Raw genomic sequence first — 125,063 nt, 5'->3', positions numbered from 1 at the left:
AGCAACACCATAAGATGACACAACGTTAGAATAATTGGGATTCCAGAAGAAGAAGAAAGAGAGAGGGGAGCAGAAGGTATATTGGAGACAATTATTGGAGAGAATTTCCCTAATATGGCAAAGGGAACAAACATCAAAATCCAGGAGATGCTAAGAACACCCCTCAAAATCAATAAAAATAGGTCCACACCTCGTCACCTGATAGTAAAATTTACAAGTCTTAGTGACAAAGAGAAAATCCTGAAAGCAGCCCGGGAAAAGAAGTCTGTAACATACAAGGGTAAAAACATTAGATTGGCAGCGGACCTATCCACAGAGACCTGGCAGGCCAGAAAGAACTGGCATGATATATTCAGAGCACTAAACAAGAAAAACATGCAGCCAAGAATATATCCGGCTAGGCTATCATTGAAAATAGAAGGAGAGATAAAGAGCTTCCAGGACAAACAAAAGCTGAAAGAATTTGCAAGCACCAAACCAACTCTACAGGAAATATTGAAAGGGATCCTCTAAGCAAAGAGAGACCCTAAAAGTAGTAGATCAGAAAGAAACAGAGACAATATATAGTAACAGTCACCTTACAGGCAATACAATGGCACTAAATTCATATCTCTCAATAGTTACCCTGAATGTTAACGGGCTAAATGCCCCAATCAAAAGACACAGGGTATCAGAATGGATAAAAAAACAAAACCCATCAATATGCTGCCTACAAGAAACTCATTTTAGACCCAAAGACACCTCCAGATTTAAAGTGAGGGGGTGGAAAACAATGTACCATGCTAATGGACATCAGAAGAAAGCTGAGGTGGCAATCCTTCTATCAGATCAATTAGATTTTAACCCAAAGACTATAATAACAGATGAGGAAGGACACTATATCATACTCAAAGGGTCTGTCCTACAAGAAGACCTAACAATCTTAAATATCTATGTCCCTAACATGGGAGCAGCCAACTATATAAACCAACTAATAACAAAATCAAAGAAATACATCGACAGTAATACAAAATAGCAGGGGACTTTAACAGTCCCCTCACTGAAATGGACAGATCATCCAAGCAAAAGATCAACAAGGAAATAAAGGCCTTAAATGACACACTGGACCAGATGGACATCACAGATATATTCAGAACATTCCATCCCAAAGCAACAGAGTATACATTCTTCTCTAGTGCACATGGAACATTCTCCAGAATAGACCACATCCTGGGTCATAAATCAGGTCTCAACAGGTATCAAAAGATTGAAATCATTCCCTGCATATTTTCAGACCACAATGCTCTGAAGCTAGAACTCAATCACAAGAGGAAATTTGGAAAGAATGCAAATACATGGAGACTAAACAGCATCCTTCTAAAAAATGAATGGGTCAACCAAGAAATTAAAGAGAATTGAAAGAATTAATGGAAACAAATGATAATGAAAACACAACGGTTCTAAATCTGTGGGATACAACAAAGGTAGTCCTGAGAGGAAAATATATAGCGGTACAAGCCTTTCTCAAGAAACAAGAAAGGTCTCAAATACACAACCTAACCCTACACCTAAAGGAGCTGGAGAGAGAACAACAAAGAAAGCCTAAACCCAGCAGGAGAAGAGAAATAATAAAGATCAGAGCAGAAATCAATGAAATAGAAACTAAAAAAACAATAAAACAAATCAAAGAAACTAGGAGCTGGTTCTTTGAAAGAATTAATAAGATTGACAAACCCCTGGCCAGACTTATCAAAAAGAAAAGAGAAAGGACCCAAATAAATAAAATCATGAATGAAAGAGGAGAGATCACAACCAACACCAAAGAAATACAAACATTATAAGAACATACTACGAGCAACTCTACGCCAACAAATTCGACAATCTGGAAGAAATGGATACATTTCTAGAGACATATAAGCTACCACAACTGAAACAGGAAGAAATAGAAACCCTGAACAGACCCATAACCAGTAAGGAGATTGAAACAGTCATCAAAAATCTCCAAACAAACAAAAGTCCAGGACCAGACGGCTTCCCAGGGGAATTCTACCAAACATTTAAAGAAGAATTAATTCCTATTCTCCTGAAACTGTTCAAAAAAATAGAAATGGAAGGAAAACTTCCAAACTCATTCTATGAGGCCAGCATCACCTTGATCCCAAAACCAGACAAGGATCCCATCAAAAAAAGAGAATTACAGACCAATATCCTTGATGAACACAGATGCAAAAATTCTCACCAAAATACTGGCCAATAGGATCCAACAGTACTTTAAAAGGATTATTCACCACGACCAAGTGGGATTTATTCCAGGGCTGCAAGCTTGGTTCAACATCTGCAAATCCATCAATGTGATACAATACATTAATAAAAGAAAGAATAAGAACCATATGATACTCTCAATAGATGCTGAAAAAGCATTTGACAAAGTGCAGCATCCCTTCCTGATTAAAACTCTTCAAAGTGTAGGGATAGAAGGCACATACCTCAATATTATCAAAGCCATCTATGAAAAACCCACTGCAAATATCATTCTCAATGGAGAAAAACTGAAAGCTTTTCCCCTAAGGTCAGGAACACAGCAAGGATGTCCCTTATCACCACTGCTGTTCAACATTGTGCTAGAAGTCCTAGCCTCAGCAATCAGACAACAAAAATAAATTAAAGGCATCCAAATTGGCAAAGAAGATGTCAAACTCTCACTCTTTGCAGATGATATGATACTATATGTGGAAAACCCAAAAGGCTCCACTCCAAAACTGCTAGAACTTGTACAGGAATTCAGTAAAGTGTCAGGATATAAAGTCAATGCACAGAAATCAGTTGCATTTCTTTACACTAAGAACAAGACAGAAGAAAGAGAAATTGAGGAGTCAGTCCCATTTACAATCGCACCCAAAACCATAAGATACCTAGGAATAAATCTAACCAAAGAGGCAAAGAATCTATACTCAGAAAACTATAAAGTACTCATGAAAGAAATTGAGGAAGACACAAAGAAATGGAAAAATATTCCATGCTCATGGATTGGAAGAACAACTATTGTGAAAATGTCTATTCTACCTAAAGCAATCTACACATTTAATGCAATCCCTATCAAAATCCCATCCATTTTTTTTAAAGAAATAGAACAAATAATCCTAAAATTTATATGGAACCAGAAAAGACCTCGAATAGCCAAAGGAATATTGAAAAAGAAAGCCAAAGTCGGTGGCATCACAATTCCAGACTTCAAGCTCTATTACAAAGCTGTTATCATCAAGACAGTATGGTACTGGCACCAAAACAGACATATAGATCAATGGAACAGAATAGAGAGCCCAGAAATAGACCCTCAACTCTATGGTCAACTAATCTTTGACAAAGCAGGAAAGAATGTCCAATGGAAAAAAGACAGCCTCTTCAACAAATGGTGCTGGGAAAATTGGACAGCCACATGCAGAAAAATGAAATTGGACTATTTCCTTACACCACACACGAAAATAGACTCAAAGTGGATGAAGGACCTCAATGTGAGAAAGGAATCCATCAAAATCCTTGAGGAGAATGCAGGCAGCAACCTCTTTGACCTCAACCGCAGCAACTTCTTCCTAGGAACATCGCCAAAGGCAACAGAAGCAAGGGGAAAAATGAAGTATTGGGATTTCATCAAGATCAAAAGCTTTTGCACAGCAAAGGAAACTGTTAACAAAATCAAAAGACAACTGACAGAATGGGAGAAGATATTTGCAAACGACATATCAGATAAAGGGCTAGTATCCAAAATCTATAAAGAGCTTATCAAACTCAACACCCAAAGAACAAATAATCCAATCAAGAAATGGGCAGAGGACATGAACAGACATTTCTGCAAAGAAGACATCCAGATGGCCAACAGACACATGGAAAAATGCTCCACATCACTCAGCATCAGGGAAATACAAATCAAAACCACAATGAGATACCACCTCACACCAGTCAGAATGGCTAAAATTAACAAGTCAAGAAATGACAGATGCTGGCGAGGATGCAGAGAGAGGGGAACCCTCCTACACTGCTGATGGGAATGCAAGCTGGTGCAACCACTCTGGAAAACAGTGTGGAGGTTCCTCAAAAAACTGAAAATAGAGCTACCCTATGACCCAGAATTGCACTACTGGATATATATCCTAAAGATACAAATGTGGTGCTCCCAAGAGTCACGTGCACCCGAATGTTTATAGCAGCAATGTCCACAATAGCCAAACTGTGGAAAGAACCTAGATGTCCATCAACAGATGAATGGATAAAGAAGAAGTGGTATATATACACAATGGAATACTATGCAGCCATCAAAAGAAATGAAATCTTGTCTTTTGATGGCTGCATAGTATTCCATTGTGTATATATACCACATCTTCTTTATCCATTCATCTGTTGGTGGACATCTAGGCCATCAAAAGACATAAAATCTTGCCATTTGTGACGATGTGGATGGAACTAGAGGGTATCATGCTTAGCGAAATAAGTCAATCAGAGAAAGACAACTATCATATGATCTCTTTGATATGAGGAAGTGGAGATTCAAGGTGGGGGGGCATTGGGGGGAGGTAGGAAAAGAAAAAATGAAAAGATGGGATTGGGAGGGAGACAAACCATAAAAGACTCAATCTCAAGAAACAGACTGAGGGTTGCGGGGGTGGGGGGAGGGGGGATGGGAGAGGGTGGTGGGGGGAAATGGACATTGGGGAGGGTATGGGCTATGATGAGTGCTGTGAAATGTGTAAACCTAGCGATTCACAGACCTGTACCCCTAGGGATAAAAATACATTATATGTTTATTAAAATAAAAAAATTAAAAAAAAAAGAAATGAAATCTTGCCATTTGCAACGACGTGGATGGAACTAGAGGGTATTATGCTTAGCGAAATAAGTCAATTGGAGAAAGACAACTATCATATGATCTCTTTGATATGAGGAAGTGGAGATGCAATGTGGGGGGGTTGGGGGGAGGTAGGAAAAGAAAAAAATGAAAAGATGCGATTGGGAGGGAGACAAACCATAAAAGACTCAATCTCAAAAAACAGACTGAGGGTTGCCGGGGGGAGGGGGGACAGGAGAGGGTGGTGGGGATATGGACATTGGGGAGGGTATGTGCTATGATGAGTGCTGTGAAATGTCTAAACCTGGAGATTCACAGACCTGTACCCCTGGGGATAAAAATACATTATATGTTTATTAAAATAAATTAAAAAAAAAAGAATCCAGGAAAAGTTCTAGATGCAGGAGGATTCCTTTTTTTTTTTTTTTTTTTTAAGATTTAATTTATTTATTTGAGGGAGAGAGAGCATGAGATAGGGAAGCAGGGGAAGAGTTGGCCTCAGTTTCCTCTTTGAAAATTGGGATGACCAAAGAGCTCCAGAATAAGGTTGTTTTGATTGTTTTAAGAATAATGTGTACACTAACAACTGTTAAATTTTTAAAGCTTAATATATGAAATATAATTAACAAAATAAATAAATGATTTGCTTTATAGAAGTGTTCTGAACACAGTTTCTTTAGGTAGAAAGTTACCATATCTGAAAAGCCTGCCCAACTGCCTCTAAGCTTATCCCAGAAGGGTCTACTTCAACACCTGTTATGAGACTTTCACTCTACATTGTATTTTTATCTATGTTTGCGTCCTCACTAGACTGAGCTGTCACAGAGCAGGGCTTGGGGTTGTCTGTCTTTGTATTTCTAGGAACTATGATTTCTAGGTGGACGTTTAGTAAGTGCTCGCTTAATGCATGAATCCCTTCTTATGCATTGAAAATATTTTATTTATCAGAGAGAGAGAGAGAAAACAAGCAGGGGGAGCTGCAGAGGGTGAGGTAGAAGCAGACTCCATGCTGAGCAGGGAGCCCAACATGGGGCTCGATCCCAGGACCCTGGGATCATGACCTGAACTGAAGTCAGATGGTTGACTGAGCCACCCAGGAGCCCCACAACTATTTGTTTAAACCAAATTAAATTTCAACAACACATCGTGAAAATCAAAGAAACACCTGTAATGAAGAAATTCACAGACCCTTTAATGGCAGACCTTGACAAAAGGCAATGCACTGACATTCCTTCCTGAACTTTCTGCTATTGTATTGTTGTCAAAATATCAAAGCCAAATTATACCACAGACATCCAGTTAATTCTCCTTTTATGAAGTTGACCATTTATCTGTTATTCACAAGCAATGTTGTCTTCAAAACCTGGGCAAGTCACTGTTATGTAAGCTGGACATTTAGGGACCCAAAACTTCCTTTTGTTTTTAGGTTCAGTAATGGAAAAAGATCCTCTGGGAGACTAGCCAAGCTGGACCAGTAGGGATAATCCAGCTATTGAAGGATAATAAAGGTGGCTTCCTAAAAGTGGCCTATTTGATGGAGCTACTTCTATGTGGCTGAGGATGCATTTAGATGCCTGCCAGAGCATGCTATTAGTTCTGGATGAACAGTAAGGGCTGTAATTTTTATTGGCTTAATTTTGAGGATTTTCCCAAAGCTGGAGGTACTCCACTGAAATCTCCAAATCTTTTAATTAACAAACATTCCTAAGCAGGCTAGAATTTCTCCTGATTAGACGCTCTGAATATACCACATGGAATTGCAGTATACCCTACCAGATAATTATTTAAATGAGATGCCAATACTTGTGTTGAACAGACACCTTAATTAGAAAAACTGCGATATCCATATTTTGCTCTGAGATGCTTAATAATACCACCGTTCAAGATTTAGAAAGACTTTGTTCTCTGAGAAGGTCAACAAGACCCCTCCATTGCTCATGTGCATGCATCTCAAAGAACATTTCTTATCCCTTCTATTCATGTCATGCTTGCGGGTTTGCTTGGGAGAGCTGTTGCTCTTCGGTGAGAGAATGAATTTCATTGTCATATAAAATGACGTCTTTCTGAGACTTACAAATTGGTAAGACTGAGAATAAGAATATAATCTAAAATATTCTGTAGAAGCATTTGGCTTGTTTGTGATGGCTTTGTTAGCTGTCCAGAGGCGAAAAGTCTTACCTTTTCTAAGATGGATTATGAGTGGTCCTCATCTGAAGTTATTAGAATTATTATGGGAAAGATGTTGATCTCTCTGAGATAGTCAGCCTTACTGAATGGTTGATTCATTCATTGTCTGGAACAATGGTTTACATTCACAAAAGACTGTTTGAATTTAGGTAAATGTAGAGTAAAATTCAGAATAATCTACTGATGTAAAGGTAGCGAGTTAATCACTTACAAAGCTACTCTAAAGGTTAAAATACAAAAGTAGTAAAAATAAAGGAAAATATAGTGATTTGTTAAGGGATAGATAAGATTTTTTTAAAAAAAAAGCCTCTTTGGATTCATATAATGACTATGACAGATCAAAATAAAGTTGTATATTCCTAAATTTAAAAAATATTAATATATGGGCACCTGGGTGGCTCAGTGGGTTAAGCCTCTGCCTTCAACTCAGGTCGTGATCTCAGGGTCCTGGGATCGAGCCCCGCATCAGGCTCTCTGCTCAGCAGGGAGTCTGCTTCCCCCCACCACTGCCTGCCTCTCTGCCTACTTGTGATCTCTCTCTCCATCAAATAAATAAATAAATAAATCTTAAAAAAATATTAATATGGTCTGTTGGGCTTTTCCCAGCTTTTCTCTTTTCTCAGACCAATTAATAAATATATTCCAATTAATAAATATATCTTCTGCAGTACATTGTGTTAAGACATTTTGGACATATAAAGACATGTTAATATAAAGAAATATATATAAAGAAATGTTAAGTCTTAGTTCCTGCTTCAAGGAGCTAACATCCTCCTTGGGAAGGTAAGACATATGTACATGGCAAGTAAACTAACAATCCAAAATGGTACATAAGCCAGTATCAAAAGCAAAATAAAACAGTACAGACCCTTAATTTGCTAACTACAGATGTTTGCTCCAAGGCAGGATAAAGTTAGTAACTACCAAACCTGGTCTAATTTCACTCCCTCAGTAAGTCTCTAAGCTTGAAAGATTGGAGGCATATAATTTGGGAATGAGAATTATGTGTCTACAGACAGTACAAATCTAGATTCTGAGTCAGATCTTTCAGGCAGGTAGCAAGTAGAAAAACTAACTTCCCAAAGTGTACATATAATGACTAGATTTATCAAAATTAACTATTGAAAAGAGAACAAATCATTTTAGCAATTCCCAGTCATGCTGGAATGATTGGCTACAAAGTATGAGTCAAGATAAATAATATAAATGAGACCCCTTTCCACATGTTTCAAGAAGCATTATTACTGGGGCGCCTGGGTGGCTCAGTGGGTTAAGCAGCTACCTTCGGCTTGGGTCATGATTCCAGGGTCCGGGGGTTGAGCCCCACATTGGGCTCCCTGCTCAGCAGAGAGCCTGCTTCTCTCTCTCCCTTTGCCTGCCTCTCTGCTTGCTTGTGCTTTCTATCTCTCTGTCAAATAAATAAATAAAATCTTTAAAAAAAAAAAAAGAAGCATTATTATTGGCTCATATCGTTGTGGAATAACCACAATGGCCGATGTGCTATAGACATCCTGGGACCAAAATCTTGCACAGTTTAGTCAAACTTTCTTCTTACTGTTCACTCGGAGATTCTCTAGATTCTACCTAATCCTAGTCATGTAGAGTGTTCTCCCTCCCCCCTTCCCCTTAAGGAGGTAGACTCACAGTCCTCAAAAGGGGCCAGTTGCTTTCCTGCTCATTCTTGCCCCAAGAAGAGATCACCTGAGCTGTTTCGAACCATGCCCTTCCAGATTAGAAAAGACCTAGAACAAGATCAGACTCTGAAAGGGGGTTTTTGCCTGGAGAAAGTTAGAATCTGAATATGGCTTTGTATAAAACATCATTAAGGATGTCTGCAAACCGAGAATTGAGACTGAGAGCCAATGGCAGCCAGCCGTTTGACCAACATGTGACACAAGGAGGTGTGCGGGACCACTATGACTTTCAAACACAAGATTTCCCATTGCTACAGAAAAAAGGAATGCAGAAAAAGTTATGGGAAGGGAATGAGGCTGACTCAGAGAACTTAAACAGGAATATTCCAGGTTACAAGCCACCAACAGTTTTAAAATTCACAAGTCTCCATTAAATTGAATTTCAAGCACATCTCTTTCGTGATCGGTTAATGAGGACAGTTTGACATTCTCTCAGGTGAAATAATTTAAGTCAAAACCATGTGACATTATAATCAATTTAAGCAGCTCTTTAACTACTTCAAGTTTGTCAAAGTGTTTTACAGTTAAAGCTATAATTAGCTAGCCTTTCTATATTCACTGTGAAGTAGAGAGTTGAATTTCTAAGTAAGCTTTATAACTGTGGAAACAAAGAACAAATAATTTCCAAAAGGAGTCAACCATTGGGTGCTTGTTTTATGGATGGGTTCATCTTATGAATTTCATCAAGCTAAATATTTAGGGTGTGTGCCCTATTGTGAATGTATGTTGCATATCAAAAAAGTTAAAATGACAAAAACATATATATGAAGAAACCTAGTATAAAAGGAATGAAGAAAAATCTCCTTACCGGTCTAGCTCTTCAGCAACCATCCGGGAAGGGCGTTTGTGTAATGGGCCTTCGGCGTGCTGAGCCAGGCACTAAAGGTTCTAAAACTAACTCAGCTCCTCCTATGTCTAAGTTAGAGCTTGAAAATAATAGAATTGTGTGCTCAGGTGTGTCGATGAGAGTTAAAGTGGCAAAAAGAGAAACAGATGGATTTTCACATGGCTTATTTACCAAGGGGGTTGCTTCTTCCGAGGAACCACTGGGTCCTGACTGCATGGCGCTCCCAAGAAAACAAGCAAGCAGTGACTCTGACCTCCCAGGCCAAAGCCTTCATTTCGCTGAGGAGGAAACAGTCTTCAGAAGTGAAATCCCTGGAGAATTGCTGACTCACTCACTCTCTCTCTCTCTCTCTCTCTCTCTCGCTCGCTCCCAGAGTCTCGGTGCTTCAGATCCGATAGACCTGGAACCCAGTTCCGGCTCTACCATTTACGTACTATGGGCCGTGGGCAAACAAGTGAACTTTTCGACTCAGTTTCCTCAGTTGTTCTAAGAGAGAAAAAATATGAGTGTGTGTGTTGTGGAACTTCTGGGGTAATAAAAGAAAAAACACAAAATTTCTGACATGTGGTAAGCGTTCCATAAATTCCTATACCACACACAGCGTTCTTTTAATTTAAAACCTGAGAAGTGGATTAGGTTACTCCCAGAGTTCTCCTTAGGCAGGAGTTAGAAGGCACACTGTTGAAGCAAAATTCAAGACTCTCTCTCTCTCTCACACACACACACACTCCTTTGAACTCTCCTATTTTCTGTCCCTCCTTCCTACGTGGTTTCGATGTCAAGCCTCTTGAGACTCAAGTCTGCACTGCAGTTTCTGTTTTCCCTTCCCCCACTGAGTGCTCCACTGAGATCTGGGCTCTACCCAGACCATACCACTGAGGATGATCTACCAGGATCCTCCGAGACGACAGACTTACAAAAGGCAAGTCCCTCCTTTCATTCCTATTGGTCACTCTCTCTCTAAACACACTCTTCCCCTTGGCTGTTATAAGGCTCTCCTGGTTTCCCTTCAGCCCATCTGTCCATTTCTTCTCAGTCTCCTCCTCACGGCTCCTCACTTGCAGGTGTTCTCTGGGGCTCCCTATCTCTCCCCAACCATTTCACCAATGCTTGACTTCTGTTACCTGCTGCATGCTAGCCGAATGTGTCTTTCTACCTTGCTCTGACTCTAGATCGGTTGCCCATGGGATATTTCCAGTGACGAAGCTCACCTCATTTCACCTGTGCCCACCATTGTGGCTCCCACCACTCCCTCCTTCTTCTCCTCCAGGCAGCACCCCCATTCCTGAGCCCTGAGTTGCACCAGCCTCTCTACTCCTGCCTTCGATCTCACTCACTTCCGGCATCCAATCCACCAGAATGTTTGGTATCCTCCTTTCTTAAAAATACTTTTGAGCCTTACATGTTTCTCTTGTTCTCACACTCGCTGCTCCAGCTGTATCTTTTATCCTAGTTGGTTTTCCTGATTTGAGTCGTTTAGAGAAGAGTTGGCAGCCTTTGTACAACACTGATGCCATGAGTGCAAATCTGATTATTCCCTTCTTCACAATCCCAGTACTCGTTTCCCATCTCTTTCAGAATGAAATTCAAACTCTCAGTATAGCCTCCAAGACAGTTTGTGGTTGGCCTTGCTTTCATTTCTGAACTTACCTTTTCTGTTCCGTATCTTCTGTCCTGAGGTGGGACAGTTGGGATTGCCAGAAGTGTCCTTCCCCTTTTCTGCACAACTTCCATCCATCTTTCCGAACACAGTCCACTGTTCCCTCCTCTGGGGAGGTCTCCCTCCCCCTCCACACCCCATCCCCAGATGGGATGGGTGCCTGGCTCATAGCCTCTGTAGACGTTCTGCTCTGTGTTGTGATTGTCTGCCCACGTGTCTGAATTTTTCGTCAGAGACAGGAAATGTGTTCTTTCCTCTGTTTCCCCGGGGCATATGGCACGATGCCCACATGGACCCACCCCTCCTCGGGTGCAATCTGAGAGAGTGATGAGCGGCTCTGGCAGGTCTGTGGAAAACTTTGCTGTAGCCGTGGAGAAGTAGGGAGGTGTAAGTGTATGTGAACTGGGTGGCTTGTCAACTCCTCTGCAGTCTAGAACAAGCGCAAAAGTAATTTAAATAAAAAAAGAGTTCATTTTTCCCCCCTTATCCACCCACGTTATCATTTCCCTGCCACCCGAAGACTAAAAACCATATAACTTTCTGTTGCTTGCGTGACCGCGTCAAATGATCTGAAACATGTCACGCGTGAGCAGTCTCTCTCTGGTGGGTCTGACACCTACAGGATCAGATTCCTCCTACCCTTTGCTTTTTCCTCTTAAATTTTTCTGAAACATGTTATATATTCCTGCGAGCTTTTTCATCCTGGAACAATTCTCTGGTGAAAACATCCCCTTCATCTTGTTCCAATCACCCTCCCCTCAATAAGACTCCACAGATAGAACAAAGGTGATGACTTTTTAAAGATTTTAATGAGGCACCTCAAGGAGTGACATAGAGTGAGGCTTTAGTATTACTCTTAAAAGAAAAACAGACAACTCATCTGAATCTTCCTTTGGAAATGCATCAAAGTAGAATATTTGGCATTTAAATGTAAATTGTAAAACAGAAGATAGTGTCCATTAGAAAGAAATGATGCTGAACAAGGACGCAAAAACTCCACAGAAACAGATTTTTGTTCCTTTGAAGTGAACTGAATACTAGTTATGATATATTTTTGACCTCCAAATACTAGATAGAAGATAAAAATCCAAAGGCAAATGACTATCTTAATCTTATTTATATTCATAAGTCTATTTATTTTTGTTTTACAGCGAAGTCTAGATCAATTTAAGTTACAAGGAAAATGTTCTTTATTTCATGAGACAGTGCCGAAGGAACTCACTGAGTGAAAGCACAGTTACCGGTGGATGAATGCGCAGTGCTGAGGAGATTCCATATGTTTTTTGGAAATCAGCATCTGTACGCAGCTCCCTTACCATTATAAAGTTCATTTTGTGCCAATGAGAGAAAGCCTCTGGGCATTACTACTGAGTTCCAGAATTCCTCCATTTTTAGCGGATGTTTTACTAATAAAATGGGAATGAGGGGGTGATTATTTGAGCAAGATGTGTTTTACTGCTGATTGCCAAAAGACCGTTTTTTCTACAGAGTTAAGATCTCTTCAAATTTTTTCTCTCTTTCATTTTCAGTCAACATGGAGATTAATGCCTCAGCTGCCGTGACCAGGCCCTCCATCACCTGCCTCTGTGGCCGCTGCTGTTGAGATAATTTTGCAGGGGGGAGATAATGTAGAGGAGAATTGAGGGTGGGCCAAGTGCCAGTAGAGGGTCTCTCAGTAATACAGATCTTCCCTGTTGGTTTTTCACATTTGCCTGAGGTTTAATCCTTCAAAGAGACCTTCTTCACCTCTCCCTCCAATTCCTCTGACCATTTTTTGGTTCTACGTTCTCAGCAACTGCATTTAAGTTTCCACTTATTTATGGCCTTTTCTCATGTAGTTCTCAGATTATTGCCATTCAGAGATTTCATTTCCTCGTGTAATTTGTATATTCTCTAGGAGATCGGGTTTCTTAAGTTGGGAATTGAGAAATGGATAAAATCATCCTTGGGTTGACCATCATTTTCTGTCTGTTAAAGAGGCCTTGGCATTGGGATATCATATTTATCCTGAGTTTTTATACTATTGGTTTTGTAGTCCGGACAACACTGTTTTCTGAGGGATTGGGACCATTGACTGGGTCAGTCGTTAGAGGAGAACCTGCAGCATGGAATGCTATGGAAAGTGGAGAGAAAATAGTCCCAGGAAAATTGTGCAATGAGAGTTTTTTGGGGTTTTAACCCGCAGGTCTCAAGATGTCCAGGAAGTAGCTCCCACATGTTGGATCACAAGATGGAGGTGTCCACACAGAACCAGGCTGGGAGGAGAGGAAATCATGAGTTTGTAGCTCTGGGTTTGCCTTTGGGGCTCGGTTAGATTACAGAGACTAAGAAAATGAAGAGCATGTTATGCTAAGTCAACTATGACGGGGTCAGATACCGAAGTCCAGGGTCACAGTGTTTGTATGCTTATTTTAGTCTCTGTATTCACTTCCATTTTGTTTTCTGAAAATATTTAGTAAAATCTTTTTGAAAATTTGAGCCTTTTTCAGGTAAGCTAGCGGGAGCTAAGGAAAGGTGCTGGCATGGTTTACTCCTCTGTACTAGGAGTTGGTTCTTTTCTCCTAAAGGATCAGATAGTAAATATTTTAGGGTTTGTGTGCCTGTCAAAGTGTTCTCTGTCACAACCACTCAACTCTGCTATTTTAGTGCAAAAGCGGCCACAGACAACACATGAATGAATGAGTGTGGCTGGGTTCCAATAAAACTTTATTTGCAAAAACAGGCAGCAGGCTGGCTTTGGTTCACTGGCCTTAGGATGCTATAGATAGATAAAGCAGGTATGACATATCCCTGACGTCAGGGTAATGCTGCTTGAAGTAACAGAAGAGAAGCGTATGACCAAATAGCTTATGAGACGGGCTGGGATCTCCCTGGCTGCCTGAGCTTTGCGGGTTTGAGTTTTAATTTTATTAAGAAAGACACCTCCCCATCCCAACCTTCTCAAAAAAAAAAAAAATCATGACAGTAGGGATTTTTTTTCCCCCTATTTGGCTTCTGTTTTATTCTCTACATCTACAGTTAGCTGCCTGGCATACAGTAGGTACCCTGAAACACTTGTTAATGATGAATATTCGAGTGAGTAAAATTCTCTTCCTTTGTGGGCTTGACTAAACATTTAGCATCTCTGTGACTCTGGGCATGACTCAGGACAGCATTGCGAAAAATACCCGTTTTGGTATTGTGAGACTAGAGAAAATAAGCAGCAAAGAGAAGAAAACAATTATATCGTCTTTATTTGAAGCTAATCGAAGGTAAGCATCGCGTTTACTCGGGTCTGCATCTTGTACAGAATTGTGCTCTGTGTAACCCACTCAGTGTCAGTAATGGGTGCTTGCAGGGTGGAGGCAAATCTTGCAGGTGGCCTGACCAGGGGGCAGGGCTCTGGTCTGAATGTTTGTGTCCCCTAGGATTTGTATGTTGAAACTTAATGCTCAGTGTGGTGGTACTAGGAGGTGGGGGGTTGGGGAGATGTTTAGGCCATAAGGGTAGAGCCCCTATGAGCAGGATTAATGAACTCATAAAAGAGACCACAGAGAACTGTCGGCTTTCTTGTCTCCTTTCACCATGTAAGGTGACAGCAAGGAGACAGCCATCGATAAACCAGGAAGCATGTCCTCAGCAGACATCAAATCTACAGTGGCCTTGATCTGGGACTTCCCAGCCTCCCAAACTGTGAGAAATACATTTCTATTGTTCACAAGCCACCCAGTCTGTGGTATTTTTGCTGTAGTAGCCCCAGTGGACTAAGACAGGCAGAGGAGGAAAAGGAGATTACCAAACTCACTGGATTTCTCATAGAATTATCTATTGCGCTCATGGGGAAGCCAACCTTCCAGTACCTTTTAGTATTTTCATGAATGATGCCTTTATAGAGAACATGCTGCTAGGTGGTATTGTACTTGGTTTGAAGTATTATGTGGGCTAAGTGCTTATATCTATGCTTTTGCAACGGGAACGGAAGTTCCCTGCCCTTTACAGATTGGTTTTGGAAAATCAGGACATTCCTGAGCACAGAAAGGGCACAGCTCAGTGTAAGCAGAGGCAAGAGGGTGGCAGGAGAGGACAGATAGGAGGGAAGGGATAAAACCTCCACCCCAGCTGTGTGCACCTGCGTGTTCATGTGTGTGCATGCATGCTAGAAGGCATGGACGTGTGTGAAAATACTGCCTCTCCAAGGGCCTTCTAACATCAAACTTCTCGGACTGATAATCCTTAAATTCTTTTGGTGACCACTGTCTTATCATGGATTGGTTTATCAGACACCTGCCTCAGCTTCAGAAAACAGCAGCGGTGATCTGATTGGTGACCCCTTTGCCAAGTGTTCTGCATATTCTCTACTTTAACCTACCTGAGCACCTCTGTAAAGCAGCATTATTTTCACTGTTTGTTACTGGGAAGACTGAGGCTCAGAGAAACAAAATAATTTATTGTGAGGGGCGCCTGGGTGGCTCAGTCAGTTAAGTGTCTGCCTTCGACTCAGGTCATGATCCCAGTATCCAGGATCAAGCCCCACATCGGGCTCCCTGCTCACCGGAGAGCCTGCTTCTCCCTCTCCCTCTGCCTGCTGCTATGCCCACTTGTGCTCTCTATCTCTCTGTCAAATAAATAAAAACTTAAAAAAAATAATTTATTGTGATTACTCAGTAATAAGTGGAAAGGACTAGGGTGAAGCCATGAGGCACACAGGAAGCAGACTTTAAGCAGGCAAACTCTCGGGTTTGCGCAAGTGCAGGTCGATGCACTTGAACCTGGGAGTGAGCATCTTAACGTTTTGCACCCTGGACGGCCCAGGAATTACGCTTAGGTCTTCCTGACTGCAGAACCTGCGCTCTTGACCACTGTGCCATAGCTGAAAACAGAACATTCTGGGTGGTAACCCTGGGGATGGAAGAGGTGTAGATTGGAATAGGGCAGTCCAGTGGTCTTCAGATCCCCAAAGAGAATTTGCAAAGTCTATGTGTTCTTTGCACCTGTTTAAGTGGATATCTAAACACTTTCGACTTAAGCTTACATTGTTGCAAAGAATGTAATTTCCACTTTAATTTTATTGGAAATAAACTCGATATGTAATTTTCAATGTACTTGACTGAGCCCAAATTCCATGGTGATAAGAAAGACATGGACATATGTGGGGGGATATTTTATAACACCCCTTTTTTCCTTATTCCTTATGAAATCACATTTCTATTCTATTCCCTCATAGAAATTTTATCCTAGTTTTTTCTATGCTTTAAAATTTTAAATATATTTTGAAACCAAAATATGTATATAAATTAAAATTAAATTTTTGACCACAGGACCCTAAGTGTAAAGATTTTCTTCTGCAATTGAGTTATTACAGGTATTATTAGTACTCAATGAGGACTCGACATCATTATATTACAAATTATATTAATAGTTACTAAATATAAAAATAAGATGCTATTAGAGATGTATCTCAATGAGATAGGTGGGGTGCTTATAAAGTTATTACATATATTTATAGATGAATATTACTTATGGTAGAAAAAGATAGGGTTCAGCTCCTATTCTCATTATACTTACTATTTTTATAAATGTGTTGAGAAATTTTGGTCATTGAATAAATAGATGGTAATGGAAAGAGTTTTGTTGCAGGAAAGTCACTCGAATCTCCAAAATGTATTCTAACAAAATCATAGAGTAATGTGTCAAAAAAATGATTTTTAATGATTTATCAGTTTTTTTTTTCCCCCAAAAGAATCAGAGGTCACCTGATTTGCAAAAAGGGTTTGGTAGCTGGCCATTAGAGTTTCAGCACCAGCGCTACCAATTTCAAATTGATTTTGTCTTCTTTGCCTGAGAGAGTGTTAAGCCCAAACTATAGAGTCCTGATAGAGGAGAGGTGGGCTTTTATCCTTTTAAGGGAGAGAGGTTGCCTATAAAAGGGGAGATGGGAACAGAGAACCAGAAGGACACTTGGACCACAGGTTCTTTTTCTGGTAGAAAGTTTTTAATAAAAAGCCCATATGATATGAGGAAATGGGAACTAACTCCCACAATACTACCTGTGCTCATTTTGAGAACCACTGGCATGGGTATGATGAACATAAGAAAGCTTTGGAAGGATGAAATGAACAAGGGTGGGTGTAGGATGTTCAAGTGGGAGGTAGGGAGGACAGGCGGAGTGGACGGAGGAAGGCAGCACCAGTCAAGTAGGGAAATATCGGAGAACTGGCAAGGCACCTAAGAATTAATTCACATTTTGAGAGTGGCTGTCCCCACTGTATCATACGTTGGGCATTGACTCACCCTCACCCACTCAACATTTAGAACCTAGTGTTTTTGTCTTGCTTGTGTGTGTTGGACAGGCTGATTTATTCAGGGTTTCAGTCAAGAAAGGAATGAAGATTAAGATTAGAATGAGATGTTTACAAAATAGGTCAAAATAGAAGATAGAAAGGGTACCATTTGGAAGAAGGAGAAAGGACTGAGGATAAAGACTGGGCAGGTTGCTTCTGTGTCCCTGGTTTCTGTTTGCACTGTTTTCACAGCAGATGTTGCTTTCTCGTTTCAAATTAAATTAAAATGTCCTTAGAGCTGGAATAATGCAGTTCAGTTATCTTTCAACCAGAGCATACAATCTCTTGACACTTTCAAAACTGCTAAGTGTCTTTATTTTGTGTGTAACACGCAAACATATCAAGTGTCATTCAGCAACAGGCCACTTCTCAATCAGTCTATTCATCGGCAAATTGACAGATCTGTATGAATCATTTTGCTATGGAGCTTATGTTATTATCAACACAATTCAAAATCACCTATGCTAAGATTAGGCTCTTTTGTTAAGCTAATTTTCTCCCTCCCTCCCTCCCTCCCTCCCTCCTTTCTTTCTCTCTCTCTTTCATTCATTCATTCATTTTTTTAAAAGATTTTATTTTTTTATTTGACAGATAGAGATCACAAGTAGGCAGACGGGCAGGCAGAGAGAGAGAGAGGAGGAAACAGGCTTCCCGCTGAGCAGAGGGCCCGATGCGGAGCTCGATCCCAGGACCCTGGAATCATGACCTGAGCCGAAGGCAGAGGCTTTAACCCACTGAGCCACCCAGGTGCCCCTCATTTAATTTTAGTAGGCTCCATGCCAGGCTTGAACTCTGGACACAGATCAAGACGCTAGCTGAGATTAGGAGTCAGATGCTGAGCCATCTAGGAGCCCCCAATGAAGCTAATTTTTTAAAAAAACCATCTTTGAATGAACAGATAAAAAGGAAGACATAACAAAATGAAAGTCAAAAATCTTTGCTTGAGTTCAAAGTTCATGAAACTCTTTTGCTAACATATTCTGATACGTAATTTTAAAACTGAAGAAAATAAAATTAGTATCATATTTAAAATTAGTTTATTTTTTAGCACTGCTTTAAACCGTGGTCATTGGAATTGTGCAACTCGTCTGCCTGTCTGCAGAAATTGTTTTCTCTTATGTATTTATCTAGTTAACATGTCCTTAGGAAAGACAAAGCAAATGTTACAGTCACGCAATTATAAAAGCAGCCTGTGTATATGATTTCCACTTAAAAAATAAGTCAAAAAAGTCGGGAGACAGAGCCTTCCTTTAGGGAATGCTGTAACCTGCTCCTTACTGACCCACCTACATCATATTCCAAACTGATAATCGAGCTGTTAATCCATGAAATAAAGTAGATGTGGAGAAGGTTTCTATTTTGGTTTTGATTGTCATTACTTTAACAACTTTTTTCTTTTTCTCCCAAATACAACTCATTAGCAAATGCCACCTAAATGGTACTTCCTTTGTGACTTCGCAGCTGTTATTGTTATGCATTCATGGGGCCCAAGTGTTCTGTATTTCTGGAAAGCTATTCATCTGTTTAAACTTAACAAATGGAGCCGGTTAAGCTGCTAATATACAGTACCGTAGTTATTTGTTTTTTTTTGCTTCTTTAAGTTGCATCTAAATGAAAGGTTCCGGCTAATCGGTTCTAGGAATAGTATGAAAAGCAGTTGTAGAGAATTTCTCCTGGTAATTAAGTGGAATGCACTTGGGGCGCTCTCGCCGACCTCACACAGAAGGCCCATCTTTCCTGGTGGCTGCCTGTGCTTATCTCAAGCAGCTTGGTGGTAATGGGCTGGCGCGGCGAGGGGAGGAGGAAAAAAGATAAATGCGGCACAGTACACGCAGACCCGAGCTCAGGCAGGAAGGAGGTGCTCCCACAGAACGACGAGCCAGGGCAGGGCTGGCTTCGTGGCCATCGTGCAATTCGGATTTGATCTTTGAAAGTGCGTTTTTTAAGGGAACTCCAGTGGGACCATGATCATAGCCTGGGAGCCCGGGGAGCATCTCGCCTCCTCCCCGACCGGGAGCTGCCGGCTGCCAGCTGCCTGGGCACCGGGCGCCCACACCTCGGGGGCCCTTCTGCCCCCACTTCCCCTCGCCGGGCGCGGGGCCTGGGCGCCGCTAAGGAGGGCGCGCGCGCATGCTCCGTGCGTGCGTGGCGTCCACCGCGGGGTCCCCTGCACCATGGCGGGTCTGCGGTCGCCTCGCGAGTTGCCCTGTGCTCTGGGAGGGCGGCAGTAAATAGAAAAAAACAAAAAACACCACGAAAGGGCAACGAAGAACCTGTGAGGAAAAGAGAAAAGCTTTTTTTTTTCCCCCTGTAGTTTTCACCACTCCCCCGTTTTCAGTAAGGGGCCCGCATCTTCGTTTTGCCCTGGGCCCCAAAACTTAGGCAGCTGGCCCTGAGCCCGGGCACGGAGACACCACCAGAGCCGACTGTGCCTCCCAAAGCCAAAGTAAAATAACCTAACCAACAACCAAAACACTCTGGTCAGGAGGCCGGCACCCGCAGGTGAGGGCAGTTCCCCTGGCACGAGTAAGAGAGAGGGGAAAGTCATCTAGATGTTAAGCCAAAGCGGCAGACTGGACAGGCGCCCTGAAGGGGCGGGGTAGGAAGACGTGGCCTTGGTTTTTCAGAGAACTTGTGCCATGTGGAGCTCAGACTCCAAAGCCAGGTGGTCCCGGTTCCGTTTCGTTCCATCAATTAATTATACTGTTACTCAAGCCAAGTCCCTCAGTGATTCTGATCATCCCAGTTCCTCGTCTGGGAAATTGCTCCTCTATCAAGCTGATATTTTGCTTTCTCCATATCTTTACAATTATTATAAAACATGGGTCTTTGAGGCACCTGGTGGCTCAGTCAGCTGACTTTCTGCCTCTTGATTTGTGCTTAGGTCATGATCTCAGGGTCCTGGGATGGAGCCCCAGCTCCTGCTCCTCCCTGAGCAGGGAGTAGGTTTGAGGATTTCTCTCCCTCTTCCTCTGTCCCTACCCCTGTGGGTGCACACACACACTCTGTCTCTCTCTTTCTCTAATAAATACATAAATCCTAAAAAAAAAAAAAAAAAAAAAAAAAAAAAATCCCGGGCCTTCAACTTAGTAGTATTTTTATCTGGTTTGGTTAAAGAATGCCTCCTTTCCTTAATTGGTATCAGCTCTTCTTAGCCACACCTAAGTGGTTGTGTGAAAATCTTCATTTTTAAAAAGCCTCTTCCTGTAAAGACCAAAAAAAAAAACAAAAAAAGTGAAAATATAAGTTTTTTAAAACTGAAGAAAATATTTCAATGTCTAATAGCAGACAAAATATTAATATTGATACACAAATACAAATTATAATCAGTAAGAAAAAGTCACAAACTATGTTAGAAAAAAGCAGGATAAGGCAATTTTCAAAGAATTATACATGGTAATTAACTAATAAAGAAGCAGTCAATTATTAATCAAAGACATAGAAATTTGAAAAGCAATGTTCTTTTCAGTTAGCCTGAGGAAAATTTTATCAGTGTTGGCAGAAATGTGAAGGAAACACACTCTGCTGGCTAGAGGTCTCCTGGAGAGCAACTTGGCACCAACCTTTGAGAGTATTAAAAAGTCAGCATTCTTTGATCTGATCTGATACCTTTTACTTGCAGGTATTTATCCTGAGGAAATAATTGGATGTGGATGTATCCGTGTGTATAAGGATGATTGTCACTGTTTGTCACTGTTTATAATGATAAGTGGCCTAAACATTCAGCAATGGGAGGCTGTTAAGTATATAAATATATATTTATAAAGGTATAAATACTACTCTTCTATGATAAATAAGAAATATGAGCACATATATATGATGGAATATTGCTAGGATTATTAAATTAGAGATATATATTAAGAACCTAGGGTGCCTGGGTGGCTCAGTCTGTTGGGCGTCTGCCTTCAGCTCAGGTCATGGTCCCAACATCCTGGGATCGGGCTCCACGTCCGGCTCCCTGCTCGGTGGGGAGCCTGCTTCTCCCTCTTCCAGCTGCTTGTGCTCTCTGTTGCCGTGTCTGTCAATCTCTTTCTCTCAAATAAATAAAATCTTAAAAAAAAAAAAAACCTGGAAAGAATTTTTCATTATATTTTTAGTTGAAAATAACATGTGTAGTTTAGAAAAGGAGTAAAACATAGTGGTTTAGTGTGTGAATTCTGAAGCCAGACTGTCTTTTGTTTTTTTTTTTTTTAAAGATTTTATTTATTTATTTGTCAGAGAGAGAGAGAGTGAGTGTGCAGGCGAGCACACAAGCAGGCAGAGTGGCAGGCAGAGGCAGAGAGAGAAGCAGGCTCCCTGCCAAGCAAGGAGCCTGATGCAGACCTCGATCCCAGGACTGTGAGATCATGATCTGAGCTGAAGGCAGCGCTTAACCGACTGAGCCACCTAGGCGTCCCCAGACTGACTGTCTTTGAATCGTAGCTCTACCCTTTCCTGGCATGGCCCCTAAAGAGCTGTGTGACCATGACTAAATTACTTAATATCTCTGTGGCTTGGTTTCCTCAGCTGTAAAATGAGCTACTCTTGGCAGCCTATCTCACAGGGATATTGTGAAAATTAAATTAGTACATGTATAGTGCTTAGAGTAGTGTCTGGCATGTGATAAATTCTCAACCATTGTTAACTTGTATTTTACCATTTTATTAATTGTATATGCATAAAAACACATAGAGAGAGATATGTGAAAATGCTCCCAGTTGTTATTTCAGTTGGGAGTTGAGGAACTTTTTTTCTTTGCTATATATACTTTCTTGGCTGTATTTTCCAAAAATTTGTGATGAACATGACTTGCTCTTATAATCAGAGGGAACAATGAAGGTAATCCCATTTTTTTAAGAAAGCACAAGCTTCCTCTTTTTCTAAAAAAGACCAAATGAGGTTGCCTAGATATCCACAAAAGTAGGTTAAGAAACACCCACATTGGAGGACTCAGAAAATCTTCCCTATTACAAGGGATAATAAATGTGTAAAGAAGCATTCAAGTTCTCTATTGATTGAAGTAATAATCTGAATCCTAATTAACGTGTTTCAGCCACCTTCTGATATTGTATGACAGCTCTAATGTTGCCTTTTTGATCTCAGTTATACATTTTTAATGAAGATGAAGTTAGAGATAATGCCATTGTTGACGGCACAAAAGAATATGGTGTATTAGTAAGAATAGCTAACATGTCCCATTCATTTAACATCTTCTATGCACCTCTAAAAGTCAGAGCTATCATTTCCCCCCACTTTGCACTTAAGGAAACTGAGGCCCAGAAATATTAAATAACTTGTCCAAGTCATATACAAATAAAAAGTAGAGCTGGGATTCAAATCCAGTCTGAGCTCAGAGCCTGTACTCTGTAGGCTGCAGTGATCAAGAATTCCAAAATAAACAAATGGGAAAAAAAGAAAGACAAACATGGGGTCACGGGGAGGGAGTATCGAATCAGCTGTTGCAAGCATTTTCAGGGCAAAATTTTATCTTATTTGTCTTAAATTCCTAGAACTTTATTCCATACCTGGTGCATAACAGACACTATGAATGAATGCCTGAATAGCTCATAGGCCTGACACAGAGCAGATATTCTTAGGTTCTTAATAATAGGGACATGGTTGAACACTCAGATTTGTAATTAAAACAAAAAAGCTAGAGACTCTTCTAAAACGAAAGGAGGACACTAACGGAGAATGTGGAATATGGCACATGAAGGGGTCTCTTCTTCCAGACCTGTACCCTCTTATCTTTGAGACTACTTGAACTATTTATTAGTGGTTCCTGGGTCTCTAATTAGAGTCCCAAGCATTTCCTTCTGTTTCCCAAAGGGTTGGAGTAGTGCCCTGAGGGCTTGTCACCATCGTTCTTTACCCCTTCTAATCAGCCAGATGGCAGCTGCAGGAAGTGGCCACGAAAGCAGCAATCACAGGGTAGGGTTGACCGGGGACTCGAGGAAGCATATGTCCTAGAGTTTCTGAGCCTGGGCTGCTAGAATTCACTTTTGTCAGTTAGGCTTTATGTAGTAGCTGGGAATCTTTAAGCAGTAAGACAATAGCTATTTGATTATGTTAATTTATTAGGCTAAAATGGAAAGCTGCTTTCAAAATAATCCTTCTAGATGGCAATTTCATGTTAGAAATATTGACAATTTGTCACTACTCTTAATCTAAAATTTTTGCTGACTTTGTAAGTGGCTCAAGGTATGTGTGGTATTTGTGCTTGTGTATTATTTTTATTATCGTCATATGGGAAAATGCATAAAAAGAAAACACACTCAGACTCATTGGTAGCAACTTCTACACCTCATAATCCTTTTTTTTTTTTTTTTTAAAGTATGCTCCTCACCCAGCATGGAGTCCAACACGAGGCTTGAACTTATTGCCCCGAAATCAAGACCTGAGCTGAGATCAGGAGTTGGAGGCTTAAGCTGAGCCATCCAGAGCCGCCAAATCTCCTAACCCTTTAGGGGAAAGTGACCAGAGAAATGTGACTACCACCAGAGATTTTCCTGGCCATTATAGACCTCAGTGTGGACACTGGCTTCCCTCAGCAAGGGCAACACACTGTTGAGATGTGTTAATAGAGAGAAAGCAGAGAGTCTAATGAAAATGCTAGTGGGCCCTTTGAGAAGCTGTCAAAAAAGTGTGCTATGAATGTGGACATGGGCTGCAGAGCCCTCCATTGGTCTATTATTAGAATAGGGTCAATATTCAGTGGCTATAATTGCTGGAAGATATATACCTGCCACTTAATTTTCTCAGTGTCACCAGTGAATTATACCTAATATTAAATAGCAAGAATATTTGTTCATTCAGTTATCTATCCATCCATCCAAACAATTGAGTGCAATCATTTAGAACTGTATCCAGCAGTTCTGTTGCTACAAATATTCCCTTATGGAAGCCATGATGTGACATGGTTTATGGTTAAATGGATTATATTTTCCTGTTAAAACACCATTACAATGGAGAGCTTGCTTCTGTTCACAATGTCAAAAAATTATAAACAGGACTCAAAATATTTAGCAAAAGCACCGATATAAGTAAAACCGCACAAACCTTGATAATCTGTAATATAGTAGAATTATATTCCAAGATACTGAATCTTAGAAATGGAGAGACTTTGATAATCTTTATTTCCAGGAAAACCAACATTTGGTGAGAAGAAGTGACTTGCCCAGTGTCACCCACTTAACTCAGAAGAGCTAAGACTCTAACACTGATCCCTTGGTTCTCAGATCAGTGTTCCTTTTCTGATACCACACACCCTCCCGCAGAAAAACGTCAACATTTATTTAAGATAGCTTAAATATGGGGCACCTGGGTGGCTCAGTCAGTTAAGCAACTGCCTTCAGCTCAGGTCATGATCCCGGCCGGGGAAGGTGTCCTGGAATTGAACCCAGCATCATCATCCGGCTCTCTGCTCATCAGGGAGTCTGCTTCTCCCTCTCCCTCTGCCCCTCCCCAACGCATGCTTGCTCACTCTGTCTCTCAAATAAATAAATAAAATCTTAAAAAAAAAGGTTGCTTAAATAAAAGACCACAATATAATGTAAAATGTGCATACACCATGAAAAGGAACAACCATATTTCATGTGTCTAAGTTAAATAGTCAGCCAGAATAAATATGATCAAAATAATTAATTTAAAAAATGGTTTGCTTTGTTAAGATTGATTAAAATATGGAAGGAACACTGTGGAAGGCCATTTCTCTTAATAAAACTGCTCAGAAACATTTGAGCCAGTGATTAAGCAGACCTCCGTTGTTTGTCTAACCAGTGTCCATTCCTTCTTCCTTCCTCCCAGAATCCTGATTTTATTTGGGGTCTTTCCACTCCTCTGTACCTTTGGATTAATAATATACTGGAGGGAGCAAGAAAGGGAGGGGGAGAGTGAGGGACCAGCTTCAGGGCTAAGGAGGAGTCTATGCCCTTGCCTGAGGTGGTTCTGGAAAAAGTCATGGGACTCAGTCAGGTAACTTGGCCAAGAAGGGAACGTTTTTAAAGGCTCTGGAGGAATTTCTAGAAGATGCCCTCTCTTTTGAGATTATTTTGTCAGAGCTGAGATTTCTGAAGCATCTCACTACCTATCCATGAACTAACAGTGAAGTGGGCCAATGGTGTTTATTGTTTAAGCCCATTGAATGTCGTCCCTTGTTTGTAGCTCAAGATGGATGCAAATGCAGGTATATCCCTTCCTCCCTCTCCTCCCCTCTTCCCTCCTTGCCCCTTCCCTCCCTCTCTCCCTTTATTATGCACAGGCATTTTTCTCAGCATGGAGGATATCACAGTGAAGTTTAGAATCCTTGTCCCCAAAATGCTTACCAGATAGAGTAGGCTTTCCAACTTTTTTTTTTTCATTATTATCCCCTCTAAGGAGCCTTTTTAGATACATTTTTATAATGCTGTTTCATGAAAATTTAATACCACAGACATACTCTATATCTGTGTGTATATTATATATATTCTGTTCCTCAAGAAGCAATTATTGCCTCCTTGGGGGTGATATGGTTTAGAGGGAGAGATGGAAGGAGGCCATCACAATGAGATGTGAGTGGGATGTCTCCAGGATGGGGACACCTACTCATTTACAGAAAGCAGGGCCTTTGCAAATTCTTTACAAAATAGCCATTGTGACACAGAAATATTTAAAAGAATCACCATGGACTTTATTTGGTTTTAAATTCATTCCGTTCCATTTCTCTCTTTTCCCTTCAGATTCTCCTGTAGCAGCAGCTTCTGGAAGCCTGAGAGGAGAAAGCAGACAGCCAGGGAAGGTGAGCAGGTGTAGTAGACACGGAGGCTTCAGGTCATGAGCCTCAGTTTTGTTGGAAAATCATCTTTTTTTCTCTCATGTCTCTGAAATGTCTCCCCATCTTTCTGTTCTCATTTTCTTTACCACCATCCTCCTAAGCCTGCATTGCCTCTGGTCTGGGCAATCATCAGTTTTCTTAATTACTTATTTAGGACCAACTGAATTTCAAGGACTTCCTATTACAGTCTCAATCAACACAATAGCCCTGGGAGTTAGGTATTAACTCTTCCATTTTACAGACAAGAAAACTGAGGCTCAAGGGTTTTAGTGACTTGCCCAAAGCTAGACACTAGTGGGAAGAAACAAATAGAGATGAGCCCTGCACCTGGTGGGGCAACCTATGCTGGTGCTCCGTCTATGGGATTTTTGTAATATATTTTAATGCATTTTAAAACGATACATGTGATAAATGAATGTATTCTCTTTGCAAAAAATAAAAATATATTACAAGTTGATATCCCATTAATCATCTTTCTCTGTTCCTATTCTCCTTGCCCCCATCCCCCAAAGATAGCCAGAGTCACAGTGTGGCATGGATGGTTCCGGAACTTATTCTAGGTATTCCATACAGCTGTTGGTGCCCCACTGTGCTGGAGGGACCAGTAGAGTGCCGTCAGGCCTGGGCTCTGCCACAGGGATGACCCTATGACACACGCCAGCACATTGCGCGTGGCTGACCAGCTGTGCTGGGTGACTGGTTGGTGTGCAAATCCTTCTCATGAACTACAGGTTTATAATGTGCAGGGAGTTCTATCCTCTGCTCCAGAGCAGGCTGCGAATATGCTGTACAATCCATTTGGTTTGTGATCTGCCCCCCAACATGATTTCTCCTCATCACCTTTTAACTGGAACACGTGGTCCCTTTCTCTCTTTGAGACAGCAGCAGTTCTCTTTGTAGAAGGTGCTTTGGTAAATACCACTTTGTGCTGTAAATTAAGCTTAATATAGCACTTTTCTACTGCTGATTAATTTATGCCTCCTTTCCTGCAACTTTTTCTTCAGTTAATAGAACTTGTGAGCAAGTGATGGGGGAAAATAGGTTATTTTGACGTTTCCAAACTTCCTGAAATCAGCCCTGGGGGATTATCACTAGACTAGCTATATACACTGTCACCCCTGCTCCCTGCACGCTGATTCTCCAGCCCCTCCGCAGTCCTGCAGTAGGACACTTGGGAGAAAAAGGAACACATTTATAAGGGGAGAGGCTGGGGTTGTTCATCCTCATGGAGACAGGCACGTGGGACTTGGAATTTGCAGTGCCCAACCTAGGAATATGTGGTTGTGTGTCTCAGAGTCCCCATCCAGGATGCAGTCCCTAGGTAGAGTTCTGCACGCAGACCCTATGTGACACCGATCCCATGGCCATCATGCTAAGGTGGGGGGCAGCTCATCTTCCCTGCAGAGATAGAAATCAGACCTCAGAGGCTTCCTTACCTCACTTAGGACTGGGGACAAAGGCATTTGCTCTTCAGGAGCGTTATTTGAGGCACTGGACCAGGGTGAGGAATGTGGAGACGCATGGGCAAGGAGGTGAGAGAGGACAAGCCACTGTGGTCCTGAAATCGCCCCACGCTCTGGAGTCTGTGCTGGCGCCCTCTACGGAAGGGGTGCACACGATGCTTCGGGGGGCTTGTCTGCTTGTCTGGAGGAGGGGTGAGAGGAAGGTGAGTGGTCTGAGAGATGAGAAGAATGGAGAGTCTGGGTGAAGTGGGTCAAGTGTGCTAGCTCCATTAATTTTCTCTGGGTCAGGACTCCTACTAGGAAAATCAGCCAGTATATATTTTATTCAGCGATTCATCAGGTAAGTCTTCTTCACAGACAGAGGTGTGATATAAATAGCTTCTACCACTAGGTGGCAGCAGCATCTTCTTCCACTGCGGAGGAGATGGTTTTCTCCCTGCTTATAATTTAGAGACAAGTTGTTCTCTGACAAGCTTACGAGCTCCACTATACTTATTACAGGAGTTTTCTTAATGTGTCTCTTTCTTAAATTAATGTCTGGGAAAAGATGAGGTTATGCATTAGTGGGTAGCTTTTCTGTCTTTTCCTAACAGTAAATATTTTAAATCTGAAACTCCTGGTGTCTGTGAAGCCAGTGGTTTTGTGACAGGATTAGGGGACAGGGGAAGGTGACCAGATATTCTAATTGAGGCAGACAGTCTCGGTTCTGGCAATGAGCAGGTGCTCTGGAAGAAGTCCCAGGCAGCCTCTGCTGCGCCCCTTATCTGAGCTGAGCTGACGAGCTGGCCCCCTTCCAAAGGAGGGTGACCAGCGCAGAGAGGGATCTGGAAACCAGGCATGACAGGGACGTGTGGAAGGGAAGGGACTCGTTTGCTAAGGAAGAGATGATGCGAAACCTGCAGTCAAGTATTTGAAGGGCTGTCATGGGAAAGAGAGGTGGTTGGAATAGATTGGTTAAATCCTTGCTATGGAAGGGACCTTAGAAATCACATCAAGCACACTCCTCCATTTCCAAAAGGGGGAAATAAGGTTGAGAGGGTGACACTTGCTCAGTGTCACACAAGTGGCTGGTAACAAAGGACTACAACACAGATCCTTGACTATACCCAAATATGGTCCCCAATTAGGTTGTAAGGGGTACTGATGATGGGGGGAGGGGAAGGTGGTGGCCTCTATTTAGTGTTGAAGGAGAAACTGGATGTCCACGGAGAGTGTCCCTGAATCCCTCAGAGAGCTGGCCATAGCCCTGTCACTAGAAGACTTCTAGGTTTACTTCTGAGATTCTCTATTTCTGTTTGATTGCTACAAGATTCTCAAAATAACTGGCAGGTAACTCATGGTAGCCGAAAGTTTGTGTGTGGTTGGACGAGATGGAGGTTGGAAAGGCAGGCCCTCGGAAAGGTCTGGCTTCTAGAAAGACTGCTTGTATGCGATGGCACAACTGGAGGCTAGCAGGGTCTCTGGTCTGGGATTCCCTACTGTCTCTGCCCTTGCTGAGGACTCTGCAAGGCCCTGTCTTGGGGGAAATGATAAAGAAAAGGGCACTGCAGACTTCTCTGGGCAGCCCCTGGGCCCTTGCGAAGGGAGTGGGTTACTTGTGATCTGAACGTGGAACTTCTGTTGCCCACTTCACAAACTCCATTCTTGTCTCCACCCCTGAAAAATCACTCATAAGCAATATAGGATATACATGTTTTCACCACCTCTCCCTATACTGGTTTCTTGTCTTTGTCAAGGTGCCTGCATGGTCTGGGAATGTGGTTTCATCACACCTGGTGTGGCTTGGATTATTATTTGGAGGATGAAGAAATTGGGGCAGGCCTTTCCCTAGATATAAAACACACAATAATTAAGCGCCTGATGACTGCTGTCATACGATGGATGGGAGTGGCAGCAGGTACACAGAGGAAAATGAGGTCCTTCCACTGCATCCATCCTGAGAATGAGCTGCTGATACCAGAAGGAATCGGGCAATTATGCCTCCCCAATGCATCACACGTCCCCCAGGGGAACGGAAATGACTTTTGGTGCAAAGAAGAACATTTCCAAGGGAGTTATGTATATATCCTTAAGTGTGTTAGAAATGTCTTATTAGTATATCAAATTCGTTTGCTTAGGATGAGGGGAAAGAAATCACTTAAGCTAAAAGGGAAGTAGATTAGAGTATTATGCCTCCATCAGAAAGGACGAATACCCAACTTTTGTAGCAACATGGACAGGACTGGAAGAGATTATGCTGAGTGAAATAAGTCAAACAGAGAAAGTCAAGTATCATATGGTTTCACTTATTGGTGGAGCATAACAAATAATATAGAGGACAAGTGTAGATGGAGAGGAGAAGAGAGTTGAGGGAAATTGGAAGGGGAGGTGAACCATGAGAGACTATGGACTCTGAAAAACAACCTGAGGGTTTTGAAGGGGCGGGGTGGGAGGGTGGGGGAACCAGGTGGTGGGTATTAGGGAGGGCACAGATTGCATGGAGCACTGGGTGTGGTGAAAAAACAATGAATACTGTTACGCTGAAAATAAATAAAAAATTTAAAAAAAAAAAAAAGAAGAATAACAGCTGTTAGGAAGTGTCATGTGCCGAGGCTCATACTAAGTGCTTCCCAGGTGGTTCCTGGTTTACTCTTCACAACCACTGGAGGAGCTGAATTCCATTTTAGATGAAACCAAAGTAAAGCAAAGAAAATTTGCATAACTTGCCCGAATTCAAACAGTTGAAATGGGCAGGCCTGTCTAGATCCCAGCAAACCCAGATATGTGTGAATTTAGAGTCTGGATTCCCTGGAGACAGGGCTCTGTAGAATGTTATTCCCACCCTTCCCCTGACAGAGGGGCTTTGTTTCTGCAGAAGCCCAGCACAGAGTAGGGCCTCAGGAGGTCTTTGTTGAAAGGATGGATGCATGAACAAACAGTGTGAAGTAGATGCTGATTCTGGTAAAAAGTCCTGTGTTGGTACGAGAACGCCTGATGCTTAAGAAGACCTGACCTAGTTTAACCGTTTCAAAGTGTGTCCTCAGGAACTATCCTGGGGTCCAAGCCTCAGAAGAGCCTCGGAGGGGGGCTGCTGTGAGGGTTGGAAAGGTCGGGAGGCTGGCTTCAGCCCCTTCTTCCAGCTCCTTCCATGGTAGCTCCCTTGTATCTAGTATGGCCCTTCTTCCCACTTTAGTTTTTTAACACGTCTTTACGGCCGCCACAATTAAAACAAGCAGAAGAAACAACAAAGCCAAAAACCAAAACCAAAACAAAGACTTCCAGTGATCTCCTGCAATAATGTTACAATATGATGAAGAAATTGGGGCCCAGACAAGTAAAAGATTAGGACAAAGTCAGAACGTGAATCCTGTCTTTCTGACCTGTTGCCCAGTGCCTCTGTCATGGTGCTGAGAAAATGATGTTGGAAAACACCATTGTAATTCTTTTTTTTTTTTTTAAGATTTTATTTATTTATTTGACATACAAAGATCACAAGTAGACAGAGAGGCAGGCAGAGAGAGAGAGGAGGAAGCAGGCTCCCTGCTGAGCAGAGAGCCCTATGCAGTGGATCCCAGGACCCTGGGATCATGACCTGAGCCGAAGGCAGAGGCTTTAACCCACTGAGCCACCCAGGGGCCCCTGTAATTCTGATGCTGTATCTTGTATGTAGAGAAGTGGCGGTAGGGACCAACCCTGGCCTACATAAAGAAGCATTTTAAATGCTGGGTGTTTCCCTTTATAAAAATGTCTTAGGTGAGGCCAGTTCTCATCACTTGTTTCTACATAAAGAACAGGTAGTTTGGAAGTACAAATTTAGGAGGAGTAGATGGAGTTAGCCCATCTGATTAAAAAAATTTTTTAAGGACACAATTTAATATCATATATTGCTCAAATGAATGTGATTTAATAAATCACAATTCAAATCTTGAACATAGATAAAAGATAACATTATTACACAATACATGGTAAGTGCAAGAGGAACGATAGACAGAAAATTGGCAAGCTCGATGGGGGAAAGAAATTATTTCTGACTAGATGGGCTTCAAGGCTCCAAGGTGTCAAGAACACTCGAGGGGTCCTTGAAGGATTGGTGCGGTCCAACCACTCCTGACAGAGGGAGGGGGAAGATTTTGGGTCTTTGAGGTGGGTAAGGATTTTGGGAAAACACATATGGTTGGAGCTGGGGCACTGAGCTGCTGGTGGTGACTGTGGAAATATCCTTGAGGCAGAATGTCAGTTATATCATTTACTTGAAGTAAATGATAGGAAAACATTTTAAATAATGTGGAAATCAAAGACACATGCATTTTTATCAATGATAATAACATCATATTATTTAAAAATACAGTTTCCTTCAACTATATAGAATATGAAATTTTTACTATTCTTTAAGATTGACAATATTAGTCCAGTTTTCTAGAATATACGTTGTTAAATGTGAATCAATTTTAAATACCTAAACAGTATTTTAAATGATTATCATTTAAAAATTTAAATCATTAAATTTTATTTAATGTAAGTGTATTGTGAATATTTGTTGTTGCTAAGTAATAAATCACTGCATACGTAAAAATTACTAGGTTTGTGTTTTGGAGGAAACAGGACTTGACACATTCATTCTAAACATGAAACACTATGAAGAATCATTTGGGGGAATTACTAAGACAATTCAGAAAAGATAAATAATGAGGGAAAGTATTAAATTAAAATCAATTCAGAAAGCTTAACAAATAACATGACAGTGGTATAATAACACGTAAATCAATGGAACCAAGAAGCAGATATTAGTTGAGACAAGGATTTTATACATGATAAAGAGGGTATATTAGTTTTCTAAGGCTGCTGGACCCAAGTACCATCTTAAAACAACAGAAACTGATTCTTCCACAATTCTGGAGGCCAGAAGTCTGAAATCAAGATGTCAGCAGGGCAGTGTCCCCTCTGGAGAGTCTGGGGAAGCATCTGGCCTTGCCTGCAAGCCTTGGTGTTCCGTGGTTTATGGTGGCACAACTCCCATCTCCGCTTCTAGCTGTAAATGGCCACCTTCTCCCTTTGCTTCTCAGTCTTCAGATGGAGTTCTCTCTGCATCTGTTTCTTTTCTTCTTATAAGTACACAAGTCATATTGTAGAAGGGCCCAACTTACTCCAGTATAATCTCACCTTAACTAATTACATCTGCAATGATCCCATTTCCAAATAAGTTCATTCTGAGGTACTGTGGGTTAGGACTTCAATATAGCTTTCTAGGAAACACATTTCAACCCATAACTTATGATATCATAAAAGAGTAGGGAAGGAAATAATTGCTCAATAAATGACAATTTATTAACTCTTGGGGGGAAAAATAAAATTAGATGGATACTTTATACTTTAGCCCCAGATAAACTTAATGTGGATTTAAGTTAAACATGAAATACGAATAAGTAAAAGAAAAACAGAAGAAAAAATAGGTGCATATTTACTGCATCATAGAATCAAAACCTCTTAACTCTAAAAGCAATCATAAATGTTTGTAAACATCTAAATATGCCAAAAAACATTAAAAGTTAAAATGTCAAAATCAATGATAAAACATTTTTATCAGGGAAGCATTTACCATAAATATGACAAACATATCTAGAATTCTTCATGCTCAATAAGAAGAAAATACTAAAACATCAATAGAAGAAAAGAGGATGAAATTATGAGCAGTTAACATATTCCATTCAGACTTGTGTTTCCAGCTCTCCACTGAAACTGCTCTTGTCAAAATGACCCGAGCCCTTCATCAGGGCTAAATCAGTTCTCAGGCCTCACCTCACTTGACTTATCTACAACGTCTGATGTTGATCCCATGCTCTTCTCTGTAATCTTTTCACTTGGATTCTGGAACTCTGTACCATCCTAGTTTGTACCCTGGCCAACCGTTTTCCCTTATCCTCTCTCTCTACATGGTGTCATCTTCTACATGGTTTATTCTGGCCCCAAACCTGGGGGTCATTGCTGACTTCTTTACTTTCTGCACCAGGACATCCATTCTGTTGGCAAGATGTCTGCCTTCAAAATATATCCTGAATCTGATTGCTTCTCCACACCTGCACCACCATTACCCCAGGTCAGGCTTCCATCCTCTCTCTGGAGCTGCTGTAACAGCTTCCTATCTCATCTCCCTTCTTCATCTTGTTCCCCTCAGGTAAGTCTGCGCAGAGCAGCTGGAAGTTGTACCTTGTGTGCAAACACAAGGTACAATTTTTTCTAATTGAAAAATTTTAAAAAATTAAATTAAAAATTTCAATTTAAAAATTTAAAATTTTTATTTTTGAATTTAAAAAATTCAATTTAAAAATTATCCGAAGAGAATAAATAATGTGAAAGCTGAGTCTTACCCTCTCTGGTCCCCTCCCATTCAGTTCTTTTCTCCAGAAGCAAACTGCTTCTTGCATTTCCTTCCAGCATTATCCCGAAATTATATACATTTCTTTCCACAGATGACAGAATACTATATACAATACTGTATACATCTTGCTTTCTTTTTTTAGAACTGCTAAGAATCTAAATCAGATCAGTTACTCTAATGCTTAAAACTCCTAGTGATTTCCCTAGTGATTTAATGCTTAAAAGCTCCCTAATGATCAGTTCCTTAAAACTAGGAACAAAATCCACATGGTCTACAAGGCCCTACATGCCTTGGCCCTGGGTCACCCCATCTCTTACCCTTACCGGCTTCATACTACCACGTTGGCTCTCTTGATGCTCTTTGACCAAAGCAGTCCGGTTCTCTCCTCCGGCCTCTATTCTCTATGTTTGGGATGCTCTCTCCTCATTTCATCTCCTTCATTTAGTGGGGTTTCTGCTCAGATGTGATATTACTAGAGAGGCTCTCCCTGATCCCTTATTTAAAATATCATCCTTACCTCTGTCCCTTCATTTTTCTTCAGAACCTTCTTCTTTCTTGAGATTATGTTAACTCAATTATTACCCCCACCTTGAATGAAAGATCTATAAGGAAGGTACTTTGTTCACTATGGCATGTCCAGGGCTGACAACTATCCTTGGTGTACTTGATAAATATTAACTGAAAGGAATAATGAAAACAAGATATTTTCATATATGAAATTGGCAAAATTTAAAGTTTAAAAAATTGTTAAGCATCAGTGCTGATAGGGGCTGCCAGTAGACATCATTGATTAGCATCATTTTTAACTTGGAAAATGATTCAAAAATATGTGTTAAGAACATGAATAGTTATGTATCCTTTGGACACATGTCTAGTAATCTATCACAAGGAGACATTTTGAGTGAGATGGGAGGAAAAGTTGTACAGAAGGGTGATCTTTGGGGTGCCTGGGCGGCTCAGTCAATTTGCCATCTGCCTTCGGCTCAGGTCATGATCTCAGGGTCCTGGGATTGAACCCCAGGTCAGGCTCTGTACGGGGTCTGCTTGTCCCTTTCCCTCTGTTCCTCCCCTGCAACTCTCACACGCTCTTTCTCTAAAATAAATAAATAAATAAATATTTTTTAAAAAATCCTAGTCATTTCTTTTTTCTTTTCTTTTTTTTTTTTCCCCCAGATCTAAACTAAATTAGTTTTCTAGATGGATGTAACACAAGTCCAAAAATATCCTGGGGAGCTCAAGAGACTGTTTACATGTAGGAGATACATGCGTATAATATCTTTTTTTGTTCTTTTGTGTATCTCAATGTTCCGAATTTCCTTTTCACAACAAATATTACACACCAGCATTGGTTTTGAGGCCCGAAATGGGATCTTTAAGTGGCTCAGCTCCCCGAGGAGAGATTCCCTTTGAGAATCTCAGATTATGGGAATGAGTGTCAAAAATATGTAGAAGGAGACACTAGGCAGAATTCTGAACTAGGCCTCTAGATAACATCCCCCAACTTGGGGTACCTTTCCTGTACTTCATGGTGCATTTCTCTCTTTTTCTTCAAATTTCAGTTCCTGCCTTTCCAGAGCATATGGCTAGAGTCTAAAAAGCAAAGCAACTAGTCACCTAATCACTGGTGTGGGTCACTGATAGTATCTTAAATGAGTGCTAAGGAATTTGGCTGTGTGAAGCTGTGTGTGTGTTTGTTGTATAGAGGGTGGGGAGATTTTTTTTCTTTTTGAGGTGGAAAAAATTACCGGTAATCCTCATTGCTGTTGTACTAATTTTACTCCTTAAAAAGTGTAAAGTATGTCTGGGTATCTGAGTTGGTGAAGCGTCTGACTCTTGTATTCTGCTCAGGTCCTGATCTCAGGGTTGTGGGATCGAGACCCATGTATTGCGTGGAGCCAGCTTAAGGTTCTCTTTCTCCCTCCCCCTCTGTCATTCCTTCCTTTCTTCTCTAAACAAAACAAAACAAAAAACAGTAACAACAAAAAACAAAACCAAACCAATAGGTAGGTCATTCTTGGAATCTTGTCACTTGGAATCACAGTGCCTACCCTTGGGAAGTCTGTCTGTATTTTACAGAGCAGCAAGTCTGGAGTTACTTGATCCCTGTGCCTTCTGACATGCACGATAAAATACACTCTGGGCTTCCTGTGTCTTCAGTTTGCTGTCTCTGATTTGTGACTGAGTTGGGGCAGATCTTAATTTTACTTGCAAATGGTCTACTTAATATTTGTCCCTTGAGTTTCATAGTTCTTGCCTTGATAGAGTATAATTAATATAGTCGAATGGCATCAAAAGGCTAGTTGACCTCCTATAAATTGTTAAATACAAATTGATAAGCAAGGGCTCATTTTTCCTAACTGGCTCTGCTGTTTTGGCAAGAGAAATGGAATGACCAAAGGTGAGCCTGTGTTCTGAAATCAAGTCAGGCTTCTGGGGTGGAGAAGCTGACACAGTGGGGCTCAGGAGCAAGCCACGTGCACCCTGGACTAATGGAGTATGTGTCCATATACCTGCTGAATTGCTTCGATTTTTCTAAAGAGACAGGTCTCTCTGGGAGGCTGAAAACAAAATGTCAGGAAAGTGCTGAGTCAAATTATACCGGCCATCTCTCTCTGAAAGTGAGTATCTGCAGCCAGTACCTCTCTTCATTCCAGCTCTTCATAGCTCACATGGCCTTATCAGTTTTTCTGGGCGCATGGTTGTGCTGATTGGCTGGCTAGACTCCCAGACAAGAAGAACTTGTGCATTTGTCTCCGGCATTTGTCCTCCTGGAAAATGAGTTACCTGCACGAAACTATGTAAAAATCCTTCCTAAAAATCCCCCAAGGGGATGAGTTTCTCCTAGACTGGACAGTCCAACCATGGAGACCCTCTCCTTGTGTTTACCTGGTTAGTTAACCTGGGCATGGAATTCTGGAGTATCTTTCTCTCCCTTTTTTTATTCCCTTTTTGTCTCTCATTTCACTTTTCTTCTTTTCTCTTCCTCCTCTCTCAGAAGCTAAACACATGGCTCAACTTGCCTCTTGAATCTCCATTTAAGATTTTTCTCACTGGAAGCATGCTCTTGAGATCCTACCCTCAATTCTTATCAGTTTATCAAAAATTTTTCTTTCAAATAAAAATAGAGCACTTCCACAGAGCTAATCTTAGCGATTAAAAGTTTCTCTATCTCATTCCATTTATGTTATAACCGTTAGTGATGTTATGGAACTTGCAAAGCATAATGTTAAAAACAAAATATCATTTCACTTAAAAGAAACACACACACACCCCATTTATGATGCAATTATTATGTGTTGAGTGAGCACTCTCCAAGTGATTTCCTTGAGTTATCTCACTAACTTTTCTGGCAACCCTATAAATAAATGTTCTACTCCTTATTTTTCAGATAAAGAAAATGAGTCATGAAGTTAAGTAGTCTTGGGAATCACACAGTTAGGGGTGGGGCTGGGGTTTGAACCTAGCAGTTTGGCTTTTAGTACATACATCAAAGGAAATATAAAGGAAATTGAGTTTTTAACCAGATGTTGATGGAGAAGCAGGAGAGAATATTAGATAAGTAAAACACATTTGGGAATACGTACTCAGATACTGTTTTATTAATTTGTTACTGATTCTCTGTTTTAGTATTGCTTTTTATTTGGTATGTGTGTTAGCTCAGGCACAGAACAGTTCTTGACTTCAGGTTTGAATTTTTGTCTTCCAACCAATGCAGAGCCTGAGGAGGGTGTTAGGGTGGGTGGGGGATGTTGGGGGGTGTTTAGGGGTGGCTCTTATACACTGTCCAATTCATCTTTCAGCTCCTAAATGAGGAATGGCCCTTCAGTCTTCGCCCTTAGGATAGGGCCCCACCCTACCCTCTTAGAGACCCCTTTCTATTTAGACACTCTTATCTCTACCCTTTTATGTCTTCTAGCCCCCCTGGTCTCTGCTGCCTCTAGAAAACACCACCACTCACTCCCCTATTCTGGTGGGGGTGGGCTGGAAATGACCTTGGATATTGTATGTGTGATAACTGCAAGACAATCAGAGCACATAAACTCTGAGTGGATTTTCTGTGTAGACACTGCTATAAGGCCCTGCATTGCCATCTCTGCTCTGTATATTCTTCTCTGTCTTCTCAGGTCATCTCTGTTTTTATAGTATCATGCATTATTAAAATTCCTAATTGTTATACATTTTAAATGTTTACAGTTGTTCTAAATTTTAAGGGGTGCCATGATAAGCATCTACTTACATAAGTATCAGAATACATCTGATAAATTCCTACTAAAATTGCATAACCAGTTTTAAGACTTTTGATGGATAATGCCAGAAAGTTATCCAGAATGTTTCACCAATATATGCTTCCAAAAACATTGCATGAGACTGTATATGTTACCGACTCCTGCACAACCTTAGGTATAATCAGTATTTCAATCTTGGCCTACTTGATGAGTAAAAATTATACTATAGTACTGTTTTACTTTGTATTTTAATCTCTCATGAAGCTGAGTGTTTTGTGGGTATGAATTGTCTTTTCACATTCTTTGTTCATTCCTTTTTATTGAAAAGCTAATTAAAAAAATCTTATAAGAACTCTTTCTAAACATATTAAGCCTTTTCCTACTACATATTATAATCAGCTTATCATTTGCCTTTTTAATGATGCTTTAACAATTTTTAAATATAAAAATTATGGATAGCTATTGAATTTTATGAAATGTCTATTGATACCTATTGATAATTTTCCTTATCTTAAAATCTATCAGTGTGATACATTGTAGGACTAAAGATAAACCATACACTGGACTGTCCTTGTATTTCATAAACTCTCCTCAGACATGATATGATTTCTTTGAATTTGGCAGTACTTTTCAGGAGAACAAATCATGTCGTGTTATTAGAGATACCAATTGTTTTCCACTTGGGGATTCTTCCACAGCTGAGCAGGTGACTCTGCCTTCCCAATTACAAGCATCAGATGACTGCACTAGAATGGGACACTGGTCAGAGTTCCCTCAGTATACTCCCAAATGACCAGGCTGGCATGTCTGTGGATAGGACCAATGAGGTTTTCCTGTTGGGGGGGGACTTGAGAGATTGAGTCAGTCAGTGGTGGGTACGTGAGCTGAAGGTACATTGTGTCACTTGCTGGATGAACAAGCACATATTCAGGAAACCTTGTGGTTTCTGAGAGGTAGAAGGCATAGGGTGGATTCCCAAGGGCGCTTGAGTTTCTCAAATTTCCAGTGGGTCTTAGATACACTCTCTGCTCCTGGATTCAGTGAGAACCTCCAGAGTTCTTTCAATCATATATCTTCTCCTTTATTTAAGGTAGTTGGAGGTTTTTGATTTATGCAACCAAAAGCTAACATGCATACATCATCTTGCTGGGTTGAAGTTCATGACTATGTAGTGCCAGAATGCCAGGAGGTCACTGGCCTCCTAAAAAACAAAGGGTTTGAACTCAGCACTAAAGGATCCAGTAGTTTTCTTCCAGCCATGTAGTAGTTCAACTTGTCTATGAAATTAATGGTACTTTTTATTGGGACATTTTCTAAATCTAGCTTGGTAGAACTCTAGAATGACAAAGATTCAGTTAAGACCAGTGGTCGAGAGGGAATATGTTGAGAGACTGCTTAAGATAGGAAGACATTTCCCATTTTCAAAATATTGTGTTTCCTTAAAACCTGAAGGAGAATTTTACTTGTCAGTCATTGAATTGAAAGGGTACCTCTGCTTCCTAAACAGTGTAACTATAGCTGTCTGTGCTTCTCCTCACGTACCCCAGACTGGGCATCTGGCAGTGACACGTAATCAAATCATATCAAGGGACACTGAGCCATCTGCCCTAATTTCAGCCCTCAGAAGTGAGCTATTGGAAAGGGTTTCAGCGTTTCATCTTGAGCTTACAAGCCAGTGTGGTCCAATTTTCTCAATGAAAGTATTGATTTAGGCCTTTAAAAATAATTCCCAACCCCCTGCTGACATCAAGGAGATGACACATAGCATCAAGATAAAAGATAATCACGCTGTGAATAAATCTGTTAAATTTTTTTCCACACACAAAACAAAACTCTGAAATGCATGTCTGAAATCACCAACAGAAAAAAGCAGCAAGCTAATTAGGACCTGAGGATGGGGAAGTTCAGTGTTGGGAAGTGATGAGGGGGTTGGGGGGTGATAAACTGTGGTCCCCCTGGAGCCAGTGCCATACTGGGGTGGTTCTCCCACTAGGGGAGGAAAGAAAGCCCTAAATCAACACTTTGGCTGGCATAGGTTTTATATTTTGTTCATCTCTTTGGTATCCAGATAGTGGTACTCTGTTCTTATGGTGATTATATTTGTGTTACATTTAAACTGAGAAATGTATGTTTATTTGAAGTATCACATTATATTTGAACTATCTGTACCACAAATGTCAGAACTGATTGGCTTTTAAATTACTTTTAGATTCCTAATATCTTAGTCAATTTGGGCTGCTTTACCAACTTATGATAGTCTGAGTGACTTAAACAATGAACATTTATTTTTCATGTTTCTGGAGGCTGGAAGTCTGAGATCAGAGTACCAGCAAGCCCAGGCTCTTGGTGAGGGTCCCTCTTCCCGATTATGTTCTTACATGGCCTTTCCTTGGCACATGCACAAAAAGAGAGAGAGGAAAAAAAAGGAGAGGGAGAGAGAGAGAGAGAGACCTCATTTCCCTTCCTTTTTAAAAATAAGGACACCGATTCCATCTTGGAGGTCCATCGTTATGACCTAACTACCTCTCAAAGGCCCTAACTCCACAGGCCATCGAATGGGGGTGAGGGGTAGTGTTTCAACAAAGGAATTTGGAAGGCTTTCAGTTCATACCTGGTAATACCTAGTCTATTCTGTGATCTTTGGACTGCATCTTAGTTTGGGTTTCCCAGAAATGGACCCTGAGATGAGGAGTCATGTGACAGTTTATTAGGAAATGTTCCCAGGAGAAACTCGTGGAGGAATGAGGATAGGTAAGAGAATCATATCTAAGGCCCACAGGGCATAACCCTTACTCAATCCTGCAGTAAAATCCTTACGAAAATCCTGCGGTAACTCTGATTACGGCAAGAGTTACAAATAGCACTCAGGGGATGTACATTCCTCTGTCCTTAGGGATCTTAAGACCAATAGGCTGGTCATATGTGGAAAATAAGAAATAGCACAGAGGGTCATGGGGGAAAGGAGAGAAAACTGGGAAGAAATCAAAGAGGGAGACAAACCATGAGAAACCCTTAACTATAGGAAACAAACTGAGGGTGGCTGGAGGGGAAGTGGGTGGGGGATGGGGTAACTGGGTGATGGGCATTAAGGAGGGCACATGACCTGATGAGCCCTGGGTGTTATATGCAACTGAGGAATTATAGAACTCTACATCTGAAACTAATGTGGTACTATATTTTGGCTAATTGAATTCAAATAACAACAACAAAAAGACCAATAGGCTGGGAAATCTGAGGGCAGCCCTGTAACAAAGGGCAATAGGTACTGGTTGGTAGGCATGAAAGTCGCTTGAGAAAAGGCCCTTGTACGGGAAAGGGATCCCGCAGAATATGTGTGGAGCACAAACAGCAAATTGCAAGAAACGAAAACTGACTCAAACAACTTCAGTAAAAGGTAGCTCAATTAAGATTGCATTTGGCTGCATGTATTAGAATCCTGACTCAGTAGCTAAGTGAAGGAAGTTATGTTTCTAATATAAGAAGTTTAGAGATTGGCAACGTAGGATTGATGTTATCAGTGATGAGTGTTCCTGCTCTGTCTTCTTGTTGCTGCGTGATTGCCAGATGGCTCTTCCACGTCCAGCCTCACGCCTGCATTCCTGGCAGGAAGAAGAGGAGGGATGGAAAGAAGAAAAGCCCATGTGTATTAGTTCCCTGTTCCCAGCAACCAGTTCCCAGCAATCAGAATCCTGATTATTTTTCATTGGCTCTGATTTATATGATTACCTCTTGATGTAAGGAATTCTGGGAAGGTGGCACACGGTTCCCCTGAAAAGAACAATTTTTCTTTCAGTAAAAAGAGAGAATGGGCAATGACTGGGCATCCAGCAGTGTCTATCCAATAGAGGATATTTGTTTGTTGTTTTTGCAAAAATACAACGGACCACCTTAAAGACATCCCAGGACAAGAAACAAGCACCACATGGCTACCCCAGGGATGGTGCCAGAAATGATCAATAAGGAGCTTGTGTTTTGTAAATTAAGTTTGATTGGACAATGGAACATGCACATGCACAGAGGAGACAGGTAAAAAAGCAAGTGCTCACACTAATCTGTGGAATGGTGAGCTGTGGGCAATGTGCGTGCCTTATAATCACGCAGTTAGCTTGGCTGCACACGCCAAGGCTAGGACCTGGGCTGGTATTGGTTGTGGTGATGTGAGGGCAGCCACAGAACCACAGTAGTGGCAACAGTGGCCACAGCCCGCAAGAGAGGAGGGTCCCCAAAGCCAGGATCCCTGGCTGGAGGCTGGTTTGCCTCACTCTGCGTGGAGCCCGTCTCTGGGGCATTGGCACAGATCCTAAATCTTTGGCCAAGAATTCAGAATTCTTGGAGCTCAGGTGGTAAAACTTCATCAACAAAATTATTACAAAATAAAAAAAGTACCCATCGACATTGCAATAAAGCCTACTAGGAAGTAAATAGTATTCTTTATAATTTAAGATCCCTGGTTTTGAAAACTGCTGCAACATTGCAAAACAAATATCCATAAGCTTAGAAATAGAAATTAAATTTAACAATTGTCACATTTCACAAAAACAACGCTATTTTCATATGAAGCATCAGATGAAATAATTATTAATGGAGATAATTTTGAAATTAATTTTCTCTTGTAATAGGAGATACAGTGATAGAATGCATAAGCAAGTATTTGAATTATTATAAATCATGAAATCAGTTTCTTGTACAACCTCCAAAAGTTACAGGAAATGTAAAAAGAAATATTTAAATGCCATGGTATAAATTTACATTTAAAGTTAAAGTCAGACTTAGTTGAAACCGATTTGTAGGAAGACAGATTTTTCAAAGAACTCGTTTTCAGGAATGATCAGCTTTAGATATATTAACATTTGTATTTGAAAGTAACGGATCAGAAATTTATCAGAATTCGGATTTATCAGAAATCAGAAATTTATCCCAATGTTTTTGTAGCCTATAAAATCCCCTAACAGCTCCAGTAACTGTGGCATCAGCAGATTCTCCTAAAAGATTAAAAATTATCAAAAATTGTAATCTTGAGTTTTCCAAGAGCAACTCACATTGCTTTCAATGAAATTGATTGAAAATGAGGTTACTGAAAGTGTAACTTTTGATGACTTATAAATCAAATAAATATATTTGCAGAAATAAGCCAGAAGAGTCTTATGATCAGTCCAGCTATCACACTAATGTAGTGTTATTGTATTATAAAGATTATGACACCAAAAATACCTTCTTCAGTTTGTAAGTTTATATTGTTACCTATGTATCACTCTTACCCCTACTGGATTGTATCCCCTTACCAAATTCATATGTTGAAGTCCTAACCTTCCATGTGATTGTATTTGGAGACAGGGCCATTTAAGAGGTAATTAAGGTTAAATAGGTCATAAGGGTTGGGCTCTCGTCCTGTAGAACTGTTGTCCTTACAAGATGAAAAGACACCAGACATCTGTGTGTATGGGCATGTGTGTACGTGCACACGCATGTGCACAGAAGAGAGGTTATGTGAGAAGGCAGCTGTGTGCCATCCAGGAAGAGAGGTCTTACCAGAGCCCTGAGAGCACCTTGAGCTTGGACTTCTAGCCTCCAGAACTGTGAGAAAATAAGTTTCTGTTGTTTCAGCTACCCAATCTGCAGTACTCTGTTATGGCAGCCTGAGCTAATACGCCCCTATAGATTTTATAAATACTAAAATATTTTTAAAGAAAAAATCCTCATATTTTAGAACCTTTAATGTCATTTCCCCCTTGCTTCTGAACAAAGGGCTCCACATTTTCATTTTGCACTAGGTCCCGAATTATATAGCTGGCTTTTCTCTGAGTTGAGGTCACACTCTGTGCCTCTCCTAGGGCTTCAAATGGTTCTTCTCTCTGTTTTCTTTCTATATATATCAGCTTTTCCTGGTTACATATAACCCAACAAGGCCATTTTCATCCTGACTACAGGATGTTTTTTCAAGTGTTCAGCATCAACCCATTCATTCTGCTGGGAGAAAGAATGTAATGGGCTTAGCCCAGCCTATTTGTTGGGCTGTATTGGACGTCATAGGCCCCAAATGGCTGGAGACACACACGTGTACCTGGCCAGGCCTACTTTGCAAGGGCTTAGGTAGCAGGTGATTTCCAAGGAGGTGCTGTGGGCTGGTCTTGTGTTCTCAGTGGAGGCAATTAAAATGCTTACGTGGAAGATAATGTGGCCTCAATTCCAAACTCAACTTCTTTTTCCAAGGGTGTTCAGCATCTCCACTCCTAAATATAACCAACCACAGTTTAAAAAGGAAAAGCAGAAACCAGTGCTCTGTGCTGGGAAGTATTTCAGGGCTGTGTGGCTCAGCTCTCCATGACAAAGAACACATTAAGAATAGGATTGGGTGGGGGTTTTCAAAAGAATAACCCAATGCCCACGCATTTGCAGTTGAGGATACTCTAAATTCATTTGTACATGGGTTTTGCTATCTCATTTAACATTAAATTGTGTTTGGAAGGGTCAAACAGCAAACACGTAAGTAAAAGCAGCAACAGAAGTATTTTCCAATGAGCTAAATTTCAATAACATTTTTTGTAAGATTCATATTTATCATTAAAAAATATAGTAACCTCAAGAGTTGCCATACATTTTCAGAAGCAAACTTGAAAGATTCCTGTTGAAATAAAAGGACAATTTAAAATCACTGATTACAAAAAAAAAAAATTATGCAGCAACACCTTAGTTACCTGGAATTCAGGCTCATTCACAGCTTTTACAATCTGGAACACAGCAATGGAACAAGGTTCCCTGAGGTGCTGAAACAGCTCCACAAAATCAGAGCACTGAAGCTCATTTGCTTTAATTGTGGGAGAGGGACCCAGTCAGAGCCTATTCACCTTACTTTATACACTTTCTAAATAACTTTGATGATCTGGTTTGCTAGCCTCAACAGATTAAAACCAACAATTTATTAAGGTAGAGGAAGTAAGTGAGTGAAAAGCAGAGATGCTGCCAAAACATACAGAGTGATTACTGACATCAGAGAAGAAACAGGAGAAACTGTAAAATCCTGCTAGTTTGGAGCGGTTCAACGCACACATATTCCATCTACCCTTCTCACATGCATCATTTAATAAGCACAGGCTGAAGTCCTGCTTATTAAAAGCCTGTTGCTGTGCTAGGTACCCAGGAGACAGAGACTCAGCCCCTGTCCTCAAGGGTTTATGATCTGAGCAGAAAGGTGGATGAAGAAAAAGACAGTTATGATATAGTGTGGAGAATGGTTAAGTGCTAACTAAGACTGAAGCCGGGCTGATGAGCCAGAATGCATTTAAAATATTCCAGGCAAGATGTGATGAATTCCTAATTAAAGATAGTGGCAATAGAAAAGCAGAAATGAGTAAGATGTGAAAGGTAGAATTTCCAGTTCGGGATGACTGATAGGATGTGAGGGGTGAGGGAGAAGGAAAAGTCAAGGATGTCTCTCAGGTTTCTGGCTGGTGTGAAGAAACAGAGGCTCCCATCTTTCCAGAGGGCATGATCTTGTTGGGGCTGACATTTTAAAGATGACCTGGGAATCACTGGCAAAAGGTCAGAGAAGTGTGAAATCCATTTAGTAGTGATTTTCTCTGTTGGGGAGTAAAACAGCCCATTCTAAATAAATGGTAATATGGAGAAGACCTTGTAAGTTCCTTGAGGGCAGGGCCCATGCTACTTCTTCTTGTGTCCCCAGTGCCCAAATATGGTGGGTGCTGAAGAGTAATTTATTTATTTGACTTGTAGAAACCAATTAAAATCACGTTGACCTTTTCTAACCAGCTCCCTTTAGGGAGTAAGATAAGTCTGAGGAAATTTATAGATGTCTTTTGTCCTTGAGCAGATAGCTCTTGGCTCCAGACATATTTCTCTTTCAAACAGAATTTTCCTTACGGGAATCAAAAGGTCTGTGTTGTCTTACTGGATCAGATCTTCTGAAGAGCCTGACAAGCAGCCTTCCCATCTCCTCAGGTTTCTGAGCTTTTACAAAAGTCATGGACACTAGTTGGCTCCCTGATGCTGATGCTGTGGGGTATGGAGGGAGGCAGACAGTGGCACCTCAGGGCACAGAGAATGGCTCTGTGTACACACAGGCACTGCATGTTTCCAGACCCAGAGACGGTGCGCGGTAGAAGCCCGTTATTCCCTAAATGAAAGGAGGTCTCATTCCACCAACCTTAGAGAACAAAATGTCCCCTAGAACTTTCCTGACCCCTTAGAAGCTTCCCCAGGGGTTTCTCTTCAGAAAAAAAGCTCATCTCTGAGGGGCAACTTTGTAAACAATGAAGTTAAGATGCACTTAAATGAAAAGCTCAGAATTAGGTCAGGTTTGGATGAAGGGAAGAAACAGTCCAGATGCATTATGGAGCTTCTCTGGAAAAGAACGGTTTTCATGGTTTTAATCACTCATATCTACGGGAGCAATGTTATTTTTTCATTTGAATATTTAATTTTGAAAGCTAAGCTTGAGAAATAGAAGCGTTTTTATCCTTTATCAAATAGCTGTGAGTCATGGTTCATATGTTTGAAAAAAAATCAGCTATAAAATCTCAGTTGGCTTTGAAGCAAGAACAAAAACAAAATAAAACAAGAACCAAATTGCAAAAGGAAAACCTGGTTCCAAAAACACTTCCAAGAATGCTCATCCTTGCATACAGAATACAACATTATATCAGATTGCCAAATTTGTGCTTACATAGCAGATTTTGTCATTATAAAATCTCTGGTTGGATGAGCATCCTGTTGCAAGGGTACTTGTATTTAAACTAAAACTATACTGGGCCGTTGGTGTTCTTGGTTCAGTTTTAGGTCTCTTGGTTGCAGAGCCATGTTTTTGTTTTATATTTTTGTTATTTATTTATTTTTTTCTGTGTAGAAAGCATCTTTTAAAAATTATTATTATTATTTTTAAAGATTTTATTTATTTATTTGACAGAGAGAGACATAGCGAGAGAGGGAAAACAAGCAGGGGGAGTGGGTGAGGGAGAAGCAGGCTTTCCCACAGAGCAGGGAGCCTAATACGGGGCTTGATCCCAGGACTCTGAGCCAATAGACAGACACTTAACTGACTGAGCCACCCAGGTGCCCTAAATTATTTATTTAAATTTAAATCCAATTACCCAATATATGGCACATCATTAGTTTCAGGTATAGAATTCATATACCTCAGTTGCAGATAACACCCAGTACTTATCACATCATGTGCCCTCCTTAATGTGCATCACCCAGTTATCCCATCCCCCCACCCACCTCCCCTCCAGCAACCCTCAGTTTGTTTCCTAGAATTAAGAGTCTCTCATGGTTTGTCTCCTTCTCTGATTATAGTGGAATATTATTACTCAGCCATCAGAAAGGATGAATACTTGTCGTTTACATCATGTCGATGGAACTGGGGGTTATTACCCTGAGTGAAATAAGTCAGGCAGAGGAAGTAATCAGAGAACACATGTTTATAAAAATTTCTTTCGAATACTCTTAAAGCAGCCATGATTTTCTGCAAACCTGAAAGTTGTTCAGTAAGTGTTATTGTCTAGTTGTGTAGATAGCGGACTCCCAGGTGAGCCTCTCCCATTCCAGCTACGTCTTTGTTGGAAGATCATTCTGAACATATTAGCTGGGAGGGGGGCCATCAAGGAGAGGGTGTACAGCCTAGCTCCTTGGGGCAGAGGGACCCCATAAAGGGATGGGGGTGCTTGTCACCTCTCCCTGGACTTGCTGCCCCCAACCAGGATCCAGTCACCGTGAGAAGTCATGGTGAACCCAGAGCCAACCCTGGGGGCAGTGCCTCCTGGAAATAGACAGGCAAAGGAGATGTGCAGGGGACAGAAGCATATGGGTGGCAGTCCTGGGCACAGTGATGGGCCTTACTGCATTTTTGAATGCAAGATAGGGGTCACTGATAATGTACTCTCCTGTTAGGAACAATCCCTGCCCTTAGTGGAGGGAGGTGAAGACATGACAGACTTTCCTCTGGGAAGCCCGTGGCATCAGAACAAGCCATTTTTGGTTATAAATGTCAGTGACTTTGCCTGCAGCAGCTCACTAGAAAAACATAATTGCTCTGTGCTCCCTCCCTCCACCCTCTTCCTTCACTGAGCCACCCACCTTCCTCAAAGCCGATCACAGACTTGAGCAGAGGGAAAGGAGGCCGAGGCTGTACCTGCTGGTTCTTTCCCACTCTCTCAGCAGGTGTCTCTGACTCTCTGGAATTCTGACCAGGAGAGCAGAGTGGAACTCAGGCAGGCAGAGGGCAGACCATCTGCCATGGGTGTGAAGGCTGCTCAGGCAGGTCTGGAATTGAGGGCAACATATCAAGTAAAGCCAGGAGCCGCCTTTGTCAGAGACGTGCTGAGTTCGTGCATTCTGAGATAAATCGTGGGCTTCTTGGAAATGTGGTTGGGGAAAGGAAACGGGTCTCAAAATTTAACCCTTAGGCCCTGCCTTCTACACTTCCTTTGGAAATACAGACCCAGCACGGAGCTATTTATGCTTACCAACTACCCCCTTAAGTTTATGTGGGGTCTTTACTAAATCCTTATAAACTTTGAAACATTAATAATTCTTGTCTGTCATATCTACCATCTTACCTCAAATGTATTTAAAAGGCAGACTTATTGAAGATTAGGACACTTGCTTATACAATTGCAATTCTTATTGCAGATTCTATACAAACCAAACATGGTAAGCATTGTTCTATACCTAGCAGTATTAAAATATTCATAAAATTCATCCCACTTACAATTACAATTTACTTTGGTTCCTTTAAACATTGGGGAGCACACATGTGCTATGGTGAGTGCTGTAAAGTGTGTAAACCTGGCGATTCACAGACCTGTACCCCTGGGGTTAATAATACATTATATATTTATAAAAAAATAAAAAAAATTAAAAAAAATAAAATTTAAAGGTTCACAAGGTTGTATACAGTGTGTGTGTGTGTGTGTGTGTGTGTGTGTGTGTGTGTGACTGAGTTGAAGAGCTATCATAATTCTATAGTCATAGTCTCTACTATTTCCTAATTTCAGGCTGATAGACATCTCAGGGGACTATACATCTTTAGCGACATTCACCTGGTTTAACTCCCTTATTTCAAATACAAATATCTTTTTGAATGTTCCTTCTGAGCTGATGTACTGGGTTTGTCCTTATTACATTATTGGAAAGATATCATTCATTTAATTCTCACCATTTCATCCGAATTACTTTTTCTATGAGACTGTGTCTTTAAAAATTCAATAGCCTACAGGCCTCTCTGTTCCTGAGAGTGGTGCTGATAACAGAGAGAGTAAATGTGCTCATAATAAAATTTCCACACTTTTCTTTTTAAAATGTCACAAGCAATACATGTTCATGATGAAAATGAGAAAATATGTAAGCTGAAAGAAAAGCTATGCATTTATATGTATTTATAAGGATATATTTATGAGAATGTATATGTATCTTTGTAAAAATATGATACATTTCATTACTTTAATATTTTCCTGGTTTACTATAACATGAACATGTTTCTTCATTTTTTTTTTTAAGATTTTATTTATTTATTTGACAGAGAGAGAGAGAGAGAGAGAACACAAGTATGCAGAGAGGCAGGCGTGGGGTGGGGGGGAGCAGGCTCCCTGCTGAGCAGAGAGCCCGATGTGGGGCTCCATCCCAGGACCCCGAGATCATGACCTGAGCCGAAGGCAGAGGCCCAACCCACTGAGCCACCCAGGCGCCCCATGTTTCTTCATTCTAATGGCTGCCTAATTTGGCCTTGTATGGATATAATAAAATTAATTTAATTAAACTTTTATTTTTAGAGATTCAAATTATTATTATTTTTTAAAGATTTTATTTATTTATTTGACAGACACAGATCACAAGTAGGCAGAGGGGCAGGCAGAGAGAGAGGAGGAAGCAGGCTCCTCGCCGAGCAGAGAGACTGATGTGGGGCTCAATCCCAGGTCTCTGGGACCATGACCTGAGCTGAAGGCAGAGGCTTTAACCCACTGAGCCACCCAGGCGCCCCTGGAGATTCAAATTATTTAAAAACATTTTCTGTGACAAATGAACATCTTATATTCTTGTGCATTTGCTCAAATATTTTTGTAAGATAAATTTTCTGGACCCAAATTTTCATTTGGACCCTAGCTCTGCTCATGGCATTAACTTGCCCCTCTTCCATGGTACCTGATTTTGCCAACACAAAAGACAGTATTGCCTCTACTAGATTTTCCTTATTAGTTCCTTGACCTTAAGTCTTCGTTTTAGTTGCTTTATCTCCAGAAAATTCTCATTTGGGGTTTATTATTCCTTTGCTAGAGATCATAGGGAGCTTGGTCAAAGTTATATTTAAAATTTCTCTTCTCACTCCTATCTCTCAACATTGTTCCTCTTCTTTCTCTTTAAATGCCTGCATTTCCCAAGATTCTGTGCTTGGTTTCCCTTTGTAGTCCATACACTCTCCACAGCCAATTCTCCCTCTAATTTCTGAGAATGGTTAATTCTTGAGTTCTCTTCTATCCCCCAATTCTTCAACATATACTCCCAATCACCACCTTGGCATCTCCACGTGTGCGGGTGTCTCTAAGTTAGTACTCAGCAGGCTACTCTGGTGTTTTACTCCAAACTCCCAGCAAAACAAAAACAAATACAAAAATAAAAAGTAAAATCAACCCTTCCCCCCAAACCCAAACAACTCACTTTCTGCTCCCATGCACTCTCTTTTAAAGTAAGGGTGTCCCTTATTCACCATCACACAGTCGTTCAGACTCAGTTGACATTTATTGATGGCATCAAATCATATCAGTTTCCTGCTTAAAACTCTGTAGTGACTTTCCACTGGCATTAAGGTGTAGCCCAAACACTTTACAGCCACCATGAGGCCTGGTCTTTACCTGTCCCCACCCTCATTTCCTTCCAGGCTCCTTCTGGTTCATTATGCCTTGGCTGCCTTCTTTCTGGCCTTCTCTTCAAGTGCAAGGTTGCACACATCTCAGGGCCTTAGCCCTTGCCCTTGCCTCAGCCCAGATCTCCTTTCTGGATTGTGCCATTGGTGTTAGAACTAAAAGCCCATCCCTGCTTTCATGGAGTTTATATTCTAGAAGTGAAGTAATATATAACATATGAAAATGTTTTTAGAGTTCTTCACAACTAAGTATAGGACACACTTAAATTCCTGTGTCCTTGCTCATGTTTTTCAAAGCATTTGCTCTCACAGATTTGAGCTGAATGCTACTCCACTGTGCGAAGTGCTGGGAATTTGAAGATGTTCCTTTCCATCCCATCTTTCATTCTGTGTTCACTCTTTCTAGTCATTGGAAAAGCTAAATACTATGAGAAATTTAGGGGCACTAGCCCCCTGCACAGTTGAAAATCCAAATATAAATTTTTTTTGAAAGAAAGTTATTTTATTTATTTTTAGTAATCTCTATACACAATGTGGGGCTTGAACTCATGACCCTGAGTTCAAGAGTAACATGCTCTACCGACTGAGACAGCCAGGTGCCTGTACCACTGAATTTCTGCTACTAAAGAAAATAAAAGGGCTAGAATCCAACAACCTTTAGCAATATTTTGTCAACATGTTAATGGTACATGTCCCACTAGGGGGATGCATTGTTGATTTTACATGTTAGATGGCTGAACGATTTTTTTTTTCTTTTTAAAAAATTATTATTATTATTATTTAATTAACATATAATGTATTATTAGCCCCAGTGGTATAGGTCTGTGAATCGCCAGGTTTACACACTTCACAGCACTCACCATAGCACATACCTTCCCCAATGTCCATAATCCCATCACCCTCTCCCTACCCCTTCCCCCCAGCAACCCTCAGTTTGTTTTGTGAGATAAAGAGTCTCTTATGGTTTGTCTCCCTCCCGATCCCATCTTGTTTCATTTATTCTTTTCCTACCCCCCAAACCCCCAACATTGCATCTCAATTTCCTCAAATCAGTGAGATCATATGATAATTGTCTTTCTCTGATTGACTTATTTCGCTCAGCGTCATACCCTCTAGTTCCATCTACATCATCGCAAATGGCAAGATTTCATTTCTTTTGATGGTTGCATAGTATTCCATTGTATAGATATACCACTTCTTCTTTATCCATTCATCTGTTGATGGACATCTATGTTCTTTCCATAGTTTGGCTATTGTGAACATTGCTGTTATAAACATTTGGGTGCACATGCCCCTTCAGATCACTACATTTGTATCTTTAGGGTAAATACCCAGTAGTGCAATTGCTGGGTTGTAGGGTAGCTCTATTTTCAACTTTTTGAGGAACCTCCATGCTGTTTTCCAGAGTGGTTGCACCAGTTTGCATTCCCACCAACAGTGTAGGAGGGTTCCCCTTTCTCTGCATCCTCGCCAGCATCTGTTGTTTCCTGACTTGTTAATTTTAGCCATTCTGACTGGTGTGAGGTCATATCTCATTGTGGTTTTGATTTGTATTTCCCTGATGCCGAGTGATGTGGAGCACTTTTTCATGTGTCTGTTGGCCATCTGGATGTCTTCTTTGCAGAAATGTCTGTTCATATCCTCTGCCCATTTCTTGATTGGATTATTTGTTCTTTGGGTGTTGAGTTTGCTAAGCTCTTTATAGATTTTGGATACTAGCTCTTTATCTGATATGTCGTTTGCAAATATCTTCTCCCATTCTGTCAGTTGTCTTTTGATTTTGTTAACTGTTTCCTTTGCTGTGCAAAAGCTTTTGATCTTGATGAAATCCCAATAGTTCATTTTTGCCCTTGCTTCCCTTGCCTTCGGCGATGTACCTAGGAAGACGTTGCTGCGGCTGAGGTTGAAGAGGTTGCTGCCTGTGTTCTCCTCAAAGATTTTGATGGATTCCTTTCTCACATTGAGGTCCTTCATCCATTTTGAGTTTATTTTCATGTGTGGTATAAGGAAATGGTCCAGTTTCATTTTTTTGCATGTGGCTATCCAATTTTCCGAACACCATTTGTTGAAGAGACTGTCTTTTTTCCATTGGACATTCTTTCCTGCTTTGTCGAAGATTAGTTGACCATAGAGTTGAGGGTCTATTTCTGGGCTCTCTATTCTATTCCACTGATCTATGTGTCTGTTTTTGTGGCAGTACCATACTGTCTTGATGATGACAGCTTTGTAATACAGCTTTTGAAGTCTGGAATTGTGATGCCGCCAACTTTGGCTTTCTTTTTCAATATTCCTTTGGCTATTCGAGGTCTTTTCTGGTTCCATATAAATTTTAGGATTATTTGTTCCATTTCTTTGAAAAAAATGGATGGCATTTTGGTAGGGATTGCATTAAACATGTAGATTGCTTTAGGTAGCAAACACATTTTCACAATATTTGTTCTTCCAATTCATGAGCATGGAACATTTTTCCATTTCTTTGTGTCTTCCTCAATTTCTTTTATGAGTACTTTATAGTTTTCTGAGTATAGATTCTTTGCCTCTGTGGTTAGGTTTATTTCTAAGTATCTTATGGGTTTGGGTACAATTGTAAATGGGATTGACTCCTTAAATTCTCTTTCTTGTCTTGTTCTTGGTATATAGAAATGCAACTGATTTCTGTGCATTGATTTTATATCCTGACACATTACTGAATTCCTGTACAAGTTCTAGCAGATTTGGAGTGGAGTCTTTTGGGTTTTCCACATAAAGTATCATATCATCTGCAAAGAGTGATAGTTTGACTACTTCTTTGCTGATTTGGATGCCTTTAATTTCTTTTTGTTGTCTGATTACTGAGGCTAGAACTTCTAGTACTATGTTGAATAGCAGTGGTGATAGTGGACATCCCTACCATGTTCCTGACCTTTGCGGGAAAGCGCTCAGTTTTTCTCCATTGAGAATGATATTTGTGGTGGGTTTCTCATAGATGGCTTTGATGATATTGAGATATGTATGTACCCTCTATCCCTACACTTTGAAGAGTTTTGATCAGGAAAGAATGCTGTACTTTGTCAAATGCATTTTCAGCATCTATTGAGAGTATCATATGGTTCTTGTTCTTTCTTTTATTAATGTATTGTATCACATTGATTGATTTGCAGATGTTGAACCAACCTTGCAGCCCTGGAATAAATCCCACTTGGTCGTGGTGAATAATCCTTTTAATGTACTGTTGGTGAGAATTTTCGCATCTGTGTTCATCAAGAATATTGGTCTGTAATTCTCTTTTTTGATGGGATCCTTGTCTGGTTTTGGGATCAAGGTGATGTTGGCCTCATAAAATGAGTTTGGAAGTTTTCCTTCCATTTCTATTTTTTGGAACAGTTTCAGGAGAATAGGAATTAATTCTTCTTTAAATGTTTGGTAGAATTCCCCTGGGAAGCTGTCTGGTCCTGGACTTTTGTTTGTTTGGAGATTTTTGATGACTGTTTCAATCTCCTTACTGGTTATGGGTCTGTTCAGGTTTTCTATTTCTTCCTGTTTCAGTTGTGGTAGTTTATATGTCTCTAGGAATGCATCCATTTCTTCCAGATTGTCAAATTTGCTGGTGTATAGTTGCTCATAATACGTTCTTATAATTGTTTGTATTTCTTTGGTGTTGGTTGTGATCTCTCCTCTTTCATTCATGATTTTATTTTTTTGGTCCTTTCTCTTTTCTTTTTGATAAGTCTGGCCAGGGGTTTATCAATCTTATTAATTCTTTCAAAGAACCAGCTCTTAGTTTCATTGATTTGTTCCATTGTTTTTTTTTTGTTTGTTTGTTTGTTTGTTTCTATTTCATTGATTTTTGCTCTGATCTTTATGATTTCTCTTCTCCTGCTGGGTTTAGGCTTTCTTTGTTGTTCTTTCTCCAGCTCCTTTAGGTGTAGAGTTAGGTTGTGTATTTGAGACCTTTCTTGTTTCTTGAGAAAGGCTTGTATCGCTATATATTTTCCTCTCAGGACTGCCTTTGCTGGGCCCCACAGATTTTGAACCGTTGTATTTTCATTATCATTTGTTTCCATGAATTCTTTCAATTCTTCTTTAATTTCCTGGTTGACCTATTCATTCTTTAGAAGGATGCTCTTTAGTCTCCATGTATTTGTGTGCTTTCCAAATTTCCTCTTATGATTGAGTTCTAGCTTCAGAGCATTGTGGTCTGAAAATATCCAGGGAATGATCCCAATCTTTTGATACTGGTTGAGACCTGATTTATGACCCAGGATGTGATCTATTCTGAGAATGTTCCTTATGCACTAGGAAAGAATGTGTATTCTGTTGCTTTGGGGTGGAATGTTCTGAATATATCTGTGATGTCCATCTGATCCAGTGTCATTTAAGGCCTTTATTTCCTTGTTGATCTTTTGCTTGGATGATCTGTCCATTTCAGTGAGGGGAATGTTAAAGTCCCCTACTATTATTGTATTATTGTCTATATGTTTCTTTGATTTTGTTATTAATTGGTTTATATAGTTGGCTGCGCCCATGTTAGGGCCATAGATATTTAAAATTGTTAGATCTTCTTGTTGGACAGACCCTTTGAGCATGATATAGTGTCCTTCCTCATCTCTTATTATAGTCTTTGGCTTAAAATCTAGTTTATCTGATCTAAGGATTGCCACCCCAGCTTTCTTTTGATATCCATTAGCATGGTAAATTGTTTTCCACCCCCTCACTTTAAATCTGGAGGTGTCTTTGGGTCTAAAATGAGTTTCTTGTAGACAGGATATTGATGGGTTTTGTTTTTTTAATCCATTCTGATACCCTGTGTCTTTTGATTCGGGCATTTAGTCCATTTATGTTCAGGGTAACTATTGAGAGATATGAATTTAGTGCCATTGTATTGCCTGTAGGGTGACTATTACTATATATTGTCTCTCTTCCTTTCTGATCTACTACTTTTAGGCTCTGTCTTTGCTTAGAGGACCCCTTTCAATATTTCTTGTAGAGCTGGTTTGGTGTTTACAAATTCTTTTAGTTTTTGTTTTTTCTGGAAGCTTTTTATCTCTCCTTCTATTCTCAATGATAGCCTAGCTGGATATAGTATTTTGGCTGCATGTTTTTCTCATTTAGTTCTCTGAATATATCATGCCAGTTTTTCTGGCCTGCCAGGTCTCTGTGGATAAGTCTGCTGCCAATCTAGTATTTTTACCATTGTATATTACAGACTTCTTTTCTTGGGCTGCTTTCAGGATTTTCTCTTTGTCACTAAGACTTGTAAATTTTACTATTAGATGACGGGGTGTGGACCTATTCTTACTGATTTTGAGGGGGGTTCTCTGCGCCTCCTGGATTTTTATGCTTGTTCCCTTTGCCCTATTAGGGAAATTCTCTACAATAATTCACTCCAATATACCTTCTGCTCCCCTCTCTCTTTCTTCTTCTTCTGAATCTCAATTATTCTAATGTTGTTTCGTCTTATGGTATCAATTATCTCTCAAATTCTCCCCTCGTGGTCCAGTATTTGTTTGTCTCTCTTTTGCTCAGCTTCTTTATTCTCTGTCATTTGGTCTTCTATATCACTAATTCTCTCTTCTGCTTCATTTATCATAGCAGTAAGAACCTCCATTTTTGATTGTACCTCATTAATAGCTTTTTAAATTTCAACTTGGTTAGATTTTAGTTCTTTTATTTCTCCAGAAAGGGCTTTTATTTCTCCAGACAGGGTTTCTCTAATATCTTCCATGCCTTTTTCGAGCCCAGGTAGCACCTTGAGAATCATCATTCTGAACTCTATCTGACCTATTATCAATGTCCATATTGATTAGGTCCCTAGCCTTTGGTACTGCCTCTTATTCTTTTTTTTGTGCTGAGTTTTTCCGCCTTGTCATTTTACCCAGATAAGAATATATGAATGAGAGAATAAAATACTAAAAGGGTGGCAAAGACCCCAGGAAATTGTGCTTTAACCAAATCAGAAGAGACCCCAAATCATGGGTGTAAGAAAGGGGGTAAAAAGAAGTTCATAAAAAAAAATTTAAAAAATTAAAAAAAAAGAAAAATATAAAAAAGAATATATGTATATTAGACTGGTAAATAGAACAGGGTCACTCACTTAATTTTGGGAGTATTTTGGTCTCTTAGAAGAAACTACCTCCCAAAATTTTAAAGAATGAAAAACATATATAAGGGTAAATATGATGAAAGGATGGAATATGACTATAAAGAAGAAATTTTTTTTAAAAATTTCTAAAAAAGGAGTTGATAAGATAAGTTGGTTGGGAGAATAAAGAAGAAGAAAGTGGAGAGAATTTGCTCAGGCTGGAGACTAGAACAAAGCTCTGTGCTAGATTTAGGGTATATTTTGATGTATTAGTAGAAGTTGTATCCCAAAATTTTTTAAGAAGAAAAAACCCTATGTGAATACAAAAAATAAAGTTAGATACAATGAAGGATAAAATATGACTATAATAATGACAGTTCAAAAAAGATTTTTTTTAATGAAAAGTATTGTTAAGATAAAGTAGTTAAGAAACGTTAAAAGAGGAAAGAATAACAGTGAAAAAAATTTTAGCATAAGAAAGAAATAAAATTAAGAAAAATTAATTAACTTTGCAAGACTAAGGAATCATGGGTGGAAAGCCCTGAATTCCATGCTTTGCTTTCTCCTTCTCTGGAATTCCGCTGTTCTCCTTGGTAAGTGAACTTGGTCTTGCCTGGATTTCTTGCTGATATTCTGGGGGAGGGGCCTGTTCTAGTGATTCTCAAGTGTCTTTGCCCGAGGCAGAATTTTGCCGCCCTTACCAGGGGCTGGGCTAAGAATTCGCTCGGTTTCGCTTTCGGGAGCTTTTGTTCCTTGAACGCTCTCCGTAGAGTTCCGGAGGTCGGGAATGAAAATGGTGACCTCCCAATCTCCGGTGCAGAGTAGCTGAGAGCTCAGGGCCCCACTCCTCAGTGCGCCCTGGGAGACAAGCGCTCAATGACTCCCGTCTCCCTGGTTTCCAGCAGTGCTCCGGGCTCACCCAGCCCGTGACCAAGCATCTCTGTCTCTGGGACATAGCCCTGCCTGTAGTCTCCGAACCCCGCATATCCCTGCGCTCTTCCAGGGGTGTCTCCCCAGATGTTGTGGGGTCCCTTCTCAAAGAGCAGTGGCCTGATTGTGTCACGGGTCCCAATTTAAGGTAACCCCAAGTTGAGAGCTCACTCCTTGGCTCTGTCTCTGTAGCCGGCTTCCCTGCTCTAATACCTGTGAGCTCTGCGACACTCAGACACCCACAATCCTTCTGTGACCCTGTGGGACCTGAGACCACGCTGTCCCCACGTGGGCTTCACCCCGGCTTAGCCTCTGGAGCAATGTGCCTCAGTGGAGCAGACTTTTAAAAGTTCTGATTTTGTGCTCCATTGCTCTGCCGCTTGCCAGGAGCCGGCCCCTCCCCCTGCGGTCTATCTTCCCGTCGCTTTGGATTCACTTCTCCGCCGGTCTTACCTTTCAGAAAGTGGTCGATTTTCTGTGTCTATAATTGCTGCTCTTCTTCTCTTTGATCTCCTGTTGGATTTGTAGGTGTTCGGAATGGTTTGATAAACTATCTAGCTGATCTCCTGCTACCTGATGTCCTCCCAGCCTGCTACTCCTCTGCCATCTTGACTCCTCCTCCCCAAGTATAACTTTTGACTCCCTCAACACTTAACTGCTAATGGCCTACTGCTGACCAGAGGGCTTGCCAATAACATAAACAGTTGAACACATATTTTGTCCATTATATGTATTGTATACTGTATTATATTTTGTCCATTATATATACTGTATTCTTACAATAAAGTAAGCTAGAGGAGAAAACATTATTAATTTCATAAGGCAAATGCTTTTACATGACTGTACTATGTTTATTGAAAAAATGTGCATATGAGTGGACCCATACAGTTCAAGCCTGTGTTGTTCAAGGATCAACTGTAGTATAATTTTAGACTGAGGCATATCTGAGATTTTGAGTTGTGGTAAGAAATGAGATACAGGCTAAGTTATACTTCACAGCTCACATTGATACTTCCAGAACATAAACTCCATTCCATGTTTAATGGCCTTGGGGTTTTTTGAATAACTGAGAGGAGAACAGATAATATTTATTCAGATTGAAGAATGATATAGACAATTTTTTTTTAAAATTTTATTTACTTATTTGAGAGAGAAAGAGAGTGAGCACTAACGGGGGCCAGAGGGAGAGGGAGAAGCAGGGTCCCTGCAGGGAGCCCAGTGACCAGACTTGATCCCAGGATCATGATCTGAGCTGAAGGCAGACACTTAACCCATTGAGTCACCCAGGTGCTCTCGTTTCCAAAATGTGAATTGCTCTTTCTCTACCACTTGTTTGTATTTCGTAGATATATGTATTTGTCGTAGTAATGTCTGGTCCTGGTCCAGAAGTCAGAAAGAGATTTACAGAATCAAGTTGTCTTCTGAGCCTTATTCATGTGCAATATTCTCTCTTCTGACAACCCAGAAACTTAAGGAAAAAAGTAACAAAAGATACTTGCTAAGCAGGATAGCAGTTAAAATGGTATATACAAAAAACAAAAAAAAAGTTGCCATTTCTAGGCTCAATCTAATTTGGGGGAAGGGTGAGGGCTCAGAACTGTCTGTCTACCTGAGAATTTCTAACCTCCTTGTATCCCATTGAAGCAAATGTTTGGCTCTCCTTAGCTACACAGAAAGGGTAGGTGTATGGCGATTTTTGAAAAACAGAGTTACTAGCTAGTGAACTACTTGGCAGAAAAAGGAATAAAAAGAGGGGAGAGGGTGCAAATAAAGCTGATTCTAAGTATTGTTTTTCTGTAGTAAACATTTGGGGGTGGAAGAGACCTTAGGGACCATCTATTCCAATCTCTCAGTGCCCACGGAGGGATCCCCTCTGTAGAAGTCTCAGCAGAAACCAGCTTATTTTTGAACCCTCCCTGAAATAGGCAGCTAAGTGCTTCATACGGTCAAGTATTAAGAGCTGCCCATTAATTACAGAAAGCACTGAGCTGAGCTCTGCCTTCTAGCAAACCCTGGATAGGTGTTTTAATTCCATTCTCTGAAGCAATAAATACCTGTCTAATGTCCTCATTCATAGGAAGTCCTCTGCATATGGTAGTGCTCTGGGCTTCACTGAAGCCTGGATTCCCCCCAGACTTCCCCTTATGTCCTGCCTACCAGACTCTCTTTGAGGTGTTTTCTGTTTTTAAAGCCTTTGTTAAAACACAATGCTCAGAATGAACAAACGTTCTAGATTTTGAGGGTTCAAATGAGGTAGATTGCTAGGAAGAAAATCGACTAATGTCTTTATTGTACTTCTGTTTGTACTATTTTGGGGAGTGAAGTTAAATGTTTAAGGTTCATCATTATGCCTGAATTAAAGGTGTTTCCACTTGAAAGTGTTGTTTAAATCTGTAATTTCATTAATCTTTCATTTTGGAAGCAGGTGGCAGCAAGCTGGCAGGAAATATGGGGACTTAGGGAAAGCAAACACATTCTATTTGCTAATGATCACTAAGCATTTGTAACCAAGGTAAGCTTATTACAGAAAGGAAGTTGGCTCAAGGGTAAAGGCAGAGCGTTTAGAAATCCTAATGTTCTTCCTTGCATGCTGAAGTCAGTTAGCAGAGATCAACTATTAGCTGCTACATAAGGAAGGGATTTGTCTACACGATGTAATTTTTGTTATTGGGACTGCCTGCCTGCCTGAGATCCTATTACTTGTTAATTCATGATTTCCCCATGAGTAGGAGAAGGTACTAGCATTTCTAAAGCTTGTGTGAATCACATGTCCTCCTCACTTCCTGCCAGGTCTCAGATATTCGTCTTTGAATAATATATATACTCCTTTTAAAGAAGTATAATCAAAAGGCAATACCCAGTTTCTCCCACGTTTAAAGAGCATGTTGATCCAAAGCCCCTGTGAGCCCCCTCTGTTCCCATAGCCTCCCATTCTCGGGGGGACCACGATCCTGAACTTTCATGTTCATCATTTCTTTGTCTTTTTCTTTCTTTTCCGTTTCTTTTTCTTTCTTTTCCTTTTCTTCTTTTTCTTTTTTTCTTTCCCTTCCCTTCCCTTTCTCCTCCTCCTCTTCCTCCTCCTCCTCTTTTTTAAAGTAAACTAAGTGCTTCATACAGTCAAGCATTAAGAGCTGCCCATCGATCACAGAAAGCACTGAGCTGAGCTCTGCCTTCTAGCAAACCCCGGATAGGTATTTTAATTCCATTCTCTGAAGCAACAAATACCCATCTAATGTATTATACAAGCCCTAATGTGTGTATGCTTAGTAAAAACAAAACAATAACTGAGCCCCAAAGTCCCAGAATTCTGTGTCATTCTCATGGGTTCCATAATCAGTGTCAGCGTCATACCTTTGGTCAAGGCATTTGGAATCTGAGAGCTATTAGACATTATCCATTGGAAGTCAGAAACAGATACACGTACAGTCAGTAAGGGTTTCTTACTATTTACAAAGCTTCTTAATTTCCAATGTTTTGATTATGTCCAAAATCCAAAACTGGAAGGAACCACTGACACATTTTTTTAGCCTGGGTTTGCACAGTGAAGGGCATGTGCTGAAAACCTTGGCTTTGCTGAGAACTCCTCTTCTTCCTTCTCCATCTCCTCCTCCTCTTCCTCTTTTTTAAAGTAAGTTCTTTGCTCAACCTGGGGCTTAAATTTGCATTCCCAAGATCAAGAGTCCCATGCTCTACCAACTACATCAGCCAGGTGCCCCTTCCTTGTTTATCAAATTGTTATAGTTTTTACCACATATATATGAATAGTGTTCAATTTTGCAAGTTTTGGGCCTTTATGTAAATGGAATTATCCTCTGTATTCTTCAGAGAATCACTCTTTTTGCTCAACATGTTTGCGAGACTCATTCATGTTTCACATATAGGTGTATACTTGATTCATTTTCATAGCTTTTTCCTGTCGATAAATATTGGTGCTTTTTCAAGGTCTCTTTTTTTCAATGAATAATTGTCACCTTCGCGAAGTGGGGATCCTCGTGATCAGAGCCGAAATGATGGGGGGGCTACCGACTGATGATCAGTAGATGATTTTATTTCTTACAATCACTATGGTACTTTACACAAGATCCGGTTACAAACAGGATATAGATTTACGTGCAGGACGTGAACTGCATGTGAGATGTGAGCTACGTGCGGGTCATGGGCTAGTGTAGGCAATCAAGTGTGACAAGTGAACAACAATGATGATCTCTTAGCTTGAAACGACAAGAGCAAGTTAAGTGTTCTCCACACTTAGCAGATCCATCTAAAGGAGGACATGAAAACACTCCAGAGATCCTCCCATTTTTATTCCGGGTGTCGGCCCAGGAAGACTCTTGCCCTCCATCTCCTGGAGTCTTCTCACAGGATCCGACAGGACTCCAGTCACATTGGCGAATTCGGGTTGTGTTCCAACAATAATGCTTCTTTGGAAATTCTTATATATGCCTCCTGGTGCTTTTCCCATTGCTGACATTTTCAAGTACTCCTTTTGTGGCAGGTACTCCTCTAATCACTTTAAATGTAGTGATTCATTTAAACTTCCCACAACCCTATGAGGTAGGTACAATTATGATTCCCATTTCACAGATGAGGGAATTTGGTCCAAAGAGGTTAAGTAAATTGCCTAAGGTGACAAGCCTAAGAAGAGACAGGGCTGGATTTTGAACCAAGCTTTTTACCTTCAGTTTGTACTTTCAGTCAGGATACTATCCTGATTCATCTGTTAATCAGTCACTCAGTCAATAGGATATGTTCCAGGGCTTTTTATTCATTTGTCAGTATATACCTTTTTTAGTCAAATTGTTAGTAAGTTAGTTAATTGTTAGTTAATTTTGTTAGTAAATTCTTTTAGAAGCACAAAGCCCATAAATCTAATAAATATCCAATATCCCATGCCTCCTTTTTGGGAATTGGGATTAAAATTCCCATGATTTCTGGCCCCCCTTACATAAAATATTCTGAAGTATCTGCATTTTGAATCAATTTCAGAAAGGGAGAGGAATGCAATTCATGAGAAGAAAGAATATTATGTAAACTATTTTAACCATATGAGCCTTTCAAGAGCGCTGGCTAATTCGTATGTCCCACAGACATCAGTTCCAGGGACAGACAAATGGTGGATAGTATTTATCCCCATCAGTATTCGTTGTCTCAGTGACCTGTGTATGAAAACATAAACATGAGGCATATGTCCATTTTCTGAGTTTGTGGGAAGCCTCCAAGTACTACCTAATCCAGAGAATGAGAGATTGAGAAATCAAAAGAAATCTGTTGAGGGGTATGGGATAAAACACCTCATCTGCTACCAAATTTAGTAAAACACCAGTGATAGGTTTTAGGTAAAAACACGGACAGGGAGCCATCCCTGAGGACAGAAGAATCCCCCTCTATCTGCACAAACACAACATAACATACTAGCTCTCGCCTCTTTCTGAACAGAGCTTGGGTTGTAGCAATAGGAACATTAACCTGGCATCTTCTCTGGCACTCAGAAATTAACACCAACTGGAAAATCTGTTAAAAACTAAAACTAACAAAGTAAGAAAGAAGTCTTGCAGCTACTGCAGGTAAATGAGTCTGGAGGAATATCAGTGATAAACATGAATGTTTATCCAGGATTTATAGTGTAACCCAAGGTTGCTTCCAAGCACCTGTCACTGAAGATCCCAAAGACTGCACGAGGAAAGTAATAGGAACTAAGCACAGGAGGCCAATATCTCACAGGGAAATAAGTGACCACCTAATAAAATATCGTTTTGGAGAGGTCCAGTTATCCATAAAGGACTGACAGCTCTTTCCTCTTAATAACTGCAATTTTTGGTTACTATCCAACAAAAAAAATTTAAATAATTAAATTTAGAAAAAATAACACATAATCTGCCATTTAAACAGTTCTAGTTTCATTAAGACTGAGGCTTCATAAAGTTAATCTAAGTATAGTTAAAATAAGAGTTTGTTACATTTTTTGAGTGAAAAGAGCAAGATATGAAAGAGTTCAGTATATTCCCTCTTTTTGGGAAAAATATACACATATATACATTGAAAGTGCCTGGAAAATTCTACCAAGTAATCAACCTAGGCACTATTGACATTATGGACAAGAGAACTATTTGTTATGAGGGGCTGCCCTGTGCATGCTAGGATGTCTAGCAGTATTCCTGGCCTCTCCCACCAAGCCCCACACTAGCAGCACCTTTCCCCTGAGTCACAACAATCAAAAATGTCTCCAGCCATTGCCAGATGTCTGCTGGGGTGAAAACTCACTCCCTGTTGAGAAGCATTTCTCTCCCTAATATGTTTGCAGTAGTTAAACCTGGGAGGGGGTCCGGCAGGTAATTTTTATCCTCCTCCCCTTCACTTCTAGTTACTCTGCAATGAATATGTCTACCTTTATCTCCTATACTGAAAAATAAGAGCAATTAAAATACCTACGACCGTAGCAGTCTTGGGTAAAAAACAAGAGGCATGTGCTTTTTGGCACAGTCTTGGAAAAAACAGAAACCACCAGTAGATAGAAGATTTATGGAAGATATCATGAAGGGAACCACAAAGAAAACAGGGAAAACCGGTTCTTCCAAGATAGGTTAGCAAAGATTCCCATCAAGATGTGAGGGCTGTAATGTGTGGGCCAGAATGTGATTTATGATCCGGGTTCACTCATCCGTGCTGATGGCGCCCTCTGTTTAATGTTCTCATCAGATTTACCATGCTGGGCATACTTGCGCTCTGGGATGTACAAATAGTTTTTCTCTGCATCGATTTCCCGGGAGTTGGCTCAACCTGGGGGCTTGTAGGCTGGTAGGGGTCAGTGTCCTTCTTCACGTCTCTCCTTCCCATGCACATGATGTGACACTAGGCTTCACTTGCTTTGTAGTGGGTGTGTTTTCATTCACCCAATGTAGAATTCGTGGGGTCTGGAAGTAGGGTGACGATTTGAAGCTTTCACGAGGAAACCCTACCTAAAGTAGAAGAGGTAGAAGCAACACAACTTCTGAAATGCTCAGTACTCCTGCCATGCTTGAATGACAAGAGATGTAAAAGCCACTCAGAATTAGATTCCCTTTTCCAAAACCATTGGCGATTTCAGTTTGAAGGCATCAAGTAAGAGGTAAAGTACAATGGTGCTTTCAGGTAAGAAAAACCAGGTGAGGCACACGTGGGCTTTGAGTTGAAATAGTCGTGTCCAAAAGGCCTGTCTTTCTGGTGTTAAGCACCATGTTCTGGTCATTAATAACAATAAACACATGGCACTCACTATGTGCTGGACACCATTCTCAGTGCCTTCTGTATTCCAACACTGTTCATGTCAAAACAGCCCTGAGGGAGATGTCATCCCTATTTCATAGGTGAGGACACTAGGACACAGCAGGTGCTCAAGTAAATATTTTGTGACTAAAACAAATAAGCCAAACTATCAGCAATCACTTTGTTTGCTCTCTGCTCTTAGTAACGACTCGTTCTTTCCCTCTCCTCAACTTCTTTTAAGTTAGTGTTATAAATTTGTTCTTCAAAACGAACAGAGTCACGTCTACCAAGATTAAGAGGAACAGAACACTCTGGTTAATGTAATTATGGTCTAAATTAAGTCCGTAAATCAGAAACGGTTTGGACTTGTGGACACTCTCTAAAGACCACGGCTCCAGGATCCATCTCTCCTACCAGGGGTGTCTGCCCTTGCCAAAATATAAGTGAGGAAATACCGATGTTACCTGTTTTCCTGCAAAAGCATCGAAGGATCATGAGCACACGATTAAAACAAACATATATTAAGGTCAAATAATATGATATTGCTGCTTCTGCAAGTCAAAAATTGTCAAATATCAATAATTTTATGTGGTTCAACTTAGAGATTTTGTCATATATTAATGCAGTCACTAGAGTTGAACTTTCTAGGTGAATGGTGAAGGAGATGAGACTAATTGCTGGAAATTACCTAGGATGGTGTTGTTTATGGTACACTTTAGTTCCCACAGTGATTTGTGGCAAATTTTCATACATTCTCCCGTACCTATTTGTTTACCTTTTTTCTTTTTTTGTATCCTTGTTTATAGATTTAAAAATTCTGTAGGTGGGACTATTCATTCAGACATATTCCATGGAGTTTTTCAGCATTGCTCATTCAAATAGAATATTTAGTATTATAATGGTAACATAGTGCTTCAACAGATAAATGCATTCCAGTCTATTGATTATTCAAATATCTTTCTAAACACACATACCCAGAAATAAATGTACTATTCTATCACAAAAGGTGGCATTTTCTTTCAGGTTAGCCCCCTACTAAACGAGCCTACAATGTTATTGAGAGGACATTTTCTGACTACAAAACAGTAATGGCAATTTAAGTCAACACTCCAGAAGGTCTCATAAAATATTAATATGGCCACTTTAAATAGCCATACTTAAATGAATGAGGGGCTCATTCAGGTCCCATACATCGTTACTTTCCCCCTTACACTTACATCCTGATGAGAAGTGTTAGAATCCTCCACAATATTGAGGGTGATAAAATTAAGCACATTTTTTTGAGCAGGTACAAAGAATCTTTTGTCAAATTCATTTCCATAAATCAAAATCTATAAAGAGAGAAGAGAATGGTTTTCACCTTTTCACTTGAGAGAGACATGAAAAACAGCTGTTAAGTAGAACTTATACTGTCATCACGTAGTTCTAAAAACCTGTTCTTACCAACTCATGAAAGTGACAGTTGTTATCAGAATAAACAGAAAGCCTCATTCACATGGAGGCAAGAGACCTCAGACACACACACAAAGGCTTATGGAAGTGACAGTGGTCCCTGGGCGGGTGGTGGGGGTATCCTGTCCAAGGATCACAGTAGAAAGCCCCCTCTCCTAACTGGCCCAGGGAATTCAGGGCACTTATTTAATTTCTTGAGCCTCAGTTTTTAATTGTGTAAAATCAGAATTCCTGCCACGTGAGAAGTGGCAAGGGCTGAGGGAGAGAGTTTGGAAATCGCTTTGTTAATTACCGTTGACCATGTATGTCAACTAGCAGTGGTTTCCTGGACTCCCAGGCCTGGCTGGAATACACTCTGGACATGAAATGTGGATGGGCATGCAAACTAGATGCAAAGAGGGAAGGTGGCTCGTGAGTAGGGATGGTTTCCCTCACTTCCCCCACAGCTATCTAATCCCACTGTAATGGGGCCAAAAAGGGAAATCCATCTGCCTGTTTATGGCTGATAGAGAAACTCTAAATCATGTCAGGAAAACTGGTTTGAGGTTAAAATGGTGCTGGGGATATGTAGAAGGTGTCTTTTGCGAAGTCCAGTCATGTCTTGAGTTTGAATTCTCATTGTCCACCCCGTGATGTGAGTTCAATTAACATTTACAAAGTAGGGTACGTTCTTCAGCCTCATTCTCTCATAACATTTTGGTTTCAGAAAGTCTCACGTGCTCAATTCTACAGTGAATGTTCCTCCTAGGAATGTCTCCTTGGTTGAAAATCACCTACCCCTATGTGACGCCACAATTCAGCCTAGTCCTCTGAATACAGTCTCTGGTCTCTGGACTGAACCTAACCTACTTAAAACATGCCATGACAACAATGACCGATGGCACTCAGTAGACAGCAGAACATGTTTGCACAATAAACCTAATAAACTATAATTGTATTTTAGTACCAGGGGATTATGGAGAGCAGAAGTATTTCTCAAAGATGGCCCCAAAAGAGGTGGTCCAGTTGGGCTATCAAGGAAAAGGTCAGAACCCAGAAAGATACGTCCTTATTTTGTCACCTCTCCTAGACTAGTGAGAAAGTTGGCTGCATCTCTTACCGGGAAGTATTTAATGGAATCCGTATTTGAGTTGCTTTCAGTCTGCCAACTGCTTAAATGTTCTCCACTGGAAATTCATTCCTACCACTTGACCACTGATCAAGCTGTAAACAGAGCACTTTTTCCAAATACAGAAACAATTTCTTCAGTCTGCTTTGTTTCCTTTTGCTTGCTCTGCATTTCAGTTTTATTTGACATATGGCAGAGAACCCTTCATTTTAGGGGAAGGTATGAAAGGACAGAGATTCAAAAATATAGCTTCTCACTTTTGAAAATCACAAAATCCCCTTTGGATTCCTTAGAGGACAGTTTCAACTTGTGCTCTGTGCAGCGTGAGGGAAGAGGAAAGCAGGGCTCCTGTCACCATGGCCATCCCATTGCTGGCGATGGAGCCAGGCTAGGGGAAGCGGGGTGACGTTTGTCCTGGGCCAGAGGGTTTGGAAGAGGGAGATGGAAGAATAATGGACGAGGGGCCATTTGAGGAAGGTCAACTTTAGGCTTAATTTTCAATATTCAGGTTTTGAGTGGAAAGTCCTCTGACCCTTGGGGAAGCATAAATACACAAATGCCAAGCTCCTAACCCTCTGTCTCCTAACAGGAATGAGACTCTTCAGCCAAGCTCAGAAAACATGAGAAGAAGGCAAAAGGAGGGAGAGAGAAGCCATGTGAATGTGGGAGTAAGTGTGGATTTGCTGATCGCAGACGCTCGTGCAGCCCGTGAGTGATACCTAAATGCAGCTTGCAGAGCTGCCATTTGTACCTCGGAGGGTGAGCAAAGCCTGCTGTCTGCAAGTGTTGTTAGAATAGTGTTTTGTTTCTAACGTTTGATGTTCTTGAAGACCACAGAACTTCTCTTGACGAAAGGGACTATAATTAAGAAATGAAAAGATGTGTGTAAAATTCTAGTTGCTTTTTTTCCACGGAAGATGCTTCTTGGCAGCAGATATCAGGACGGGTGCTGAGAGTTCCTTGGGAAGATGCAAACACGCTCTAATGCTGGCCAAGTTCAACGACAGAGCCCCAGGCTGCTCAATGCATTTATGGCAATGGTTGTTTCTGCCTTTGTCTCAACCTGTTCCTGGTGGATTTACCCAAACCTTGTTTTTAACTGCCACACTTCTAGTTTCCTCAGAGTTCCTTCCTCAGACCAGCTGAGACTTTTTAAGCTTACCTTTCAAAGTACGGACACACAGCTTCTCGGAAGGCCGAGCGAGGCGAGGAGGCCCTGGGACGAAGGACTCCACGTGGACGCAGTACAGAGTGTCTGGCTCCAGCCAGCCCAGCACCAGCGTGTGGTTGGTCACACACTGGGACCACTAGGGCAGGGGATGGCAAACAGCAGTTAGAGCCACGGAATTCCAGTACCACCCAGACAGACAGCTCTAGAAGGAGATAGAACACTGAGATACCACTAAATCCTTCTTTATCGCTGCAAGCTGGGCTTTAAAAAAAAAAAAAAAGTTTTATTTAAATTCAATTTAGTTAACATATACTGTCATGCATTTTTTAAAATTTAAGTAGAATTATGAACATTTTTCCATATTAATAAATGGAGATCTGAGTTAAGATTTAAAATTTTTTTTTTCTAGCAACAGCTTTAAAATACACTTTTCCTTTAGCTCAGCAGAGCATGGTCAGGAATTGGGACCATTCTGGGAACAATTCTAAATAAGAACGTAAGGACGGGTTTCTTGCTCATCTTGCCCTGTGTCCTTGCTGACATTTTTTCTTTCTTGGAGAGTGATTGACAGATGCCATGCAAGTCGAAGCTCTCCATCAGAGTGAGGCGGAAAATCGCTCCACACCCAATAGCAACATCAGACCCCACTGACAGAGAGGGTCTGTAAGGGACATCCGAAGGACGTCGTTGAGATGTCTATGTATCAGCTTCCACTATATCTTGCCCAGCATGTCTTTGAATATCACACCTTCCCAGATTCCCTGCCCCTGGGCTGCTCATTCCAACACTAGCTGCAGCAAGTGTACAGATGCAAGGCCCCTCTCCCATCCCAGGCTCACCGTTCTATTAGATTGAGTATTATATACAGACACATTATACTTCAGATTAGAGTATATCTGTTGCATGGAAAGAGAACTGTCTTCTGGATTTCTCTTCCACTTCTCCGGAGCCGTCAGAACAATGGAAATGGATCTCTCATCTGTCGTCAAAGCGATCCCTGGTGGGCCAATTTGTGCTTGAAGGGGAGGGGAGAGGGAGTTATCATATTCAGATGTAGAAATCACCGTGGATAAAACTACAATGTAATCCTACTGGAATCAAAGTCTAAAGCCCCCCTCTTAGTTGAGATGACTCAGATTGTCCTCAGGTGAGTCCGAGTTATGCCACATCTTGAAACAATCATTTCATGCTCCCTGATACAATATGAACACAGAAAATTCAAGTCTTGTATTTACTTGGTGCCTAATCTCCTGGATAAACAGGTGGTAAATACAACTAAAAGTGTTTACAACACTCCTGTGACTTGAAAAGTTGGTGATAAATAACATTAACCTGATTTGATGTGTGGTGGAAATCAGCCATGGAGGAATGAAATAGTGTTAAATAACTTAGAATGGTCTAGAACAGAGGTTTGCAAACTTTTGCTATAAAGGTTCAGACAGGAAGTACTTTAGGCTTTACAGGCCATATGATCTCTGTTGCAGCTCTTATTTATATAAATGTCAAAAGCATTCTTAGCTCTCGGCCCGTAGACAAATGGAAAGGGGGCTGAGCTGCATTTGGTCTGAGGACATAGTTTGCTGAAGTCTGATCTAGAAGGGCACCATTGGAGAGATTCTGGCTCCGGTGAGAAGCTCTTGTAAACTTCATTATGGCAGCTCTGAGTGGGTCCTCTATGGCTGAATCAGCCACAGAATAAGGGATGGAAAAATGAAAAAAGCAAACATCAGGAAGGTGTCACCTGAATTCTGAGTTACACCTAGAAATACGTCATCACATTACCATATTCAGAACAAGAAGACACTTAGTTTGACAATCAGTAATCTTGAACCAATCTTGTGGTCCTATATCCGTGGTTATAAACCCACAGGAATAAAAAAAAAAAGTCTGTCAGTTCCTCACTAAATAGTCTGTATGAAATAATGAAACAAAATTGAATTTTGATATTATTGGCATCTATTGTTAATTTTGACTCTGGGAGAGATCTTAGTGCTGATCAGAGGAAACTCTCATTGTAAAGATGAAACTCAGAGATGCAGTGAGGTGGGGCTTCTTGGGCTGGTTCACCCAGCGGCTGAGGGACAGAGCACAGAACAGATTTCTCAGGCCTGTCTATATGTATTATATTCCTATATGTCTATTGGAATACCGAGGCCTATAAGGCTGAGGTAGTCTACTTGACAGTCAGATGAATTTGGTATTATCTGTGCTTTCAGACAGTTCTGTTACTTTCTAAGACTAGATAGATTTATCTGGTTTCTGCCCATTTGGAATAATTCATTTCCCAAATGGCCTTACCTTTGGCATGATATTGATGCTTGTGATCTCCACAGAGAGATCAGAGCAGGTCCTATTGATATTTCTGCATTCGGATTTATTCAACCACTTTTTAAACCCATATCTGCTGAGAAAGAAACTGAATTAATAATGAGGTGCTCTCTATGCTTTCCAGTAAGAAAAAAAAAACCGATTATTATACAAACTGAATATGGGCACTTGAGAGGCTCAGATGATTAAGGGTCTGACTCTTGATTTCTGCTCAGATCATGATCTTAGGGTCCGGAGATGGAGCCCCTCATAGGGCTTCACACTGGGCATGGAATGTCCTTAAGATTGTCTTTCTCCCTCTGCCAACCTCTGCCTCCTGTTCTAGGGCTCCCTCCATCAAAACAAACAAACAAATAAAATAAAAAAAATATATATGTAAAATAAAATACAAACAGCAACAAAAAACTCAGTGGAAGTTCAGACCTTCACTGCAGAGCAACAAAAGTGCTTGTCATTGAGTTAAAAAAGAATCCACATTTGCTGCTGGCAATTTTTTTCATTACCCCTCATGAACATGAATCAGAGTTTCTGCAATCACCTCTCCTTTTTGTGAGTTATAATGTAGATAGTACATTTTGAAAGAGTGTATTGTTTTTATTATTCTTGGTCTACAGTAAAAATTTTACATACCATGTGATTAATACTTCTAGTAATTATTTATGCAAGATTTTAGTACATTATGCCTATGAAGGTCAATTTGATGGGCTATTATTAGAAATGTTAGTCATTTTTTTTTCTTGGAAGAAAAAGTATCTTGACATTCTCATAAGATTTGAAAATCTACTTGCTCTGAAGGGAAAATTCAGTAGTTGGAGGGCATGCCACAGTAATTATAGTGATGGTGATGATAGGGACTAGGTTGTTGATACCGATTTCTCCTTTCTTTTATTAAAGACACACACCTCTAGCAGGTAGAGGGGGGAAATATTTTTAACACTTTTCAGGTGGGTAACACTGAGGTATAGAGAGTTGAAGTGCCACTGGCTGAGCCAGTGAGAGAGGGTTGCGTGGGAGGCTAGGAAGGCATTAAAGCAGGTATGCTGGGGTTTTAGAAAGCTAACAGATGTAGCATGGAGAATGCAGGGGGTAAGGGTGGCACTCCTGGAACACATGGAGAGATACTACGGTTGTCCAGCTGGAAGATGTCGGTGACTTGGACAAGGATGGTGGTAGTAGAACAAATGACAAGACAAAAGGAGGAACTATTGAGGAAACAGGACTTGGTGACTGAGTGGAGGTAAGAGATGAGGGAGATGAAGGTGTTCAGGATGGTGTCTCTTTCTGTCTGGGATAGTGGTAACGTTTTCCAAGAAAAGGAATATCGAGGAGTACGTCTGGGAAATGGGGAGAAGGGGGGAGGAAAGAAAGGTAACAAGTTCAGTTTTTTGCACATTGAGCCTCAGGTATGTGAAAGACATCCAGCTGCATGGATGCCCAGTAGGCCCTGGGGCTCAGGAAAGAGGGGTGAGTGGGAGGCAGTGATTTTGAAATCAAGGGCACAAAACTGTTCATTGAAGGCTTAGGTGTGAATGAAATGATCCTGGAGCCAGAGCAAAGCTTAGCATAAAATTCCAGGATCATGAAAATTTAAAGGTTGAATGCAAAGTACAGTTATAAATAGCAATTGAAGGGAGCACCTGGGGGTCTCATTGAGTTGAACATCTGACTCTTGGTGTCAGCTCAGGTCTTGATCTCAGGGTTCTGAGTTCAAGCCTTGTACTGGCTCCTCACTAGGAATGGAGCCTACCTAAAAAAATAAAAAAGAAAAGAAATAGCAGCTAGAGTGGGAGTAGGAGAAGCAGGCATCACGTAAGTCAAGGCAAGAGCATATCTTGAGAATGAGGAAATGTGGACTTTATCAAGTGTTATCCAAACTTAAGGGTATCTTCTCCTTTCATAATATGGCAACAGATTTCTGAAGGCTACTGTCTCCTGTTTCGTAGGTGCCATACCTGCCTGAAGACGTTAGAAATACAGTTAAGATCTTGTCAACCAACTTCTCCAGGAAGCAGTCACCATTGCCTAACGGCTTTCACACATTTTTTTGTCTGTGAGCTGAAAGACGTAATCCATTTTACTTGTGACCCAGCTCACAGAAACATACATATATTTAACATATTGAAACAAAGGTTTCACAAAATTCTATTAAACTATAGTGCATGCCATCAGTTCAGTTATTTTCCACTCCATTCTACTTCACACCATTCCAGTCCTTTCCATTGAAAATAATGCTAGCTATGTCCATCAAAACTGATTTCATGGTCCAACAACAGGTCCTGACTTAGGGTTTGGAAAATACTGCCATCACCCATTTGATCCCCTCTCCTTCACTTTCCTCACTCCTGCCAGGGGCAGGGCAGCTTCCCATGACAGAGGTTGATGGAGGAGAAAATACGCTTTACTGGATTTTGAACTACTTTTCAGAGCTTATGACAGAGTTTGTGTTTTCAGAGGTGCACTATATATTTTCTCCATTAAATTCTCTTGCAGATAGAGTTTAAACTGTTGTTAAAATGTCATCTTTTACTTGGAAACAAACTTCACTCCCAAGTGTAAAATCATAATATATAAGTTGCCCAAGGTTACCTGGCTAGGATGGCAGCCTGGCTGCAAACCAAGGACGGTTTGGCCTTGGAGCTGAGCTTGGAGCCCTGTCAGTGACAGACACTGCTCTGTATTTCTGTCCATCTTGGACGTGCACGAGCATGTCAGACCTCCGACATGGCGAGTTTCTTAATTCATTTGGGAAGTTTTACCGTATAAATTATTTGTTCTCGCAGAGCAATTTTTGTTTTCCTTTTCTTTTTTTTAAATATAAATTTTAGTTTGTTAACATACAATGCAATACGAGTTTCTGGCGGAATTCAGCGGTTTATCATTTGCAATACCCAGAACTCATCACAGCAATTGCCCTCTGGATGTCTTTTTTGGAGACGACATATCTACTCTTTCCTTCTGCCCATTTCTTAACTGGATTATTTGTTTTTGGGTGTTGAGTTTATAAGTTCATTATGCATATAATATTTAATACATATATATTCATTACATATATAATGAATATAAGTATATAAGTTCATTATAGATTTGGCTACTAACCCTTTATCAGATATAATGTTTACAAATATCATCCCCCATCTAGCCCATCTCCCACCAACTTCCCTCCACCCACCTTCAGTTTGTTCTTCTGTGGTTAAGAGTCTCTCATTGTTTTTTTCTCTTTCTCCTTTTTCCCTTTCCCCCCCTCCTATATGTTCATCTGTTTTCTCTCTTATATTCTGCATATGAGTGAGATTGTATTTCTCTTTCTCTCATTTAACTTAGCATATACATTGTAGCTCCATCCACATCATGGCAAATGGCAAGATTTCATTTTTTTTGATGACTGAGTAATGTTCCATTGTATGTATATATGACATCTTCTTTTTCTGTTAATCAGATGATGGACATTTGGGCTCTGTCCACACTTTGGTTATTGTTGATAATTCTACTATAAACATTGGGATGCATGTACCCTTTCAATACTGAATTTTTGTATCTTTTGTATAAATACCTAGTAGGCAACTGCTAGATCATAGAGTAGTTCTACTTTTAACTTTTTGGGGAACCTCTATACTATTTTCCCAACAACAGTGCATCCTTACCAATACCTGTTGTTTCTTGTATTACTGATTTTAGCCATTCTGACAGGTGTGAAGTGGTAACTCATTGTGGTGTGGATTTGTGTTTCCTTGATGATTTTGATGTTGATCATCTTTTCATGTGTCTTTTAGCCATCTGTCTTCTTTGGAAAAGTCTTCTTTTTGTCTTCTGCCCATTTCTTAACTGGATTATTTGGTTTTGGTGGTTGAGTTTGATAAGTTCATTATAGATTTTGGATACTAACCCTTTATCAGATATGATGTTTGCAAATATCATCTCCCATTCCATAGGATGCCTTTTAGTTTTGTTGATTTCCTTTGCTTTACAGAAGCTTTTTATCTTGATGAAGTCCCAATAGTTCATTTTTGCTTTTGTTTTCTTTGTCTCTTTAAGCAGAGCTTAAACAGCTTGCTGCACGTGTTCTCTAGGATTTTGGAGGTTTCCCATCTCATATTCAGGTCTTTCATTCTGTTTGAATTGATTTTTGTGTATGGTGTAAGAAAGTGGTCCAGTTTCATTCTTTTGCATGTGACTGCTCAGTTTTCCCACCACCATTTGTGGAAGAGACTGTCTTATTCCCACTGGCTATTCTTTTTTGTCAAAGATTGGGTGACCAAATAATTATGGGTCCATTTCTGGCTTCTCTATTCCATTCCATTGATCTATGTGTCTGTTTTGGGGCCAGTACCATACTGTCTTGATGACTACAGCTTTGTAATAGAGCTCTTCATTCAGAATAGTGATGCCTCCAGTTTTGTTTTTCTTTTTCAGGATTGCTTTGGCTCTTCAGGGTCTTTTGTGGTTCCATACACATTTTAGGATTGTTTGTTCTAGCTCTGTGAAAAATGTTGGTGGTATTTTGATAGGGATTGCATTAAATGTGTAGATTGCTTTGGGTAGTATAGAGATTTGGACAAAGTTTTTTCTTCTGATCCATGAGCATAGAATGCTTTTCCATTTCCTTGTGCCCTCTTCAATTTCTTTCATAAGGGTCCTAGAGTCTCCAGAGTACAGAGCATTTACCTCTTTAGTTAGGTCTATTCCCAGGTCTCTTTTATTGTTTTTGGTGCAATTGCAAGTGGGATTGATTTATTGATTTCTTTTGCTGCTGCTTCATTATTGGTGTAGAGAAATGCAACAGATTTCTGAACATTGATTTTATATCCTGTGACTATTGCTGAGTATTTGTTCTAGCAATAATTTTTTGGTGGATTCTTTTGGGTTTTCTACATAAAGTATCATGTTGTCTGCAAGTAGTGAAATTTGACTTCTTCCTTGCTGATTCAAATGCATTTTATTTCCTTTTATTGTCTGATTGCTAAGGTTAAGACATCCAATACTATATTAAATAGTAATTGTGAGAGTGGACATCCTTGTCTTGTTCCTGACTATAGGGAAAAGCTCTCAATTTTTCCCCCTTGTGGGTGATATTAGCTGTGGGTCTTTCATATATGGCCTTTATGATGTTGAGTGTGTTCCGTCAGTTCCTACTTTGTTGAGGGTTTTTGTCAAATACTTTTTCTTCATCTATTGACAAGATCATATGATTCCTATCCTTTCTTTTATTAATGTGGTGAATCACATTGATTCATTTACAGATATCGAACCACCCCCTCTAGCCCAGGAATAAATCTCTCCTGCTTGTGGTGAATAATTCTCTTAATGTTCTGTGGTGAATAATTCTCTTAATGTTCTCTTAATGTCCCTTCTCTTAATGTTCTGGTATTTTACTGAGAATTTTTGCATCCATGTTCATCATGAGTATTAGCTGCAATTCTCCTTTTTAGTAGGGTGTTTGTCTGGTTTTGCAATCAAGGTAAGGCTGGCTTCCTAGAATGAATTTGGAAGTTTTCCTCCCATTTCTATTTTTTTGGAACATTTTGAGAAGAATAGGCATTAACTCTTCTTTAAATGGTTGGTAGAATTCCCCCTGGGAAGTCATTTGGCCCAGAACCTTATAGACAACTGGGAGATTTTTTTTATTACTGATTCAATTTCTTTGTTAGTTATGAGCCTCTTCAAATTTTCTATTTCTTCCTATTTCAGTTTGGTAGTTTGTACGTTTCTAGGAATTAATTTATTCCAGGTTGCCCAGTTTGTTGGCATATACTTTTTCATACTATTCTCTTACAATTATTTGTATTTCTGGGGTCTTGGTTGTGATCTCTCCTCTTTCATTCATGATTTTATCTATTTGAGTCCTTTCTCTTTTCTTTCTGATAAGTCTGGCTAATGTTTTATCAATTTTCTTAATTCTTTCAAAGAACCAGCTCTTAGTTTTGCTAATCCTTTTACAACCTTTTTTTGGTTTGTTTGTATAATTTTATTTCTCCTCTAATTTTAATTATTTTCCTTCTTCTGCTGGGCTAGGCTTTATTTGCTGTTCTTTTTCTAGCTTCTTTAGGTGTAGGTTAGGTTGTGTAGTACAGACTTTTCTTGCTTCCCAAGGTAGACCTGTATTGCAATATAATTCCCTCTCAGGACGGCCTTTGTTGCATCCCAAAGGTTTTAGACTATCGTGTTTTCATTTTCATTTGCGTCCATGTATTTTTTTTAAATGTATTCCTTAATTTCCTAGTTAACCCATTCATTCTTTAGTAGGATGTTCTTTAACCTCCATTTACTTGAGGTCTTTCCAAATTTTTTCTTGTGGTTGACTTAAAGTTTCATAGTGTTGTGGTCTGAACACATACACAGTATGATCTTGATCTTTTTGTAACTGTTGAGGGCTGACTTGTGGCCCAGTATGTGACCTATGCTGGAGAATGTTCCCTGTGCCCTCAAAAAGAATGTGTATTCTGCTGCTTTAGGATGAAATATTCTGAATATCTTTTAAGTCCATCCAGTCCAATGTGTCATTCAAGCCATTGTTTCCTTGTTGATTTTCTGCTTAGCTGATTTGTCTGTTGCTGTAAGTGGGGTGTTAAATTCCCCTACTATTATTGTATTATTATCAATGAGTTTCTTTATGTTCATTATTAATTGATTTATGTATTTGGGTACTCCTGACTGGGGGCATAAATATTTATGATTATTATGTCTTCTTGATGGATAGACCCCTTAATGACGATATAATGTCCTTCCTCTCTTGTTATACTCTTTGTTTTAAACTCTAGTTTGTCTGATATAAGTATGGCTTCTCCAGCTTTCTTTCTTGAGAGATTGTTTTCCATTTCTCTACTTTCAGTCTGCAGGTGTTTTTTGTTGTAAAATGAATCTTTTGTAGGCAGTATATAGATCAATCATGAGTTTCTTTCTTTTTTTCTTTCTTTCTTTCTTTCTAAATCCCTTCTGATACCCTATGTCTTTTGTTTGGAGCATTTTGTCCATTTACATTCAGAATGAGTGTTGAAAGATATGAATTTAGTGCCACTGTGTTACCTGTAGAGTTGGTGGTTCTGGTGATGTGCTCTGGTCCTTTCTAGTCAGTTGCTTTTGGTCTTTTTTCTCCACTCAAAGAGTCCCCCTTAAAATTTCATGTAGAGCCAATTTAGTGCTCATGAACTCCCTTAGTTTTTGTTTGTCTGGGAAGCTCTTTATTTTTCTTTCTATTCTGAATGATAGTCTTGCTGGATAGAGTATTCATGGCTGCATATTTTCCCCATTCAGCTCATTTAATATTTTCTGCCACTTTCTTCTGGACTGCCAACTTCTGTGGACAGATCTTCTGTGAACCTGATCTGTCTCTCCTTTAAGTTAAGGATCACCGCCCCTCCCCCACTTCCTGCTTTCAGGATTCTTTCCTTGTCCATGTATTTTGTGAATTTGACTATGATATACCTTGGTGATGGTTGGCTTTTGTTGAGTTTAATGTGAGGTTTCTGTGCTTCCTGGATTTTGATGTCTATGTCCTTCCCCAGATTAGAGACTTTTTCAGCTATAATTTGTTTGGCTCAAACTTCTGCCCCTTTTCCTCTCTCTTCATCTTCTGGGACTCCTTTGATACAAATGTTACTATGTTTTAATAAGTTGCTGAGTTCTCTAACTCTACCTTCATGATCCATTACCTTTCTTTCCCTCTTCTTTTCAGTTACATTACTTTCCATAAATTTATCTTTGATGTCACTGAGTCACTCCTCTGTTTCATCTAGCCTCATTTTTATGGTGTCCATTTGGGTTTACATCCTGGTTATAGGATTAATTTCAGCCTGACTAGACATTAGTTCTTTTATCTCTGCAGTAAGGGATTCTCTAATATCTTCTATGGTTTTTTCAAGCCCAGCTTGTGTCTTTATAATAATTGTTTTAAATTCTAATTCAGACATCTTACCTATATCTGTATTGATTAAATCCCTGCCTTGTGAGTTCTACTTCTTATTCTTTCTTTTAGGGTGAATTTCTCTATGTTGCCATTTCTTTTTCCAGAAGAGAAGAAAGAAAATAAAAACAAAACAAAACAAAGCAAAGAAAGAAAGAAAAAAAACCCCCAAAACCCAAAAATCTAGATTCTGGGTGTGTCTTGGTCTGTTTGTTAAAAGAATCTAGATCCAAAAATCAAAAATAAAATAAAATGAAAATAAACAAAACAAAAAATATATATATGCAAAGTGTATATATGTATATATATATAAATTTAAAAATAATAAATAAAAAAGGAATTGAAAAATTAAGAAAATGTAGGAAAAAATAATACTAAGAACATGAAGAATAAAAGTAGAAAGGAAGCCAGATCCTATTTCCTCTAGAGCTAAAACTTTGCAGCACTCTATGCTCAGTAGAATTGGTGCCTGCAAGGAGTTTGTGCTGGTCTTCTGTAGGAGAGACCTGCTGTGCTGATTCTCGGGTGGCTTTGTCCTAGTGGAAATGTGTCTTCAGTGTGCAGGGAGGTGGGGCTTGGTTAAGAGGCTCTGGCCTACATGAAATGGCACAGTTTTGCTCCCTGAAGGCTTTTCAGCGCTGATGAGTGGGATGAGTATGGAGGCACTCTTCTCTGTAGTACCAGAGCTGAAAGTTCATTCCCCCACTTCTTCAGTGAGTCCTCACAGAAGAGTAATGAATCACCCCTGTTGTGTCCCTGGTTTCGTCTGAACACTCTGTTCTCCCTGCCTGTTTCCATGCCTTTTTTTTTTTTTTTTTTTTAATATATCTCAGGCAGGTGACTGAATTTCAAAACTCCAAGTTTTAGGGACTTCCAAGGTGAGGACCCATGCTGTTCCTCTGGGGAAGGGTCTTGCTGTGCTTTTGCCATTCCCCAGCTGGTCCTGGGAGCACAGTTCCTCATGACTGCACAGTGGTTTGCAGTTTGTGGCAAAACAGAGCAGAAATCTGGCACCAAGATGCACTGCTCTCAGCTGCCTTCCCCATGCCCATGCCTGGAAATGGAGCATCATGCTGGCACCCATTCTTCTTGCAACCCAGGGGATCCTCAGACCACATTGTCATTCCTGGCACTCTGCCCTCTTTGTCACCTGAGCACCTTTAAACCAGGCATGTCGCCCCCCATTGCAGACTTTTCAAAGTTCAGATTTTGCCCCCTGCTGCATATACTACTTTGTGGTAGCCTATGTTAGCAGGGCTTCCTACCTATGAGGCACCCACAGTATATCTCCCCCAAGTCAATTCTCCACATGTCCTACCTTCCAAAATGTGGTTGCCTTTCTACTTGTAGACTTGTAGTTTTTGTTCTCACAGAGCTCTGATTGATTTCTTAGGTGTTCAGAATGATTTAATAAATATCTACCTGTGTTTGAGGATCAAAACAAGCTTAGAGTCCCCCTATTTTCAGCCATGTTAACTCCTAAGACCCATTAGTTATATTTTTTGAGTGAAAACGACAATCTTTAAAATAGTTCAATATGATTCCTCTTTTTGGAAAAAATATATAGTGAAGTAAGTCAAGCAGAGAAAGTAAATTATCATATGGTTTCACTTACTTGGGGAGCATAAGGAATAATGCAGAGCACATTAGGAGAAGGAAAGGTGAATTGCGGGAAATCGGGGGCAGAGACGAACCATGAAAGACTCTGGACTCTGAGAAACAAACTGAGGGTTTGGGGGGGTTGTTGGGTGAGCCTGGTGGTGGGTATTAAGGAGGGCACATATTGAATGGAGCACTGGGTATGGTGCATGAACAATGAATCTTAGAACACTGAAGAAAAATAAAATGAAGATGTCTAAAAAAACAAAAAACAAACAAAACAAAAGTATATATATATACATATATACATTGATAGTGGAAATTTCCACACCAATGTTTGTCAACTGAGGCATTATTTTTTTAAAAAGTCTTTATTTAGGGGCACAGGGTGGCTCAGTGGGTTAAAGCCTCTGCCTTCAGCTCGGGTCATGATCTCGGGGTCCTGGGATCGAGCCCCGCATCAGGCTGTCTGCTCAGCGGGGAGCCTGCTTCCTCTCCTCTCTCTGCCTGCCTCTCTGCCTACTTGTGATCTCTGTCTGTCAAAAAAAAAAAAAAAGTATTTATTTAATAGAGAGTGCAAGTGCCAGTGGAGGAGGGGCAGAGGAAGAGAGAGAGAGAGAATCCTAAGCAGAATCCACTCTTGGCCCAGCACAATGTAGGGCTTGATTTCATGACACTAAGACCATGACCTGTGCTGAAATCAGTGTCAGATGCTCAAGTATTGTGTCACCCAGGTGCCCTCAGTCTAGGTGGTACTGACGTTATAGACAAGAGAACTATTTGTTATGAGGGGCTGCCCTGTGCATGCTAGGATGTCTGGCAGTATTCCTGGCCTCTCCCACCAACCCCCACACTAGCAGCACCTTTCCCCTAAGTCACGACAATCAAAAATGTCTCCAGCCATTGCCAGATGTCTGTTGGGGTAAAAACTCACTCCCTGTTGAGAAGCATTTCTCTCCCTAATATGTTTGCAGTAGTTAAACCTGGGAGGGGGTCCGGCAGGTAATTTTTATCCTCCTCCCCTTCACTTCTAGTTACTCTGCAATGAATATATCTACATTTATCTCCTATACTGAAAAATAAGAGCAATTAAAATACTTATGACCGTAGCAGTCTTGGGTAAAAAATAAGAGGCATGTGCTTTTGGCACAGTCTTGGAAAAAACAGAAACCACCAGTAGATAGAAGATTTATGGAAGATATCATGAAGGGAACCACAAAGAAAACAGGGAAAACCGGTTCTTCCAAGATAGGTTAGCAAAGATTCCCATCAAGATGTGAGGGCTGTAATGTGTGGGCCAGAATGTGATTTATGATCCGGGTTCACTCATCCGTGCTGATGGCGCCCTCTGTTTAATGTTCTCATCAGATTTACCATGCTGGGCATACTTGCGCTCTGGGATGTACAAATAGTTTTTCTCTGCATCGATTTCCCGGGAGTTGGCTCAACCTGGGGGCTTGTAGGCTGGTAGGGGTCAGTGTCCTTCTTCACGTCTCTCCTTCCCATGCACATGATGTGACACTAGGCTTCACTTGCTTTGTAGTGGGTGTGTTTTCATTCACCCAATGTAGAATTCGTGGGGTCTGGAAGTAGGGTGACGATTTGAAGCTTTCATGAGGAAACCCTACCTAAAGTAGAAGAGGTAGAAGCAACACAACTTCTGAAATGCTCAGTACTCCTGCCATGCTTGAATGACAAGAGATGTAAAAGCCACTCAGAATTAGATTCCCTTTTCCAAAACCATTGGCGATTTCAGTTTGAAGGCATCAAGTAAGAGGTAAAGTACAATGGTACTTTCAGGTAAGAAAAACCAGGTGAGGCACACGTGGGCTTTGAGTTGAAATAGTCGTGTCCAAAAGGCCTGTCTTTCTGGTGTTAAGCACCATGCTCTGGTCATTAATAACAATAAACACATGGCACTCACTATGTGCTGGACACCATTCTCAGTGCCTTCTGTATTCCAACACTGTTCATGTCAAAACAGCCCTGAGGGAGATGTCATCCCTATTTCATAGGTGAGGACACTAGGACACAGCAGGTGCTCAAGTAAATATTTTGTGACTAAAACAAATAAGCCAAACTATCAGCAATCACTTTGTTTGCTCTCTGCTCTTAGTAACGACTCGTTCTTTCCCTCTCCTCAACTTCTTTTAAGTTAGTGTTATAAATTTGTTCTTCAAAACGAACAGAGTCACGTCTACCAAGATTAAGAGGAACAGAACACTCTGGTTAATGTAATTATGGTCTAAATTAAGTCCGTAAATCAGAAACGGTTTGGACTTGTGGACACTCTCTAAAGACCACGGCTCCAGGATCCATCTCTCCTACCAGGGGTGTCTGCCCTTGCCAAAATATAAGTGAGGAAATACCGATGTTACCTGTTTTCCTGCAAAAGCATCGAAGGATCATGAGCACACGATTAAAACAAACATATATTAAGGTCAAATAATATGATATTGCTGCTTCTGCAAGTCAAAAATTGTCAAATATCAATAATTTTATGTGGTTCAACTTAGAGATTTTGTCATATATTAATGCAGTCACTAGAGTTGAACTTTCTAGGTGAATGGTGAAGGAGATGAGACTAATTGCTGGAAATTACCTAGGATGGTGTTGTTTATGGTACACTTTAGTTCCCACAGTGATTTGTGGCAAATTTTCATACATTCTCCCGTACCTATTTGTTTACCTTTTTTCTTTTTTTGTATCCTTGTTTATAGATTTAAAAATTCTGTAGGTGGGACTATTCATTCAGACATATTCCATGGAGTTTTTCAGCATTGCTCATTCAAATAGAATATTTAGTATTATAATGGTAACATAGTGCTTCAACAGATAAATGCATTCCAGTCTATTGATTATTCAAATATCTTTCTAAACACACATATCCAGAAATGAATGTACTATTCTATCACAAAAGGTGGCATTTTCTTTCAGGTTAGCCCCCTACTAAACGAGCCTACAATGTTATTGAGAGGACATTTTCTGACTACAAAACAATAATGGCAATTTAGGTCAACACTCCAGAAGTTCTCATAAAGTACCAATATGGCCACTTGAAGTAGCCCAAAGTGTGTAATATCAAGACCTGTTCTTGATTTATTCATTCTGAACTTGGATTATTGTGATTGAATTGTGGGTTGGGTTTAAATGTGACCAGATTACCACTAATTCAGTGGTATTTTTATGTTTTAAGTATCTCATCACTCTGAAAATAAACCAAATCCTAAAAAAAAAGGAGTATTTAAAAATGGTCTCCATAAAACATTTTTTACAGTGCTTCCACTTGCTAAGTGCCCCCAAATAAATGTAGAAGTAGGCTTGTTTGAAAATAGTCAACCAAGAAGCCAAACATGCTCACCTGAGTAAATTCTTCATCCAATTTGGCAGAACTTTTTTTTAAATTTAATTTTATTTTTTCAGTGTTCCAAGATTCATTGTTCATGCACCACACCCAGTGCTTCATGCCATACGTGCCCTCCAAAGCTTTTTGAATGCATACAACATAGTGGATCAGCCCCTGCATTCCAGATGCCCACCATCATCACGAGAGACCCACATGCATGAACCAACCCCCATTTGAGGCAGAATGAAACAAGCGCTTTGAGAATAGAGAAGAGATAAGTAATTCTCACAGACACAGAAAACCAGAGTCAACTTCTTTCATCCCACATCCTTTATTGTTTGGTCACTCTTAGGTTTGCACTCATGTGCCTTTTAACAGCAGGGGTGTGGCGAAGGGAAATTCAGGTGTTAGTCCTCCATTTGCACGTGTAATCCCCAGTCCTCCATAAATTTCAGGAGATAGGCTTTGTTTTCTTCTGACGACTCTTCTGGAGCCTGATCGTCATAGAGTCTACACAAGAGGCTTTCTTCTGTGAGCTCCTTGTACTCAGGCTGCTCACATCCCTCGGAGTCATGTTCGGAGCCAGAGAATGACGGTATGCACAGCCTGCCAGTCTGAGGGTCCCAGTCCACCAGTGTGGTGGATGCCTCTTCATCTGGCTCCTCTTCCACATCCACGTGCTTCTGCAACAGCTGGCCCAAGTCTCGCAGCTGAGGCGCATAGGAATACAGTGGTGTTGGGGAGCCCAGGTCTGCCAAAGCTGCCTGTTGCTCCAAGAATTGTCCTTGGAGGGATGCCTCCTCCTGCAGACTGAGCTCTTGATCTCCAGGCCCCACACAGATGTCAACAGTTCTTACAGCCTCTTCGTATCCAACGACAGCTTTATCTGTGGCCATTGTTCCACCCAGTGACCCTTGCTGGGTTAGGGACATACCCTTGGAGCTTTCCTCAGAGTCACAGAAAATGTCCATCCAGTGTAAAGCATACCCTGAGTTCTTCACCTCCATTTCCTCCTGATGTGGCTCCTGGTCCTCAAGGGGCTCAATCAGGTCCCAGACATCGTTGCTTTTCCCCCTTACACTTACATCCTTATGAGAAGTGTTAGAATCCTCCACAATATTGAGGGTGATAAAATTAAGCACAATTTTTTCAGCAGGAACAAAGAATCTTTTGTCAAATTCATTTCCATAAATCAAAATCTATAAAGAGAGAAGAGAATTGTTTTCACCTTTTCACTTGAGAGAGACATGAAAAACAGCAGTTAAGTAGAACTTATACTGTCATCACATAGTTCTAAAAACCTATTCTTACCAACTCATGGAAGTGACAGTTATTATCGGAATAAACAGAAAGCCTCATTCACATGGAGGCAAGAGACCTCAGACACACACACAAAGGCTTATGGAAGTGACAGTGGTCCCTGGGCGGGTGGTGGGGGTATCCCGTCCAAGGATCAGGGTAGACTGCCCCCTCCCCTAACTGGCCCAGGGAATTCAGGGCACTTATTTAATTTCTTGAGCCTCAGTTTTTAATTGTGTAAAATCAGAATTCCTGCCACGTGAGAAGTGGCAAGGGCTGAGGGAGAGAGTTTGGAAATCGCTTTGTTAATTACCGTTGACCATGTATGTCAACTAGCAGTGGTTTCCTGGACTCCCAGGCCTGGCTGGGATACACTCTGGACATGAAATGTGGATGGGCATGCAAACTGGATGCAAAGAGGGAAGGTGGCTCGTGAGTAGGGATGGTTTCCCTCACTTCCCCCACAGCTATCTAATCCCACTGTAATGGGGCCAAAAAGGGAAATCCATCTGCCTGTTTATGGCTGATAGAGAAACTCTAAATCATGTCTGGAAAACTAGTTTGAGATTAAAATGGTGCTGGGGATATGGGGAAGGTGTCTTTTGTGATGCCCAGTCATGACTTAAGTTTGAATCCTCATTGTCCACCCTGTGATGTGAGTTCATTTAACATTAACATTCCTCAGCCTCATTCTTTTATAACATTTCAGTTTCAGAAAGTCACATATGCTTAATTCTCCTGTGAATGTTTCTCCCAGGAATGTCTCCCTGTGCCATTAGGAACGTACCTCTAATGTCTAGAAGCAGGCAGAATAAGAGAAACACTTAAGACCGAACTAACAGGAATACATTATACATCATATATATGTGAATATATATTTTAATACTTTGCAAATAAATCACTCTTATTGTTAAAATATGCCCAGCCCTTCTAAACCCTCCAGAAGCGTATTTATTCCTTCTTAATATTTTCTTGCTCTCCTTGCTCTGAATGCTTGTCCTGGCCATTTTCCTCCTAAATGTACTCCCCATTCCATGCCCAGTCTCAAGCTCTACATCCCATTCTCCTCTTTCAGACGCTCCCTTTCTCGCCCTGGACAACAGGCACAGTCTTCTAGCTCCTTTTATTGCTTCTAGTCTTACTTCCTCCAGCAGTGTACTAGACCCACTATCTAACTGGATTTAAACACGATATTGACCTCGACACTGCCTATTCAAAACCCCATAGAGGTTTCTCTTAGCCAAGACAATATAAAGCCCAAACTTCTTAGAATAACACCCGATTCTCCTGTTACCTGGCCCTCACACCCACTCTCTGTCTTACTTCAGTAACTCCTCATCAGCAACCTGTGGTCCAGCAATATCATGTGGTTTTCCAAACATCTACGCACCTTGGCCCTTCTGGGTTTTCTGCCAGAATTATGTGCTCTAACTCTTTCTCCCCTTTCCTGATCATGGCCAGATGTAAAACTTCTACTGGTCCCCTACGCAGGGTTTCCATGCTCTCCCTGTAACTCTCCGTACGTCTACAGTCCTAACTGTCTGCTTTCATCATAGCCTTTAAGTATCATTTTGAAATTCCCATTCCCAACTTAACTTGAACCTCCAGAAGGGCATGGATCTGACTTAAATTTATTTGTGTACCTCAAGACCTAGTCTAATCTGCTCATGACATGTGAAATCTTTGTCAAAGCTGAGGAATTTCTTTGCTACTAGAGACTAGTAGCAAAAGTGTTTTCTTCTTCATCCACTCTTTAAACCCGCTCTGCCTGTAAAAGGGAGTTGTGTCTGCTCTAGAGCTTCCTTTTGTACTGGCCTGGAAGGGAGGGTTTAGGATCATTCCTGCCACACTGAGCACTCACCAAATTTGCTGGGTGTTTCTCTTTGCCAACATGGATATATCTGTACATGGAGTAGCCCATCACAGAAAAAAGAAACACAGTAACAGATATGGGCAAAACATACCAGAAGATGATTTTAACCTTCACTGCTGATGTTTGGTCTGTTAAAAAAAAAAAAAATACAGAAATAGAGCGCTGTGATTCAGTGTGGTGGTAGGAAAACATTGGTAATGTCAGGCAACTTTGGGTTGATTACTTACAATTAGGGGCTCAGTTTTTCATTTATAAATTGAGAAGCTTGAAGGAAAAGTGATAAGGGGTCTCAGAATTCTTACTCTCTGACAAGAGCTGGTCTTCAGGACCCATCTGGACTCATTGCAAACCTGACAGTGTGGTTGTGTCACCAACTCAATCAGCAGATATTCCAACATTTTTGTCTCGCCATGAGATTCATGCAGGTTCTTATATTTGAAGCTAAGTGTGTCTATTATTCCAGCAACTTATACACTTTAAACCAAGCAACAGAACCCTCTTGATAAGATCCTATTAAGCTGCCCTCACTTTTCCATACTGTCATTTAACTCAACCATTTCCAAATATTCAGTAGAAGTAGGGAATGTGTGGCGTCACCTTCTGTGCAGCTAACAGAACCATCTCTGAGTGTGTTGGCTAGACTTTCTGGGTAGGTCTGGAGCTTGGGATGTGTGTAGGAAGTGGCTGAGCTGGTGTTGCTGAGAATGGCAGTGACTTCCCTCCAGGTCCTGTTGTACTGTGGGTTCATGACAAGTAAAAGTCCATAGAAGAATGAAAAGACTTGGTGAACAGCTTTTAAGAAAGCAGTGCTGGCCCTCCATTCATGAGACTATACAGTTGTGAATAAGACTCATGTGACTGATTTATATTTGTCGGGCTCCTCTAGGATACTGGAAGTTATAATAGTTAATTATCTGTGCTGATTGGCTAGGCCATGGTACCCAGTTATTGGGCGAAACATGATTCTAGATGTTCCTGAAAGGCATTTTTTGATGAGATTATCATTTAAATGAATGGACTTGAGTAACGCACATAACTCTTTATAATATGGGTGGCCTCGTCTAATCAGTTGATAGCTTTAGTAGAAAAAATGGTGACCACCTTGAGAAAGATATTTCTGCCAGCAGATAATCTGTTGGACTGCCCAACAGATTTTGAACTCACCAGCCTCCACAGTCATGTGAGGCATCTGCTTAAAATAAATCTTTCTGTCTTTCTCCCTATGTAATATGTTGGTTCTGTTCTCTGGAGAACCCTGACTAATACAGCAGTAGAAAAAGAGGTTTAGTGCACAGAGCAAAAGTTCTAGTATATTCCTTACATACTGATGAATTCAGTGAGAGTGTCATGGGAGCTCTTTCATCTGTACAGTTGTTTGGATACTCTTGATGCCTAGGCCTGAGACAAAGCAATAATGTCACTCTCCAGATAGCTATCAAGTGAGAGAGGGGAAACAGAAGTGCCATGGACAATGAGGGAGGTCAACAAGAGCCAGAGAGAGAAGTATAGATACAGGGCTCCAAGGGCAGCCTCTTCCACCCCAAACTGCTCCCAAGGAGCACATCTGTCCTCAGGTTCTACAAGGAAAGGTGGGAACAGCGCAATGCAGGTGGTGCAGGTGGCCGACATCACCGACCGCACATGAGGCCACGATGCAGCCTAGTCCTCTGAATGCAAACTCTGGTCTCTGGACTGAACTTGCCCTACTTAAAACATGCCACGACAACAATGACCGATGGCACTCAGTAGACAGCAGAACATGTTTGCACAATAAACCTAATAAACTATAATTGTATTTTAGTACCAGGGGATTATGGAGAGCAGAAGTATTTCTCAAAGATGGCCCCAAAAGAGGTGGTCCAGTTGGGCTATCAAGGAAAAGGTCAGAACCCAAAAAGATGATATGTCCTTATTTTGTCACCTCTCCTAGACTAGTGAGAAAGTTGGCTGCATCTCTTACCGGGAAGTATTTAATGGAATCCGTATTTGAGTTGCTTTCAGTCTGCCAACTGCTTAAATGTTCTCCACTGGAAATTCATTCCTACCACTTGACCACTGATCAAGCTGTAAACAGAGCACTTTTTCCAAATACAGAAACGATTTCTTCAGTCTGCTTTGTTTTGCCTTTTGCTTGCTCTGCATTTCAGTTTTATTTGACATATGGCAGAGAACCCTTCATTTTAGGGGAAGGTATGAAAGGACAGAGATTCAAAAATATAGCTTCTCACTTTTGAAAATCACAAAATCCCCTTTGGATTCCTTAGAGGACAGTTTCAACTTGTGCTCTGTGCAGCATGAGGGAAGAGGAAAGCAGGGCTCCTGTCACCATGGCCATCCCATTGCTGGCGATGGAACCAGGCTAGGGGAAGCGGGTGACGTTTGTCCTGGGCCAGAGGGTTTGGAAGAGGGAGATGGAAGAATAATGGATGAGGGGCCATTCGAGGAAGGTCAACTTTAGGCTTAATTTTCAATATTCAGGTTTTGAGTGGAAAGTCCTCTGACCCTTGGGGAAGCATAAATACACAAATGCCAAGCTCCTAACCCTCTGTCTCCTAACAGGAATGAGACTCTTCAGCCAAGCTCAGAAAACATGAGAAGAAGGCAAAAGGAGGGAGAGAGAAGCCATGTGAATGTGGGAGTAAGTGTGGATTTGCTGATCGCAGACGCTCGTGCAGCCCGTGAGTGATACCTAAATGCAGCTTGCAGAGCTGTCATTTGTACTTCGGAGGGTGAGCAAAGCCTGCTGTCTGCAAGTGTTGTTAGAATAGTGTTTTGTTTTTAGCACTAACGTTTGATGTTCTTGAAGACCACAGAACTTCTCTTGACGAAAGGGACTATAATTAAGAAATGAAAAGATGTGTGTAAAATTCTAGTTGCTTTTTTTCCACGGAAGATGCTTCTTGGCAGCAGATATCAGGACGGGTGCTGAGAGTTCCTTGGGAAGATGCAAACACGCTCTAATGCTGGCCAAGTTCAACGACAGAGCCCCAGGCTGCTCAATGCATTTATGGCAATGGTTGTTTCTGCCTTTGTCTCAACCTGTTCCTGGTGGATTTACCCAAACCTTGTTTTTAACTGCCACACTTCTAGTTTCCTCAGAGTTCCTTCCTCAGACCAGCTGAGACTTTTTAAGCTTACCTTTCAAAGTACGGACACACAGCTTCTCGGAAGGCCGAGCGAGGCGAGGAGGCCCTGGGACGAAGGACTCCACGTGGACGCAGTACAGAGTGTCTGGCTCCAGCCAGCCCAGCACCAGCGTGTGGTTGGTCACACACTGGGACCACTAGGGCAGGGGATGGCAAACAGCAGTTAGAGCCACGGAATTCCAGTACCACCCAGACAGACAGCTCTAGAAGGAGATAGAACACTGAGATACCACTAAATCCTTCTTTATCGCTGCAAGCTGGGCTTTAAAAAAAAAAAAAAAGTTTTATTTAAATTCAATTTAGTTAACATATACTGTCATGCATTTTTTAAAATTTAAGTAGAATTATGAACATTTTTCCATATTAATAAATGGAGATCTGAGTTAAGATTTAAAATTTTTTTTTTCTAGCAACAGCTTTAAAATACACTTTTCCTTTAGCTCAGCAGAGCATGGTCAGGAATTGGGACCATTCTGGGAACAATTCTAAATAAGAACGTAAGGACGGGTTTCTTGCTCATCTTGCCCTGTGTCCTTGCTGACATTTTTTCTTTCTTGGAGAGTGATTGACAGATGCCATGCAAGTCGAAGCTCTCCATCAGAGTGAGGCGGAAAATCGCTCCACACCCAATAGCAACATCAGACCCCACTGACAGAGAGGGTCTGTAAGGGACATCCGAAGGACGTCGTTGAGATGTCTATGTATCAGCTTCCACTATATCTTGCCCAGCATGTCTTTGAATATCACACCTTCCCAGATTCCCTGCCCCTGGGCTGCTCATTCCAACACTAGCTGCAGCAAGTGTACAGATGCAAGGCCCCTCTCCCATCCCAGGCTCACCGTTCTATTAGATTGAGTATTATATACAGACACATTATACTTCAGATTAGAGTATATCTGTTGCATGGAAAGAGAACTGTCTTCTGGATTTCTCTTCCACTTCTCCGGAGCCGTCAGAACAATGGAAATGGATCTCTCATCTGTCGTCAAAGCGATCCCTGGTGGGCCAATTTGTGCTTGAAGGGGAGGGGAGAGGGAGTTATCATATTCAGATGTAGAAATCACCGTGGATAAAACTACAATGTAATCCTACTGGAATCAAAGTCTAAAGCCCCCCTCTTAGTTGAGATGACTCAGATTGTCCTCAGGTGAGTCCAAGTTATGCCACATCTTGAAACAATCATTTCATACTCCCTGATACAATATGAAAACAGAAAATTCAAGTCTTGTATTTACTTGGTGCCTAATCTCCTGGATAAATAGGTGACAAATACAACTAAAAGAGTTTACAACACTCCTGTGACTTGAAAAGTTGGTGATAAATAACATTAACATGATTTGATGTGTGGTGGAAATCAGCCATGGAGGAATGAAACAGTGTTAAATAACTTAGAATGGTCTAGAATAGAGGTTCGCAAACTTTCGCTATAAAGGTTCAGACAGGAAGTACTTTAGGCTTTACAGGCCATATGATCTCTGTTGCAGCTCTTATTTATATAAATGTCAAAAGCATTCTTAGCTCTCGGCCCGTAGACAAATGGAAAGGGGGCTGAGCTGCATTTGGTCTGAGGACATAGTTTGCTGAAGTCTGATCTAGAAGGGCACCATTGGAGAGATTCTGGCTCTGGTGAGAAGCTCTTGTAAACTTCATTATGGCAGCTCTGAGTGGGTCCTCTATGGCTGAATCAGCCACAGAATAAGGGATGGAAAAATGAAAAAAGCAAACATCAGGAAGGTGTCGCCTGAATTCTGAGTTACACCTAGAAATACGTCATCACATTACCATGTTCAGAACAAGAAGACACTTAGTTTGACAGTGAGCAAAACCAGTAATTGTCAAGATGAAACTCTGAGATGCAGTGAGGTAGGGCACCGTGGACTGGTCACCCAGCAGCTGAGGGACAGACTGCAGAACAGAGTGCCCAGAGCCCTGGCCTCCTAGGAAGGCTGTCTGCGAGGCCGATACTGTACGCTTGATGGACAGAAGAACTTGTTATTATCGGAGTTTACAGTGTGTTACTTACTTTCTAAGAATGGATAGAATCGTCCAGTTTCTGCCCATTTGGAACAATTCTTTTCCCAAATGGCCTTAACTTTGGCATAATATTGATGTTCGTAATCAGAAGTTTCCACAGAGAGATCACAGCAGGTCTTACTGATATTTCTGCATTCGGATTTATTCAGCCACTTCTTTTGCCCATATCTGCTGAGAAAGAAACTGAATTAATAATGAGGTGCCCTCTGTGCTTTCCAATAGGAAAAAAACAGTTATTACACAAAACTCAATGGAATTTCAGACCTTCACTGTGGAACAACAAAAGTACCTTTCACTGAGATAAAAAAGAATCCACCTTTGCTGCTGGCAATCTTTTTCATTACCTCTCAGGAGCATGAGTCAGAGTTTCTGCAATCACCTCTCTTTTCTGTGAATTATAAGGTGGATGGTACATTTTGAAAGCCTGTATTTTTTTATTCTTGGTCTACAGTAAAAATTTTACATATCATATGATAAATTCTTCTAGTAATTATCTATGTATGATTTTAGTGCACTATGCCTATGAAGGTCAATTTGATGGGCTTTTTTTTTTTTAAGATTTTTATTTATTTATTTGACAGACAGATCACAAGTAGACAGAGAGGCAGGCAGAGAGAGACAGAGAGAGAGAGGAGGAACCAGGCTCCCCCCAGAGCAGAGAGCCTGATGCGGGGCCCGAATCCCAGGACCCTGAGATCATGACCTGAGCCGAAGGCAGAGGCTTTAACCCACTGAGCCACCCAGGTGCCCCTGATGGGCTATTTTTAAGAAATACTAGCCATTTTTTTTCTTGGAAAAAAAGTACCTTGACATTCTCATAAATTTAATATCTACTTTCTAAGAAGGGTCTAGGGAAAATTGGTTAGGGTGGAATGCATGCCAACTGTGGCATGTAGTGATAGTGATGATATTGACTCGGTTGTTGATATTGATTTCTTCTTTCCTTTATTAAAGACATACACCCCTAGCAGGTAGAGAAGGGAAAATATTTTTAACAATTTTCAGATGGGAAACACTGAGGTATAGAGAGTTGAAGTGCCGCCGGCTGAGCCAGTGAAAGAGGGTTGCGTGGGAGGCTAGGAAGGCATTAAAGCAGGTGTGCTGGGGTTTTAGAAAGCTAACAGGTGTAGCATGGAGAATGCAGGGGGGTAGGGGTGGCAGTCTGGGGAACACTTGGGGAGATCCTGTGGTAGTCCAACTGGGAAGATGTCGGTGGCTTGAGCAAGGATGGTGGTAGTAGAACAAATAACAAGACAAAAGGAAGAACTATTAGGGGAAACAGGACATGGTGACTGAGTGGAGGTAAGAGATGAGGGAGATGAAGGTGTTCAGGGTGGTGTCTCTTTCTGTCTGGGATAGTGGTAACGTTTCCCAAGGGAAAGAATACTGGGGAATAGGTTTGGGAAATGGGGAGGAGGGGGGAGGAGGAAGGAAAGGTAACAAGTTCAGTTTTTTGCACATTGAGCCTCAGGTATGTGAAAGACATCCAGCTGCATGGATGCCCAGTAGGCCCTGGGGCTCAGGAAAGAGGGGTGAGTGGGAGGCAGTGATTTTGAAATCAAGGGCACAAAACTGTTCATTGAAGGCTTAGGTGTGAATGAAATGATCCTGGAGCCAGAGCAAAGCTTAGCATAAAATTCCAGGATCATCAAGATTTAAAGGTTGGATGCACAGTACAGTTATAAATAGCAATTAAAGGGGCACCTGGGGGTCTCATTGAGTTGAGCATCTGACTCTTGGTGTCAGCTCAGGTCTTGATCTCAGGGTTCTGAGTTCAAGCCTTGTACTGGCTCCTCACTAGGAGTGGAGCCTACCTAAAAAATAAAAAAGAAAAGAAATAGCAGCTAGAGTGGGAGTAGGAGCAGGCATCACGTAAGTCAAGGCAAGAGCATATCTTGAGAATGAGGAAATGTGGACTTTATCAAGTGTTACTCAAGCTTAAGGGTATCTTTCATAATATGGCAACAGATTTCTGAAGGCTACTGTCTCCTGTTTCATAAGTACCATACTTGCCTGAAGACGTTAGAAATACAGTTAAGATCTTGTCAACCAACTTCTCCAGGAAGCAGTCACCATTGCCTAAGGGTTTTCATACATTTTTTGTCTGTGAGCCCTAAGACGTAATCCATTTTACTTGTGACCCAGCTCACAGAAACATACATATATTTAACATATTAAAACAAAGGTTTCACAAGATTCTATTAAACTGTAGTGCATGCCATCAGTTCAGTTATTTTCCACTCCATTCTACTTCACACCATTCCAGTCCTTTCCATTGAAAATAATGCTAGCTAACGGATTTCATGGTCTAACAACAGGTCCTGACTTAGGGTTTGGAAAATACTGCCATCACCCATTTGATCCCCTCTCCTCCACCTCTTCTCACTCCTGCCAAGGGGAGGGCAGCTTCCCATGACAGAGGTTGATGGAGGAGAAAATACACTTTACTGGATTCTGAGCCACTTTCCATAGCTTGTGCCAAAGCTTGTGTTTTCCATAGCGCACTATATATTTTCTGCACTAAATTTTCTTGGCAGGTAGAATTTAAACTATTGTTAAAATGTCATCTTATACTTGGAAACAAACTTCACTCCCAAGTGTAAAATCATAATATAGATGTTGCCCAAGGTTACCTGGCTAGGATGGCAGCCTGGCTGCAAACCAAGGACGGTTTGGCCTTGGAGCCGAGCTTGGAGCCCTGTCAGTGACAGACACTGCTCTGTATTTCTGTCCATCTTGGACGTGCACGAGCATGTCAGACCTCCAACATGGCGAGTTTCTTTATTTATTTTGGAAATTTGTACCGTCTAAGTTATTTGCTCTCACAGAGCAGTGATCACTCTATTTTTTTGTTTTCCTTTTCAGAATCAAACACGTAAAGGACATCGCAGACTCTTTGCTTCACTTAATGGAAAAAGAGGCCAGGGCACACTCAACAGCCGTTTCCTCTTTGCAGAGTGCTGTCTCCTTTCCTAAAACACCAGCTTCCAGAGAAACTCTTCAAAAATGAAAATGAGGCTCTAGATAAATGAGGTCATCGTGAATAGCTGTTGAAGTATTTCCCTGCCTTAGTGGTCAGAATATCTTCTTCATAGAGAAAAATGACTTTGTTCTTTTTGTTGTGGCTAATAGGGTACTTTTTTTTTTTTTTTAAACTCAGAAAATCAGAAATGTGTAATCAACAGAGAAGGAAGTCACTCTAAAACCCATTACCCTAAAACATTTGGCATACATGATTCTGGACATCTCATTATGCTTCTCTATTCACACAGGAATGACTAGTTGGCTGCATATACAGATAATAACTAGATTATACCATACATATGGTTTTAATCAAGGTTGCAAATTTAGCCTGATTTGAAGTTTATTTAAGACTTATTTATTTATTTATTGAGTGCAAGTTGGGAGAGAGAGAATCCCAAGCAGACTCCACACTGAGCTCAGAACCCACCCCCAGGCTCAATCCCAGGATCCTGAGATCTGACTGAGGCCAAAATCAAGAGTAGGATGCCTAACCAACTCAGCCACCTAGATGCCCTCTGATCTGAACTTCAACAGAAAAAGAAATTGAAGTGAGATTAAAGGAATTGTTGTAGTTCAAGTGTTTCATCATCATAAGAGATAGTAGTTTCTAAAAGATCTTTTGAAGTAAGAAAATGGTTCATGAAAAATATTGAAAGTTTGGTTATCAAGGTGATGAAATATTTTCATTTTAGATCACATTTAATGGCTTCTTGCTATAAAACTCAGTACACTTACAGATATTCCCCACCTTCTAATTTGTTATATCATTGTTTAGCTTTCAAACATTTACAAGAAATTTCGATAACCCCATTCCCCATCAATACTTAGTCTCAGTTCTTCACTTAGATAGTCTCAGTGCATGTACCAGTCTTTTCACAATGACAATTAATCTTGTCAGTACTAAGTTCTTCCTTCAGGGTCATCTTTACCTCTGTCAGCTGGATATCATCTTTAGTTAGTGGTTTTCTCCCCCTTAAGAAGATCTCATGGGAGTGCTCTCCCGACATCTCACTTGCTTGAAAACATGTCTGTTGAAATTTGGTAAGAATCTTAGATCACACCTATTTTTCCCTCAGAGGAGGTATCACTTTCTTCTGTTGAGTGTCGGCAGACAGAAACCATCCCCCTCCCCCTGCCTCCCTTGAGTGCCCTGCTTTTGCTATGACAGTCATACAGTACTTCCTCTTCCTAAAGTTCAATAACCTCACCAGGATAAGTCTTCCTATTGTTTTTATTACATTTTCCTAGATTGAGCATGTATTCATTATGCACAACTCCAGACATTCTCACTTGTTCAATTACTATCAGTTAGCCATAGAGTTTTCATCTCCATATAGCATTTTTATTTTCTATCTCTTCCCTAAGCTCTGCTGCCTTGCTTAAAAATTCTTCCCTTGTCTTAGAATCTTTTCTTTAACTTCTTGCTTGCTTTCTTTTTCTCTCCCCTCCCTACCTTCTTTCCTTCCTTCCTCCCTCCCTCCCTCCCTCTCTCCCTTCGGATTTACCATTAGAGATCATGTTGTATATAGACTCAAACTATGAACAGTTATTTTCTGAAATTTTCTCCTGGTTCCATGAGAAAGCTTTTTAGGAACTTTTCACGTGTGTGTGTGTGTGTGTGTATTTGTCGTTCTCCCTTCCGGTAATAATGGAGAGGTGCTATGCCAGATTCTTTGGGCAAATGGGTATAGGATGGAGGGTATGTCACACACTTGCTCTCCAAATCATATTATTCCCTTTTCTGGAGAGCCTGCCCACCCTCACATTTGGGAACTGCTGGAGGCTGATGTGCTATAAGACACATTAGTAAAGTCGTAGTCCCCCTTGGGTGCCTCCCAGCCATCATCACCTTCCTTCCCACCTGCACCCACCTCACCGGGGCTACTGAGCTTCTACAGTGAAAGTGTCACTTGAACATGACTTCTCTTTCAGCTCCTCCTTCTCGGACATTCTGTGGCTCCAAACTGGGGCTCATGGGGACATTTCCTCAATTTCTAGTGGCAGAAATCCTTAGGTTGTTAGGTGTACCTTTTAATACTATGACATTTATTCTTGTAGAATTATTTTCTACTGTTGGAGTTTAAGAAGGTACAGATTCACTTTCAGTTTCTGCAGTTGTTTTCCTTCAGACTTCACAGTATTTCACTTGTACGCTCCACGGCTTGTGGCTTGAGGTTTGGCCACTTCCTCGGTTTCCTTGAACATGGGCATCATCTATACGTTTTGCATTCTTTCTTGCTTACACTGAATTTTTTAAAAAAATTTGTGTTATTTTAGTCACCATAAAATACATCATTAGTTATTGATGCAGTGTTCCAAGATTCATTGTTGATGTATAATGAGTTTTGAGGGACGGGTGAAATGTGGAAATGTCCATTCACTGTCTTCAATAGGAAGAGCTAATGGCACAGAAGTCTGCACTCAGTTTCACTTAAAAATGTCTGTAATTCCAATTAAGTTTAGACATTCCAAAGACGATGGATTTCCTTGTTTTCTCAGCCACAGAATAACATTTTGACCAACTTCTCCCCCACTTAACATAACTTTCCCTCACCTAAGCCCCCCATGCTTCTGTCTTCACCACGAAATGGTTTTCTAATTTAATCTGACAGAACAGTCCGAGAAAATTTAGCAGGGAATACTGAAAACTTTTCTTTTTTCCACTTAGTACAATAGATGGTTTATCTTTGCACAGTTACTAGGTGTCTGAATCTTGGGTTTAGAAACCAGCCCAAAGCAAAAGAACCAACTTACATGAAATACTGCACAGTGTAAGTAACTTCAGTTCCTTGTAGGCCCTCTGGTGGGCTCCACTGTAGGATATTCCTCATATTTATGGATAAGAAGGTGATATTTGTAGGCTTGGGTAAACCACCAGAGATGCAGAGAACTGAAAAAGGAGTAGAGAAGAAACAAGGTCTTAATGGAGAAAAAGGAAAACATAACCCCTGTGGTAGTTGGTCTTCAGACATGGCCTCAACTAGCCGCACCTTCCAGTACTTATGTCCTATTTCCTCCTAAACCCGAGCTGACCCAATGACTTCAACCAATGGAATGTGGCAGAACTAACTGTGGGACTAAGTCTTTAGAAGGTCTGGCAGTTTCTACTTTTGCCCTTTTGGAAGTCCTGAGCTGTCATGTAAAAAGCTGGGCCACTCTGCTGGAGGCCACGCAGAAAGGGAAATGTTCAGCTGTCCTAGCTGAGCCAAGCCTTCCAACCAGGAGGCCAGAATGAAGGCACCATGGACACTCCAGACCCATCTGCCATAGACTGAAGCTGTATGAGAGAATCCAAATGAGACCAGAGGTAGAACCATCCAGCTGAGCCCCAGTTAACCTTCAGATTTGTGAGAGATAATAAAGTGATTGTTTTAAACCATTTGTGGGAAATGTTAACTTAAAATATTGGAGAGACCACAAAGCCCTGGGTTATATATATCAGATTTTATGAAGGACACATCTCATCATAAATACATATATTTTAGTCAATGAACTTGGAAAATAACAAATTTCGATACTGCAAACCAAACTTAGGAAATGAAATTTAGCTAAGTCACTGAAGGCTGGTCTAATTTTAGCTACAGTCCCATAATTCTTGTGTAAATTGGCTGGGGCTAATGTCGGAGAAAGAAGTTAGTTTTATCCTTGGAGTAATCCCTGGCTAAGATTAGCTTTATATGATGTATTGTAATTCCACAAACCAAATGAAAAGAGAGAAAAAAGTTCTTGGCTCTAGAATTAAACTTTGTAACTGCAACCCTAAAATTCTAAGCCAAAAGCTCTTTCACATGCAGCAGAGTAACCAAAATATAGGTTGCTGAGTGTGTTTTTAGGTGTGTGTGCATATGCTATATTTGTAATGGCTCCTACTTTCAACTTGATCATTTTTTAAAAATATCTCAGTTTGATATTTAAGAAGAAAGTTAAATAAGGAGAAGCACTATCAGCTGATCACTGTATGGGTATATATGTCTGGTAGGGGCAGAGAGCTCAAAAAGACACAACTTGCCCAATGTCTGTCTCGATTTTTATCCTTCTAACTCTCTGGAACCATCGTGTATCAAGGGTATTAGTCTTTTTTCCTGGAGATCATATGCCATGAGTAATTATCAGTGATTTAATACTGCTCTGTGCTATCAATAAATTCTGATTTTTTTAAAAAAATTTATTTATTTGGGACGCCTGGGTGGCTCAGTTGGTTAAGCAGCTGCCTTCAGCTCAGGTCATGATCCCAGCGTACTGGGATCGAGTCCCACATCGGGCTCCTTGCTTGGCAGGGAGCCTGCTTCTCCCTCTGCCTCTTGCCTATGCTCGCTCACTCTCTCTCCCACTCTCTCTCTGACAAATAAATAAATAAAATTAAAAAAATATTTATTTGACAGACAGAAATCACAAGTAGGCAGAGAGGCAGGTAGAGAGAGAGGGGGAGGCAGGCTCCCTGCTGAGCAGAGAGCCCAGTGTGGGGCTCGATCCCAGGACCCTGGGGTCATGACTTGAGCTGAAGGCAGAGGCTTTAACCCACTGAGCCACCCAGGCGCCCCAAGTTCTGATTTTTAACAAGAATTTTGAGGATGAAACTGAGAACAAGGGGCAGGGTCAGTACCATGAAGCATCCTGTTTTCCAACTCTTCAAAAGTGAGCAACACTTTTAACATAAAGAGTTCCAAGGGTCTTTCAGATCTAAAATGTGTGGTCTCCATGTTCATACGACATGTGCATGTGAAGAATGGTTAGCATCTTGTAAGAATGAAAATTAAAATAGACTGTGTATTATAATATCACAGATGAAAGATATTACCAAAATATATTAGCTCCATAGAACTAACTGATCAGAAACTGGAACATTCCAATGTGTGGCAACTTAGAGTTTGGAGATCTAAAACACAAGTTATGTTAGATATTAGAGTCCAGACATATGTTCCAATGTTTAATCTATATAAATCTTTATCTTCAACAACTCTGATTTCTGCTCGTTTTTAAAAAAGATTTTATTTATTTATTTATTTAAGAGACAGAAAGAGAGCATGAGAGTGTGCTCAGTGGGGAGGAAGAGAGGGGAGAGAGAGGGAGGAGGGGAAAGAATTTCAAGCTCACTCTGGACTGAGGGTAGAGCCTGATGGGGGTGGGGGGTCTGTGTCTAGAGGCTGAGATCATGACCTGGGCTGAAACCAAGAGTAGGTTGCTTAACCAGCTGAGCCACCCAGGTTCCCCTTCTGCTTATCTTTTAATGTAAGTAAACTGACAGAATTCTCAAGATGCCTAAAATATACCCAAAACAGTTTTAAGAAATAACCTGGAATTTTTAAAAAAAGTGTTGTTCAAGTTAATGTAATTTAATTTTCTTGATCATTGTTAAGAGGAAATAAAGCAGTTTTGCTATTCTGAAATGAACCATTCTCTGGAATGTGCTGTCAATCATTAATCTTCATTGGTTCAACCGACATCTTGATTCATGTTTTATAATTGTTTAAATGATCCTCTAGAAATGCTATGTCACAGTAGTGAATGCACCGAATGCCACTGAATTGTTCACTTTAAAGTGGTTAATTTTGCCTCGTTAAATTATTATTTAAAAAAAATAAAGTCTATTTGGTCTGATTAAAAAAATGCTAGGTCAATTATCAAAATAGGTTAAAGAAAATTAATAGTGTGACAATAAACTAAAACATTAAACAGTTTTTTTCTCATGTCATTCTACTTTCTAAAAAGAAGATATATTTAATTAGAAATATTGTGAAATGCATATGCACCTCCTCCAAAAGTCTATGTTATGGGTAAATCCTATGTATCACCACAATTTTGGTAGCCAGCCTCTAAGATGGCCCTCAATAATCTCTTCCTCCTGGCATTCACAACCTGCATATCCCCTCACACATTGTATCTGGATTGCTCTCTATGTTTTAATAGTTTGATTTTATCTTTATAAAAATATTAAAAACCCAGTGAGAAGACTGGGAACTTATTTGCCTTTTAATAGCAAGTGAGGATTGCAGTGACAACTTTTTGGATACATTATTTTAAAAAGATAAATTCTTAGTTAAGCTCATTGTAAATCCACTGACAAGGATTCAGAGTAGTAAAACCTTTAATAGAATTCCATTTAAAAATGGATATTATGGTTTGGTACACTATTTCTGAGGAAAGAATGTTCCAGCTTTTAGTCTGCAGAGCCTTCATTTCGATTGACATTGTTTATTTGAATACATAGTCAGAAAAGATAACAATTTGGAGTCATTTCCTTGTATCATATTCCTTGTCAAAGTATTATCAAGGAACTGCCCTACCATGAAAAAGGAGGTCACATTCTGGTATCAGCCCATCTCTGTCACCCCAGCACACAAAATAGAGCTTGTTATGACATGGTCTGCTAGTTTCTGAACCATTTCTCATCAGAGCAAAATTAAGCTATGTAATTACTTTTCTTCACATCTTGTCTCTATGCGTGTATTTCCAGAAATGTATATTCAACATTTTGGGGGTGTTCATAGTAATTTATTTACTTGTATCATTTATAATATTTGTTAATTATGGAATTTTAATAAGTTATCTTTGATCAATGGAAATAGAGGTCCCTTGGCACAGTGAGGTTTGACCTTTCTGCAAAGAAGAGTTATATGGACTGTCTGCTCCCTTCAGTTAGTTTTGGTTTCAGTAGGATATCTTTTGGCAATATTAAAAATCATGTTGATTGTGAGATCCATTCATGACAGGCTAAGAGATTATGTTTTAATAGTAGACACAGTATGTGAATAAAGTTAATTTGCAGGGCGCCTGGATGGCTCAGTGGGTTAAAGCCTCTGCCTTCAGGCATGACCGCTCAGGTCATGATTCCAGGGTCATGGGATCGAGCCCCACATCCGGCTCTCTGCTCAGCAGGGAGCCTGCTTCCTTCCCCTCTTTCTCTCTGTCTGCCTACTTGTGATCTCTGTCTGTCAAATAATAAATAAAATCTTAAAAAAAAGAGAGTTAATTTGCATAAGACTTTAAACATTGTGAAACCTTTATATGTTATCATATTTTGTTGAAGTGAGGCAAATGGCTAGCATATATTGAAAACTGTAGCTAATATTTATTGAATCCTTACCATGTAGCAGACACCATTCTATGCACTTTATACAACTAAATCCTACAATTCCCATAACAGTCCTATGGACGGTATCCCCATTATCATCTCCATTATACAGATGAGGAAACTGAAGCACAGAGAAGTTGCACAAGTTCACACACCTATTAAGTGGAGGAGCTGGGTTCAGAACCTGCACTCTTAAACTCCTCACTCACTGGCTACCCTTGCAAACTAATCCGTATCAGAATTTAAACAAAGACAAGACTTATGTAAAAACACCTACTATCCTGGCTACTCATATATAAAACCATTTAAGTACTAATAAATATTAGATATTGATGTCATTGATTTATTTCTTTAGATCCCACCACACCCTATAGTAGGAGACCATATTCCTTTCCCTGTATTTTCTTTTATTTTGGCCCATATCTGATCCTGAAGAATGCAAGTAGGAACTCTATTTCTGCTTTGACACAATCCTCAGACAATGTATGGTGACTGGAAAAACAGGGATTCTTAGAAGGGTGTGTTTGAGTCTATTCTGGTGTCTTTTCAGTTGCTGAGTACAGGCCTTCTGTCAGTCTGGAACCATAGCAAAACGTAAATTTGTAGAAATAACATATTTTTGCCTTGGCCTTGGGCTTTAGCTCTTTGTCTCCTATACAGAATACACTACAGTCAATCCCATTCATTTTGATGAGAAATATCAACTAGTATTTGTTAGGTGCTATTATGAGTTGAATTGTGCCCTCCCCAAAAAGATATATTGAAGTTCTAATCCCTAATCCCCAAAATGTTTCCTTATTTAGAAAAAGGGTTGTTGCAAACATAAGTAGTTAAGATGAACTCATACTGGACTAAAGAGGACTTCTTGACCCAATATTACTGGTCTCCTTTTAAGATGGCCAGATGAAGACACAGTGACACAAGGAAAATGCTATTTGAAAATGGGGGACTGGATTCCCTACAAACCAAGGAATGCCTGGGACTCCCAGAAGCTGGAAGAAGCAAGGAAGGAGCCATCTCTAGAGCCTTCAGAGGGAGCACAGTCTTCAGTCTTGCCAACACCTTGATTTTGTACTTCTAACCTCCAGAACTATGAGAAAATAAATTTCTGTTGTTTTAAGCCACTCATCCTGTGGTACACAGTGAAGGCAGCTGCAGGAAATGAATGTAGGTGCTACTATGTAGATATCTAATGGAGAATACAGTTGGGTTCCTGCCCTTCTGTAGTTCCCACACTAGCAGGAAGAGGGACACAGTTAACAAGTAAAACAAACAAACAAACAAACAAAGAAACAGGTACTTACAAATTTGGTGATTAGGCTATGAACAGGAATAAGGTTGGAGGAATGGGTCATAGAACTTACTCAGATAGGGTCTTGGGAGTCAGCTTGGGGTGGGTGGCAGGGTTCCAGGCAAAGACCCTTGAGACAGAAAAAAATCTCATCCAAAAAGACAGTTCCTTGGAACTGTCAAAAGACCAGTGTGTTTGGGAAAAAAACAAAACAAAACAAAACAAAACAAACAAAAAAAAAAAAACGAGGAAGAGGAGAGTGGCCAAGAAGAATTTGAAGACGCACATAGAACTGGAGTTCCCATCGCTATAAGCCCTGGGAAGGAATCTGGATTCCATCTGAAATTCAGTGGGAAAGTATTGAAGCCCTTTATATAGGGGACACCACAAGCCTATCTGTATTTCAAATAGATTGATTCATTACTGAAGGGAGAAAGATTGGGTGTGGGCAGGAATAGAACCGCAGAGACCAGCAAGACCATAATTACAGCAGTCCTGGTGAGGAAGGCTGGGCTTGGGCCCCGATGCTGGCTGTGGATGTGAAGATGGGTGGGCAGCTCACAGCTCTGTTTTCAAAGTAGAAGCAACAGGGCCTCCTGAGGAGGCAGAACTCCAAGAGTCTCAGCAACAGAATTCCTACATTATGAAAGCTAACAGACGAGGATTTATCAAGGAATACTTGTCCTTTTATCTGTTTTGATAATGCAAAGGAGCAATACAAATAGAATTAGCAATTTTTTTAAGGAAAAGAAATAGCACACTTAAGCAAAGATAGTTGTTGACAACTAGGATTTTCTCGTGGTTTTTAAATGTTGGTAAAGTTTTTAGGCACTATGTTTCAAATTTGGGAAAACATAATGGAAGACATTCCTAAGTAAACATTTAAATTGAGATAAGTCATTTTTCTAACCTGCCAGTACTGATAAGATAATTTATTCAGCACTGAAGTGAAAATATGTCACACCCACATCGATGTCAGGAGTCATGTGCCAACTTATGAGTAACAAAAGCATTTTTGTTCCCATAGATTTATGGCCTGTAAATACAGTTCTGATTCTCTGATAGTCCATCCATTTCATGTCCTAAATCATAGAGCTGTTGGATTGGCACTCAGAGTTTTGTTTCTGGGAGTGCTGTAGGATTATGACTTTAGTTTGGAGCACGAGATTCTTTATGATCTGGTCTGAACTTTCCTTTTGCAATTCTGCCAATTGCACCATGTTCACCAGCCACACCAAATTACCTGTGGTACCCTAACCTGTTCCATTGTTCTGTGCTTTTATGATTTTGGTGCCCTCCTCCTAGAGCATCTTTTGGAACTTAAAGAACCCTCATTCCTCCATGTGTGTATCCATTTAATGAATATTGGCTTGGGCTATTTTAATGATGTGATGTTGGTATGATGGTATATAGGCTATGCTTGGTCACCACTAAAGGATGGGGGGAGCATTCTTGACAGTCATCTGGGTAAGAGGCTGGTCTTTGAAGAAAAAATGGAACTCAGCAGACCTCAAAAAGGAATGGGACCTCTGGGCTCATTTTGAGCTTCCCTGACCAGGTGTGGGCTTTGAGCAATGGAGGGCTACTTAATGGTGCCCCTTGAGTTATGATTACTTAAGATGGCCTCTGGCTTATCGAAGCCGTGAAAGGTCAGCAAGGAGGTGTCTACTTAATGAACTTCTAAGTAATGATTGGTTAGCTCTATCCGTAAGCCACATCATTCAGATTTGTGCCCACTCTCCGTGTTTATTTTCCTTTTGTAATATCTTGGCCTTTGGGGAAGTTTTTCTAGCCCAGCCTCATTTATGTTATACACCATAAGGAGAAAGTCCTGTCTCTGCTCTTGGGTCCTTCTATTAGGAAGAAAATAGATAAATGACATGGATAAATTGAAATGGGTAAATCTATGACAACTTCATTGGTGAAATATTATAAAATGTGGCTACTGCATTTGTTCCAAGAGTTACATTGTATAAATACAGATCTCTAGGTGTAGCGAAATGGTAGGGAGCATTTTCCTAGTGGCCTCAAAGCTAATACTACCTCCTCTAAGAATGTTGCAGTTTTAATTATATGCCTGACCCTCAAAGATACTTCCATTTCATTATACTGTGGGGAAAGCTCATGTATAAATTAGTATTTAATATACACCCATAAAAAGTGGTGAGGTTTTCAGAGCAAACTCATGAAAGGTCACGGTAACCAGTCTTGGGGTTTCGAAAACCTCTGTCTTTGGGGCTGAGGCAATTTGATTTTCCTATTACGGACTGTATGTTCATCCACCAGTGAGGAGAACAACCAGGCTGTAAGAGGCTCAACAGTCAAATGTGTCCACCTCTGGTGACTTCCCCTTTGGGGCCATTCAAGTTTCTCAAGCTCATGACCAACTAGGGAAACTGGGCATAGAGGAAACCTTGCCCAGCTTTACCCAGAGAAGGTCTCCAGCCCCCAGCCCCTTCTGTCCTTCTAAAGCTAGAGCAGAGTTAAGGAATCACCAGGTTCTGAGCCATTTGAGATTGGGCTTCACGTCTCACAGTCTTTGTATTCCCAGCACCTGACAAATACATGCTTTTGAACTGAACTAACCAGGGGCTCATGGGCCTCACATAAATCATGGAGGCAGGGAAGGACCCAGATTCACTTGAGGATTGAATGGGGATGTGAACTGCCTGAACTGCCAAGTCTTGGTAACTTGAAACTGCCTTGGTCAACTTACATTGTACACAGGGGATTGACACAGTCCAAAGACACTCAACAGATGCTTTTTAATGAAGGAACAGCTTTTTAATGAAGGAACACGCATGGCGAGTGGCTCCCGCATATTGCAAATGTCTTTTGAAATAGGGAAAATACCTTTATATGCTTGTATCAGTTCTTTATTGTGGGGAATGAGGTTAAACAGTTAACAAAAAGCACCAGAGGGTAATGAACCAATTCCAGAAAGCAGGAGCTGTGCAGAACTCATCCTAACCACCAAATGAGAGCCAAACTGTATTGCTACCTTCAGATGGATTGTCTTTGGTCTTGTTCTAACTTCATCATGCTGAAAGGAAAAGCAGATTTTCTTTTGTTTCAAGTTGTAAACCAGTTCCCTTGAAAAATATTAACTCCTCTTTCTCCTCTTCTAATTATATGTCAAGGGCCCTTAAAAAACAAGCATCTAAAAACAGCCCCGAAAATGTGATTCAAGAACGATTTACCTAAGAAAAGATACACAGCTGTGTTCTATAAAGGAGCGAGCATGGGTTGACGTTAACATTAGTTCCTGTAAACTCGACGGTCGTCCCTGAACCACCATCTCCACAGTTATTTCTCTAATCTCTCTTGGCCCACTCACTGTTGTATGTGTGTGCCGCCTCCATGTTCTCTCTAATAACACTGGACCTCACACAGACCTGCCACCTGCCCTTTCTCACTGGCTTTTAGTCCTTGTTTATGTGAGTGGGTCAGAGAGAAGCTCTAAGAACCAGAGTTCCAGAACCACCCTGGAGCCCACTCCCTGCTTTACCACTTACCAGCCATGTGCCCTCGAGTCAGTCACTTAACCTCTGCACCTCAATTTCCTCTTTGTAAAATAAAACAATACTATGTGCTTCATAGAATTGATGGGATGATTAAATAAGGTTCTTTACATAGACCTCCTGGAACAGTGCCCGGGGCAAAGAAAGAGCTCAGTCATTATTTGCGTAGTGTTGTCCTCCCTAGTTACTATTCTTACTTTACAGCTGAACTGACAGAGCCCCAGAGAAGCTGTATGACTTGACCATGGTTGGACTCGGCCATTTGGAGGATACTTGACTGAGACCAAGGGTTCTGATTATGACTGACTTTCTATAGTAGGATGCTCACCTACCACCTATAGGAAATGCTCCTAAGAACACTGATGTGGGAAGGAAGGATGATTGTATGATCATTATAAATTTTGCCTGTGATGGATGATTGCTTCTAAGGAGAGATAGAAGAAATTCAGTGAGGAAATCCCAAGTATTTCTTCTTCATTGAAGCTTTTCCTGGTGGAACTGTATACAATCACGTCATTCATACATAGTCACTGAACGCCTACTGTGTGCTAGAAATAGAAACTGATAGGCACTAGGGGACAGCAGAGCCCAGAAACACACAGAAGGCGCTGCTCTCATGGAGCCAGCAGGCATCGTCTGAATCTGGGACACAATCCATCAGTATATGCTTTCCCTGCCAGGAATATGAACATTTATGTGGATAAGTGATGCATGAGTCATACAGAAAAAGCAGTGCTATTTCTTTAGAGTCACACCTCAATAAATAAATTTATGTGCTTAAACATGTTTTTGACTGTTGCTGTTGGTACCTAGTAGCAAGCAAGAACTTAAAGTCGAGACTACTTTTTAAAAGAAATATATTAGAGTTTACGCATCAGAGAGAGAGTGCATCTTCCATTTAGTTCCCAGGGGAGGGTTTATAACTATTCCTATGGTGCTGCTCAGCTCATGGCATTTGGGGCATGCCTCCTTTCAGCTATAATCATTTTCAGAGGTACCTTCTAAACATGTAAGAAATTCCATCTCTCTCTTTTTTTTTTTTTTTAATACTTGCACCTTGTTTTTGCCCAGTTATAGCCAGATTTCCCAGCTTGATTACCCAAGGTTGTTGGAAATGGCTTGGAATGCTTTTGAAAATTAAATCATACCTCCAAGATGAAGGTTTGGCACTTAAAGGGCTATTCTGACCCACGTGTGCAGGCTCTACTTGGAACTCTGGAAAAAGGGAGTTTAAGAAATACATTGTGGTGAGATTTCTGTGCATCACCTTCCAGAAGCCCTATTTTGAAGACGCCAGTATTAACTTGTGTATGTCAGCCCCACTGTTAGAAAACCAGTTGTACTATCTTATGTCATCTCTTATATAAATGTCTTCCTTTCCCTTTTAGAAATTAGCACTTTGAGGACAGGAACTTGATGTTCTCTACATTTTGTGATCTCTAAATTATCTTGATTTGTAGTAATGAACATCATAGTAACTGTGAATAAGTAGATTTGAATGTGGGTTGGAGCCTCTACTATTTGATACCTTGTCTTAGAAAGGAAAAGATGAAAGTAAGAAGAGAGTTAAGGGCAACCCATTTGGGATCATTCAGGTATTGAAAAGAATAGCTGTTGGGAATTCCAACTTCAATCAACAGGTATTAATTAAATATCATCTATTTTTCAAATCATTTTCACAATTAATGCTTCTTTTTATCCTCACAGAAGCAAAGCCATTCTTTTATTCATAACTGTATCACTTAAAATTTTCAGAGGGAACGTCAACAACACAAAAATGTGAGAAAATAATTAATAGAAAAAGTAAGAGTTTTAAAAATAATTATGTAGTGGATAGTAACTTGGAAGTAATAATTTAGTGGTGATTTTGGTGTAATTAATAGTATTTGCTTCTTGCTCATTTTCGACTGGGATTTTGAGGTAAATGAGATTGTTGATGCGATCGCCATTGTAATCTGAGACTTTCCAATTGAACAAGACCAAGATGGAATTGTATACTGTCAGAAAGGTAGAATTTTTTCAATAGGCTAACTCTCCTCTATAGTAACAAGTAATTGCTTTCATGTTTCTGAGGGTGACCAGGACTACAATGAGACCTCTTTGGGGCTGAACTGTGGCTTGATGGAATTATGTAACTATATCCAATAAAATGAACAGAAGTCCCACATGCTGCCTGGGCCACACTGAAGATCAGCTATTTAAGTTTCTTAACTGCCACCAAGATGTGGAAAAGTCAGGTCATGAGAAAAGCAAAGCAACAATGAAGAAGCCACCCACGTAGAGGAGTCAAGGGCACTGCTGCACTGACAGCTTTGGCACTTCTCCAGGGACAACTGAGAGAATGGATCCATTAAGACAGTCCCTTTGCTGGTGCTCACTAACATCGACATAGCCTCCAAAGGGCTGTGTTGATTAAGGAAGTGGGAAATAGCACCTAGGACACCAGCCTTATCTTGCAAAACCACAGCTGTAACAATTGTGCCTTTTGATAACTGTGTGTGTGGTTTGCTTCGGTATTGCAAAGAGCCTCAGACCGCTGTGACTCGAGGCTGCCAATGACCATGAAGTCAGGCTGTCCTAGAGCTATTAAGCTCCTTACCCCATTTTGTTTGGTGATTTGTAGTTTTATAAGAAAGAACCGTAGGTGTGAAAAGGAATATTAACTACCTGGTAATTTATAGAGAGAATGCGTTCAGAGCGGGACTTGGCTTCACAGCTATACCTTGGAGACTGCAGTTTCATTTTAGCCCACTGTACCGATGTGAGTATCACAATAAGTGAGTGTGATGAATTTTTTGGCTTCCCAGTGAGTACACAAGTTACTCTACTGTTGTCCCCTAAGTGCACAGTAGTGTTATGGCTAAGAAAACAATGTACATAACGCTATTGAAAGACACTTTATTGCTAAAACTATTAACCATCCTCTGAACAGTCATCAAGTTCACAATCACTGATCACAGATCACTGATCACCATAACAAATATAATACTGATGAAAAAGCTTGAAATAGTATCAGAATTACCCAACTGTGATGCAGAGACACAAAGTGAGCAAATGCTGTTGAGACAGTGGCACCCACAGACCCACCTGTTTGATGCAGGCTCGCCACGAATCTTCAATTTGTGAAAAACGCCCTACAGACAAAGTGCAACAAAATGAAGTATGCCTGTATTTTCCTGCTAATATTTGAAATGAAAAGGGGCAGAATTTATATTGTTATCACTGTTTTATGAAATATGGATAACAGCCTACCTGTAAATATTTATTAAATTTATGTTTTTTCCTAAAAGCATCGCAAATATTTATTCATAGCAAGACATTTACTTCCACACCTCATTGCTTATATAATGCATCTTTCCTCCTCAAATAGGGAGAATGTGATATATGTAACATTTTTATGTATCTAATATACATATATATGTATATACATATATATACATATACAAAGGGTTTTTTAAACTGAGATTCATAAGAGCTACTGGTACGTGTGTATATACATATATATATGTGTGTGTGTATATGTATGTGTGTGTGTATATATATATACACACACACACACATACCAGTAACTCTTATGAATCTCAGTTTAAAGGACCCTTTGTACAGGAAGCCCTGCCTGCCTTCTAGATTCGATTGGTTACCTTTTCCTGTGCTTTCTAAAGAAGCGTGGTTTTCTCGATTCTGGCATGTATACTTTAACGTAATTACCTGTCTGCGACTAAAACTCCATGAAGAGAGACACCTTGTTTTCTTGTTCCCCTCAGTGCCTACAACTCTTCTTGATAGATATGAATGAATGACATTGAACGAATGAGAAGTAATCAAATCACACTGTGTCGAGGTATATGTTAACTTCTGAAAACTCAAAATGGATGCCTGGTGTGTTAAGGTAATTCTTCTTCCTTAAATCTGATCACCTCCAATACCTTATTCCCCAAAGTTACTTGCTCTGGAGCTGCATGTGATATTCTATTTTAAAATTAGAAATTATGAGCTAACTTTTAAAATAACAAAGTAGAGCATTTAGTAGATAATTTAGTGGACTTTTTGCAATACATGTATTTTAATCTAAAATGGAGGAGGAGGGCTGGCTTGGAATTAGAAGGATAGTTAGCCTTCAGTGTGAAAATGGTCCTGTTAGAGCAAGAGCGAGGATTTTGCAGTGGAAGCGCCCCTCAGAGAAGCCGAGGCAGGCGGGGGAGGTCTGAGGAGAGTCAGCTCCTCTGCTGAAGAAATTTAAACTGTGCTGTCTTTATTATACAATACTGATGGCTCGCCGAACCTTGTTTTAATTGAGGTAGAAGTGACCTAGAGCATTGCATTAGTTTCAGGTTTACAATATAGTTATTCCACATGAATATATTACTAAATGATGGCTCTCTCTTATGTTCATGTTATGGAAAGTACAAGTGAAGACCATATCTCTGCTCTCAACTTTCTCAAGGAGAGACTTTCAGTCATGACACTTCTATGTCCTTTGGCAGTGGACATAGACTATAAACATGCTGAGCCACCACATGAGGCTGAGAAAGTAACTTTTCTGCACGTCAGAAGCCAGGCTCATGGATCCTGCCCTATGAGCCTGTGAGGTGTTATGAATTCAACTGTGCCTCCCGAAAGAAGTATGTTGAATTCCTAACCCCCAGTACCTCACAGCCTTTACTAGGTATAGGTTCTTGAAGAGGTAATCCATTAAAAAGAGGTCATGAGGGTGGGCCCTAATCCAATATGACTGGTATCTTTATAAAAGGATGAAATTTGGACACAAAGAGAGAGGGGCACGGAGGGAAGATTATGTGAAGAGACGGGGAGAGCACCATGTAAAAGCACAGAATTAGAACGATGATCAACAAGCCAAGGGAGGCCAAAGATTGCCAGCAGCCACCAGAAGCTAGGAGAGAGGCATGGCACCGATGCCCCCTCACAGCTCTCAGAAGGAGTCAACCCTGCCAATATCTGAATTTCAGGCTTTGAGCTTCCAGAGCCGTGAGATAATAAATTTATGTTATTTTAAGCTACCCAGTTTGTGGTACTTTGTTATGGCAGCCTCAGAAAATTAATACAGGAGGTGTCTTTCGCTTGTTTGTATCTTTCCTCAAAAATGAACACAGTGGGGGCACCTGGGTGGCTCAGTGGGTTAAAGCCTCTGCCTTCGGCTCAGGTCATGATCCCAGGGTCCTGGGATCAAGCCCTGCATCGGGCTCTCTGCTCAGCAGGAAGCCTGCTTCCCCCTCTGTCTCTCTGCCTGCCTCTCTGTCTACTTGTGATCTCTGTCTCTCAAATAAACAAATAAAATCTTAAAAAAAATGAACACAGTGTTCACTGAGGAGAACAATGAATGCTTTAAGTGCTGCTGAATCTCCAGAAAGTAAAGATGAGGGGATTGACACAAGAGGCAAAATATCTGCGAAGCTGAGAAGATTTAAATGGCGGAAATAATGTAAACAAATGCTTTAGCTAGGACAAGGCAGTTGCCAAAACAAAACGAAACAAAACAAAACTCCTATTACCGAAATACAAATGCAACTTTATGGGATGGAACTTTGAGGACGTTGGATGAAAAGCATATATGTTGAGAATCAAGAAGCATGAGGACAACTTACTGACAAGTCTGTATAGGAAAAAGTATGCCAATTTTCTGGGACTAGAGGCAGAGCGGGCATCTGAGAAAGCAGCATGTAACGAGATTGAGGCAGCTGTGTGGGAGCCATTTTGTGGCCCAATGTGCACCACAGTCACCATCACAGTCAAAAAACAGAACTAGAGTTGAATAGATAATCAGTAAAAAAATTTTTTCCAGGGTGCCTGGGTGGCTCAGTCAGTTAAGCGTCTGCCTTCGGCTTACGTCATGATCTCAGGGTCCTGGGATCAAGTCCTACATCGGGCTCCCTGCTTAGGGGGAAGCCTGCTTCTCCCTCTCCCTCTGCCTACTGTTCCTCCTACTTGTGTGCTCTCACTCTCTCTCTCTCTCACTGTCAAATAAACAAACAAACAAATAAATAAATACATAAAATCTTAAAAAAATTTTTTTCCAGAGAAGACTATCCTTAATTGCATCTAGACCCAAGCTCAAGATAAAACATTATGCCCTATGTCCATCCTCTATCCTTTGAGAAGCAAACAGAAAGAAAACTACCTCCACCAAGTGAAATTGTCTTTTTTTTTTAAAAAGATTTTATTTATTTATTTGACAGAGAGAGAGATCACAAGTAGGCAGAGGGGCAGGCAGAGAAAGAGGGGGAAGCAGGATCCCTGCTGAGCAGAGAGCCCAATGTGGGGCTCGATCCCAGGACCCTGGGATCATGACCTGAGCCAAAGGCAGAGATTTAACCCACTGAGCCACCCAGGCACCCCTGAAATTGTCTTATTATGAAAGCCTGAGTTGAAATGAGGGTCCCAAGTCTGTGTCTCTGAGGAGAGAACAACAAAGAAAAGGAGGACAGCTTTCAGGCATCAGGAACCCTACGTTCACTAAGAAGCTGATGCTGAATCATTTAAGGATAAACACGCCAGGTGTAGTGCTTGAAATGTTAGTAGACTGGCCATCTCATCATGATCTACAGGGAGGCAGCTTGGGAGCTTGCGGAGAAACTAGAACACACACGTGCTAGAAAGACCAGGAGAGAGAGGCTGGCATGACGTAACTGGGAAGGTGGTTGGCTGAGGGGGGGAAGACACAGATGGGGCGTTCAGTTATCTGCATATCCTGTTCTGCATGGTTTCCACAGCAGAGACTGAGGACCAACTATGGGAGAAGATGCAGGAGAGAGTAAGCTCTTAGCTCATTACATGGAAAGACATTGTAATAATTGGAAGTCTGCAGTGACAGGACATCCTGCCTTGGTAGGCAGTGAGTGTCCCGTGATGACAGGTGCTCAAAGAGCAGACAGGTAATGATCTGGAAATAATGCTTCAGAGCTGATTCATACGAGAAGCACTTGGACGGGACTTTAATAACGTCCTGTCAACCCTAGGTTCTTATATCCAAAGGAATTCTGAAAACTGGAGGATGTATTTAATGTTAATGTCTCTAGCCGGCAATTTTTTCCCTAAAGTTTTCTTGTTCTCCAATTTTATAAACAATTGACATTCCTTGGAATTGATTATAATGATTTAACTCATTTTTCTGGTATCAGCTTTTGTGTCAAATAATCATAAATAGGGACCAAGAAAAATCAGAATGCTTTCAGAATATCACACTCATAGAAAAAGTGTAATGTTAATAAGATGGATGAAATGATTTTACTTATTAAAATATATGCTACATTGGGGCGCCTGGGTGGCTCAGTGGGTTAAGCCTCTGCCTTCAGCTCAGGTCATGATCTCGGGGTCCTGGGATCGAGCCCCACATCGGGATCTCTGCTCGGTGGGGAGCCTGCTTCCCCCTCTCTCTCTGCCTGCCTCTCTGCCTACTTGTGATCTCTCTCTCTCAAATAAATAGATAAAATCTTAAAAAAAAAAAAAGCAAAATATATGCTACATTAAACTGCAGCGGATTCTAAGATGTCTTTTTTTTTTTCTCGATCATCATGGAGATAAGTGTCAATGATACCTGGTAAAACTGTACAAAGAAGAAAAAGATGCAAATAGAAAACCATTTTAAAAAACATCATGTGTGTTGTGAATTGAAATGTGCTTTTAAGCAAAAACCTGCAAATTTACTGAGTAGTATTTTGTGAAAAGCATTATGCCCAGCACTAACGAAGGCAACACACAGATATGCAGGTTTATTTATTTAAAGTATTAGAGGGGCACCTGGGTGGCTCAGCTTGGCGTCTGACTCTTGATTTCGGCTCAGGTCATGATCTCAGGGTCGTGGAATCAGGTGCCATGTTGAGCACCAGGTATAGCAGAGTCAGCTTGTCCCTCTCTCTCTTCTCCTCCCCTCCTTCCCCCTGCTCCCATGCTCACTCTCTAAAATAAATTTAAAAATCTTAAATAAAATATTATAAAAACAGTTACTGTTTTATACTGAAATGCTTATCCTAACATATTCATTTTATAACACGAATAATTCCATCTGCCTATTCCTTTGTCCAAAGTTTATGTGTAAGTGGGAAATATGTGTCCCACCCATGGCTCTAACAGTCAGAGCTGAAGCAAAAGGTGTATTCAGAGAACCGTCAGTCCCTCCTCAACCCTACCACGTTGTTTCTATACCACGCCACCTCCCAGAGGTAATGGATATCCTCAGCTGTTCTGCCTTTCCTGGATTGAGGAAGCTCAACATAGTTACAGGCAGTAGGTACATTCTGAGGAGAGAGGCTGGTGATCTTATACAACACGCTTGGATCTGGGATACTCAAAGCCCTCTAGACAGGCTGGGGAAGTGCCTCTAGCTGACAGATGTGGAAGCCATGCAAATGTACAAGGAATGACCTTACGTCTGCTCCAAGTAATAGTAATTACACAACGAAAATCCCTGCAGACACCACCTTAACCAAGCAATCAAGGTTAACATCACTACGAACAAGACATATGGATATCATAAATCCTTTGTTATGATGCACTGAGAAAGACAATATAATTTGCTTGAAAGGAATAACCTCATTCTCATTGTGAAGAAACACCAAATGAACCCAAATTGAAGGACATTCTAAGAAGAGATGACACTCCAAAGTGTCAAGGACATGAAAGGAGGAGACGAAGGAGGCATCACAGCTGACTGTAAAGCGGATCCAGGAAGAGAATAAGAGCCTTAGTGGAAAAATGGCTGAAATCTGGCAAGGTCTAGAGTTTGGTGAGTATATTATACCAGTGTTAATGTCCTGGTTCTGAATATCGTACAATGGCTAGGTAAGATGTTGAACTTGGGAGAAACCAGCTAAGGGATTTACGGAGAGTCTACTGTTCCTGAAACTTTTCTGTAAGTTTCAAATTATTTCAAAATTAAAAGTGAAAAAAAATAATGAGGGGAGCTTAATTAGCTCACTGAACCATCTGTGTGTGTACAAGTAACTACTCAGTGAAATAGAATATCCAAACGCTGCTGGGCTGATATCAGAGACATTTGAACAAACGCTTTCACTGTGTCAGTTACAGTGAATTAGTTCTAATAAGCATACATATAGTAGGAATATTTAGACTGTGTTCTAAAAGCTCCAAAAACTAAAGCAAGGCTCATTTGTTCCTAGACATAATAAACACCATATTCTTTTCTTTCTTTGGGCATTTTGGGCAGATCTCTTTGAGGGAGGCATATGGGAGGTGAGATGCCAAGTCTGAGCAGGAGTTACAGTTACCTGGGGATAGAGCGGGTAGGAACACTTTAGTGGCGGGAACTCCAAGTATGACGTCTCGGAGATGGAAAGTGGTTTGGTTTGCTCTACGAACTGGGAAAAGGACCGTGCAGGAAGTAAGTGGTGTGAGGTAAGCCTGAGTGACTGGGAGGAGTGATCCAGAAGAAACCTTGCAGGCGAGTGCAGAATTATTCTACGGCAATGGATACTTCTGAAAGGCTTGAGGAGAGGAGATACATGACCTTAGGAAGTCATCTTCTCCCACTTTCTCTTATTGGCTTCAGATGCTTGCTTATATAATGCTGAACACAGCTCCTTATCTTCACTGAGGAATAAACATGGGAATGGGCCAAAAAGGCAGAGTTTGATGTGCAACAGGGATAAACTCGCTGGTGAAACTTCTGTCCCTGAAGAATGTAGAGAATGACAGTGAATGTGGGTGTCATGCCCATCTTGAGGGAACATCACAGATGTTCTGAATTCCATTAAAAGCTTACCTGAAATTAAATATCAATATTTTCCTAGAATGTTGATGCTACATTGAGGGTTTTTTTTTCTTTCTCTTTGAATGTTTGGTTTATATTGCCTTGATCCAAATACTGAGTTGGGTGACTGAATATTTTTGTTAAAACATTCAAAGAATTAAAGTATTCTCCTGCCCAGGAGTGGTAATGTCATTTAACCCTTAGAAAGCCCACATTGTTTAGCAGCTATTGTGGCTGACCTATCAGGATAGAAATCACTCTCTATTAAGAGGTAAGTATGGTATTCCAGGTAGCTTCTAACCTGGTGTTTCCAGCAGTCCTTAGGTTGCCTGAAGACCCAGAAGAAAACAGCAATGCTTAAAGAAGAGCTAAGAAAGTACCTAGATCTTGTGGGTCAGAAAGAGTTTCTTCTGTTTTTCTTCCCCCAAATTTTGCTCTGATGCTAAGAATATTACTACTTTCTAATGTCAGCCCCTAACCCAATTATGGAGCAAGCTTTTTATTTCTCTCTCTGATTAAATATAGAAACAAGCAAATTCATATGTTAGTTGAAGGCTCAATACTTGCATAAGTCAGGAGTAGTCTCTTCCCACTCAGCATATGTAGGAAAGAACTAAAAAATCATAATATAATATATCATAAATACAAAATTAAAAACTACAATTTTTAATAAATGTAGGATTTAGAAGAGAAACATTTTTGGGGGTATAATATCTATGGTTCAATGATCTCTCCGACATCTATATGCATACTTCATAACCTTTGTGACTGTATTGAAGTTATTATTATTTAAAAATTTTTTTATTAGGTTCAATTAGCCAGGATATAGTACAACATTAGTTTTTGATGTAGCGTTCAACAATTCATTAGTTGTGTATAACATCCAGTGTTCACCACCATACGTGCTCTCCTTAATAACCATCAGTCTGTCACCCCACCCCCACGGACCTCCCTTCTGTAACCCTCAGTTTGGTTCCTGGAGTCCATAGTCTCTCACTGTCTCCCTCTCTGATTCCTTCCTATCGAAGCATAGTTGACACACGATGTTACATTACTTTCAGGTGTGCGACATAGGGATCCATAAGTATAGTTATGCTCTGCTCACATGTATACCTACTATCACCGTACAATACTATTATAAAGCCGCTGACTATAGTCCCTGTGTTGTACCTTTTATCCCCAGGACTCACTCATTCCACATCTGGAGGCTGTCTCTCCCACTCCCCTTCACACATTTTGCCCATTTCCCAACCCCCACCCCCTTTCCTCCTGGAATCATCAGGTTGGTCTCACTATTTATGGGCCTATTTCTGCTTTTTGTTTGTTTATTCATTTGTTTTGTTTTTTAGACTCCACACATAAGTGAAATCATATGGTATTTGTCTTTTTCTGCCTGACTTATTTCACTTAGCGTAATACTCTCTAGGTTCACCCATGTTGTTGCAAATGGCAAGACCGCATTCTTTTTTATGAGTGAGTAATATTCCCATATGTGGTATGTGTGTGTATCACATCTTCTTCATCCATTCATCTTCAGACACTGGGGTTACTTCCAAAATAACTGCATCAAATTTAAAACCTTTTCCTTTGACTACTAAGAACACCGCAATTTCGAGGGCAATTTTCCTTCTGCATTCATTGTTGTTCAGCTCTGGGTGAAAAGTCGTTGAACATTTAAGCCTGAACCGCTTTCCTACAAAGTACAATATTCTGGGAAGCTTTGCTGGTTTTAGTTTAAAAAAAAAATCCCAGATTTCCTGCTTTAAAAGAAGTCTTTTTCTTATATACCAGAAGAAAAAAAGAAATCAGGTTAATGAATCATCCTGGCTTACTGGATTCCAGTTCGTAGAATTTAAACTGAACAACACAGCAAAGCAAATTTCAGTTACCTGATGTCATAAGTCAGTTAAAAATTTACTTTTAATATGAGTTAAAAGTAAAAATCAAAGAGCACATATCTATCGGTATACGGCCCTAACTGCAAAGGAAAAACAACGACGTGCTCAAGAGAGGCGATCTTACACTAGAAACACCGCCTCTTTCTAGACCCTGTTCTTTCGGAGCAGAGCGTTCCCGGGACTCGGTATTTTCATGCAAGCAGAACCGTCACCGCCAGCCGCGGGGTTGGTCCCTGTTGAAGGGCGGCGGGTCGGTGCGGCCCAGGGCGCTGCGCACGGTCACCGTCGCCAGCCGCGACGTCGGAGCTGCGGGTTCCCCTTAGAGCGACCGCGGTCACACTCCCTCCGCCTCACTGCACCCCCGCGACGGGCAGAATGAAACTCGAAGCCCCGCAGACTTGACGCCGCAGCAGGCGCGCGGGGGCCGGCGGGGACTTTCTCCCCGGGGCTCCGAGCGCGGACCCCGCACCTCCCGTTCCGCGCGCGCGTGCGCGAAACCCGCGAGCGGATGGACCCGCAGGCGGCGCTGGGCAGGCGGCGGGCCAGGCCGGCTCCCGTCCGCGTCCGCGTCCCGCGCCAGGCGGCCCGGCCGCCATCCACCTACCTGCGCGGACCGAAGGCGCGGCCGCGAGCAGCAGCAATAGCGGCGGCAGCAGCAGCCGCAGGGCCTGGCGGCGAGGCGCCTGGACCCCTCCGGCCGCCGCTCCCGCTGGGGGTCGGCGGGCCCACATAGGCGGCGGAGCCGGGTCACATGTCGGCGGGCGGCCCGCAGCGGCCCCCCACGCCCTCGAGCCCGTCCTTTCTCGCTCCGCGGCCCGGAGCCCAGGGAGGCGGTACCCCGGCTGCGCCCCACCCGCGTCCCGCGGCCGCCCAGCTGGATGCCAGCGCGAGGGGAGGGACCCCGCGATTTCTGCTCCCCAGCCGCGCAGTTCCGAGAGTCTGAGCGAGTGTCCACCGCCCCCACCTGCGAGGTCACGGGTGCAGGTAAAAGCCTCGCTCCCGGGGAAGAGAGAGTGAGGTGAGCACGCAGGCAAGTGAGTCTGGTATTCAGGCCTGAGAGTCGCTCCTCTGCACTTCACAATGTCCGAGTTCGGTGCCGGAAGGAGGAGATGGCTCTTTTTTCCTCAGCATACCGGCCGGCACTCTGCCATGCATTGTTTGATTTCACGCAGTCCTCTCCACCTGCAACCAGGGTACTGTTCCACTGCACAGAAGAGAGAGGGAAACGCATAAAGGCGAGGTGTCTGCTTGAATGAAGTCCCCCGAGCTTGTGAGCTTGTGAGCAGGGGCCTGCGGACTTCCACACGGGCCCGCTTCTAGGTCCCGGGCTCTTCAAAACGGGACGGCGGGGGTGCAAGGGAAATAATGTGTTGAAATCACTAAAACGGGATAAAGAAAACCTGAGAGCCAGTCTCAGCCCTGGTCCCCGAGAGGCAGTTCTAAAGGCTGGGCACCGCCTTAAAATAGACCCCTGGTGTGTTCCCTCTTTCCCTCACAGATAACCCAAGGGTACAAAATAAAACCCCTGAATTTAGCTCAACTACCTTCATCTTACAAAAAAAGAATCTCACGTAATTGAAAAAGAAAAGTCTTTTTGCTGGGAGGGAGTGCAAGGACGGGCAGGATTTTCAAGAGTCCCCTAAGTATGCTACTTCTTCTCCACAGAAAGACTTGGAAACAGTAAGTCCCGCTCGGGTTGTCCTTTTGGCTGGGCTCCGTGCTGGGACGCCACAGCTGGGACTCTACAAACTTTTGTCAGCCGGCTCCTTTAGGTTCCATCCATAGGGGGCGCTGGGTGAACGCTGACAGCTGGAGGAGAAGCCAGGGGACTGGGCTTCCTTTGTGCTGTTTTCCTTAGCCATGCCCCACAGTGTCCCCTCACCTTGGCAGGTGTAGCGGGTTCCACACTCCCAGAATCAGCTTCACTGCGCCCCCTCAGAGACACCAGCAGTGGGCTGGCCGGGTCCATTCGCAGAGGCCAGAGTTCCAGCTTCCTGGGTTCCTCTGCCAGGATAGAACCCCCACATCTTCCCTTTGTTCCTTCAGCCCTGGGGGAGGAGGGTTTGCTTCTGGTAGTTACTTCCACTGTTTTCCTGGCTGGGGTCTTACTGGTTCAGTAAGCAGGAGGAAGGACTGAACATTTTAGGAAGGACTCTATGGTAGATTATCACCATTGTGGTGAGTTACTGTTGTTTTTACCGACTGTCAATTTTATTAGTAGGGTTTCATCCTTATCATTTTAAATCTAGTGGGTTAAATGTGACATATATTTGCCACGAAAGTATTATTTTTGGTATCTAAACTTTAGGACTTACTTGCGTTTCTATTCAAATAGGAATCATTCCTGGCCCCAAAGGAGCTAAAGCAGACGTGTCCATAGCCCTCCTCCCTCACTTATCCCCTACCCTTCTTAACTTGGAGAGTAACAGTTCTGTTCCTTCTGTACACACATCTTCCCTCTGTCCTCCGCAAGTTCCCCTTTGCACTTGTCAGACAGCATGTCAGAATTTCACCATCTCGTACCTGTAACAAATTCACCTCTCTGTCCTCAGCAGATGCCTTTGGTTCTTGCAGGATGAGTGGGACCTAAAACATTGCTAAGTGTTCAGCTGATGTTTTCCATGCATTAAATTCAAGAGTGTATTCATGACTTCTTTTGTTTTTACCTATGACCTGGAACTCACCTTAGGGAGTTTCCTTTGTACCTTTAAATTCTGCCACCTTCCCCACCCTGTCAACTTCAGGAAGAGGTAGTCCAGTTCTCTCCCAGTCTAAACTTTCCCAGTCAAAATAAATCCTAGTATATCTTTCAGAAGATTTTTGAAATGACTCAGCACATTCAAACTGATGTTTTCTTCTGTCATAAAGATTACAACCATTCTTTCGTTTCTTTTTTTCCTGATTGGTGCCTTATTTTTCTATTAAGTTTTTAATTTTGGGATGCCTGGGTGGCTCCGTCGCTTAGGCGTCTGCCTTCTGTTCATGATCCCAGGGTCCTGGGATTGACCTGGCGTTGGGCGCTCTGCTCAGCGAGGAGCCTGCTTCTCCCTCTCCCTCTGCTGCTCCCCCTGCTTGTGCTCTTTTTGTCAAATAAATAAATAAAATATTTTTTAAAAGTTTTAAATTTTAATTCCAGTATAGGAAATACACAGTGTTATATTAGTTTCAGGTGTACAATACAGTGAGTCAACATTAGCAGTACTCAGTGCTCCTCGGGATAAGTGTACTCTTAATCCACCTAACCTCTTTCACCCATCCCCACTCACCTCCTCTCTGGTAACCACCAGTTTGTTCTCTATAGTTAAGAGTCTGTTTCCCAGTTTGTCCCGCTTCTTCCTTTGCTCATTTGTTTTGTTTCTTAAGTTCCACATATGAGTGAAATCATGTGGTACTTGTCTTTCTCTGACTGACTTATTTCTCTTAGCATTATACCTTCTGGATCCGTCCATGTTGTTGCAAATGGCAAGATTCATTCTTTTTATGGCTGAGTAATATTCCACTGTATGTATGTACCACATCTTCTTTACCTATTCATCTATCCATGGACACTTGGGCTGCTTCTATAATTTGGTTATTGTAAATAATGCTGCTATAAACATAGGGGTGCATGGATCACTGTTAATTAGTGTTTTTGTATTATTTGGCAAATACTGGAAGTAACTACCAGTAGCATGATTATGCGATTGTAGGATAGTTCTATTTTTAACCTTTTAAGGAACCTCCATACTGTTTTCCACAGTGGCTGTCCCAGTTTGCTTTCCCACCGACAGTGCACGAGGGTTCCTTTTTCTCTACCTCCTCCTCAACACTTGTTGTTTCCTGTGCTTTTAATCTTAGCCATTCTGACAACTACAGGTGATATCTTATTGCAGTTCTGATAGGCACTTCCCTGATGACAGATCATGTGTCTGTTGGCCATCTGTATGTCTTCTTTGGAGAAATGTCTGGATGACAATCCTTCTTGCCGTGATTTACCACCTGCTGAGATTTTAATTTTGTGGGATCTGATGTATGGGTTTTTGAGCTTTTTGATAAGCAAGGCCGTAAACCAATACCTTCCACCCTCAACCCCAGCACCAATACTACTAACAAAAAATACAAAGCTTTTCCCATTCCAGTTGAACTCCTAACAGTTTCCAGGAATGATACGTGTTGATGATCATCACCATCATTCCATCACGTGAGGTTACTGAATTCTTACTTGGAGCTAGGTATTATGCTAAGAATTTTACATTTAGCACCTTCTCAGGCCCTTACAACAGTTCTGTGAGTTAGTCACATTCTCCTGAATGACAAACGAGGAAACATGCCAGGTCATGTTGTCCACTTAATAAGCGACAGAACTGGGATCCAAAGCCCGGTTAATCTAATTCCAAAGTCTGTGTTCATAATGACTTCCTTATAGGCCTCTGCACTTAAGAAAAAATAAAGGAAATACATTAAAGGGGTGAACTGAAAAATAACAGACATATGAAGATGTATACTTATTAATTTACAAAAAATGCAACATTGGTATGATTTTCATATTTTAAACTACATTGTGACTGGGAACTGATGCTCATTCCTGGACACACAGGTGTAGTCAGGGGTAGGTTCAGAATATACTAAGCTTCCAAAAGTAAACCTGAAGGTTAGAGGGCAGATGATGGCTGGGGAAAAAGGGGGAAAAGAAAGAGTCCTGGAGGTAATAAACGTCCAGTTTTAGGAGATTTCCGAAATCCTTTTAGTCTACCCTGCCATTTGTTGTGGATATTTGGCACTGCTAACAGTGTTTACATTATGCTGTCTGCTCAAATCTAAATAATATCAAAATAGTTAAAATCTTATGGAATCCTATCTCATCAGACCTTCTTCCAATTCTTCCAGAAATGTTTTTGAGAAGTGGTCCCTGCATTTAAATTTTTTTTTAAATTGTTAAGTATGATATACATACAGAAAAAATGCACCAAGACTGATGTTACAGCTCAGGGAGTTATCACTAGGGGAATGCACTGACAGGCATCACCTAGTCAAGAAACAGAACAATGTTAACCCTACAGAGACTGTCCTCTTTCCCCTTCCCTTCTCCCCAGAATCAATCATTCAGTGTGTATTCCATTGTATCTGGCTTCTCTTACTCAGCATTAAGCTAAGAATCATCTGTGTTACTGCCTATGGATTTAGTGCAACTCTGTAAAGTTATCAATTATGTGACTATGCTATAATTTATTTATACATTCTATTTTGATGACATTTAGATTATTTCCAGTTTGCAGTTATGAGCAATGGTGTTTCTTGGAACATTCTAGTTCATGTCTCTTGCCTAGGTGCACATATTTCTGCCAGGTACATACCCAGAAGTGTAATTACTGGGTCATAGGACAGACATATTTCTGCTTAAGTAAATAATGCCAAACCTGTTTTCCAAAGTGGTTATAACAATTTACATTTCCATCAGCTGCAGTGACACTGAGAACTTTTTCATAAGTTTTTTAGCCATTTGGATATACCCTTGTGTCAAGGATCTGTTACCATTTCTTGCCTATTTTTTCTATTAGGTCGTCTTTTTATTTTATTTTTGTTTGAGGAAATTTGTTACATACACTGAATATGAAACCTTTGGTAGTTGTATATGTTGCCAATATTTCTCCCTTTATTGTGGCTTGCCTTTCTCAATAGAGTAAGGAGTTTCTAAATATAATATAGTGTAACTTACCAATTATTTCTCTTATGGTCATTGTTTTTTTGTGTCCTGTTTAAAAAATGTCCTCCCACCCTAGGATCATGAAGGTCTTCTTCTAAGTGCTCTTCTGAAAACTTTACTGCTTTATTTT

General features: G+C 40.9%; 1 protein-coding gene and 1 pseudogene across 2 annotated transcripts; both read right to left on the bottom strand.

Annotated features, from left to right (window-relative positions):
• Positions 1 to 19,638: 19,638 nt before the first annotated feature.
• On the bottom strand, positions 19,639 to 72,099 carry LOC308344328 (interleukin-20 receptor subunit alpha-like; annotated as a pseudogene). The gene is made up of 6 exons: positions 72,029 to 72,099; positions 71,427 to 71,598; positions 70,037 to 70,212; positions 69,166 to 69,333; positions 66,684 to 66,797; positions 19,639 to 19,800 (listed from the first exon to the last, which is right to left on the bottom strand). The product of its transcript is annotated as an interleukin-20 receptor subunit alpha-like (transcript).
• Positions 72,100 to 84,675: 12,576 nt separating this feature from the next.
• IL20RA (interleukin 20 receptor subunit alpha) lies at positions 84,676 to 120,068 on the bottom strand. Its single transcript, XM_080806694.1, has 7 exons — positions 119,855 to 120,068; positions 98,499 to 98,634; positions 92,710 to 92,888; positions 91,526 to 91,701; positions 90,678 to 90,822; positions 87,528 to 87,667; positions 84,676 to 85,566 (listed from the first exon to the last, which is right to left on the bottom strand). The coding sequence occupies exons 1-7, from the start codon at positions 119,979 to 119,981 to the stop codon at positions 84,775 to 84,777; spliced, it is 1,695 nt and encodes a 564-aa protein (XP_080662820.1). The 5' UTR covers positions 119,982 to 120,068; the 3' UTR covers positions 84,676 to 84,774.
• Positions 120,069 to 125,063: the final 4,995 nt, after the last annotated feature.

The sequence above is a fragment of the Martes martes genome, assembly GCF_963455335.1.
Source record: "Martes martes genome assembly, chromosome: 6".
Classification (NCBI taxonomy): Eukaryota; Metazoa; Chordata; class Mammalia; order Carnivora; family Mustelidae; genus Martes; species Martes martes.
This window is presented reverse-complemented; position numbering and strand designations above follow the sequence as displayed.

Bases quoted from the DNA above. Each gene is read 5' to 3' on its own strand.
- IL20RA (XM_080806694.1), bottom strand. From the start codon at position 119,981: ATGTGGGCCCGCCGACCCCCAGCGGGAGCGGCGGCCGGAGGGGTCCAG. The intron at 90,823-91,525 runs GTGAGCCTGGGA...CCCCTGCCCTAG, and splicing joins ATACTCAATCTAATAGAACG to TGGTCCCAGTGTGTGACCAA. The intron at 85,567-87,527 runs GTGAGTGCTCAG...CTCTCTTTATAG, and splicing joins AGAAACACCCAGCAAATTTG to ATTTTGATTTATGGAAATGA.